We start from the raw sequence: 144,179 nt of genomic DNA, 5'->3' as shown, positions 1-144,179 counted from the left end.
CGAGTCACCATCGAGACTGTGCGGACCTTGAACCCTGCCATCTTCCTTCCTACCGGACCAGGCCCCGGACCATGACTGTGCTGAGGCCGTGGAGGAGGTCTGTGTAAGCCGGCCAGACTTGAGGGTGGTCCGTTTCGGGCGCCTGACCTGTGGCTCTACATGGACGGCAGCAGCCACACCCAGGATGGCAAACGGTTGGCTGGCTGCGCAGTCACCACAGGGAGTGAAGTCGTCACGTCAGCCCCTCTGCCTCGGGGATGGTCAGCCAGAGGGCAGAGTTATGGGCGCTCATCCAAGCCCTGAGGTATGCCCATGACCAAAGGGCCAGTGTATACGGATTGCCCCTGCATCTGGCTGGAAGCCAAGGACTGAATGGGACCACCGGCCTGGACTCTTACAGGAATAATGACAGTCATCTTGGGAACTGGACCCGGGGCCTTCGCCCCAAGAGACTGAACTAACTTGCTTCTTGGTAATCCTTTTCTGGGTCTACATGTGGTACCTCTGTGTTCTTGGTTGGGGCTCTCTGGGGGAAGAATGCTGTTACTATGTAAACCAATCAGGAATTGTAACTACCAAAGTCAAAGAGCTAAAAGAGCCTTCTGATGGCAACCATGGGCCCCTGCTTGCCCAATGCAGTTATTAGATTCATGGAGAGGTTGATGCCTCTGTGTAAACTGATAAGGGCATCAAAAGGGGGGAATGACAGGCAAAACCGCCGGGCGCCAGGACGCCGCTCGCTGCTTGCCGCCTATCCCACTTAGCTTAGGCCGAGGCTCTGCGGCTCCTCAAGCGGCCTCCTGTCCCTTCTTGGTGGTCGTCTCCATGGGTTGTGCTGCTTGCCCGATCTTGATTGAATACTGTTTGAATCCCGCTGCTGATTGGATGTTAAAGCTTGTTGCTGATTGGACGCTTTGTGAATCCTACCAAGGGTATAAAAACTGGAGGAGGACAAGGAAGGGGGTCAGAAGTTGGTGGCATGGCCATTCTGCTGGTGGAATAAAGGCTGTTCCCCGACTCTCCGCGTGCCACTCGCTTCTTTCCCTGGTCAAGAGCTGTAATGCTAGCTATACCACTTGCCGGAACACTTCGAGTCCCATCCCTGGGCCCCTTCCCCACATCTCTCTCCCTGCCGCCCCCTCTCCGGGGTCCCCTTCCGGAGAGCCGCCTCCAGCAACCCCTGCCCTGCACGCCTTTCCCGCCTCCTCCTCCCCAGCTCTCCTTTCCCGAAGACCCCACTCTGGCTCCTCTCACTGGACATCCCTATGTGGGTCCCCTCCCTGTGGTCTCCTCCCCGGTGCCTTCCCGCCCAAGCTGCGGGTCCCCAAGTGGCAGCCCCCAGGGGGTTCACCCTCCCATCAGGCACGGCTACCTGGATGTCCAGGATGCCCCGGGGAAGCAGTCCCTGCGGAACACCAGGTTGGTGAGGCGGCAGGCCCCACCACGCAGTGCCCCTGGCTGGGGGCCCCGCCCAGAAGCCCGCTGCCCAGGAGCCAGCAGGGCCACCTGCGGATGGGCTTGTAGAACCCTCGCCAGCAGGGCCATCCAGGCCTCTGGATTGGTGTTGGCTGAAGCAGTTTTTGTTGTTTCGGTGGCTGCCCTTCAGGGTTGCTCTTTCCTCTCGGCGTTGGATCGGTGGTTTGAGTTGCTAGCATGGCCTGGGCATCGGTTTACACAGGCCATTATTAGTTTCCCTCCCCTAAGGGTGGGGGGGGGGGAAGTCTGTGATTACACTGCAGGAGAATGAGGCTATTACTATTTTTTCTTCACATCAGATTAATTTATCACTTAAGCGTTCTTTGAAACCATAGTTTTCAGATCGACCCCACCTTCAACCATGGCCAAAATAGGGGAAAAGTCTACTGGAATTGTAAAAATGATTTCCTTCCAGGCCCCCCGTGGTGGCTCACGCCTATAATCCTGGCACTCAGGGAGGCCAAGGCCAGAGGATTGCTTGAGCTCAGGAGTTGGAGACCAGCCTGAGCAAGAGCAAAACCCCGTCTCTACTAAAAAAATAGAAAAAATTAGCCAAGCACGGTGGCACATGCCTGTAGTCCCAGCTACTTGAGAGGCGGAGGCAGGAGGATCACTTGAGCCCAGGAGTTTGAGGTTGCTGTGAGCTAGGCTGATGCCCGGCACTCTAGCCCAGATAAGAAAGTGAGACTGTTGTCTCAAAAAAAAAAAAAATTTTTCCTTCCTTCAAAATTACTATTGAAGGTATTCTAAAGAAATCTTATTGGTCTTTTCTGTATTTTATAAACAGTTCTTTATGACTTCAAGTTATACTATTATAATTCAACATTCAGAAAGGAGAATAAAAACGTTAGATGCCTTTGCACGTAGCTCACAATACTGTAATATGGCCACATTATTATTCTGCCAGATTTCATAATGACAATGGGATCTCTATGTTCACTTTCACTGGGCTTGCTTGTGTTCTGGCACACTATTGGAAGTATGTGAGGGTGAGTGAGCCCTGGTCCTGTTGCACAATGCTTAAAGAAGTGAACCCACCTCCAGTCAGGGAGGAGAGGCGAGTTTGGCAGCAGAGGCTCAGCACGCAGCGTCAAGCTACAGGGAGAAAGTGGCCAGCAAAGGGGATGACTCGGCATGGGGAAGCAAGAAGGCTGTCCTGCGGTTTCCAGGAAGCGAGTCCACATTCGGAGTTGGCAGTTTAACAACTCAAACTCTCCAAACCAAGCACATTATTTAAAGACTTCGTTTATACAGTTGGTTCTTGTGCGTCATAAAAATTTTTTAAAAGTCCACAAACACAAAGTATTGTTACTAAACATATACGTTTAAGTTTTAAAGATGGGGTCTTGCTATGTTGCCTAGGCTGGACTTGGACTCCTGGGCTCAAGCAATCCTTCCACCTTAGTGTTAGGATGGCCTTGACTCTCCCAATTTTCTAGTAACAGTTAAAGATCAATCCTCTGAACTCTCTCTGCTCTCTGCTGTTTCTGAAGCTGGCAGGCACCCTGCTGGGACTCTGTTTTCACAAACATCTGAAAAGAGCCAAAAGAAAGGAAATGAACATCTTTCTCTACACATTTACCAGCTCACAGCCTTCAGAATTTATTTCCTCAGCCTAAAGGTGTTCCTGAGAAGCTCACAGACCAGTCAGCTGGGGATAAATTCCAGGCCTTTGTTTCCTGCCAAAAACCATATCTCAGGGGCAAAAATCACATGCCCTGGGATAGGCTTGACTACATTTCAGAGATAACCAAGTCTCCAGGGACAGAAGGAAGAAGAAAGACGGACAACTTGACATCTGCTAATTACTGCACAAGTTACTATTTTTCTCTTTGTCCCCATAAAAGCAGCAAGCCACTTGGCCCCACTGCTGGCATCTCCCTTCTCTTTCTTTGGGATGCCATGCCGCTGTCTCCCTGCCCTGCCCCACCTTCTCTCTCTCATTCTCTGTCCTTCTAAAGGATAAAATAAACTTTACTTTTATATCTCAATCTCTGTATCAGAAACCTTTCTCCACCCTCACCATGAACACCTGCCAGCTTTTCCACCCAAACACTTCGCTTTTTGAGAGCTGGGACTATGGGCATATGTCAAGCCCAGCTAAAAATATTTTATTTGCTTTTATGATCTTTTTAATTTTTATTTATTTTTTTTGTTTTGTTTTGTTTTTTTTGAGACAGAGTCTCACTTTGTTGCCCAGGCTAGAGTGAGTGCCATGGCGTCAGCCTGGCTCACAGCAACCTCAAACTCCTGGGCTCAAGTGATCCTCCTGCCTCAGCCTCCCGAGTAGATGGGACTACAGGCATGCGCCACCATGCCCGGCTAATTTTTTTGTGTATATATATTTTTAGTTGGTCAATTAATTTCTTTCTATTTTTTAGTAGAGACGGGGGTCTCGCTCAGGGTGGTTTCGAACTCCTGACCTCAAGCAATCTGCCAGCCTCAGCCTCCCAGAGTGCTAGGATTACAGGCGTGAGCCACCGCACCTGGCCAGAGTGCTATGATTTTTTTTTTAGAGCCAAGGTCTTGCTCTATCACCCAGGCTGGAGTGCAATGGCACGATCATAGATCACTGTAACCTCAAACTCCTGGGAGTAAGCAGTTCTCCCACTCCGGCTCCCCAGTAGCTAGGACTACAGGCTGTATCACCACACCCAGCAAATATTTTCATTAGTGTTTTATTTTTGTTAGTAGTTTATACCTTAATAAGTCTGTTAAATCTACATTACATATGATTAGTAAGTACTCATCAGCTCTTATTTATAAGGATCCAAAGAATAAAGGCTGGGCAGAGTGGCTCATGCCTGTAATCCTAGCACTCTGGGAGGCCGAGGTGGGAGGATTGCTTGAGGTCAGGAGTTCGAAACCAGCCTGAGCAGGAGCGAGACTCCGTCTCTACTATAAGTAGAAAGAAATTAATCGGCCAATTAATATATATAGAAAAAATTAGCCGGGCATGGTGGCGCATGTCTATAGTCCCAGCTACTCGGGAGGCTGAGACAGAAGGATTGCTTGAGCTCAGGAGTTTGAGGTTGCTGTGAGCTAGGCTGACGCCATGGCATTCACTCTAGTCTGGGCAACAAAGCAAGACTCTGTCTCAAAAAAAACAACAAAAAACCAACAACAACAAATAGTAAGACAGTGAGCCTGCCTTTAAGGAGCTTATAACCTATTTGAAGAATAAAACAGGTCCACAAATACAAACCAGATTACTCTGTCACAAAACTGGTACCGAATATGACTGGAATCTGTGGGCAGGCGCGATGCCATCTAGTTAGAGGGTAAGAAGATGCAAGAGGCAGAAAGGCCACCTGAAGGAGGTGGCGTTCAGGCAGGGACTGAGGACAAGGCACTCAGCAAGCAGGAGTGGGCAGCAGTGTACCTGCAAGGTGGGGATGATGAAGAAGGCTGATAGCCTTGCTCTTGGAGAGCCTTTTTGAAGTTTTGCAGGTTACTGGTTCCACTGGTCCTCAGGAACAAAGAAGCCACTAAAGGACCACATATGTGAAAGTCAGTTCAGTCCTTTCTGGACAGGAAACTGGTAAACATAGATACATAACAATTTAAAATGCAGCTAGTTCTCTATTAAGGTTAATTAAGAAAAAGACTGCTGTAAAGAAAGGAAGGAAGAAGAGGAAAAAACACAAACATAATGAGGAAGAAAGATTTATTAAACACACGTGGAAGCAAGATTCCACAGGCTCCCTTGCACTCTCTGTCTTGGGATAACATCTCTGGTATTTCCAAAGCGAGTTTTCATAATTAGAGGTATGAATAAAAATATCAGTTCTTGACATTTGTCTCAAGGTCTAATGACATTAAGCAGAAGACTATTTTAGTGTCTTGGTGCATTGGTACAAATGATCGGTCTGAAATTCTGCAATAGAACAGTACAATGTTTTCTTATTACTGTTTTGTAGTTAATTAGTATTAATGGAAAACATATATAAACCCAGAAATAGGAAAACTCATTCCGATTGGAAGAATTTCTTTTACTGTAACCAAAAAAGAAAATTATATAGGCTGTCTGGAAAGTACCCACCATTAATATAACAAGAACATATTGCGTGGCTGGATACTTTCCAGACAGTTCTTGTTCACTCAAGTAACTTACTTTGGTTTCTGTCCAGGTTTTTTTGTGATGAATATTGCCTTTGTAATTTAAAAAATTATTTAAAATAAAAGTAAATGGGCCGGGCGCAGTGCCTCACGCCTGTAATCCTAGCTCTCTGGGAGGCCGAGGCGGGCGGATTGCTCAAGGTCAGGAGTTCGAAACCAGCCTGAGCAAGAGTGAGACCCCGTCTCTACTATAAATAGAAAGAAATTAATTGGCCAACTAATATATATACAAAAAATTAGCCGGGCATGGTGGTGTATGCCTGTAGTCCCAGCTACTCGGGAGGCTGAGGCAGGAGGATCGCTTGAGCCCAGGAGTTGGAGGTTGCTGTGAGCTAGGCTGACTCCGCGGCACTCACTCTAGCCTGGGCAACAAAGCAAGACTCTGTCTCAAAAAAAAAAAAAGTAAATGATCCTCATAGTTGTCAATGGGGGAAGTCAATGGTGAGGAAACAAAGGATAGATTATTATAAGAAGTCTTAAACATAGGTAAAAATAACAGAAAAAAATATTTTTCCAAAATAAGAAAATGCTGTGCAATTTGTTTGTTCCTTTCTCCTCCAGTGCGCAAGAGAAACAGGCGAGACTCTGACGGGAGGGCACCGTTTGTCCCCGTCTGGCCTTAAACCAGGAGATTCTGCACAGATGGTTTCCCTCAAGAATACTAGCTTATTGGCAATAGATAGGGAAACAGTGAGCTGCCCTTCCCGAACACCAACAACAAAAAGAAATGAAGTTGCCGGCTGGAAGTTCAATGAATAAACTCCACACTTAATAAATAACCAACTGTGTTTTCTGCCATTAATTTACAATCATAGAAAAAAGGAAAAAGATATTTAAATAAATTTAAAATAAATAAATAACCAACTGTGGAGGTAAAACCAAGAGATAGTCTTCACCATCTCCCAGAACTCCAGTCCAGGCGACTGAATCAAGCCCTGGGACGCCGCACAGCAGTGTGGCGAACTATGTAAATTCTTACAACAGAACAGGGATGATCAAACTGGCCCTCAGAAGAAGGAACTACTGTATAAGACATTCTAGGAAGCAAGGCTCTGGCTTCTGTAACCCAGATCTGCCAGTCATGGTGGGGCAAGAACAATCTAGCAACCTTCCCTGTGGTCTTCAAGAAATTCTCTCCCCCCACGCCAGTTTCCTGTGCTCCGATTTCATGCCACTGTGTGGTTTCAGTTTGAGAACTAATGGTGTAAAAAAGCAAAATAATTAATAGTATGATCTCGTTACTTTCCCAGACCCATCAACAAAAAGGTGAAACAGAAAAAAAAACAAAGCACAGGTATGCCAGAAGCCAGAACTCGGAGACCTCAAGCCACCTTTCCTGGGAACTAGGCGGAGCTACGTGAGCCATGCTGACACCAGCCACAGCAGTCCTGGTTAGTTGAGGCAGAAAATGAATATACTTCTTCCCACAAGGGAATGTGGGCATTCTCCAGTGGCTTTCATCAGCCAGCAAAGCCTCAGAAACAATTATTAAGCGGCAAAAAAGCTCTAACTTTCCATGATGAAAAAAACCATCGTTTCCATTGAACAGCTTTATAATGTATTGGTCTGCACTTTAATGAACACTACTGCGCATCAGGCATTATCCTAGGCACCCCGTAATCAGTGTAGTTCTCACCGCTGCCCTATGACCTGGGCATATAACCTTTATTTTATAGATGAGGAAACAAGCTAAAGAGACTCCCTCAAAAAAGTTAAATTTGTAGGAGCAAAGTTAACATACTTTGAACATACAAAGAACTGCTTCCCGGTTTTATATACTGTCCCCGCAGCTACTCTGCATACAGACGAAGAGAATTTCCAGCAGGCCGTGGGCACGGCACAGTGCTCCTGGCGCTCACCGGTTCCTAGATACAAGGGATGTGACACATGCGAAGGAGACAGTGGAGACAGTGGAGTGGATCCTGGGAGGAAAGCGCGTGTCACCGCAGAAGGCTGCAGCAGAGGACGGCTTGTTTGCTCGCTGCCCCGGCTTTGGAAAGCCCTCTTCCCCCATTCCGTCGCTGTCCTCCCAAGGGCTTGGGTGGGGCCGGCTGCCCGTGGACCCTGACCAGGGAAGGGGTCAGAGTCCTCCCTGGGGCTTCTGTCAGAGCAATCAGTCCAGACACTCTCTCATTTGGGGATTGCAATCTGGAGCCGCTGGGAGCTCTGTCCCACCACACAGAGAGACCACCTGGCCACAGAGAACCCTGACACCTCGTGGGAGACAGGGGTAATCCAGCTATGCCATGGGGAGCCATCACCCCCTCTAGGACTTTCAGTTTTGTGAGTCAGCACATTTTTTTTCTCTGCAAGGTGACATTTATCTTGGTGGCCCAGGCCGTGGTCCTCAATCTTGCCAATTCAGACACTCAGTTTTGTGAGAGCCTCACTAAATTGGCCTTTCCAGCCTATTTCCCCCTCCCTGTGGACATTGGCAGTTGCCTAGTGAGCCCAGCCCATGCTCTTGACTGTCACAGATCTGTAACCTTTTAACTCTTTACTGGGCGTCTTTGTTTACGAAACAGTTCTGCAACCCAGGTCTAGAGCTGTGAACCTTGTGGGCTGGGACTGTGTCTGACTAATGGCTGGACTCCCCCAAGCCAATATGGAGCTGGCACAAAGCGACTCTCAAAATCATTTAAGGACAAATTTCTGTTTGAGTTAGCAAAATAAAGAAATCCAGTCCCTGATACCAAGAGAAACAAACCACAAAACACATACTTGCCACATGGGAATTTTCCTGCAATGGTTAAACATGATTTTAACTTTAAGCAAATTACTTTGTGACCTCACTGTCCATCAGACAGAACTGTTGTCTTAGTCTGTTCGGGCAGCTATAATATAGCCTAGATAGCTTATAAACAACAAAAATTCATTCCTCCCCGGCCCGGAGGCTGGAAGTCTGAGATTAGGTGCCAGCACACTCATACTCTGGTGAGGCCCTTTGCAGGCTGCCAACTTCCCACTGTGTGCTTGCTTGGGAGAAGGGGCAAGTGAGTGCCCTGAGGTCTTTTTTATAAGGGCATTGATCCCATCACGAGTGCTCCACCCTCATGACCCAATCCCAAAGGCCCTGCCTCCAAATGCCAACACCTTTGGGGTTAGGATTTTAACCTATGAATTTGGGGGGACACAAACATTCAGACCACAGCAGCTGTGGTGCAGACTTTGCCCAAGCCTGGATGCCTCCTTAGATCATCCTGCAGGTGCAGCCCGGAGCCCTGTGGGGTTTGTCTTCACCTCAGCTCGAGAAGCTCTGTGACCAGCTCCCATCTGGAGGCTGAGAAATCCCAGGTCAAGGGGCTGCCTCCAGTGAGAGCCTTCTTGCTGATGGGGACTCTCTAAAGAGTTCTAAGACAGAGCAGGGTAACATAGGACAAGGGGGCTGAGCATGCTAACATACTTGCTTAGATCTCTCATCATATAAAGCCACCAATTCCACTCCCATGATATCCCATTAATCCATCAACCCATTAATCCATTAACCCATGAATGGATTAATCTGATCCAAGCATCTTTTAAAGACCCCACCTTTTAATACTGGTCAGGGATTAATTTTCCCACACATGAAATTTGGGGTCATATTTGGAGTCAGCAGTGTGCTATCAGATGACAACAGAATTAAGCTAGAAATCAATAACAGAGGCCGGGCGCTGTGGCTCACGCCTGTAATCCTAGCTCTTGGGAGGCCGAGGCGGGCGGATTGCTCAAGGTCAGGAGTTCGAAACCAGCCTGAGCAAGAGCGAGACCCCGTCTCTACTATAAATAGAAAGAAATTAATTGGCCAACTGATATATATATAAAAAATTAGCCGGGCATAGTGGTGCATGCCTGTAATCCCAGCTACTCGGGAGGCTGAGGCAGAAGGATCACTGGAGCCCAGGAGTTTGAGGTTGCTGTGAGCTAGGCTGACGCCACGGCACTCACTCTAGCCTGGACAACAAAGCGAGACTCTGTCTCAAAAAAAAAAAAAAAAAAAAATCAATAACAGAAAATAGCTAGAAAACCCCAAAATATTTGGAGATTAAACAACACAATTCTAAATAACTCAGGAGTCAAAGAATTCTCCAGAGAAATTTAAAAATATTTCAAACTAAGTAAAAATTAAAATTCAAGTTATCAAAAATTATGGGATGCAGCAAAAGCAGTGCTCAAAGGGAAATTTATAGCATTAAATGCATATATTAGAAAAGAAAGAAGATCTAAAATCAAATCATCTAAGCTTCTACCTTAGGAAACTAGAAAAAGAAGAGCAAATCAAATCTAAAGTGAGGAGGAAAAAAGTTCTAAAAGCTAGAGAAAGGAAAAAAATAAAAGTAAAAGCAGAAATTAATGAGGCAAAGGATTGAAAAATAATAGGTCCAATTAGTAAATCAAAATTTTTAATTTTGGGAAAAAATATTAAAATAGACAAATTACTACCTATATTTACTCAAGAACAAAGGGAGAAAGTATAAATATACAAAATAAGAAATATCAAATAGCTAAATAACCATTGAAACAGAAGATACTTTAAAAATCCTAAGGGGTCACTTTTCAGACCTGTATAAAATGTAGAAAATCTATCTGAAGTGTATAATTTTGAGGACTGAACTCTAATTTTTTGCTAAAAACTCCTTCCTAAGGAGGCCAGCTGGGTTAGGCTGACAAACGGTAAATTCCCACTAAGCGGCTTTTGTTAACCAAACGAAGCAGTGGTTTACTTCCTGACCTGATTCTGGTATGGCATTAACATCACCTAAAAGATAAGCCCCTGTCTTAACTCAAGCATCCTAGCAGATGCCTATTGTAAATTTAAAATGTCCTCCTGTCTGGACCTCCCAGAGTGCTCATACCCTTATCTTAAAGTAAGCATATCCTTTCTGGTCTTCTAGATAAAGTCTAACTCTCTCAGCCAATTGCCAGCCAAAGAATCTTTAAACCCACCTATAACCTGTAAGCCCCCGCTTCACCCACCTTTTTGGGCCAAACCAATGTGTGCCTCTCATGTATTGATTTGTGACTTTGCCTGTAACCCCTGTCTCTCTGAAAATGTATAAAACTGAACTGTAACCCAGCCACAGCGAGTCCACTTGCCCAAGGCCTCTTGGCAGTGGCTCCGGGTCATGGTCCTCAAATTTGGCTCAGAATAAATCTCTTTAAAATTATTTTACAGAGTTTGGCTTTTTTCCGTCGACAATTTCCAGGGGAAATAGAGTCTGCCATAATTGACCTCATTTAGAGACAGTTTAAACAGACTACTTCCCTGGGAGAAACAGAGAAAATTATCAAGGAACTTCCACATAAAGAGACCAAAGACTTGATGGTCTCATGAGGTTATTCTGCCAAATCTTCAAAGACCAGATAATCACGGTACTTCACAAATTTTTTCCAGAGCATTGGAAATGAAGAAAAACTTCTGAACTCTTTTTATAAAAGTATAGCATTGACACTTAAACCTGACAAAAACAGTAAAAAAAGGAAAATTATAAATATCACTTATGAATATTGATGCAAAAGTTATAAATAAAATACTAGTCAACAGAATCCAACACCACACTATGAAAATGATACAACATAACCAAGTGGAATTTATTCTAGTAATACACATTGGTTAAATATTAATAAATGAACTAACACACCATATACACGGATCTAAGGAGAAAAATTATGTTTATTTCCATAGATGCTGAAAAACCTTTGAAAAAATTCCCCAGCTATTCCTGTTAAACATACTCAAGAAGATAGGAATTGATATTCTTTCTTAATATACAAATACACACATATGTACACACACCCCTTAGTGCAAAAGCTACCATTTCATTTAACAGGGAAAACACTAGAAACTTCCCACTAAGATCAAGAACAAGGCAAATTTGTCCACTATCTCCACTACTAATCAACATTATACTAGAGATATAAGCCAATATATCTATAATCCTGCAATTAGACAAGCAGAATCAATAAGAGCCATGAGATTTTAATAAGGAAACTATATTTTGCGAGTAATATGAATGTACATAGAAAACCCCAGAAATTTGATAAAACTATAATTTATTAAGGTAGTTGTCTGTAAAATTATCATATAAAAATCAATAGCCTTCATCACACAAACACACAAACTAGTAAGAGTGTATAATCGCAGGGAAAATCCCATTATAAAGCGACAAAGAAGATAAAATACTTAGGAATAAATATAATAGGAAATGTGCAAAATCTACATGAGGAAAACTTTAAAAACATAAAAGTAGACTTGAACAAATGGAAAGATATTTCTTGTTATGGATAGAACGACTCAACAAGATAAAAATGTCAGGTCTCCCTAAGTTAATTTATAAATTTAATGCAATCTCCCATAAAAATAACAAAAAGCTTTCTTAAAGACCCTTAAAAAACCATACTAGTGTTTTATTAGGTTGGTGCAAAAGTAATTGCGGTTTCAGACTGTCCCGGCCCGCGGGACCTTCTGTTACTCTCGGGGGCGAGGGGGACCGTGCCTGAAAGAGATGAGCGAGAGAAAGAAACGAGACCAAGCGAATGATTGTCAAGGTCTACTTTACTTGGATTTTTAGTAGGTTTTATATACAGAAAACAAGGAAGTAGAAACAGAAAAATAGAGTGGGGGGATGATGAGGCTTGGGTGTGGGCCAATCAGCCCCAATCAGCATCCCAATGGCACCGAAAGCTGTAATGCATTCTTCTTGGAACTATAGCTGGGGGGCTGGGTGCTATTTTCATCTTAGGCTATTTTCCGTGCGTAGGACAAGTCAGGACAAGTCATTGGAATGTGGCGGGTCTTAGTCTCCAACATCTCCCCCTATCTTTATTAATATGAGGGAGATTTACACAGGTTGGTGGAGAGCCTGTCTTAGGCTACGCGATGGGCTTCCACGACCAGCACCCCAAATATAAGATCAATCTGGCGCTCGAAATGTCGGTGAGGCCTCTGTCTTAGGCTATGTAGGTGGCATCCAGCTCCGGCACTTCTGATTATGAAGTGTGCCCCCGGGCATGGACCTACACTATTCCCGTCATGGAGTTACCTCACAGCTGGCGGGGTGTGCACCTGGTACACGGCATCGCGATAATCCCGTCATGGGCGTCTCCACAGCCTTTGGAACCAACTGCGTTCCATGTCTGCGGCAAGGTCTGAGAAATTTAGACCTTCAGTGGGTGTGTTGGGAGACTCTTCATGGAGGTCTTCTCTGGAGCCTCTTAGTTCTAGCCGTTGGTAAAACACGGAGACCGATTTTTGTGTGGCTGCGTCTACCTGCGACTTGACAAAGTTGGTTAGTTTTTTGAATGCCCAAGGCCCAAAAGTAAGAAGCAACAAAAAACCTACAAACGGCCCTAAGACACTGGGAAGCAATGTGGATAGCCAGGGGGATGTGGAAAACCAATTTTGATACCATGCCTCACTTTGTTCCCTCTGTTTCTTTCTATTTTCAAGGCTTTGTCTAACTCTCTCAATGCTATCTTCTACCAGGCCTGTTTTGTCTGCGTAGAAGCAGCATTCTTCTTTGAGTGCTGCGCACAAACCTCCCTCTTGGAGGAACACTAAATCTAAGCCTCTTCTATTTTGTAACACTACCTCAGAGAGTGAAGCGAGGGACTCCTTAAGATATCTTAGACCTTGCTGTAGCTCTCGGAGGTCATTATCGATGGCTACAGAGAGCTGTAGGTATTGTTGATTGGAGGTGACTAGAGAGGCTGTGCCTGTTCCAGCCCCTGTGGCACCAAGGCCTAGAACAACTGCGAGTGTTATGGCCGTGATGGGTTCTCTCTTTACCCGGGGCATTGTGGTGCCTCGCTCCCAGAACTGAAGTAACTCATTAGCAGGATGTACAGTGAGTCTGGGGAAGAGCATGACTAACACACAGTATTCTCTATGCTCAAGAAACGTTGCAGAGACTACATACGGGGTAAGGCCAGAGGAACAAGCAAAATAAGAGGTGTTAGATGCCTGAATATACTGAAAAGTGGAGTTGACAGTAATTGACTGATTGCATATTTTCTCTAAGGGTGCGGGAGGGAGCATTCTTGGGCTAAGAAGGCAAAGACCTAGGCCTGTGACTTGGCTGAGCGTCAGGCCATCATGGGTCTCTAGACCCCATCTGAGTCTGCTGGTGTCATTAGTAAATAATGGCTCACCAAAAGTAGCGACGCCTTCATAAAAGGGAGGCCGGGGGGAGTAGCATACCCAACACTCCTGATATTCTGAATTGTTGGCCTCTCGGATGGTCCTGTCAGAGGCGTTGACTAAGGAGAGAATTAGTTCTGCCGAGGAAGGGGGCCCCTCGGGCAGGGTAGGTTGGTATAGGGAGGTGCTGAGCGGAGGAGGGGACACAGTTGGGGAGGAGGGTAGGCCCCTGGAGGGACCGTGAGGTCAAGGTGGGTGAAGGTTGTTATTAGGGCCTAATGTGACCGTAGGACCTCTGGGGAGGCTTTTAATTAACTTGATTTTAAATGTGAGACCAATATCTCTCTCAGATATGTAAAGTCTGAGCCCCCATTCAAATCCCTTGGACTGGTCCCAAGGGACCTTTTTTCCAGCTTTGGTGAATGAAATTAACAGGGGGTTGCACCACTGGTTGCTACACTCTTTCTTAAAGGGGACCGGACCGCTGTTGAGGTGGTATGGGGAAGGGGATTTTCTTTTAACTGTTATATAGTCCCAGGAGGAGGAGGGGCTCCAGTAGGTATCGCCCGCCCGTAGTCTCACAGCCCCAGGAGGCACAAAAGAAGTAGGGGCCATGGTTAGATCAGCAAGAGAGCGGTCTCAATGAGCCCCAGGGCAAGTCCTTCGAACCCCAGAGCTACAGCCTGGCCGAGAACTGGTGTCTGGTTCTCCCGTGTTAATGGGTTTTACCTGTGGTGCAAAATGTGAGGGCGTGCCCCAATAGTCATGGGCTCCAAGGGCCAACACGCATAGGTCAATTTCTAGTGGATCCCATGGCGTAGTGGCGGAGAGGTGCGAGGAGGAATTGGCAACGTCTCCTGCCTCATTAATTATTTGCCAAGTATATAGTTGTAGATCTGATGGATGTTGGCTGCGGCGGTGTTCTTGACCGTGGCCAGAACTAGGCACAGGAGGATCAGCGTCTTCTCTCAGGGAGTCATTGTATTTCTGGAAGAGAACAGAATCAAGAATTCTTCTCAGGGGATTCCCTGGGTGGGTTATATAACTTAATCGCTCTCTCTGGTAGCCATCTGGCATTTCCTGCCTGGGTATCGTAGATGCAGGCATGTCCCTTTCCCCATATGAGGACAGGGTCAGGCCCCAGCCATTTGCCTGTAAGCGGCTCCTTCCATAAGGCCTGTGCATAAGTATCTGTGGTGGATGGGTGCCAAAGGCGGTCGGCGGCCGTTTTACCGGCAGTGTCAAAGGTGAGAAAGTTTAAAATGAACAGGGCATGATTAAGCAGGGTTTTGGAATTACCTGTTAAAGGGTACAAAATTCCTCCTCCCGATTGTAGTTTGGAGAGCATATTTTTTAACGTCTGATGAGCTCTCTCTACAATACCTTGGCCCTGAGGGTTCTATGGAATGCCTGTAACATGCTTAATGCCTAACTGAGCACAAAAACTTTTGAAGTTAGAGCTGACATATCCTGGGCCATTGTCAGTCTTAATAACTTTAGGCTGAGGGAGGGAGGTGAGACAGGCTATAACATGGCTGATAACGTGGCGGGTGGCCTCGCCTGTTTGTAGGGAAGCAAAGATAAATCCACTGCAAGTGTCTATAGAGACATGTACATATTTAAGCTTTCCGAAAGGGGGGTAATGAGTGACATCCATCTGCCAGAGCTCCCCAGGGATCAGGCCGCGAGGGTTGACTCCTAGGTGTGGCTCAGGGAGAAGGGTAAAACAAGCCCTGCATTGGCGGACGATTTCTCTGGCCTGTTCTCTAGTAATGGAGAATTTAAGCCTGAGGGTATGGGCGTTGAGATGGTGTAAATCATGAGCCTGGCGTGCAGCGCAGACAGGATCAACAGTGATATTGTGAACAGCGCCTGCAACGCGAGTCGCCTGATCAACAAGATTATTTCCAGCTACTAGAGGCCCAGGAAGGCCAGTGTGGGCGCGAATATGGCCTATAAAAAGGGCGCAGAACGGGAGTGAATGAGTCCTTGTAGTTGCTGGAACATTTGAGTGTTATTGTTGGAGGGCCGAATATGAGGCACAGTTTCCAAAGTGGCGACAGCATGAACAACATAAGAACTATCAGTATATAAGTTAAATGGTGACTGATCTACGTATTTGAAGACTGCGACTAAGGCTGCTAACTCAACCAGTTGAGCAGAGGAGAATCTGGTGGGAAAACTGCGGACCTGGCCACTAATGCTATAGGCCGCGGTGCCTGAGGAGGATCCGTCGGTAAAGACTAAGACGGCTCCTGGAATGGGGGAGACTCTTGTATTTTTGGGAAATATTACAGGTGTCCGATAGAGGAACTGAATTAGTTTATCAGGGGGGTAATGATTATCTAGTTTGCCCTGGAAAGACGTACAGTTAACCGCCCAGTCATCATCATTTTGTATTAGCCACCGAATTTGAGAAGCATTATAAGGGAGTATTATGATATCTGGATCCTTTCTAAAGAGCTTAAGGGAGTTTTCTCGGCCCAGGCGAATAATCTTAGCTACTAAGTAAGGGTAGGTGGGAAGGACTTTAGGGAAAGCCGATAGGTGAACCCAAAAAAGAGGCTTGCCCTGCCAAAAGAGTCCCGTGGGCGAAAAGGGGGTGGGGAGGACAAGTCTTTGGAAAGCTGGGCAAACTCTTTTTGAAGTTGTAAGATATCCTTTAATTGCGTAACCCTTTGACTTAAGTCTTTTTTGGTACGCAAAAGCAACGGCATTGCAAGGGGAGGCATTAACGAAGGTGCGTATATCTGGGGCGCGTAAGGAGGAGGCCATTCGGGATTGTGATATCGGGCCGCTTCCTCTCCGAGGGTTGCCTCTTCTGCGGGGTCGAGGGACTCTCGGAGGGGTTGTTTATTGAACACCGGGTAATTAAATGCATGAGGGGCTGTACCCTCGGGTAAGGGAGGATAGAGGGTCTTGGTGTCTGGCCTACTAATCGGGGGCTCCTCTCTAGATGTTTGGAGCTCAACTGAGGGGTCCTGAGGGGGCATATTAATATAAACTGAGGGGCAAGGGGAAGGACATGTTGGTCTCTTAAAATTATTAGGAGAAACCGGCCCTTCGGCTGTCTTTAAAGACGTTCTCGAAGCGGACCGCGACACGGGTCGGAGGCAGAATTCTGCTACTGAGAGCAGCTGCTTTTTATTGGGGTCTGAATCTGCCCCTTCAACAATATCTCTGATTAGTCCCCAGTACGAAAAAACAGATACAGGGACGGCATCTGGGCCCTGACTTAGAAGTAAATCGTTTAAATCTCTACCTACTTTTTGCTATTTGTGTGGGTGAATCTCAGGTCCACCAATAATAAACCAAGGACAAGCACGATCAATGAACACAAAAAACTTTACTAGATCCTTTTTCTGAACTCTAATTCCTCTCTCTCTGAGTGAGGCCTTAAGATCCTTAATAAAAACGGCCTCTTTAGACAATGAATGGCCCATCTCGATGGGATGACAATGTAAAAATTTACTCACCAGACCGTCGACTCTGTGAGCGGCAGAACAAGGGTCTCTGTAGGGTTTCCTTCGGCCCAAGAGCACTCCGTGGTGTCACCCGACAAAGGTCCGTACCTCGGGCCCCACGTTGGGTGCCACTTGTCCCGACCCGCGGGACCTTCTGTTACTCGCGGGGGCGAGGGGGACCGTGCCTGAAAGAGATGAGCGAGAGAAAGAAACGAGACCAAGCGAATGATTGTCAAGGTCTACCTTACTTGGATTTTTAGTAGGTTTTATATACAGAAAACAAGGAAGTAGAAACAGAAAAATAGAGTGGGGGGATGATGAGGCTTGGGTGTGGGCCAATCAGCCCCAATCAGCATCCCAATGGTACCGAAAGCTGTAATGCATTCTTCTCGGAACTATAGCTGGAGGGCTGGGTGCTATTTTCATCTTAGGCTATTTTCCGTGCGTAGGACAAGTCAGGACAAGTCAGGACAAGTCATTGGAATGTGGAGGGTCTTAGTCTCCAACATCAGACCATGCATTTTAAATCATTATCACCAGGCTCGAACACATCTTTATTAATCAAACTAGGAACCATTACAATCAACACATTTTTGCCAAAAAGAAATAAGTTTGTTTATTCCTATAACGTAAAAATCCATGCTTCGGGATTCAACGAACTCTTGGAAAGGATTTTCTGCATCCTCCTGGTTGTAGAAGCACGTTCCCTGCAAAACGTTGTTGAGATGCTTGGAGAAGTGGTAGTGGTTGGGGAGAGGCCAGGTGAACATGGAGGATGAGGCAAAAGGTCAGAGCCCAATTCACTCGACTTTTGAAGCGTCTGTGCGGCATGCGGTGGGCCGGGCATTGCCGTGGAGAAGAACCGGGCCTTGCGGCTCCCTCCAGCAACTTGTGTAGCTGCGAGACGGTCAGCTTCCATGGTTGCTCTCAACTGGTCGTTGTCAACTTCCGACGGCCGGCCACTGCGCTCCTCACCTTCAAGGCTCTGTCTCCTTTGCAAAACTTCTTGACCCAGCACTGCCCTGTACGTTCGTTAGCAGTTCCTGGGCCAAGTGCGTTGTTGATGTGGCGAGTTGTCTCTGCTGCTTTATGACCCATTTTGAACTTAAATAAGAAAATCACTCGAATTTGCTTTTTGTCTAACATCATTTCCATAGTCTAAAAATAAATATAAAATAAACAGTGAGTAATAAGTCAGTAGCAAAAAAAGAGTGAGAAATGTGCATTAAAATGATGTATACTGGTAACCACATTTATTTAAGAAGCTATTATTCCAATAGCAAACGGCAAATTTCAACAATGCTAAAACCACAATTACTTTTGCATCAACCTAATACATACTGTGGACAGAAAAATTTAAGCCTTGAAATATTTGAAAGAAGCTTATTCTGAGCCAAATTTGAGGACCATGACCCAGAGCCACTCTCAAGAAGCCTTGAGCAAGTGGGCTCGCTGTGGCTGGGCTACAGTTCAGTTTTATACATTTTCAGAGAGACAAGGGTTACAGGCAAAGTCACAGATCAATACATGAGAGGCATGTCTTGGTTTGGCCCCAAAAGGTGGGACATTTCGAAGGGGGGGGAGTTTATAGGTTATAGGTGGGTTTAAAGATTCTTTGGCTGGCAATTGGCTGAGAGAGTTAGACTTTATCTAGAAGACTAGAAAGGATATGCTTATTTTAAGATAAGGTTGTGGGCACTCTGGGAGGTCCGGACAGGAGGACACTTTAAATTTACAATAGGCGCCTGCTAGGATGTTTTAAGATCTTATAAATTTAAGAGTAGGCATCCGCTAGGATGCTTGAGTTAAGATAGGGGCTTTTTATCTTTTAGGTGATGTTAATGCCATACCGGAATCAGGTTGGGAAGTAAATTACCGCTTTATTTGGTTAACAAAAGCCGCCTAGTGGGAATTTACCATTTGTCAGCCTGACCCAGCTGGCCTCCTTAGGAAGGAGTTTTTAGCAAAAAAATCAGAGTTTAGTCCTCAGTACTCAAAAGAGAAAAATAAATAAAACCAACAAGGATAGGGAAAATCTTATACAAACTAAAATTTGATACAAAAAAGGTCAAATGAAGCCAACTGCTTATCAACTGAATCACATAACCACACTGAGGAGGACTGGGGATAGACCAAGTAACGTCAAAACACCCTCAGGTTACAAACCTAAAATATACCTAAACAAATAGTGAACTCAATTAGTAGGCTTTTTTCCCCCCAGGGAGGCATAAATTTACACTTCTGAAATGACTTTATGTGCATTTTAAGATGGAGCAATTAAGAAATATTGCATGAAATGGGAACCAGTTTTCTCTTTGTCAGAGAAGGAAGTTGTTAATATTAACTTAAGGGATAAACGAACCCTGTGTTAGAGGTGTCACTGTGAACCTTGGGGGTAGAGGACAGACACAGAAGCCTGAAATGGATGCAGAGGAGGAGGGTGGGGATGCACACGCACCCACGATGGCTGCCTCTGTCAGATCAGGTTCTGAATAATGACATTCCCTAGGCTCTCTATTCCATTCCACTGGTGCATTTTTCTGTTGCGACTGCATTCTAATAAATTATTTTTGATATCTTTCCTTATTCTTTTATATTTATTTGACAATTAGTTTGTCAATTTCTATGAAAAATCTGGGTAAGAATTTGACTTAAAATAGATTAAATTTATAGACTAATACAGGAAGAACTGATATTTTTTGTCAAATGATCTCTGAGCATTTCATATTGACATTTAATATTTTTACGCTATCAAAAATAGTATTTTTGTTTCAATTTCCAAATGTTTGCTGCTAGTATATAAAAATATAATGATTTTTATATATTAATATTGTATTCTGCAGCCATGTCAAACTCACTCATTAGTTCTAGGAGCTTTTTCTGAAGATTCTGTGAGATTATTTTACATGGATAATCACATCATCTATAAATAAAGATAGTTTTATTCCTTCGTTTCCAATCTGTAGGACTTTTTTTCTTGCCCTGTTGCACTGGCTAGAGCCTCCAGTACTATCCCAGATGGAAGTAGTGAAATGGACATCCCTGTGTCATTCCTGAGTCTTCCGACATTAAGCATGTTAGCAGTGGGGTTTTTGCTGATATCCTATATTGGCTTGAGAAAGTTTCATCCATTTCTGGTTTCTTGAGAATTTTTATCATGAAATAACATTGAATTTTGTCAAGTGCTTTCTCCACCATCCAGTAGATGATCATACAGCTTTTCACTATGTTTAATTACTGAACTGATCAGATTTCAAATGTTAAACCGAACTTGCAGTCTTGGGATAAAATCCACTTAGTTGTGATATATTATCCTTTTTATGGATTTTTAAATTCAATTTGCTGAAATTTTAAGAATTTTTGCATCTATCTTTATGATATAGAGGGATATTCGTAGAAGGATTTTGGGGGGGGGAAGAGTGTATAGGTAGAGTTGTTAGTAATTGTTAGGGACCGACCTTCCACAGCCCCACGGGACAGAAAAGCAAAGACATCGAGGATGCAATCACACAAGAGGAGGTTTATTTTCTGGCTAGCCAGGGTCCAAGCCCCAGAGCACCAACGCAGTGACCACTCTCGCAGGCAAGGACCCCGACCAGAACTCTTATCCCCATGGTGAACAAGCTGCGCACAAGCTGACTACGCATGGATCATGTGTTGACCTTTAAAATGATTGGTTGCCCTCTATTGCCTAATGGGCCAGTCGCCCGTGCTTCAATGACCTCATCCCATAATTCCCCATACAGCGGCGTAGCAAGCAAGCAATGACCAGAAGCAAAAGTTTGCAGTTAGCTCATTGCCCCACCTAAGTAAATTCCCGATAATTACTCAAGTAAATTCCTCTGCCCTTCCTCTGCCCTACAGTAATATTCACATATCTTTTTAATATCTGTAGAATTTGTGGTAATGTCACTTGTCATTCCTGATATTGGTAATTCGTGTTGTCTCCATTTTATTCATCTGTTCAGATGAGTAGAGTTTTAGTTTCGTATTTCTGTTTTGCGTTGTTTCCTGCCTCATTGGTTTGCTGCTTTGATTTCATTTCCTCGTCCTTCACTTGCTTTGTGTTTCAGTTGTGCATCTTTATCTAGTCAATCGAAATGGAAGCTCAACTCATTGATTTGAAATCTTTCTTTTCCACTACAATTTCCCACTAACTGCTGCATTGGTTGCATCCTGCAAATTTTGATATGTAGGTTTTGTCCAACATTCTTTTTGTGTGATGGTCTGTCAGGTGCGGCCACAGGAGGAGACAAAGGAGAGCCTCAGGAAAGCACGGTTTATTAACTCGCAGGTCCCAGAAGCAGGAGGCACAGCACCAGACACGCTGAGAAGTCCCAAGGTGGTCAGTGTGTGAAGGAGGAAGGAGGGGAAAACCCAGGCTAGAACCTCTATCAGGGCTTCCTTGGGAAAAACACAGCAGGACAGGAAACAGGATTGGCCGGTTGAAATAACTTTGTTGGGCTGTAAGCTACAGGGGTGGTTCCTAATTGTCAGATACTTGGCACAGGGATGATTAAGACAGAGGACTGTTGCTTCCAGCGAGCAAGGGCAGAGAGAGGAGGTCTGGCTCTGGGTTGCTTGGTGAGCACTTCAAAGGCTGCTCCCCGCTGGGCCCTTGCTACCTCTAAGCACTGGCTACCCCAGGAGTGGCAGTCTGTCACCAGCCAGAAAGGGTTTTAACCACTTCCGTACGAGCGCCCACTATAGGTGATAACCACAGATGAACACGCATAGCAACTTTACCCAACAGCGGTGATATGACTTTTCTAAATTTTCATTTATCAAAATAAAATTGTGAACATTTAAAAATAACATATTGAAAACATACATGTGTATGTTACCTATTCTGATTTACATCACAAGTGAAGCTGCCTGTAGAGTAAAACAAGCTTTCAGTGCTCTAAAGCTTTCCTCACCACACGAGAGCAGAACGGATCCGTCGTCCATGCGCAGCAGACTAATGTGAGGACTGAGTGCTGTGTGTGGGCGAGGTTTTGCGACCGGTGAGTGCCGTACTGAAGTGGCTAACATGTCAAAATACATAATGTACATACAATAAAAAATATAGTTTCCATGTTCAAAGTATTTTCTAAGTTGTCTTTGATTTTTTTTTTTTTGAGAATATCATAGTTTCTGTATTAGGGTTTTCAAGAAAAACCAATTCAGAACCAGTTAAGGTGTATACGTGTGTGCGCGCACACACACACACACACACAAGAAGAGATTATGAGGGATTGGCTCACGAGATTTTATGGAGGCTGAGAAGTCTGCCAACTGCAAGCTGCAGGCCCACAAAGCTGGTGGTGTAATTTCAGTACAACCTGAAGGCCTGAGAACCAAGGGAGCCAGTGGCAACAGTCCTAGTCTGAGCCCAAAGGCCCCAGAATCAGGAATGTTGATGTCCAAGGGCAGGAGAAGGTGGATGTCCCAGCTCAAGCAGACAGAGCAAATTTGCTCTTTCCCGCTTTTTCGTTCTACCTGGGCCCTGCACGGATTGGATGGTGCCTCTGCACGTTGGTGATGGCAACCTTCTTTATTCAGTCTACAGATTCAAATGCTAGTCTCTTCCGGGAACACCCTCACACACACCCAGAAAGAATGCTTTACCCGGTATCTGGGCATTCCATGGCCCAGTCAAGTTGACACTGAAAATTAAACATTGTATTTTCCAAATATATGAGGGTTTCACAGAGATTCTTCTTTTACTCATTTTTAACTTAATTCCATTATATAGCTTATATGGACTGAATCCTTTTAAACTTATTGGGACTTAGAGGACCTGGAATCTATTTTATCTCACCAAGTGATCTGTGTGCACTGGAAAAGAATGTTTATTCTGTTATTGGGTAGAGTGTTCTATAAATGTCAATTAGGTTAAGTCAGTTGACAGCACTGCTCAAGTCTTCTGTCTTTGATTTGGAGCTCCTTATTCTAGAAATCTACGGAAAAATCTCCTAGAATGAGTGAACTTAGCATGATTGCAGAATATTGGTATGTAAAAATCAGTTATATTTGTATATATTGGCAACAAATATTTGGAACTTTAGTATCAAATAAAAAACAAATCCGGACTTAGTAAAGAGAGACTTTATTTAAAGGGATGATTGCAAAGGGGTGGGGCAGAGCTTTCTACCGCAATAGGGAGAATGTGCTGAAATAAGCTGCGTGTCTGGAGGGCTAGGTGAAAAGGGTTTTCTTTTATAGGGAGGAGAAAACGAGTAGAAAGGGGGTGACAGGAAGTGGGAGGGGTCCAGTCTATTCTCAGGAGGGGCTGGAGGCAGCAGGTGGGCAAAGTTCAGGGGCCTGGGTAAGAAGAGAATCTTAACCAAAGTTTAGTTCACAAGCATTTGTTCCAACGGATCAGTGGGACAAGCAGTTTAGCTGATCATTCATGAAGTGACGAATGGGTATTTGGGAGGTCTGGTGGTGAGGGGAGCTATCGTGGTGCAGGGAAGGGGAAGGGTGGGTCTTTACAGTAAGCTGTCTTTCAAAACACAAACAATGGGGGATTCCTTTAAATATCTCTATTTTCTAGGATCACAGAGCTCAGGTAAAATTCAACATTGTTAATTAGCAAGAAAACAAGGCCAGAGATGTGAAAACTCAGGAAATGCTTGGTATTGTTGCAATCTCAAGCATAAAGGTGTGTGTGACAAAAGATGAGGCTCTGCAAATAATGTCTTGTAATCAGGCTTGAACATCTGGGTGCCAGCCTGTCAGGGTCAAGTGACAGGCACATTCGCAGGCCTCTGTATGCATACCCCTGCACATGGGCCTTGGGTCTGGCCACGCAGGGCCCTCTCCTCCTATTGGGGACCCACTGCACTTCCTGGGGTCTGCACTGACAGAGTAGCTAGCTCCCTGGTGGCACCAGCTGCTGACCAGACTAGGAGTGTGTTTCTCCCCAAAAGGTCCCCTCAGACCTTCTGGGGAGGGGAATGCAGTGGAATGCAGGGAGGTGGCTCCTGCTCCTGGTGAAAGAGAAGCGAGAAGCTGTCTGCTCAGGTCCAGGTGTGTTGCAGCTGACAGCACAGGGAAAGGGAGGCCGCTGCTGCTGAGCTGTGGGCTGGGCTGGACTCGCCTCTACCTGGAGGCCTCGTGTGGCACAGGGTGTCAGCCCTCCCCAGATGTGTGCACTGTTTCCTATTAGGATGAGCTGCTGCCTCAAAAGAGCAAGTTTTCCTGCTTGACTGATGCCTGCCCGTCTTTTCCTCAGCACCTTTCCTTTCATATCAGGAACAAGACAGCAAAAGCCCAAAACCATTTTTTTTTTTTTTTTTTGAGACAGAGTCTCGCTTTGTTGTCCAGGCTAGAGTGAGTGCCGTGGCGTCAGCCTAGCTCACAGCAACCTCAAACTCCTGGGCTTGAGTGATCCTTCTGCCTCAGCCTCCCGAGTAGCTGGGACTACAGGCATGCGCCACCATGCCCGGCTAATTTTTTATATATATATCAGTTGGCCAATTAATTTCTTTCTATTTATAGTAGAGACGGGGTCTCGCTCTTGCTCAGGCTGGTTTTGAACTCCTGACCTTGAGCAATCCGCCCGCCTCGGCCTCCTAAGAGCTAGGATTACAGGCGTGAGCCACAGCGCCCGGCCTCCAAAACCATTTTTAAGAATAAAAAAACTGGCCATTAAAGACTCAAGGGCAGCAAACTGCTCTTAGAAGAGGAACCCATCTTCCCAGCAAGATCTAAATCATACTTTGGGGGAGAAAGAAGAGACTGTGCCCTCAGAGATGAACCATCAGGAGCTGACCTGGAGGGTGCACATGCTGTGTCTTCCACGGCTAAGTGAACAGGGACCACTGCCAACTGCTCCAGCTCTTCCGTCTAACTAGACCCCCCTCTCCACGCTTCCCCAGGCCTTCCCCACCTACGCAGCTTCCATCCTGGGGCGTGTCCTCTCAGCAGCTCCCGCCTCCTCGCGCCACAAGCAGGGCCCTGGTGGAGCTGCTCATCCAGACAGCCCTGCCCACGGCGAGGCACAGAGCATGTCCAGAATGAAAGTGGTTACATGCTCATTTTGGTTTATTCAGGAGAACACTAAGATAAATATGCCTTAAATATTACAAATTTTTTTTTTTTTTTTTTTTTTTTTTATGGAACATCACAGAACTGAATACAAATTTTTATATACAGGAATAACCCATTTCCCAATGAATTTGAAAAGCATTGTCTCCCCTCCTTTTTAAGCCCTGGATGATCCATGAATGTGGAAGCAAGCCCTTGCTGCATTTTCTGCAACAGAGTTGGCAGGTACGAGCTCAGAACAGACTGGCCAACGTCAGTGGAAAGTACATGGATGTGGAAAGAAAACGTTACGCTGAAAATCCCTTTCCCATGTGTATGCCCAGCACTCAAGTCTTCCACTAAGCAACCGTGTGGGCATCATTTCCTAAAGCGCTTGAAAAGCGGATGCACGTGTTTAGCAGAAGCCTTGCTCCGTGACGAGTGGTACTCCATGTACACGGTGTCATCAGCCCCGGACATGGAGCTCATGGTGCCAAAGCGTCGAGATGCCTGCAGGGGAGAGGAGAACCCAGTCTACCGTTAGTCTCTTCAGGGGGAAAAGAGACTCCTTTTATGACATTTATAATCATAATAAATTTTACAAAATTTGCACAAATGTAATACACATTATGTTTAAATAACACTGATCATTTCCTACGTCTCAAGCACTATTCCAGCATTTTACATTTATTTACATGTATTATCTCATCTAATCCTCACAACCGCTCTACTCCTCAATTTACAGCATAGGGTCCCCTGAGGCCCAGAGGAAACTGAGACACAGAGAGATTAAGTAACTTGCCCTAGATCACATGGCTCTGAAGGAGATGATATTTGAACTGAGGCAGCCTGACTTCAGACTCTCTGTTCTCAAACATAATGCTATACTGCTTTGCTTAAAGACAATTTCTGACCAGAATATTTTTAACAGAGAAGTCCCTTCAAATCTGAGGTACCACCACAAGGATTTGAATTGAGTCGAAAGCAAGAAAGCCCTGGGCTTAAGTCTTGGCTCCACCCCTCATTGGGTGACCCTAGGCAGGTACTGAATGTCTGCATCTCAATGACTTTATCTGCAAAAGAACAACCGCACCTGCCCTGAGATAGGGTGTAAACAGAAATCGTGTAAAGTTAAGGGTTTGACCCAGAGCCTGGCACACCACTGGTACCAGATTACGTGCCAAACATGCAGCCAAGCACTAAAGCCATGCCTTCAACGGCCTGGCCTCAGGGGACCCTATGCTGTGAGGACCATCATCACCACAGGACCAGCGAGCAAGACGCTCCCTGGGCTGCCTGGGATAGCGCCTCACTGGGGGGGGAAGACCTTGGGCTGCAGAGAGGGCGACTTCCCTCTGGCCTTGGCCCAGCTGCTGCTCTAACACCGCCTGCCTGTCGGAAGCACCTGACTGAGGTGCACTTTCTCCTGGAAGGGCCGGGTAGGAATTCTCCTACGGAGCTCTCATTAATTGTAGCATATTAACATTTGTCTGGCACATAGTAGGCACTCAGTAAGTGTTTGCAAAATAAATGAAAGAGAACTCTTAAATTTTCTCAAAGTACTGAAGCTACCATAGAGTTGCTTGTCGGAGCCATCTTACAGCTCAAAAGCCTAGCTTTGTCACCGAGGAGGGGAAATGACTTGCCCAAGACCCAAAGTGGCTGCCCGTTGTGCTCTACCCTGGGCTTCAACATCAAGGTACTAACAAACACTCATGCCGGACTGCTATGTGAACAGAGCAGGAAGCCACTGATAGCCACCGTGAGCACAGCTATGGACAACAGTACACACGCGACGGGACACACACCAAAAGGGTAACGGCTATTTCTACTCATCTCACCTCCACATTTATCTGTGTTTTCCAAGTTTTTCCAAAAATCCCACAGGCCCATACACACGCAGGACTATGTGCATAAACATGTGTGTCTACAAATGCCGGCCTTGGGAGCACTGCCACCTGGAGTCTCCCCACCCACTCACTCACCTGGCCGGATCTGGAGCCGAACTCCCCTGCCACCACCTCTTCCTCAGCGTCCAGGTCAGTGGCTGCCAGGACTTTCTGTAAGAGCTGCTGCTGCTCTTCTTTCGTCGAAAACGCCAATTCTTCTTCCTCCATACCAGCAAGCTTAGTGATCACCTGCGAAGCCCAAGCCAGCAAGGGTGTTCCCTCCTGTTCCCTTTGCCCTGGCCCTACTCTGCCTTCTCCTGGGTTCATGGCCCTGGGCTAGGGCTAACAATGGACAGCTCCTCTCTGGCATTCTGGAGACCAGCACCAGGACCTGCCTTTAATAGCGAGCTTGACTATGATGACAAGACAGAGGAGGTTAAGGAATTCCAGGAAATCTGCTTCTAGCACACAGCATCTATATGATCCCGTATAGAAGATCAGTAGGAATTTTAGTGATTTTAAAGACTCCTTTGGGTAGCTTTCCCATCTTGCACCAGGGAGAGGAAGAGACAACAGACTGAAAGGCCAAGGCTGCAACCCTTTGGAAGGGCCCTGCAATCTGCTGCACTCAGCACCCAGGGCTTCCAGTAAGAGTAAGCACTTAAAAATGACAGGACATTGAGAATTTCCTAAAATTTTAAAAGAGTAAGATAACAGCATGGTGGAGACTGGGTTTCCATGCCCATGGGGTCACTTACTAAAGGCCTTCCTGCTTGCTGTAGAAAGCTTGGGTTGACTATGTGAGGGGAGTGCCGCCTCCAATTCTCACATTGTTAATTCAAGGAAAACTCGTCTAAGTAAGGATGTGACTGAGACCTTCAGGTGGCCAGGAATCAGGAAAGACAGGGTACGTGTGTCCTGGCCTGACCTCTCCAGGGTCAGGTGCCTTTCTGCTGAGTTCCCCTTTCAAAGAACTCAGAGCACCTTTTTTTTTTTTTTTGAGACATAGTCTCACTGTGTTGCTGTGGCGTCAGCCTAGCTCACAGCAACCTCAAACTCCTGGGCTCAAGCAATCCTCCTGCCTCAGCCTCCCGAGTAGCTGGGACTACAGGCATGCGCCACCATACTTGGCTAATTTTTTTTCTATGTATTTTTAGTAGAGACGGGGCCTCGCTTTCGCTCAGGCTGGTTTTGAACTTCTGACCTTGAACGATCCACCCGCCTCAGCCTCCCAGAGTGCTAGGATTACAGGCGTGAGCCACCGCACCTGGCCAGAGTGGCTCTTTCTGACTTGGTGACCCTCATACCCTCTCGGCACTCTGGGAATCGGGAGGTGTGAGTGCCACTGTCAGCACAGGCTTTACAAACAGAGAAAAAGGTCATGACCCAAATCCTGAGAAAAAGTGGACTCAAAACTCAAAACCCAAAACCCAAACATCCTGTCCTCTAGCCAAGCAAGAGAGGTCTGAAAAGTGTCGCTGCCTCTGGCTAAAAGAAGAGAGGCCAGAGGCCTGTCCTCCCGTCAAAAATGGGAATACTCACCAAGTCATAAAAAGACACACTTAAACACCCATCTGACAAGGCAGCCTATGGTCTTTCACAGTCAAGGAACTGGGAACCTGTGTGTTCTGGTGATGGCCTTTTATTGGATGATGGGGGGATTTTCTTACTTGCTTCTAGAATCCTCCACTACCACCCCAAATAAAGCCCTTTGGGACACTAAATCCTGACATAAGCTTCGTATTTGTGCCAACAGGAAAGAAAGGAAATGCCTCAGCCAATGAAAGTTAGCCAAAGCTTTAGAATTTCCCAAGTTATTCAAACATCTAGTCACAGAGCACACAGCTGGCTCTGAAGTCTGTCTGGGAGGCACACCTAGGCCTGGAGCGTACAGCTGACGAAAGGAAGAGCTCTCCTAGCCGTGCCCTTGAGGAAGTAACCAAGGGGCTCAGTTCACAGTGTTGGACACAGTGTCTTGGCATCTCATCCTACCAGGCTAGCACATTTCCCACCAACAGTGACGCTGCCCCCAGCAATTCGTACAGAGACGAAGGGAGTTTGAGGCAATGCCTCTAATCCCAGGCTGGTGCTGACAGTGGCCCCCACTTCTCCTTGAGGCTGGCACACCAAAAACACCTTGGTCCTAGTCTGACCAGAGGCCAAATCAATATGTACCTTGAAGCTATAACCTTGATCTACCAAGAATCTCTGCCGCTTGGTTGAGTAAGCCATTTCCTGTGTATCCTGGGACACCAGCGAGTAGAAGAAGGCATTGTACTCCTCTGCAACCATCCCTGTGGGGAGAAGGTAAGAGAAGGCAGGAAAGAAGACAACATCAGACATTAGGATGCCAGGAGCTAAAGGTCCCAGGCTCACCAGCAAGCACTGCAGTGGGAAAGCTCTGCAGTCAGGGGATGATCACCTGGACTTCCCACAGAGCTATATCAAAATAAAAGCCTTTTCTGCTTCCAAGGACACCATCAATAAACTGAAAAGGCAGTCCACAGCATTAGAAAATATTTGTGAAGCATTTATCTGATAAAGGACTTTTATCTAGATTATATAAAAAAAACTACTACGATTCAACAATAAGACAAATAACATAATCATAAAATGGACAAAAAATCTGAAAAGATTTGTCCAAAGACAATATACAAATGGCCAATGACCACATGAAAAGATGCTCATTAATCATCAGGGAAATGCAAAATCAACTAAGATGGTTAGAATCAAAATGACAGACCACTACACTTGTTGTCAAGGATGTGGAGAAACTAGAACCCTCATAAACAGCAGTGAGAATGCACAATGGCACAGTTGCTTTGGAAAACAGTCTGGCAATTTATCAAAATGTTAAACACAGAGTTATAACACCATATGATCCAGCAATTCTACTCCCAGGCATATATCCAAGAGAAATAAAAACATCCACACAAAAATTTGTACATGAATTTCATAGCAGCATTATTCTTAGAAGCAAAAGTGAAAACAACCCAAATGTCTATCAGCAAATGAATGAATAAATAAAATGTGGTATGTCCAGCCAGAATATTATCTGGCAATAAAAAAATAATGAAGTACTATACATCCTACAATGTGGATAATCCTTTTGAAAACATTATGCTAAGTGAAAAGAAGCCAGTCAAGGAAGGCCCCAAATTGAATGATTCCATTTATATGAAATGTCTAGAACAGGCCTACAGAGATGAAAGTGGATCGGTGGCTGCCCAGGGCTGCAGGTTGGGACCAAGGAGAAATAGAAGCAACTGTTCATGAGTTTCTTTTTGAGGGTAATAAGAACATTCTCAACAGATTGCAGTGATGGTTGCAAAACTTTGTGAATATACCACAACCACCCAACTGTGCGCTTGGATCAATCATATGGTATATAAGTTATATCCCAATAAAACTGCTTTAAAAAAAAAAGCTCAGAGAGAAAACTCTGGAGCACAGAGAATTACAGTAGTCCCCTTATCCTCAGGGAGACACGTTTTAAGACTCCCCAGTGGATAACTGAAAACCTTGGACAGTACTGAACTCTATATACACTATGATTTTTCCTATGGGTGAACACTTACGATAGTATGATAGTTTATTTTATTATTTAGGCACAGTACGAGATTAACAGTAAAACAAGAATTATAACAATGTCTTGTAATAAATGTTGTCACATGATATGGCCATAACTTTTACAGTTTGAGGTGCATGAACAAGATTAGCATGAATTTCTTTTTCCTTCTTCACAATTTCACGGATAGATGATTTGTTCTGGCTAGTTCCCAGAGTACACAGAGATGGAGGGGTCCCCATAGGCAAGTGGGGGTCCCTGTGGATACAGCGGGGAGCACAGAGATGGAGGTCCCTGCAGGCACTGCGGGCATTGATGATGGGGTCCCACAGGTGCAGTGTGGGGTGTGGAGATGGGGTATCTCCACTGGCATGGTGGGGGCCATGGGAAAAAAAGATTTGTTTTTACTACAGATCTGTGCAACCTTAGCATTTGGTTTTTTTTCTTTTCTTGATGTGAACTTTTACTTTTTAACTTTAAGGAAGCACTTTATGGCTTCTCTTCGGTATATTGCTAGTATCTCCCCTTGCGCTTTGGGCCCATAATGAAGTAGACGAATGGTTACTTGAACACAAGCTCTGCCATACATCCACAGTGGATCCGATAACCAAGCAGGCTACTAAGTAACTAACCGATGGGCAGTGTATACAACATGGAGACGCTGGACAAAGGAATAATTCATGTACTGGGCGCCACACAGAAGGGTATGCAATTTAAAACTTACGAATTATTTCTGGAATTTTCTATTTAATAGTTTTGGACCATGGCTGACCATAGGTAACTGAAACTTTGGAAAGCAAAATCTTGAATAAGGGGGACTTACTGTATCAAAGAAATTAGGACAGAAAATATTATAGCCTGAAAGACCTGATCCTTCAGGAAAGTCTGAACATTTTCACTTCACAGTACAAATGTCAGTAGATTAAGCTTCTGTATACTTCCTTTAAATTCAACTGTTTTTCTTAGTCTTGTAAGAGCCCAGAGATACAAAGAAAGGGGCCAAATATCATTGTCAAACAGTTTTTTGAATAAGAAAGCATAATCCTAATCACAAAGGAGTTTCTAAATTAGAGTAAGGAATATGTAATGAATTACTTTTACAAAAGCTATAGTTTCTCTTATTTATAAACTCAATCCTCACAGGAGTCCTGGCAAGACAGGACCGTCACCTCCACTTAGGATAGGAAAACCAAGGCTCAGAGACGCCAATAATTTGCCCAAGTCCATGCTATTTCTACTATCTGCCCTGTCTCCATTCTAAATACAATCAATAAACTGCCTCTGAAACATATCTGAATACAGTATGACTTCAACACATGCCCACTAATCTTGCCATTTTCAAACAGCCTGGCAGTCTAGATGCTCCTTAGGATAAGCAAATTCCTTGAGGACAGGGTCTGTGTCCTTGTCTCAGGATGTGGCCTGGTTCCAGTAAGAAGGAGGTGGCCATCTCTTAGTAGCAACGTTAGTCCCTGCCATGCCCCACACTGGGCAACTGGGCCCTTTTTGCAGTAGTTAGCAAGCACAGGGTGACATACCTCCTCAGCATAAGCCTTTGCAACACTGCCTCTCACCTCCTCCTTCACGGAGCTTGTGATGCCCCTACTATGAGCTGCTACCAGGGCAGCACTCTTCACAGGTTAAGAGGGATGTGTCCCCTCTGTGGCTGCCCATGCTGCTCCTACCAAACCCTCCCCTGCCTCGAAATCTAGACAGCTTCCAGCTCTTCCACTTCTAAGTCATACCATTAAGTACTAGCCCTGGCTCCCTCTTAGTATCTACCAATGCAAGCAGCTCAGGGCTCAGCATACAGCCTATCCATGTGAATTCCAGGCCCCTGCCAGGGAAAACACCCATATTTATACCCAAGGCATGAGATATAATGAAGGGCCCTGGGAGTCTTGGACTTTGCTCTGGGACTGCCATCCTTTAAGGGTCTACTAACCCGAGGGCACACTCGCAGCTCACCCCTGCGCTCTTTCTACCCAAACTGGTTCAAGAGGAGACCTCTTGCAGCTGAAAAAGAAAAGACCACTTTACCTTTTTTGGCTCGAAGCACCCGCCCTAGCCTCTGGGCCTCCTGCCGCCTAGAGCCACCATGGGATGAGATCTGGACGAGAACATTTGCTTCTGGAAGATCAAATGATGTGTCACCTACCTACAGAAACGAAGCAGCTGTGAGTTTGGGAAGGTTTTTTTTCTTTAAAAGAGACAGATTTGGCCGGGCCCGGTGGCTCACGCCTGTAATCCTAGCACTCTGGGAGGCCGAGGCGGGCGGATTGCTCAAGGTCAGGAGTTCAAAACCAGCCTGAGCGAGACCCCGTCTCTACCATAAAAATAGAAAGAATTTAATTGGCCAACTAATATATATAATATAAAAATCAGCCGGGCATGGTGGCTCGTGCCTGTAGTCCCAGCTACTCGGGAGGCTGAGGCAGCAGGATTGCTTGAGCCCAGGAGTCTGAGGTTGCTGTGAGCTAGGCTGACGCCACGGCACTCACTCTAGCCTAGGCAAGAAAGCGAGACTCTGTCTCAAAAAAAAAAAAATAAATAAATAAAAAAATAAAAGAGACAGATTTGTCCAGGCTGGCCTCAAACTCCTGGACTCAAGCGATCCTCCTGCTTCAGCCTCCCAAGTAGCTGGGACTATAGGCATGCACCACCATGCCTGGTATCTCTTTTTATTATGAGACAAAAAGAATTTAAATAAGCTCTGTAGATAATTTAGAATAATAATCACTCTCTTGTCCTCTCTGGACCAGGGCTCATCTGATGCAGGCACAGGTAAACCAATGGATCTCAGAAAGGCAACTCTGGGCCTCTAGGACCTAGTGTGAGTTCTCCCAAAAGCCACCCTATAGAACCACTACCACATTTCAGTAATGCTCACAGTGCTGGGTACCAGAAGATCAGAGAGGGGAGGGCCCTTCAACATAGACTCACTTTGAGTAATTTGGTTTTTTTTAGCTACAGAAAGAAACAAGTCTTCACAAAGTCATCCATAGTCCTATCTGGTGGCCACTGAGACCAGCAGCACATGTAGGACAATGTGACCTGGGAGGGGCTACTGCCCCACAGAGGAGTCTGACTGTAGATGGACTCCTCAGCTCGGGGGCTCCAACAATCGAGGTTCTAACCACAGACATGTCAGCTGGTGTGTACTTGCTGAGCAATGGTCACTTTGAAGGTAAATCTCACTTCTTTTGGGCTTTGGGCATTCTTAATCTGAATGACTGCGGTAAACTGGGGCCCTAGCTTCTGATTACAGATTAAAGTCATGGCCAAGCTGGGCCTGTGTGAGCCCCTGCTGACACTGGCCACCTACCATCAAGCCACAGCAGGGGCAGGACAAAGGATGGGCCTTCTCCAGATCCGTGAAGAGAACCTCACCTGAATACCTACTTTTGCCAGAGTAGGAAATGAACTCTCATTCCTTTCATAGAGGAGATATAACTTAAGTCTCCTATATCCCAAAAAGAGGTGGGAAAAACCTCAGGCAAAGAGCCTTTACAGATTATCTATGATAATGAAAATCCTAAATCTGCATCTTCCACTACCCAAGAGACAGAATCCCTGTCCCTGAACATGTGGGAATGAAAACATACTCAGGAATTTCCTTCAACAAACACGAATCAGTGTACAGGAATCACAGTGTACCCCAGGCCCTTGCGGGTACTAGGAGCCTCACTCCCACCCTGCATGCCACACAAACCTTGGATATGAAGATGGTGTTGATTTTGGGGTTGTGCTTGAAATTCTGGAGAATTTGCATCCTTTCTCCCTGGGATGTAGGCCCATAGATATAGGGTCTAGAGAAGAATGAAGCTGTGTTAGAAAGACCATAGAATCACATCTCAGTTATCCTGGAAGCACATCAGAGGGAAAAAGAAATTCATGCAAAGTTCTCTCTCATAGAAAGCCCTCTGCATGCAGGAATATCAGAAGATCCGTAAAAATAACTGGTTGTAGACTCACCACCTGCCTGTCTCCTTCTCCACAGATTCTAGGTTCAGGCCTGCCACTGTCTTTGGGATTCCCTCCTTTATTTTTTTTTTCTTTTTGGACTATGCTTTTTCCTGCTTCAACAGCTCTTACACAAAGCATGGAGTTCATACGAGGAGGTCCTCAGATTTCATGAAGCCCAATGAGAGTGGCAAAAAAACTCCACTGCTATGTCTAAGCAAAAGACTGGAAGCAACTGTCTCCAAGTGAAACAGGCATGCTCCCAGAGATGAGCAAAAAGAAGAAAAGAGTCCTTCGGCCTTTCTTTTGTTGACCTCCTGTAACACTAAGTTCAAAAAACTTCTTTTTCTATGGGTGTTTCTTGACTGAAGAAAAAAAATAAATAAAGAAAGAAAAAAAAAAAACTTCTTTTATTTCCAGCTCCCTGCCAAAGGCACAACCCTATCCAATGACCTCACTGGTTATTGCCCCATGGTACCTGCGAATGCCATATTCCTATTTTCTGTCTTGAACACTGGTGGACAGTTTCTGCAGCTTCCCAAGCATCATAAGGAGGACAAGCCACCAGGTACATGGGGCCTACTAATGCCAACACTATGTTAAAACAACAACAACAAAATCTATCCCTGCCAATATTCCTGAGCACTGTAAAAGGAAGGTTTCATGTTCCCCAATTTGCACCTGGGAACTGAGGGTCAGGAGCCCGAAGGGGTGGAACCCAGACTCCTTAGTGTCCAGGGCAGTGCCCGTCAATGGCTCTGGATGCACTACTTCTGCCACTTCACACAGCACTCCCCAGTGCCATGCCAGGAAACAAGCATGGGTATACCCCACACACCCTGCCCTCGGGGAAGCCAGGCAGAGCCTGGGACAACTGTACCCCAGGCTGACAACCTCCAGTCAGCCCAGCCACAGGCTGCCTCACCTGGTATTGAGTGTCCAGACTATCACACAATCTCATCATTTTCTATATGTGTTGTGTTGTGACAAAAGTTTCGGAAGCCCCACTCATCAGAACAGCCTGTTTCTTAACATCCACATTTTTAGGTAGTTCTTTTTCTCCTCTGCTATCGTCAGGAAAAACTACTCACACAATGGCATCCTCATACAGGAGATGACACAAAGAGTAACCATCCTCCTAGAAGAGAACCTAACATTTATTGAACACCTACAAGATGCCAACACACAAGAATCCTCCGAGGTAGGTAGGTAGTAGTATCTCCATGTGACTGAAGAGCTAAAGGAAGTTCAGAGAGGTAAATGACATTCCCAAGGTCTCAGATTCCCCTCTTAGGCAGGCAGGTCTCCTTCCTGCAGCAGGCAGAAGGAGCTAGGACCCAAATCTAGCCTGTCTGACTCCAAAGACGATCCTCTGCCCACCACCCAGCCACTGCCACAAAACCCTAACAGCCTCTCCTACAAAGTGCTTCAGTGATACCCTTTCCTTTCCCATTAAGGCTGGCAGAAGCAAGAAGCTCCAAGATCCCCCACACACTAGAGCATCACAGCTAAGGATGCAGCAATGCCCGGGATCCACAGGATCATTTCAAAAGCAAGAAAACAAGACAAACTAAAGCACTTCATACATTTAAAGGCCAAAGGTACCAAAAAAAGAAGGTATCAAGTACAAGCTGTAATTATCATTCTAGTCCACAGAGACAGCCACAGTCTGCTGCCCTTCATGGTGCCAAACTGGCTCAGTAGACAGTGCCAGGCAAATTAACATCCCTGCCCAAGCAGATGCTCAGAGGCCACAGTCAACCAATAAGCCTCAGGTGTGCTGCAAGTGTAGGTGGGGGAAGCCCTTGAGGGAGGCTCCAGGAGAGTCTGGATGGAGCACACTGCAATATGTGGCTGGGATGGGTAGGAAGATGGCTGTTAAATATGACATGGTAAACACAGATACTACCTCACTGCCCTGCTCTAATTGACACTAATGTGCCAGTAAAGGGCACATGCCCACAAGGAAAACAGGAGAAGAAATAACAGCAGATGAGAGAAGTAGGTAACATTTTGGAAGCTGAAAAGCAGATGGATGCAGGCACAGTACCTGAGCTAACAGACTAGAGAAGGCAGAAGCGTAGGCTGACAGGAGGGAGAGCCAATACAAAACAAGCCGATTTCCTATGCAGAACACAAAAGGGCTCAGAAAGTAGTCACCAGTTGCCTTGGAAGGTGGGGTGGTGAGCAGGAGGGCTGACAAGAGAACTAGCAGAGAGAGGAGCATTGAGACCCCTGCCTGGGAGCAGGCAGGCCTCCCCCCAGGCAGAGCATTGGGGACTTACTTTCTCAGTTCTGAACAGGAAGGTTGCCCTTGGGATGCCAGGCAGAGCTGACGGCAAAGGCGAGACTGAAAGTGAAGCACAAATGCTAAGACTCCAAACCCTGCTTCCTAGCCCCACCACACGTAGTGCCCAGGAGACTAGAAAATTCCTCTCTGGAGAAACTGTTCTGCCTAAGAGAAAGGACCTGAAGATACTGGCATTTGGCAGTCTCTTGACATAAATAGCCAGGTTTCTGCCCAGTCACTTGATGGTGAGGTCTGCAAGTCAGCAAGCTCACTAAGCTATACAGAAAGGTCTGTCAGCTTTTTGGTGCCTGGCTCTTAATAAGAAAATACAGCCAAGGATTACCAAAACTCAGAAGAAGGTTTTTTGTTTTTTTTTTGAAACAGAGTCTCACTCTGTTGCTCAGGCTAGAGTGTCATGGCATCAGCCTGGCTGACAGCAACCTCAAACTACTGGGCTCAAGCGACCCTCCTGCCTTCTCCTCCCAAGTACCTGGGACTACAGGTATGCACCATCATGCCCAGTTAATTTTTTCTATATAATTTTAGTTGGCCAATTAATTTATTTCTATTTTTAGTAAGATGGGGTCTCACTCTTGCTCAGGCTGGTCTTGAACTCCTAAGCTCAAACAATCCACCCACCTCGGCCTCCCACAATACTAGGATTACAGGCGTGAGCCACTGCGCCTGGCCAGAAGGACTTTTAAGACAGATAAAAACAATCAAAACAAAAAACCTGAAGAAAAGATAGCATAGGGAACAGAAGGAAGCTTTAAAAACTTTCATAGCCTCGGAGAAGGCATCGTATTCAGAAAACAAGAAGAGTTACCAAGAAAACTCTCAGAAATAAACAAGTTTCAAGAGAAGGACAAGAAGTCGAGATTAAAAACTAGAAGAAAGGTGGGCATGGTAGCTCTCGCCTGCAATCCTAGCACTTTGGGAGGCTGGGGCAGGAGGATGGCTGGAGCCCAGGAGGCTGAGGTTGCAGTGAGCCGTGATGATGCCACTGATGCCATTGTACCAGCCCAGGCCACAGAGTGAGACCCTGCTTCAAAAAAAAATTTTTAATACAAAAAAAAAGAAAAAAGAGAAGAAAACTGGAGAAGCTGTTCCGAAGATCTAACATCTGTGAGAGTGACCCTAACAGCTTTCTGAGAGAAGGAAAACACACAACCAGACATATAACATACAGAGAGGAATCAAAGGGCATTAGATTTCCAAGCAGCCTCACTGGAAGCTCCAATGTTAATTCTAAGGCCCAACCAATCTACTTGACTGACCAAATGTAAAGTCACCTAAAGATTTACAAACATTCAAAGTCTTAAAAACTTTCCCTCTTACATTCCTTCTCTCAGAAATCTAATGGAATATGTGCTCCATCAATATAAGTGACCAAGAAAGTAGACTTGAGACTGGGAAATGGAGGATCCAACACAAGAAAGACATCCAGGGAATCCACGGGGCAATGCCCAGACAGCAAGCAGGCCAGAGCAGAGCGGGAAGATGAAGTGCTAGTGGGGATTCCACTGGGGAAAGACAGAAAAATGAACTGAGATTACCTGACTCTACTATGTTTATGGTTACATGAAGAATCTGGAGAGTAGAAATTATTAAATGTACAGAAAATCATGCAAAAGCAACAAGGCAATTATTAATTCCAGGGAAAAAATTTTTACAAAAAAGAAAATGCAATCATAGTACACTCTATGTCTCTGCTGAACAATACTTATACAGTTAAAACAATGTAGCACTGGATATTAATTTAACCCCCAACTTGTGCTATTACTGTATGGCAAGGATGGTGGGAGAAGAAACAGAGGGATGGGGTAGAGAGTGGAGTATGTAAGAAAGCTAAGTCCTCAACTTCTGTAGTAGGAACAGGTAATTAATGATAATCAGGAACTTCCTACATAAACTATTATTTAGAAATATGAAAGTAAACAGTACAAAGGCTTTGAAAGGGGCTGCCTTCAAGGAATGGAAACAGGAATTGTGTGCAGGAAGACAAGAGCAGGTAATTGCTGTTTTTCATAATAATTTAAATGTTAACTTTGCTAAAGAAAACTTTTCTAAATTGAAAAAAGGTATAATTTTAGAAATTTGAGAAATTTAATCTTTACATGCCTGTTTTCCCATATATATAATAGGAATAATACCTCACACCATGACTAAGGTGTGAATAAATAAAACATATGTATAGTACGCCTAACACAGAGTTTGCCAAAGAAAAGCTGGTCTATAATCATTCTTTCCTCTCCACTCCCACAAAAAGAATTAAGACCTGGCTACAAAGAGGACCTTACTTTCTGTGACACAGCACCTGGAAGTCCCACTTCACTATAGAAAGAAGCACAAGCCTCTTCATCCTTACTTGGTAGGGAATTTACAATAGCTAGGTTTAAACACAGATATCTGAGTGGGGCCATGGGTTCATGAGGACACGGGGTGAGCACTTCCTGAAAAGCTCTTTCCTGGGATGCTGGCCCAGCCTACCTTGCCTTACTAGCCCCTGGACAATACAGTCTGGTCTGGTCTCCCTCTACAGTGCTCACCCTGAAACTTTAGATGCCAACTCCCACCCACCTTTGGAGCCCAGATCTGTGACAGGGCCCCACCAAGCTCAGTCCAATTCTGTGGCCCCTGCATTCTGAGATCAGAATGACAAGGCCTGCTTTTCTATATGCTCTGACTCCGACCACTTGCTTCTCAGTCTCACCAGGTTCCTAGGCCCAGGGACATAGAACCAGACCTGAGAGCTTTAAGAAAAAAAAACAGGCACTTTCTGTACTCCCAATGGGGAAGATAAATACTGGCCAGGAGGCAACTCCAAGTTTTCAATTCTTACTTGTTCAGCCGAATGGCATATTCCTTTAGGGCAAACACATTGTCAGCAAAGACAATAATCTTGTCATTCCTCCTCTCATGAAACTTGATCAGAAACTGGCAAGCCCTGAATTTGTTGGGGTTCATGGTGTACAGCAAGATTCGTTTCTTGGTTTTGATTGCCACGTACTCCCGGTAAAACTCAGGGGACATTGGGCACCAAACCTGTGAAACAATAAGAGTCAGGGGTCATTCTTAACACCATACAATTAAAAATTCTTGAAGCCCCTTCACTTGGCAGAATTAGCTTTAAAACAAAACAAAACCACTGGTGTGTGAATTATATTTCACTGTAACTGTCAAACTGTAAATATGCACATGCATAAAACAAAACTAAACCAAACCAAACACTTAATGTTGAACAGTCTCACATATTAATAATCACTTAAAGACTTTTAAATGTAATCATAACCAGGGAATTATTTTCACACCAGCTGCAAGTAAGGGAAACAGATTCTCAACTAGTGGTGCCAGTAATTCCCCCATTCAGACCACACGTCCACACACTCGTCAGCACTGCTACTAGGAACTGGCCTCTACACACATACACACTTCCCACCAGGGCCAGGAGTGCTTTAGTTAGGCTCCTCGTGCCATCAGCACATAGCCTTTCACTGCCAGGTTACCAGGCGGCAATGTGGTATGAGGATCCTTCATTCAGCCCTGTGCCCTGAACCCTAATCCTTACCCACAAAAATCTATGACTGGTAAGCTCAGAGGCTAGTATAAAGAATTGTCTCAAACTCAGGGGTATGGTAGGGTAAAGAATGGAAGGCTACTGCACATTTATTCTAAATGATGTGAAAGCACCACTGGATGTAAGAATTAACAATCCAAGAAATTGCACAGACAAGCTCCCTGATGACCAGGCCCAGCCAGGCCTGCTGTCCCCACTGCCTCCCCAGGCAGCTGGGAAGGGTCTCTACCTTGGCCATGAGGGAGTGGCTGCCAACTCAGGCAGACATTCCACAGTACATTAACAGACTATCTGTCATTAAAGATAAACTGATCCATCTATCCCAACTCTCCAACACTATTTGTTTTTCTAAGTTTACTAATAATTATATAAAATAAGACTTTTGTACATCCTAAAATCATCTCAAGTTCCAGTGAATAAAAAGTGGAAGATTGGGAGGCCGAGGCAGGCGGATTGCTCAAGGTCAGGAGTTCGAAACCAGCCTGAGCGAGACCCCGTCTCTACCAAAAATAGAAATAAATTAATTGACCAACTAAAAATATATATACAAAATATTAGCCGGGCATGGTGGCGCATGCCTGTAGTCCCAGCTACTCGGGAGGCTGAGGCAGTAGGATCGCTGAGCCCCAGAGATTGCGGTTGCTGTGAGCCAGGCTGACGCCACAGCACTCACTCTAGCCTGGGCAACAAAGTGAGTCTCTGTCTCAAAAAAAAAAAAAAAAAAAAGGTGGAAGACCATGCAATGAAGAACCAAGAACATGCAAAGAACCAAGCTGCTTGCCTGAGCGTGAATCCTGGCACAGCCATTTATTGGTGTGACCTTCAGCAAATGACTAACCTCTTTATGCCTCAGTCTCCTATAGAACCACAATGCTAACAAGGGGAGAGGTGACAGAGAGGCGACAAGTAGAGCTGTTCCGACAGCGTGGGTACCCAGGGAGGCTCGCTGAAGGCCTGTCAGTGTGTGGGCTCTGACAAGTCATGGTCCCTGCTCTGCTCACTGCTGCTGCCACCCACACCAGAGCAGCCATGCCTCAGGGCTGCCACCAACAACCAATATGACACATTCCCTCAAATCTTTGCTCAAATGGACCTCAGGGGGCCTTTTCTGACCACTCCATTTAAAATCCCACTCCCTTTAAAATCCCACTCCCAATTTAGTCTGAAGATACACCTCAAGCAACACAAACACACACAAGGAGATTCACTGCAGCCTTGTTTATCATCGCAAAATGTTGGACATCTAAATGCACAAACACAGGAGGCAGGTTGTATAAACTATGGTATGGCCACACAATGGCATACACTGCAGCTATACAGAAGAGTGAAAAAGACCTCTATGAAATGATATGGAGTGATTTCCAAGATTTGTTGTTAAGAGAAAAAAGCAAAGTCCACAAGAGTGTCTACAGTATAGCTATCTTTTGTGTAGGAAAGAAAGAGAAATAAGAAAATGCGCACCATCTGCCCATTTTTGCAAAAGAAATACAGGAAGAATCAACAGAAATGATGAGTGTGGCTCAGGGGAGTGGTAGGAGGGTGGGAAAGGGTGATGCTCCTCAACGCAGACTTTTGTATGGTTCAGACTCTTAGAACCACATCATGATGAACATAAAATATCCACAAGGATGAAGGTGGGTGGCAGAAAAATGGAATAAAAATAAAAACAAATGAACTTAAGTAAATTTCAAAGGAATATCATAACCATACAGAATTGGGGGCGGAAGAACCAAACTAAATAACTTTTTTTTTTTTGAGACAGAGTCTTACTTTGTTGCCCAGGCTAGAGTGAGTGCCGTGGCGTAAGCCTAGCTCACAGCAACCTCAAACTCCTGGACTCAAGCAATCCTCCTGCCTCAGCCTCCCAAGTAGCTGGGACTACAGGCATGCGCCACCATGCCCGGCTAATTTTTTTTTCTATATATATTAGTTGGCCAATTACTTTCTTTCTATTTATAGTAGAGACGGGGTCTCACTCTTGCTCAGGCTGGTTTTGAACTCCTGAGCTCAAATGATCTGCCCGCCTCGGCCTCCCAGAGAGCTAGGATTAGAGGCGTGAGCCACCACGCCCGGCCTAAATAACTTTTAAACAGCTAAAATACAGTACTTGGATTTTATACCCTCAGGCCACAGACAAAAAAAAATATAACCAGATATTGAACTCTATTTTTATTTTTCATAGTGGTATTGTTTAGCAATTTTGAAACTCTTTTATGTATATTCTAGGATTAAGCAAATAAGGAAGTCTCTATTATGAATAATGGAAGCCAAGTTTCTCTCTGAGAAAGGAATTACAAATATGGAAAGATGGAAAGTTCAAATGAAATCTGTGACATTGGATTACACTAAAGTTATCACTATAAATTTGTGCTTTTTATTATAGACAGATGACAAAATAGGTATAGATGTGCGTATATGCATATATATACATGCATACACTCACACTTTCTGGCCCTGTCCTCACCTGAGTTAGCAGACCAATGGCATCCTTGTAGTAGTGAACACACCTAGCACCCAGACCTTGGTTTTTAAATTCCATTCTCTACTAAAAGGACCCAGGATTCCTTGGAGAAATGGCTGAGTCCATGGCCAGGGGAGGGAAGGCACCAGATAAGCCTGAAATAATCTTGCTCTGCCAGAAAGCAAGGACATGCTCAAAGAATGGCATGTCAAATGGACACAGTAGCCAGGTAGAAAGGTGTCCCACTGGTCAAATCTGGGGTAATCTGAGCATGTAGGTAAGAACAATAATAATACTCCCAAGGGCCCCTCTATGCTAGATCCTATGCTTGGTGCTACTCATAAGCTAAAGGCAGCTCCAGCAAATATACTGTAGCGCCATGAGTTCCAAAGGTCTCAAGGCTATATACAGATGCAAATGATCCTCTCAAAGCTTTGCATGGACACAGACCACAAAGCCTGTGCTGACACACTTTGAGCTTTTGGTTGTGACCAGCACTACTTCAGTGTGATCATTACAGTTTCTTTATGTTGCCACCCTTGTGTAATTATGAGCCATCAGTATATGCCAAACACTGTGCTGAGCTCAAATCCACAGGTGTTACTGCTGTTACATTTTCTGGCTCCCTCTGGGTGATATCCTGTTGAGATTTTATTAGAGTGTCCAGTTCTTTATAGCCAAAGCAATTCTTTATTCACAGTAAAGTCTTTAAAACCCTACATTTCACAGAATATGAAACACAAATGGCCCATAAACATGTCATTAATAAACAGAAAAATACAAATTCAGACTATAAAGGGATATTTCACACTTATCAGATTAGCAAAAATTAAAAGAAAAAATCCACTATTAGGTGTTGGAGGAGACATGGTGTGACCGCGCTTACCCCTGACTACTGGTAACAGCAGGACAGGACTAGGAAACTGAACACCCACAGACCCTTCCACCACCAGTGTTGCTCCTAGGTACATCTGCAAGGCAGTGGCTTCCACACTTAGACTGCTTTACACCACAAACCAAACACACACACACACACACACATACACTCAAACAGTTTTATGAAACAATACATACCCTTACTAAGTATTATAATTCTGATAGATTCTAGGCTGGTCACAACCCACTAAAATGTTTCACCACCCTACTGTGGAGTCACAGTCGACAGTGTGAATCACACTGCTTTAGAGAAACTCTTACACAAGGGCCCTAGGAAATAGGGACAAAAATATTTGCAGCAACAATGTCATAATAGCAAAAAAACCCTAAGCTCCAAATATGTAGAGACAAAAAATAAATCAGTGGTTGCCTAGGGCTGGGAGCAGAAGCAGGGATCACTGCAAATAGGCATGAGGGAACTTTCTGGGGTGGTAGAAATGGTCTAAAACCAGGTTGCGGGGACAGCTGCACAACTCTACATCTACTGACATCATAGAATAGTATACTTAAAACAGGTAAATTTTATGGTGTGTAAATTATACTCCAACAAAGCTGTTAAAAAACAGGCAACTTAGCAACTTAAATGTCTATCAACATTAGAAAAGACTTTACTTTTACTGCTGGGTAGTACCCCATCATATACATCACACTGTGGTGTATCTGTGCCATGGACTACTACGTAGCAATCTAAAGGAATAAACCACAGCTCCTTGCATCATCAAAGGAATAATGCATTAGGCAAGGAATATAAACACTTAGAAAAGACAGAAGTCAAACAAGAACATATATAAACTCATCCCCATTTACATAAAACTTTTTTTAAAAAAATCAGGAAAACATATGTTAGAGAAATATACATAGGAGTTAAAATAATAAAGAAAAGCATGAGAATGACATATATAAGTTACATGACAGTGGTTATCCCTTACAGGCAGCAGAGACACAACCAGAGAGGAGCAGAGGGCCTCAAAGGTCTGGCAATGCTGCTGCTTAAGCTGGCTGTTGATCACAAAGATACAATCAAAGGGTAAGCACTTTTTTCAAGAGAGCAAGTCCATTTGCACAGGTTCCTCCCACTTACCTTTATCTAAGAGGTCTCTTTTCATCACCTCAGGACAAAGGCACCCTATTCTAGCCAATGAGTGATAGTCATTTTAAGGTGGTAGAAAGAATTTTTGTTGTTCCATCTGAGATTAACCTTCACATATGGATTTTTTTGCATACACTTGTACAGGTATTCATTATAGAACCATATGAAGAAAAGTGTGCTAGAAAGAAAATGATCAAGGTCACAGGCTGCCTTCTTGGGGCATCAAAACCAATAGGCTTTCCACTGGGAGTGACCAAGGAGGCTGCCCATGCAGAACTCCCCAGAATTCCCTTAGGGTAGGGTGGGGGCAGGAAGCGCTCAAGGAGTTCACTCACAGCAAGGAAGAGGAGCAGGGACTTTGGATCCAATGGCCTGGACCAGCATCTTTATCACTGACTGAGATCTCGCACAAGGGATTTTATTCTGCTCATCTGTGAAGTGGGTATAATACTGTCCCTTTCACAGGGTAACCGAGGGTACTGCATGAGGTAGCAGCAGGTTAGCCTGGGCCCTTACCTGTGTATCTGCTCACAAGGAATCAACCTGATCATTTCCCTTTGTCCAAGGGAGGAGTCCTTCCCTCAGACAGCCACCCAGCCTGAACCCAGGTACCTCAGCACACTGGACTTTGGCGATGTAGCCGTTGTTCTGCAGCTCCATCCAGTTGGCTTCGTATAGCTTAGGCCCAATCAGAAAATTTAAGTCCACGATTTTGTCATCTTCCCGGACAAGGGTTGCAGTCAAACCCAGCTTGCAGTGGGCCTGCACGATGGTGAGCACCCGTCGGAACATCTTGGCTGGGGAAACAATGGGAGCATTCACTCTGTCACTTTTTAAAATGCTCAAGTACCATACCCAGCCTTGCCACTTAATACTGGCCTGTGACACCACATGGGCTAACCCCTGAGTTTTGGGACCATGGAAACCTGGCTCTAGACAAAAATGGCTAGTAAGAACACTTCATCATCACTTTTAGACCTGTCCAAAAGACAACAAAAAGGAGAACAAGAAAGAGAAATGACTTTGAGGAAGCTCCAAGTTAGAGAACCACAGCATTCTCCTCACGACAGCTAGGTTATCAGCAGAGCACAGATGGCAATTTGAAACATGATTTACAACATTTACGATACCATTAAGCTCTAAATTATGCACTTATTTCATTCACCCTAAAACTTGTACCTAGGTACAAAAAAGACATTTGGGGACCTGGAGGGGGGAGAGAAATGAAAGGAGCCAGTTCTGCTCAACTTCCTACCATTTTCCCAGAAACCAGGGAGAAAGCCAAGCCAAAGAGAGAAGAAATCGCAGGCACGCTCTGCCCCAAGCAGCCCCGCCCACTCCAGCAACCCTGCCCAGCTTTTAAAAATTCTAATACCCCGAAGGAAGGTTGAGATGTTTAAATCATGCTTATCTTACAAAATAATTAAAGGTAGAGCTGATGATACTTCAGCAAACAAACAAACGCAACAATCTAAGGAGGCCAGGCGCGGTGGCTCACGCCTATAATCCTAGCACTCTGAGAGGCAGAGGCAGGTGGATTGCTCGAGGTCAGGAGTCCGAAACCAGCCTGAGCAAGAGCAAGACCCCACCTCTACTATAAATAGAAAGAAATTAATTGGCCAACTAATATATATAGAAAAAATTAGTTGGGCATGGTGACACATGCCTGTAGTCCCAGCTACTCGGGAGGCTGAGACAGGAAGATTGCTTGAGCCCAGGAGTTTGAGTTTGCTGTGAGCTAGGCTGACGCCATGGCACTCACTCTAGCCTGGACAACAAAGCAGGACTCTGTCTCAAAAAAAAAGAGAAAAAACAAAAACAATGCAAGGAAAAAGAAGCCAGAATGCACCAAAACACAAATCAAAAACGTTAAGAATGTTAAAATAACAGACAGTTATCTAATGCTAAGTATATGTGTAGTTTTTACAGTTTCACATACTGAAGCTTAATAGTTGGCACACACACCATGTGCAAACACAGACAAAAAACACACAACACACAAAACAAACAAAAACAGTCTCAGAACTATCTCTGAGGAAAGACCGTGCTGGTTCCAAAAAACAATAGCCAAGGACCACAAACCAGGCTCCCCATTAAGTTAGAGGGACATAGCAGCCAAACTAACGGGAACGCCAGGGAAGCAGCACATTGACCCAAAGGAAGGATGAGGCAAGACCCTGTCTGGACACCGGCAACTTCCCTGCAAACCAGTCATTATCCTTCTATTACATCCTCCTACAGCTGTAACAGCTGTCACAGGTGAATAACTCACATACAATGCAGTGCACAGCTCAACACATTTTTCCACAGGCACACACCTACAGAGCCACCCAGATTAGGATATGAAGCGTTTTGGCACCCAGAGGTCTCTCCCTGACCCCTCCTGTCAATGACCAGCACCAGTCTCCCCTGAGGGAACCACTACTCTGACTTCTGTCATCAGAGAGGAGTCTGCCTCCTTTTTGAACTTCATATAAATGAAATCACAGTACATACTTGTGGCACTCAACATTATGTCATGGTTGTCATTTGACATATATTTGTATGATCATTTGACTGTCCCTCCCACTGTCTCCAGTGCCAACCACAGTACTCAGACTTGGTAGGTTCTCAATAAATACCTGTTCAAATGATGAAACTGGCACAATGCCCAATACACAGGAAGCACTTAATATATGCAAGTACTATAATACAAATTTTCTTATTAATAAAAGACCTAATAGAGTTCCTTTTGAAAAGTTTATACAAGAGCACAGCAATCTTTACCTTCTGAGATAACTCTCTAAGATGGATCATTCTACCTAACCCAGCGTGGCCGACATCTAGCAGGCAGGAAACTTATCTCTGATGGACTAGCATTTCTTTATTTTCTCTCTGGGCCAGTAAGCATGGCTATGTCATAGAGCTTATGAAAGCTCAAACTCAAAATCACTTAGGGGCAAGCTGGTTCAACCCAACCAAAGACAAACTTATCCAGTGAACCAGATGAGAGAAAAACATACAGACACACATCATAATCAGGAATGGTGCGGGGTGCACCTTTACACCCTTGTCATCAGATAACCAATCCCAAGTGTGTGCTGCCACCCACTGGGACGCAGAACATAGTTAACGTTAAAGAACATCAACATACACCAAATATAGAATAGAGCAGAAAGCCTCAAGCCCGCCCAAGCTTCAAACACAGCCTCCAACTAAACAGCTACAAAGCAATCAAACTTATTTGTAGGCAGTGATTCTCTGTATCATCATTTTCAATGCTAGCAGACCCAATACCCACCCTTCCTTTAATCTTTTTTTTTTAGTTTAGTTTTTAAATTATTGCAATAAAACTGACATTTTGGGGGGTCAGTGCTATGAATTTTAACCTGAATACATTTGTGTAGACATCACCAAACTCAGGATACAGATCTACCCATCACCTCAAAAAACTCCCCCATACTCTCCCTTTATGGTCGCACGTCGCCAGTTTCCACCCCCAGTAACCACTAATCTGTGGGGCCAGCATTATATTGTCATTGTCTTTTCCAGAATGTCATGTAAATCAAACCATACACTATGAAACCTCTTGAGACTGGCTTCTTTCACTCAGCAACACGCCGCCTTTGAGATTCACCCAAGTAGTTGCATGCATCCACAGTCTGTTCCTGTCTACTGCAGAGTGGCAGTGGTGTTCCAGTGTATGGATGGCCCACAGTTTATTTATTCAAATACTCACTTATCGGCATTTGAGTTTTGGAGATTATGAACAGAGCTGCTATAAACATTCATGTTCAGGTTTTTGTGTTAGCCTATTTTCATTTATCTAGGATAGATGCCCAGGAGTGGGACTGAAGGGTCATCCAGTAATTTTATAATAAACTGACAAACTGTTTTCCAGAGTGACCATGCACTCTGCAATCCCTCCAGCAATGTGTGACAGTTCCAGCTGCTCTCTGACCTCAACACTGGATGTCAGTATTTTTTACTTTAGCCTCTAATAGGCATATAGGAGCATCTTGTGGTAGTTTAAATTTGCATTTCCCTGATGGCCAATGACAATGAACCCCTTTTCAAGTGCTTATTTGGCATCTGTGTTTCCTCTTTTGGAGAAATATCTATTAATTTATTTTGCCCATTTTCCAACATTTTGCCATTGTCTAAATGTCTATTAGGCAACTCAAATCCACATGTCTAAAGCCTAGCTCCTGATCGTAACCCTCCAGACCTGCTCCTTTGACAGCTTTCCCCATTTTGATTAATGCCTACTCCATTCTCCTTTTGTTCAAGCCAAAAGCCTCAGTGTCATCCTGGATTTCTCTTTCTCTGATCCCATACCCAACCTGTCAGCTGAAGCGTCACAAGATAGATACCCAGAGTCCAATGATACCTTCATCCTTCCTTCATTCTCACTGGCTCAGGCCTCTTATTGGGATTCCACAAACTCATCTCTTTGCTCAAATCCCTTAGATGGCTTCCTATTCACTCAGAGTACAAGCCAAACTCTTTACTATGGTCTACAAGGCCCCAGAGAGCTGACCCAATACCTCCATCCTTCCTTAGCCTTGACTACTCTTCCTATCCTCTTCTCTGGCTACATGGCCATCCAGTGCCATCTGAACATTCCAAGAACTTTCTCACCGCAAGGCCGGTGCCCTGTTGCTTCCACCAGAAAGACCCCTGATCCCTACACCTAGCCAGTTGTAAACATCTCTAGGCATTTTCAGAAGCCCACAGGTACTGGAGGAGCTTGCATTACACAGAAAGAACCAGACACTAGGGCCATTTTGACATTTTGAAAGCTGTATGTGAAAATGCCTCAGATTTAATTTTATTCAGAGTAAATTCTATTTTAGATTTAATTTATCTTAAACAAATCAATAAAAGAAACAAACTACTAATAAACGCTACCACATGGAGGAACCATTATGCAAAGGAAGAAGCCAGACACAAGAAAACATATATTATTATGATTTTGTTTATATGAAATTTCCAGAAAAGGCAAATCTATGGAGACAGAAAGCAGTTCAGTGGTTGCCTGAGGCTACAGAGAAAAACAGGGACTGACTACAAATGAGTACGAGGGAGATGTTCTAAAACAGAATCATGGTGATGGTTGCACAACTCCAACAAATTTATTAAAACTCATTGGACTGTACATTTATAACAGGTGATTTTATGGTTTGTAAGTTAAATAAATAAAGCTGCTAAAAAGAAAAGAGTTTGCCTGTGATACTCAGAGAAATAGGGTTTTTATTACATATTGACTAAAGACCAACATTTTATTTATTTATTGTTATTTTTGAGACAGAGTCTCACTTTGTTACCTGGGCTAGCGTGCCATGGCGTCAGCCTAGCTCACAGCAACCTCCAACTCCTGGGCTCAAGCGATCCTCCTGCCTCAGCCTTCCGAGTAGCTGGGACTACAGGCACATGCCACCATGCCCAGCTAATTTTTTTATATATATTTTTAGTCGGCCAATTATTTTCTTTCTATTTATAGTAGAGACAGGGTCTTGCTCTTGCTCAGGCAGGTTTTGAATTCCTGACTTTGAGAGATCCGCCCACGTCGGCCTCCCAGAGTGCTAGGATTACAGTGGTGAGCCACTGCACCCGGCCAAGATCAATACTTTAGCATTTAAATAAAACACAACACCACTACTGCAAAGGCTTTTCCGTGCTCCTAGCCCAGTTTTCACAGGGCCATAAAAAATAGGTTAAGGGCAAACTGGGCTGCAACAATAAGAAATATGAAGGAAGGAAATATCATTGTCTTACTGAGTACTCTGAGCCAGTGATTAAGGAAGCTGTGACTGTATACACCCCCATCCCTGCCCCAAACTTAAGAATTATTTAAAAGCTTTACCCAGCAAAAATTATTATTATTATTATTTTTAAAGTATTTAAAAGCTTTACTAGCCAGTTGGGTGGACTACACAACAGTCCCTCCCCTAACCCAACAACTGGAAATCAGTTTTCACCTGTACAACTAGTGGACAGCTCAGCTTCAGCCTGCTTACCTGGTATGGTGTGCACTTCATCCAGGATCATGAGGCCCCACTCCTGAGTTTTGAGCCACTCCATGACTCGCTCAGCCTCCCAGGATCTTTTGGTGGTGTGGCCCAGCATGGAGTAGGTGCTAATGGCAATGGAGCAGCCTATGGGCTTGTCCTTGGCGTCAGAGGTGAAGCGGCAGATCTGGCTGTCATCGATGGTGGACCACATCTTGAATTGAGCTTTCCACTGTTCCACAGACACCGCTGAGTTGCCCAACACCAGACAGCGTTTCCTAACAGTGCATGCAGCAGTCACACCAACCAGGGACTTCCCAGCACCTACAAGAAACCGGAGGGCAAGTCCACCCAAGGCCAGGTTGAAACAAAGGACAGGGACAGGCAGAATGAGTCATTAGCATGGGAATCTAGGAAAGTGTCTTATAACAGTCCTTACAGCTGACATCTAGGAGGCACTTAAGTGCTCCAGAGGCTGAGGTAGCAGGATCGCTTGAGTCCAGGAGTTTGAGGTTGCTGTGAGCCAGGCTGACGCCATGGCACTCACTCTAGCCTGGGCAACAAAGTGAGACTCTGTCTCAAAAAAAAAAAAATCAAGCTATTCCTTTAAACGGAAATTCTTCTTTTGCCATCAAAATAACCCACAGAGCTTTGAAAAAAAGAACCTCCTTGGCTGGGCACAGTGGCTCACACCTGTAATCCCAGCACTCCAGGAGTAATCCTAGCACTCCAAGAGGCCAAGGTGGGAGAATTGCTTGTGGTCAGGAGATGGAGACCAGCCTTAGCAAAAGGGAGACCCTGTCTCTACTAAAAATAGAAAAAATTAGCTGTACATGGTGGCATGCACCTGTAGTCCCAGCTACTTGGGAGGCTGAAACAGGAGGATCACCTGAGCCTAGGAGTTTGAAGTTGCTGTGAAGTATGCTGATGCCATGGCACTCTAGCCTGGGCAAAAGAGTGAGACTCTGTCTCAAAAAAAAAAAAAAAAAGAACCTCCTCTCCCTGTAGACTTTGTCTCTGTAAATCAAGGGTGGGCCCCCAGGTGAGTCTGTCATGGCTTCTCGCTGAGAACCTAGGCCAGGATCTGACATTGCTGAGGACAAGAGAGGTCAGACAGATGCCAGGGAGCTGCTACCACCTTTTCTTTGTTTTTTTTGAGACAGAGTCTCACTCTGTCGCCATGGCACTTGAGCCAGGGTCACAGCCTAGCTAACAGCAACCTCAAACTCCTAGGCTCAAGCAATCCTTCTGCCTCAGCCTCCTGAGTAGCTGGGACTACAAGCATGTGCCACCATGCCCGGCTAATTTTTTCTACATATTTTTAGTTGGCCAATTAATTTCTTTCTAGTTTTAGTAGAGACGGGGTCTCACTCTTGCTCAGGCTGGTCTCGAACTCCTGATCTTGAGTGATCCGTCTCCCTCTGCCTCCCAGAGTGCTAGGATTACAGCCGTGAGCCACCGCGCCTGACCTGCTACCACCTTTTCTTAAACTTGCACATCATAAGAAGCCATCCGGGAACAAGGAAAGTTTCTGTATTAGGGTGTCTCCAAATACACAACTCCTAAGACTGATTTCAAGAACAAGAATCTACCTGCTACATAAAACAGCCCCTTGCCATCTGCACAGGCTCACCTCTCACCTGGTCTATTTTTCTTCCCCGACTCCATATCACCCAAGATTTTATACATTGTTTAGTCAATCTGCTTACCATCTGTCTCTACCCCAGTGGAATGAGCTCCATGAGATCAGGAGTGTTGTTCTGGCCACCACTACACTCCCCGTGCCTAGGCCAGGGCCCCACACACAGCAAGCACTCAATAAATATTTGTCGAGTCACGAATCAGGGGTGTTGCCTGACCCTGGCTATTTCCTAGCAAGGTGCGATTTAGGAAAAGGTGCAGAAAGCAAGTTGGAGGCAGCTGGCAGATCCTGAGCAGCCTGGCCACCTTCTTCCTTCACATATCACTTACCACAAGGAAGAACAATGACCCCCGAACGTGCACGCCCATTCCCAAACATCTTCCGCAAGCTCTTCTCCTGATAGGGTCTGAGGACAGCTGTGGGTTTCAGGTCAATGTTGATATCAGGGTTGACAGAATCATTCCGGAAGTCATATTCTGCCAGCAGAGGGTATTCTAAGTGGATACAACGTTTCTGGAGCTCCTCAATCATTTCCTGGGGAGTGAACAGGAAGGAAGTTTTTAAAATCTTATTAACTCCAATGAATGCTCAAAACCACCACATATTCCAATGGGCCCAACTGTCAAAAAAAAATGGCATTTTATCTGGACTTCCACAATTTTAGATAATGCTTGGTAACAACTGGGTTAAAGCATAGAAAAGCAACCCAAACCAACAACTCTGTCATAATGAAATCTAATCAGCAGCCAAACTGACCCTCTGCCACTGTTTCTCACATCTCCTTGGGAGCTTGTGAAGACCAGCCTAGTAGGCTGAGGAGGAGGACACGTGGATCCAGCTCCATCAGAAGAAATGATGCTGGGCCTGGCCCACCAACACCAAAAAAGGAGAAAGCAACTCAGAAGTTGACAGAGATCCCTTCCTTGCACACAGACTACAGGAAGAGCTGACAGACGGCTGGACTGGCTTCTGACACAGGTTTAGTGAAGGAACCAGGAAGGGACATTCACTGACCTGCTTGACTTCAAAAGATACTGTCTGTGTCTCTTCTTCTTCTTCTTCATCCTTGTCCATTTGCTCATAAAAGTCAAACAGATCTGTGGGAATGTCAGATTTACCCTGTTGATCTGTCACTCGAGAAGTGGAGGGCCCACTGCTGCCTTCAGCAGTCTTAGAAATCTGTAAGAGAAAGGTAGGCTCTGGACTTGCACATCATACTTAATTCTGTTGTTATCAAGCAAGGGTTGAAGTTGTAAGGGGGAGAAAACAGAAGGGCTGTTAGGAGGTTGCAAGTGCTGGATAAAAGACACCTGAGCTGAAATCCTAAATGCCCACCCCCCCAAGGGTGACCCAGGAGCCCACATACGGCAGATTTGCTTGTGAAAGTCTCTGTGATGAGCTCGGTGGCCTCCCCTTCAGAGTTCCTCAGGCGGCATTCTCGGATCACTGGGTCCTGGAGGAGATGCTGGATGACATCCGGGTGGGAGCTTTCAACAAAATACCTACAAGCAGGGGAAGAAGATGGTACCTACTGACCAGTAAGCACTTCTAGACGATTCCACTACTCATTCATTAGACAGTCTGGAAATAGAATCCTCATGACTCTCCCCACTCTCTCACTACCGCCAACCCGTTGCCAAATCTGAGCTATGAGCTGATGGCCATAATATAACTTGAGAGTTGTGGGTAAAGCCCCACCTTGAAATTAAGTAAGCAGGGGTCTGAGCCCCAGCTCCACTGCTACGGGAAATACACTGGCCAGCGAATGAATTTCTAGTCTGGGCCCATTTCCTGTTCCTTATCTGTGCTTCAGGGTACTGAGAAAGAGGCACAGACAGTCCATAAATGTTACTAGTGTCTTCCACCTGGCATACAGAGGGTGAAAGTGTCTTGGGACAGACCTGTCATGGAATCTCCTACCTGTTGTGCTTCAGGACCAGCTTGACTTTTCCATAGCTGACAGTACACAACTACAAATAGAGACAATACCAAACAGGCAAAGTGAGCAATGAGCAGCTAGCTCCCTCAGAACACGTTCATACAGGTCCCATCTCACCCCTACTAACCAAGTGAAGAGTTCATTTCACTTTAGGAAAAGCCAACCAGAAATCCTAAAGGGGTCAGATCTGCCTAAACTGAGCTATTTCCATTGGCCTTTGCTTTCTGCCTGGCTAATTCTGATGCATATCACTTAACTTATAAAATACTGCTTAATTTCCCTTGTATTTTTCCCCTTCTCTCTCCGTTTCCACAGTCTCCACCCTAATCTGGAGTCTCATCCCGCCAAATCTATTACTACAGCTCCCAGCACACAGTATGTGCTCAGTAATTGCTGCATAAGTAAAATGCAAAGCCTCCTGACCTCTTCACCAATTTTATTTCTCAAACTAGAACATAAGTCTTCATGGCAGAGAAAACAGCTTAAATCCTCCCATGTTCCTAACAATCTTTAGAAAGGAATGCAGCAAAGGTTGTGTGTAGCCATGAAACTCAGACCAGACCTTGGGTGGCTGCCCACCCCACTGCCGTCCCTTTGACCCATCAAAGCACAGACCAGCACCTACATTCCTGCAGGCAGCTCCCAGCCAAGACTGGGCAAAGCCATGATGCTGATGCGGCTCATTCCAGCTAGGTGCATCAAAACTTAAAAGTTCTGATCAACTTTTAAGTTGATCAAAAGCTGGCTACCAGCCGGGTGTGGTCCCTCATGCCTGTAATCCTAGCATTCTGGGAGGCCGAAGCGGGCGGATTGCTCCAGGTCAGGAGTTCAAAAATAGCCCGAGCAAGAGCGAGACCTCATAACTACTATATATAGAAAGAAATTAATTGGCTAACTAATATATATAGAAAAAATTAGCCGGGCATGGTGGCGCATGCCTGTAGTCCCAGCTACTTGGGAGGCTGAGGCAACAGGATTGCTTGAGCCCAGGAGTTTAAGGTTGCTGTGAGCTAGGCTGTCACAATGGCACTCACTCTAGCCTGGGCAACAAAGCAAGACTCTGTCCCAAAAACAGACTCTGTCCCAACACACAACAGCCAGTGTGTTGGTCGGCACACTGGCTCTGCAATAGCCACCAGAACTCTCCCTATGGCTCCCATAGCTACTGTGGGATTGGCTGCAGTTATGATACTGGATGCCTATGGTACCCTTCTACCACTCCAGATTTGGGTCTGAACCCGACTCCCTCTAGATCAGCCAAAGGCAAAAAAGGTACTGTCCATCTCTCAGAAGAAACCCAAGCATGTTCAACCACAGTTCACATGGAACTCTCTCCACTTCAACATTCTTAGTTCTTTTTGACTTTCTCTGATGGAACCTGTTGACTCTCGGTCTTACGCAGGTATTTAGCCTTAGATGAAGTTTACCACCCATATAGCCAGCTTGGGCTGCCATAACAAAAGATCATAGACTGGGTGGCTTAAACAATAGAAATTTATTTTCTCAGAGTTCTAGAGGTTAGAAGGTCATGATCAAAGTACCAGCTGATTTGGTTTCTGGTGAAGGTTCTCTTCCTGCCTTGAGGACAGTCACCTCCACCTTCTCACTGTATACTCACATGACAGGGAGAAAAAAAGAGAGCTCTCTGGTATCTCTTCTTATGAGGACAGTAACCCTACTGGATCAGGACCCCACCCTAAGGACTGAGTTTTGTCTCAATTACTTTCATATTCCACATACAGTAACATTGGAGATTAGGGTTTCAACATATAAATTTCAGGGAACACAATCCAGTCCACAGCACCACCCACTTTGGGCTGCATTCCCAAATAACCCCAGCCAGAATGGGCCTGAATAAGTATGTTATTCATACTTATTCGAGTATGGTGAGGTACTAACCTCACCATGTTAGTACCCACAGCTAGGACCAGCTTGGGAAAAGTTGGTCTCAGCCATAACACAATGCTGGATCCAGAAGGGTAACAGCTGGGATAATCAGTTATTATGCTCCCTACAGGAGAGCTAAATGGAACATTTTCATGGTGCCACAGGTTGACAACATGTAACCCCTATCCCCGCTATTACCACACTACCAAAGCAGACGGAATTACTAGCCTCAGCCCCCACTTGCCTTAATAAACTGAATAATTCCATCAGGGACTCCTGTCTTGCTGAGCTTCCTGAGGTACTCAGTGATGTCACTGGTTTGCAGCCCAACACTGACAGCTGCATACAGGGAGTAGGCAGTTAGTTTGTACTCATGCACATGGGTTGGTCGGCACACTGGCTCTGCAATAGCCACCAGGAAGTCTTGGGCATATCTGTAAACTGGAGAGAAGGCTTCCAAGAAAATATGGCCATCAGGAGCCTAAGAAACACCAAATGGACACAACCAAGAAAGAAATTAATGAGTTGCAGAGACTATTAAACTCTTTCCCATGCCATTAGGAAGAAAGAATAAACTGCCCAACACCAGAGATATTTTTGCAAACCCTCCTTCAGACAACTGGGAGGCCTGTTACTTTGATCAGATATAGAGGAGTAGACAAAAAAAGAAAAAAAGGTTTCCAAAGTCAGTAGCTGTTTCCCACTACTTGACTAGGGAAAGCCCACCATACTGGCTATCCTCAAGTAACCCTTTGGCTAGACTTCAACTGAATGTAGAACATTAATGATTTTAAGTTGATCAAAAGCTGGCTACCAGCCGGTGTGGTGCCTCATGCCTGTAATCCTAGCATTCTGGGAGGCCGAAGCGGGCGGATTGCTCCAGGTCAGGAGTTCAAAAATACCCCGAGCAAGAGCGAGACCTCATAACTACTATATATAGAAAGAAATTAATTGGCTAACTAATATATATAGAAAAAATTAGCCGGGCATGGTGGCACATGCCTGTAGTTCCAGCTACTTGGGAGGCTGAGGCAGCAGGATTGCTTGAGCCCAGGAGTTTAAGGTTGCTGTGAGCTAGGCTGTCACAATGGCACTCACTCTAGCCTGGGCAACAAAGCGAGACTCTGTCCCAAAAAAAAAAAAAAAGCTGGCTACCAATATGTCTCCCCTTAATTTTAAAAAATGGGGGCTGGGCACGGTGGCTCACGCCTGTAATCCTAGCTCTCTGGGAGGCCAAGGCAGGAGGATCGCTCAAGATCAGGAGTTGGAAACCAGCCTGAGCAACAGCAAGACCCCATCTCTATTAAAAATAGACAGAAATTAATTGGCCAACTAAAAATATATGCAAAAAATTAGCCAGGCATGGTGACACATGCCTGTAGTCCCAGCTAATCAGAAGGCTGAGGCAGAAGGATCACCTGAGCCCAGGTGATTGAGGTTGCTGTGAGCTAGGCTGATGCCACGGCACTCTAGCACGGGGAACAGAGTAAGACTCTGTCTCAAAAAGAAAAACAGAAAATAATTTTACATGATAAATGCTATTTATTGGGCAGCCTAAAAGTACCTCCAAACATGGGGTAGGGCTAGAAAGGGAAGGAGAGTAAATATAGACAGAAGCTCAAGTCTGACCCACACATGAGTAGCCACTCATTCCTACCTCTGGCTGTTCAAACGTGTTGGATGAAAGCTGTCTCTTCAGTGTTAGGGGGAGTATCCCACATTTCAAATGTGGCTTTGGGAATGTCAAAGGTGTAGCTGCCAGTCCACAAACTCCGGGCCTGCCCTGCCTGAGGTTACACTTACCACCCACAGGGGCCTGGAGGTGTGGTCGTCCTTCAGAGGCATCTGCACCCTGTAGTCCTTGGCTCCATATTCATCTACTTTGGTGCTCGACTCATCCACCTGCTTCCCGGCGGCCGAGGGAACCGCTTCTTGAGAGTCGTTCCCAGGGGCGTCGTCTTCATCTTCTTCCTCATCCTCGTAGTGCCGCTTCTTGGACTTCTTCTTGTCTGCAGAAACCCACACAAAAGTGAGGCTAACAGGAGCCCAGGATTCCCTCAGCACTGCCTGGCGACATTTCACCCACGCCACCAACTCCTAGCCCAGCGCCTCCCGCATCCCGCGGGCATGGCGTCGCTCAACCACCTCCTACCCAGCCCAGTTAGCCGGGCTGCGCCCAGCTTCAGCATCTCCCCCCACAGCGGGCCCGGCGTGGTCACGGGAGGGCCTGCGGGCCGCCGCCGAGCAGCTCTGTCACAGAGCAGCGAGCACACAGAAGCCCGAGCGCGCCCGCGCCACCTCTCACCGCGGTCGGCCCTGTCTCTCTTGCCCATGGCAGCAGCGGCAGCAAGCAGCGCGAACAGCGGAGGCCGAGGCCCCACCGCAGCTTCGGCTCTCAGAGGAACTTCCGGCTCACGTAGGAGGCTCTTCCGGCGCCCACACAGGAAGTCCCGCCTCTGGGCATCGGGCCACGTGTTGTGAGTTTTTTTTTTTTTTTGACTGAGTCTGGCTTTCTTGCCCAGGCTAGAGTGAGTGTCCTGATGTCAGCCTAGCTCACAGCAACCTCAAACTCCTGGGCTCAAGCGATCCTCCTGCCTCAGCCTCCCGAGTAGCTGGGACTACAGGCATGCGCGACCATGCCCGGCTAATTTTTTGTATATATATTTTAGTTGGTCAATTAATTTCTTTCTATTTTTAGTAGAGACGGAGTCTCGCTCAGGCTGGTCTCCAACTCCTGACCTCGAGCAATCCGCCCGCCTCGGCCTCCCAGAGTGCTAGGATTACAGGCGTGAGCCACCGCGCCCGGCCTTTTTTTTTTTTTGAGACAGAGTCTCGCTTTGTTGCCCAGGCTAGAGTGAGTGCCCAGCCTAGCTCACAGCAACCTCAAACTCCTGGGCTCAAGCAATCCTCCTGCCTCAGCCTCCCGAGTAGCTGGGACTACAGGCATGCGCCACCATGCCCAGCTAATTTTTTCTATATATATTAGTTGGCCAATTAATTTCTTTCTATTTATAGTAGAGACGGGTCTGGCTCTTGCTCGGGCTATTTTTGAACTCCTGACCTGGAGCAATCCACCCGCCTCGGCCTCCCAGAGAGCTAGGATTACAGGCATGAGCCACCTCGCCCGGCCTGTGTTGTGACTTTTCGCTGGGCCATCTTCAACCCTGTTCATTCCTCTAGAATTTCAATGAAATACTGTATTTATCGAGCATCCGGGCAGTGAACAAATTAAAGGTATAGTCCTCCTGGAACTTGAATTCTAACGGAGCAAAGAATTAACGGGGCTGAGAGTGACTGGCAGTGCCATTCTAAATAGAGTGGTCCCTTAATACATCCTGAAGTGGTGTTATCTGAGCAAAGATCTGAGGAAAGTGAAACAATGTCCTTTATAAGTACCAAGGGAGGAGCAGTGCGGAGCGCGCATTCAATTAGAAACAGGGCGGCAGCGTGGCTTGGGGGGAGGGGCACTGTGCAGTGCAAGCCAAACACAGGTTCTCAAAGCGGGGTGTCCTGGCCGCAAAAACATCACATGGAAACCGGTTAGAACGGGTTATAAAGGCAAATGCAACGTGTCTGGCGGCATCCCAGACCAATGGAATGAAAAAAAAAAATGAAGGTGGGGCCAACAGTCTTGCCCTCCAGATGATTCTGATGCTCATGGTTGCGAACTGCTGATGGAGAGCCTTGTAGGTAATGGCAAGAACTTTGGGTTTTATTATGAAATGACAAACCACAGGAGAGTTTTGAGCAGAAAAAATGACAATCTGCTTTAGCATAAAAAGATTACACTAGCTGTTCTTTTGAAGATAGACGTTACAAGGCCAAGGTCAGCTACTGCAGCAGTCCAGTTGAGAAACGGCTGGCTTTCCCCGGGTGGGTAGGGGTAAAGATGATTGATGAAAAGTGGCTCAATTCTTTATTTTTTTTCCCCGGGAAAATATGAGAGTACAAACATTTTGGTTACATTTTGTATCTTTGTGTCTATCTTTGTGTCTCCCTAGCAAGGGTTAGAAGTATGCCCCTCCCCTTCACAATGCTCCCCGCATCCCTCAGTTGTAAGTCTACCCCTCCAATCCCTGGAGAACACCACCAAAATCTGAGCACCATAGTGTTTATCAGTCAGTACCAATTTGATGGCGAGTACATGTGGAGCCCATTCTTCTGATCTTGTGTCACCTCACTTCAGATGATGGGCTCAAATTCATCCAGGAAAATATAAGCGGAAAATATAAGCTAGATCACTATCATTTCTTATAAGTAATATTCCATTGTCTATATATACCAAATTTTAATAATCCACTTGTGAATTGACGAACACTTGGGTTGTTTCCACGTCCTTGGAGTAGTGAATTGTGCTGCCATAAACATTCAGGTGCAGATGTCTTTATTATAGAATGTCTTATGCTCATTTGGGTAGATGCCTCATGATGCTATTGCTGGATCCAGTGGTATTTCTATTTTTAGCTCTTTGAGGTATCTCCAAATTCTTTTCCACAGAGGTTGAACTAATTTGCAGTCCCACCAGCAGTGTAAGAGTGTTCCTGTCTCTCCTTGCCAGCATTTGTTGTTTTGGGATTTTTCAATAGAGGCCAGTCTCACTGAGGGGTTAGGTGATATCTCATTATGGTTTTGATTTGCATTTCTCTAATGATTAGAGATGTTGAGCATTTTTTTTATATGTTTGCTGGCCATTATTCTGTATTCATTTGGAAAAGATTCTGTTCATTTCCGTTGCCCATTTATTGATGGGGTTAATTTTTTTCTTGTTGATTCTTTTAAGTTCTAGATAGATTCTTATTATCAGACCTTTATCAGATGTGTAGAGAGCAAATATTTTCTTCCATTCTGCAGGTTGTCTATTCGCTCTAATGATAGTTTCCTTGGCTGTGCAGAAGCTTTTTAATTTGATCAGATCCCATTTGTTTATTTTTGTTTCTGCTGTGATTGCTTTGGGGGTCTTCTTCAAAATTCTTTTGTCTAGGCTGATGTCTGAAAGGGTCTTCCCAACATCTTCTAGAATTCTTAAGGTTTCATGCCTTAGGTTTAAGTCTGTTATCCATCTTTAGTGGATTTTTCTTTTTTTTCTTGAGACAGAGTCTTACTCTGTTGCCCCAGCTAGAGTGCCATGGCATCAGCCTAGCTCACAGCAACCTCCAACTCATGGGCTCAAGCAATCCTTCTGCCTCAGCCTCCTGAGTAGCTGGGACTACAGGCATGTGCCACCATGCCCGGCTAATTTTTTCTATATATTTTTAGTTGGCCAATTAATTTCTATTTTTAGTAGAGACGGGGTCTTGCTCTTGCTCAGGCTGGTTTCCAACTCCTGACAAGCAATCCTCCCGCCTCAGCCTCCCAGAGTGTTAGATTATAGGCGTGAGCCACCATGTCCAGCCTTGAGTGGATTTTTGTGAGAGGTGAGAGGTAGGGATCCAGTTTCATTCTTCTGCATATTGCTATCCAGTTTTCCCAGCACCATTTATTGAAAAGAGATTCTTTTCCCCATTGTATATTTTTGTCTGCTGTATCAAAGATTAGATTACCATATACAGATGGTTTCATCTCTGGAATCTCAGTCTTCCCGACTTCAAGCTGTACTACAAAGCAATTCTTTTATCTATTTTGTAGGTAGAATAGATGAGATTTGCTGGCTGACTTGATATGGTAAGTGAAAGAGAGGAGTAAAGGGTAACTCCAAGATTTTTGGCTTGAGCAACTTCGAAAATGATGATGTACTTGGGGAAGGTACAGGTTTGGAAAATAGTTTTAGACATATGGAGTGGGAGTGGCTGTATTCGTCTGCCATAACAAAATACCACAGACTGCATGGCCTAAACAACATACGTTTATTTTCTCACAGCTCTGGAGGCTAGGAAATCCAAAAATAAGGTCCAGTAGGGTTCAGTTCCTGGTGAGGGCCCACATCCTGGTTCACGGATGGCCACCTTCTTGCTGTGTCCTTACGAGGCATAGAGAGAACTCCAGTGTCTCTTCCTCTTTTCATAAGGACACAAGGACTGTTGGATTAGGACCTCAACCTTTTGTCCTTTTATCCTTTATTATCTCTTCACAGGCCCTATCTTCAAATAGTCACATTGTGGGTCAGGGCTTAACATGAATTTTGGGAAGGATGCAATTCAATCTATAGTAATGGCCTATTAGACAATTAAATGAAGTGTCAAAAAGGAAGTTGGATATGAGACTGAAGTTCAGAGACCTAGAAATAATGAATTTTGGAACCAGCAACATATCTATTGAAGCTATAGAATTGGTTGAAATTGCCTAGGGAATAAATGTAGGTACAGAAAAGGTCCAAGGACTGGAGACATTTCAGAGTGAAGAACTGAAAGCTTAAGAAGAAATTGTTAAACAAAAAGAACCAGAACTTGAAGATTTGGATAATTTTTCGCATACTCATATTGTAAAAAATGAGAACATATGCTCTAGAGAAAACACTAAGGATGTGGCTGGACAGACATTTATTTGCAAGAAATTAGGTATGTGGCTTATAGATCCAATCAACCATCTCAGCAGAAACCCTGACAATTTGGAGTGAAGAGGCGGAGATGACATGAAATGAAGGCCGACTGTTGGACTTCTGGGATTCTACAGGTAGGAAAGGTATGATAGAGCAGTTGAGGTCAGTGTGACTGCTTCTGCCACCACACGCCTTAGGCCATCTCCTTAGTTCTGAGGGCCACAGCCCCAGTAAGCCCTGAGAACAGAGCATCAAGCCAATACAAATTATTCTCAAGCCTTAGAAGCTAATGTAATTTTCCCTGCTTTCAGACTTGCTTGGGACCTGCAGGTCTTTTTTCCTTCCTATTATTTCTCCCTTCTGGAAAGGAATGTCTATTCTCTGCCTGGCCCACCATTGTAATTTGGAAGCAGATAACTTGCCTGGTTTCACAGGTTCACAGAGAGGAATTTGGCTCCAACATGAATCATACCAAGTCTCAACCATAATTGTTTTTGGTGATTTAGATGATATTTGAGCTGACATGAGTTGATGCTGGAGTGATGGACTTCTGGGGATATTGAGATGGGGTGAATATATTTTGCATGTGGGATGGATATGAAGTTTTAAGGGCCAGAGGACAGACAGCTATGGCTCAAATTGTGTCCCCCTTAAAAAAGATATCTTGAAATCCTACCCCCGGTACTTTAGAATGTGATCTTAATTGAAAATAGGGTCTTTACACAGGTAATCAAGTTGAAGTGAGGTCATTAGGGTGAGCTCTAATCCAATGCCTGGTGTCCTTATAAAAAAGGGAACACACACGGGGGAACACCACATGATGATGAAGCAGAGATTAGAGAGATGCTGCCACAGCCCTGTGGACACCTTGATTTCAGACTTAGTATCTAGAACTGTGAGAAAATAAATTTCTGTTGTCATAGTACCACCATTTCTTGTCATAAGCCACCTAGTCTGTGGTACTTCACTACTACAGCCTCCACTGCTGGACATTCAGATTTTCAATTTCGAGCTTTTATGGGTACACCATACCAAATTCACAATCATTTTTAAAGGATTAATTTCTTTTTTTTTTTTTTTTTTTTGAGACAGAGTCTTACTTTGTTGCCCAGGCTAGAGTGAGTGCCGTGGCATCAGCCTAGCTCACAGCAACCTCAAACTCCTGGGCTCAAGCAATCCTCCTGCCTCAGCCTCCCAAATAGCTGGGACTACAGGCATGCGCCACAATGCCCAGCTAATTTTTTTTCTATATATATATTAATTGGCCAATTAATTTCCTTCCATTTATAGTAGAGACGGGGCCTCGCTCTTGCTCAGGCTGGTTTCGAACTCCTGACCTCGAGCAATCCGCCCGTCTCGGCCTCCCAGAGTGCTAGGATTACAGGCGTGAGCCACTGGCGCCCGGCCTTAAAGGATTAATTTCTAGATATAAAATTGCTAGGTCACAGGATATACAAGATTCTGAGGCTATTGACTTGCATTGTTAAATTGTCCTCTATATGAAAGTATTAATCTAAATTATCTCCAATACCATGTGAGAGACCATTCCTCACACTCAGTAGGTAAGATAATAAGGCTTTGCATTTGTTTTTAATCACCATGAAGTTCTGATTTGGGTAATCAAGATGTCCAAAGATATACTAGAGAAAGTTGAGTGGAGACTTATTGAAGTGAGACTTATTATTTTTTTTCCCTTTTTTTTTTTATTTCGGCATATTATGGGGGTACAGATTTTAAGGTTTCAATAAATGCCCATTTCCCCCCCTCCCGAGACTTATTATTAGATACTGGAAATACTCAGTTTAGTCTCAATGTTTCTAGATTAGTGTGTACTTTGTTTCCTAGACAGTGATTAACTCAAGCAGGAGGGGACAAATGCAAACACACAGTGTCTAAGAACAGATCTGGACAAACCAATCACAGTGGAAATAAATATCAGCTTTATTAACACTCAAAGTGCCATTCATTTATATTCATTCCATAGTCCAGAAGGTTACTTAGAGTAAGCCTTTGCACCACAATCTTTCAAAAAAATGAACATGTAAGAAAAAGCAATTTTCATTGTGCTAATTATTGCAGGCCTTCATGCACGTAAATCTAAACAAAGATGTGTGCCAACAATATACAAATTTCCATATAAACAAAGTCATTGATCACTAACAAAATATAAACATGGTTTATTTTATATTAGATTTTAAAAAAAAGCTCTTTATCAGCAAGAAAAAACAAGTACATAGAAATTATAAAACTCAGAAATTTTATACATTTTTACAAGCACAATTTTGAATGAACAACTCAAAGTCAAAATGTGCATGAATGTGGCACATACCACACTATCTGGCTTCTGGTAGGTTCTTCTAATAACACCAATTCCTTTTAACATAATAAGCTTAGTGACATTCAACTTCAACAGAGGACTTTATTCCTAACGCGAATAATTTTACATGGTACGGCATATTAAAAAAGTTTTCTTTAAGTACAATAACATTGTTAGATTGGAAATTTAATTTCCAATTCTTTTTCTGCCAGTTACTTAAAACACACAGTACAGTATAAAGACAAAACAATGTATGTTTGGACATTTCTAAACCAATTTCTAGTCAATTACAGAGAATCACAATATGCCAATGTATTGTTTTATAAACTGAGTTTGACGTTGCCTAGTAAAGGAAAAGATAAAAGTTGAAATCTTTTGGAGTAGAATAAAGGAAATACTCAAAAACAACAGGACAGGCCAACAGCAACTAGAGATATAAAATCTTGACATCTCTTCAAACAATTTAGTTTCTCACATTTTTTTCATAGCTCTAAGAATTCAAAGGCCATTTTAGTGGACAGTGTGTTTTTGCTACTGCAAAAAAATTTTATTTCTCTCAATTTGCATTTCACAGAATTCTCAAAAGAGAATTCAATGCTTTTCCTTGCAACAGTATTTTAACTGAGCTCTAAGTACAATTTGTGTCCAATTCTGGAAATACAAATACATTTCAAATGATTAAAAACAAAATTAAAAAAATATTTTTGATCAGCCAGCTGAAAATATATTTATATAGTAAATAATCTCTCAGAAAGCTTTTATATATATTTAATTATCCTAACTAAATAGTACCCTTATAAAACAAGTTCATAAAAATGTAGAAATGAAATGAAAATAAGAACTTACTGGTATATATACATGTGCCTACAGACAGAAAAAGACATCTCCACACAAACACACATACCCTGATACAGAGTTACAAAGCAAACTTTCAACTTAGTAATGGATTTTAGAATACATTATAAAATTAGAAAGTAATGTTGAACTCCTGAGTTCTTCAACAAAGATAGAACCATAGATAAGTATACTTTGTAAAAGCAAGAAGGTCCATTTAAGTCAGTAATAGCAGTGCAGTTACATCTTGAAAGAAGTTAAAACAGAGACACAGACAGTAGTTCAATGCACGCATTCATGATGCTCATACACTCATCAACAATTATTGGTCAGAGTAGTAAATCAGTGTACAAATTAAAAATTTCCCAAAATGTGCAAAAAAGTCAACCTTAATAGGAAAAAAACCCTTTGTATATAATTATATAAACTGCCCAGCATTCAACTGAGTAAAAACATTTACAGAGAGAAACCAACAGATTAAATATAGAGAATTTCATGGCTACATTTAAAAACATATATTAAGTCAAAGGGTAAATTTATAAATTGATAACCATAGTTTGCAACAATTAAAAGTTTATTCTCAAATTTATCCAAGTTTACTTTATTTACAATGAATAAAAAGAATCATGTGAAATGTCAGAGATGTCAGACATTAGAAGTATTTTTGGTATTAACCCTTATAATATTTCAGAACGTAGGGTAGAAAATTTTAAAACCAATAGCAATAGAAAAAATGTAAACCTTTCACTTACTAATTAAAATTGCATTAAAACAATTGTTTGTTTTTAAAGAAGTATTCTTATCTTTAGACACTGTACTTTCAATTGAATAGGGTATATTGCAAGGGTTTGGCCCACTTCCCTTTTGCCTGTAAGCCTTTCCAGCCTTTCCAGCTCAAAGGTTCTACTAGTCCTCTCTTCTTATTCCAGGTGGAAAACAATCTTTGGAATAATATGTCAAATCCATTTTGTAGACTAAGTACCTAATAGAGTTTAAGATGTAATTTTGTTACTTCTCTCTCCAAGTAATGCTAATGCTAAAATCACTAGTTACATATGCTTTTAAAAAATAAATTCTAAAAAAATATAAATAATTGAACACAAAAGTGCTTTTCAGTACAGTCATGAACTTTACTATTCTCAACTGGCATTAGGGATTCAGAAATCCTTATTTGGGGACAAATCCTGCACATATACTGGAGAGCAGACATTTCCTTATGTTCCAAAATGGCTATGGCACAAAGCAGAGGTCAGTCTGTAACCTACTTTTCTTCACAGCTTTGCTTAAATGCCCCTCAAGTCAAACATAAGTTCATAAATGTTAAGACACTAGGAAGAAACTACGTCACCAACCTGAGGCAACAGGTATATCTATATCAATGTGTATCTATGTGCACCTATGGTCAAGTGATGTTAATAAGATTGGCACGTGTATAAGCTTAAGTTTATAATGTCTATATAGTTCCTTAATAGAAGTAAATTCTGCATGACTAAATGCAAACACTGAGCACCTGTCCTTTTCCTTGAAGGATAGACTAGCATATAAATTCTACTAGTACCTGCTTTATCATTTTTATACTATTAGCTTACAAGTGGGTAAAAGTAACAGTGCTAATAATTTTGGCTATGAGTGCAGAGAATATGAAAGCTTTGGTTTAAAGTGATTCTGATAATACAGAGTGTGTAACAAACAAGAAGTCATTAGGCAGAGGGAGTAATAATACTAATTTAATGCCTTTGCTGTTATTAACAAAAATGCCATATGACTGTCAATTAAAATGCACAATTATGAAAAATATGAAGAATTATGTAAAAGACTGTGTATAGGCAACAGATAAAAGTTATTCTTTTCTTACTGTAGCTTAGACTCCTCCCTTACCTTTCTGAAGCTCAGCCTTTACTGCTTGCATTATCACTGAGAAAAGAATCTCTAGGTTCCCCTGAGAGCTCATTACCATCTACGGCTCTGAAAGGTGAGTATGGGAAATGGGGGGGTGCCTGATACTTCCCACACCTGTCTATCATGGTATCCCATCCAGACCATGGCAGAAGTCAAAGCCAAGCTAAAGACGACTGAAGTAGGAGCAGCACACCTTCCCTAGCCAACCAAAAAGAGGTATAAGAAAATTTCCTTTTGAATACTTGGTAAACTAAGGAAGCTTGTTTTGATAATGTCTGGCAGAATTTCTGTTTCAAAGAGTTCATGAAGAACTGTGTAAAATCAACTACCTCCTATTTAAGAATTATATATAAGCTTATTATTATACACACACAAAAACTGAATTTTAATCTACTTTTAGCAACCAAGAGCATGGCAATTTACAGTAAATACTTTTATTAAACAATCATCAGTACTAGCTACTCCTGGAAAATGTACTGGCATTCCTACCCAAGGATGAGTATAACTATCCATCATCAGAAGGTCATACCTTTTTGAGTTGTTCTTCCAAAAACAGGGACTGATCTAATTGAACACTCATACCCTCCCTCCTTCCTTCCTACAGCTGCTTCAACTCTAAACACCATACACAAACACACACTTCACAGAAAAGAAAGCTAGAGTATTAGTCAAAACATTAGCTAAAAAGTTAGGATTAGAATTCGCTGTCCCTGGATTTCTTGCTCATTGCTCTAAGCCTCACTGCCTCAACATTTGTAAACTATTTGAACCACTTCTTTAGGGCAAAAACAACCATTCTAACTCTGCTGTGAAAATCACAACTGAACTATGATATATAAAGAACTTGGACGGTGCCAACGTTGATTGAAAATCAACCTAGAAAACAATTTACTATGATGTCTCTTTAGAATGAGAATACCTCTTTCTATGTTAGGAATTCACATCTAGTGGAGACTGCAGTGCATCTATCACAGACAAATGCTAAAGTTTCTCTCCTAATGTTACAAAACAATAAATAAATAAAAAAGGAGGTAGAAAAGGGTAGGAGGAGGAACCAGGCATTAAGAAATGTTTTAAGGGCCAATACACAGCCTAAGGCCAAATGAAGTCATGAAGCCTACTGATTTTGGAAAAAAAAATCTTCATTTTGATGGGTAACGAATTATTATTAATATGAAATAAAATTAAGGCATACCGAGAAAAAGGCACTACTAAAAATTAACAATTGGATTGCTTTTCATTAACATTTAACCAATCTTCAAAATATGAACATTACATTTGTAACAAAGGCCAAACTTAAAACAATATTGAAAAGAAATAACAAATTGAAAATAAATTATCCTGATCTTAGCATAAATAACACTGTTGACAGAGTTCAGTTTCTATCAGTTTTGGGTATTTTCACAATTTAGACCAAGAAAACATTCTTCTTTAAAAGAGACCTCTGGGGGAAAATGCTGTTAAGGAATAAATGCTCCCCCATCACTGGAACTGTCTGAGTAGAGGCTGGTTTGCAGTAAGAGGGGTCCCGAGAGAGGCTATGTGACTAGGGCAAGGGGGAGTCCCCGAATTTGAGGATACCTTTATTCTATTCCTGGTTGTTAATGACATTTCAGTTTATAACAGCCAATAAGTACCCAAAATTGTTTTTCCCTTACTTCATAAAAAATAATCATAACATTTTAAAACATCATTGCTGAACTTTCAGAGTTAGGGTATGCCATAAAGTAATTATCTATTTGCCCATATTCCTCCTAGACTGTCACCTCCTCAAGGGTGTTAATTTAGTACCTGATACAATAAGTCACAATTATTGAATAAGCAAATGAAAAAGATTCACTTGATTTATAAAAAGGATAGATTTGTATATTTGATTGACAATGGGTGATTTTTTTCATCAAGCTGTGGGTTCCTAGACCCCAAATGAAATAATTGGCACAGAGCTTTGCCATGGACCAAGGAATCTCCATCTGGCTTGGTTATCCTGCTAAACAATTCAGATTTGACTTTTCTTTCTTTGTAATTTCACTTCTAACAACTCCATCTCAGAAACACTAGAGAGCAAATCTAACACATATATAAGAGCTGGAGCAGCAGAAAGCTAAAGAAATAGTTTCACCTTTTTACTGTAGTTTCTATTGGGAACAAGATAAAAGACTCTCTCAAGTGAAACCCAATTCAAATTACTCTGAAATCAAAGTTTTAACTTTTCTTTTATAGTTCAGCAAGTGTATTAATATTTCAATTTCTTATATGCATTATGTAAGGGTTACTTGTGCCTTTTAAAACTCTGTAAGGCAATAGTCATTTTTTTTTAAGTCAGAAAGATGTTGTGTAAACAAATGCTGTAGATTTTCAAGATATTCATACTGAATTTTTCAGTACTTTTAAATATATTTTAAAGAATTACCAATCAATCGAAATTTCTATTAGTCATTATGATATTTCTTAACCCTTTAATTTGATACATTTTGTTTGCAATGTAAAAGATCTTATATTTGGTCCAAGCCTAAGTCATGCCAGCTTGAATCTCTCAAGGCCTAAGTAGAAAGATATTTCCTGAAAAGCACATATAAGACTGCTAGTGTATCTTCTCCAGCACCAAAAGGTCTGCCACTGTCAAAGCAGAATGCATTTTAAAGGCACAAAGTCAGCAGTCTAGCCATTTTCATCTTCAGCAAAGAAACATTACAGTATAGAAGAATCAGCTGTGCATTTAAGAAACAAAATACATTTAGAGTAATCCTAAAAGTTCAAATTTCATTTGTTGATCCATCCCATTATTTGAAAGAAGAAAAAAATGGAGTGTTACATTTAACTTCCCCTGATAGAGATGTTTTCTTTCAAAAATTTCTTTTTTTAAATTTACTTTTGGTCTTCCATACCCACACCCCCACCTTCAAGCTTTTTTGTTCTAGTAGTTTTTACATATATTAACTTTGATTGTGGTTTTTGGTACCTTCACAACTTGTTTGAAATAAATTCACATCATATTTTATTATAATAACTCTGTAAACTGTTAGTCTATTTTTAAGTCTTTACATAAAGAACATTACTTTCTTGTAGTTAATAATATTTTTCTTATAAAGCAAAGGCCTTCTGCAGCAGTGTTAAAGTAGTCATTTCTTTTCAGGTGCCTTTATTTTCTATAGCATTTAGAAAAGAAAAAGGAGACTGAAAAAAGCAGACAGTTTTGCTTTGGGTTCCACAGTCTCCACCAATTTCTCTAAAGAGTATTTGTGTCATATTCCGCACTGCTGGTTACCCTGACAGACCAAAAATGAGCCAAAGGGAAATCACAACCACACAAGACAAAGATACGAAGAAAAAGCCCACTGGTCCAGAGACCATGATCTTGCTCAAGTAGAAAAGATGCCCTCACACATAAAAGATAAAGAAATTATAATAGATCCACACACTTGGGGATTATGTTTCTAGCGCAAGATTTGGCAGTTGATTTACCAAGGTGGGAGCAGCTAATTCATGCTCTTCTTTGCAAGCTGCTTCATTTGATTTGAAGATACGGGAGAAGCACTGACAACTAATTTTGTGCTTTGATGACTTCTCAGACAAGCTAATGGAATTTCAAATATTCCTACAGGGAATGCCCGGTAAGACCTTGATACAGTAAACCAAGATCTACCTAACTTCAGAAACAAAGTGTAAAGAGTCCCTAAATGAACATACCTTTTGGCAGAAAATAAGAATATCTGAGTCTCCTATGAATCCCATGAAAGGCATCACATTTAGGGCCTCCAAGAAGACTATTATTTTCTAGACCTTTAAAAATAAAGTACCTGGCACTTGCTTTAATATGCTGAAAAAATAACTGCTGAAAAAACTGCAAGTGGCTAAATTACTATCTTCATGTTTTTCAGTAGTACAATTCCATTAGAGATAGTGGGACCTTTCCCAGCTGCCTTGTTCCATTTAATGTCCTTGTTGTTAGTGGATACATTATACTACAAATACCTGGAAGTTTCTGAACCTTTCTGTTAGTAGTTAATACTTTGTTTTGATATGCTTTTCTTTGCCCAAAATTATGAACTGACTTTTAAGGAAAGACTATATACAAATGGCTGAATTCAAAAGGTTTAATGTTCAAATTCCTTTTGTTTCTAAAATGGAAGAGTTACTGATTTGCGTGCAATATAAAGCTGGTAAGGAAGTGATTCCTGTTTGCTGTTTGTTCAGATCATTTACCCTTGACTTAAAGTAGTGGTATCTGCTCTTGTAAAATGGTCATTTTGCATTGTATCACTTTCTCTTTGAAATTTACTTTTTTACATTTACTGCTTTGTAAATTTCTGTTTTCAGTTTATAACTGGGATTGGTCTTTACATCAGTTAAAGACCTCAGCACTTTTGATATTTGGGGCAGAATAATTCCCCAGGGTGGGGTGCTTTCCTTGTGTGGTCTATTTAGCAGCATCCCTGGCCTCTCTGCCCATTAGATGCCAGTAGTATCCTCCCAGTTGTGACAACTAAAAACATTTCCAAGCATTGCCAAATGCCACGTGAAATTATCCTTGCTTCACTGTTAAAAACCACTGTTTTACATGATATCTGTTTTTCTGAGGTGTTTTAGTATTCTGTGATCCCAAGAACAAGGGTTTCATCTCATGACACTCACTAGCTTTAACACATAGATACTCTTGGCTGAACTATTAGTTCCTAAAGAATATTAATTATGGGAAATTAGGAGCTAAAAATAAGAAGAAAGTATCCATGATTTTGATTATTTCTCTATTCCTTCAATTTTGGGACTTTCCCCATCATAGTTTAAAATACACACAAAAAAATTTAGTTCTTTTTTTCATTATTTCTGTTGACTAGCAAATGTGGTCTCCTCTACTGCTCACACATTTAATGAGAACACTATCCTTTCATCTTTTACTTGAATTTGCTCATTGACTTTAAAATAAAATAGTATTTTTTTAAGCAGAAAGCCATCCCTCAAGGTTTATAGATTCCAGTAACATGGATCTATTATAGTGTTTGCTTATTATACTGGTTAGGATTAACAAACATACCTCTTAGAGATTCATATCTTCTATCAAGATTCCTACTGAGCAAAAAGCTTGGTAGACAGAGGTTAAGGATCTAAAGAATACAGATATAAGAAGGAACCTATATTCTTTAAGTTGAGTACCTACCCTAAACTCAAGTTTAGGGCTCAATCCCACATATGAGGATCTATTTTAAATACTATCACTAAAAACTACAAATTATACATCATTTTCTTATTTTCCAGGTCTCCCCATCACCACTAATATGTCAGTGATATAGGGAAAGATTCTACAATCTTTAGGTATTCCAAATGATTTGTTTATACTAAAAAGAGTGACTGTGTACTAAAGTGCTTTATCTCTCTGAACCACATCAGTACATTATAAAAATTAAAAAAAAAAAAAAAGAGTTTCAAGTTCTTGTAAGGGAAAAAAAGATTAAATATAAAAAATTTAGGTTACTACTATTATTAAACAAATTTAACCAAGAATCAAGAGAAATACTTTCCCTCTTGTCTTTTTTTCTCCCCTATCTCTCTTTTTTTATAAAAAAGAAAAGTGCAGTCAGAGAGAAGGTGAATGAATAGATAGGAGGTGGGTAGAGGCACAGGAGAGGTTACTGGCTGCTAGTGATAATGCACAAACATGTGCCTTAAGAGTTCATCAGCGGAAGGTCTCAGTTTGGCCTCTACAAAAATCCGTTTGAGGAAATCTCGAGTATTGTCTGAGACATGAGGTGGCAGCTTTGGGTTTGTTGGCTGAGTGGCGATTTTAAAGATGGCAGCCATTGCTTCAAACTCAGCCCAAGGTGGCTTTTCAGTTAGCATTTCTACCACAGTACACGCTACGCTCCTAAAAAGAAATACAACACAAACAATATCACCATAAAAGAAAGCTAGTTAGCTAGAAAATGAGAAACAGGAGTGTTTAAATACGACTTGATTTCAAGTTTAAAGTTTCAATGAAAAGTTGTAATTACATAAAACTATAATTAAAAATCAATGAAAATACGGCCGGGCGCTGTGGCTCACGCCTGTAATCCTAGCTCTTGGGAGGCCGAGGCAGGCGGATTGCTCAAGGTCAGGAGTTCAGAACCAGCCTGAGCAAGAGCGAGACCCCATCTCTACTATAAATAGAAAGAAATTAATTGGCCAACTGATATATATATAAAAAAAAAAAATTAGCCGGGCATGGTGGTGCATGCCTGTAGTCCCAGCTACTCGGGAGGCTGAGGCAGAAGGATCACTCGAGCCCAGGAGTTTGAGGTTGCTGTGAGCTAGGCTGACGCCACGGCACTCACTCTAGCCTGGACAACAAAGTGAGACTCTGTCTCAAAAAAAAAAAAAAAAAATCAATGAAAATAAACCACAATTTAAAGACTGTCACTTAAATGGTTAGGCAAAGACCATTACTCATTTTATTATTTATATTTTTATATAATTATTCATTTTATTATTTTTGTTTTATAATTGGACATTAAAAATAATTTTTGTCTTTATCTTACAAAGAATACAAGCAATAGAAATTTTTGCCATCAGGTATCTAAAATGAATATCTATTAAAATCTTTTCTAAGTGGGAAGTAGAAAATGGCCATTTTATGTTCTAACTTAAAATTATTAAGCAATTAAAGATTAACTGAATTATAAAGCACTGACAAAGATTACTTTTAAAGTTCTTTAGGGAAATAAGATAGCTTTTTAATGCTATGGTTTGCTTAGGACCTTGATAATGGAAGATAGGTTCAAGGACTCTAAATATTTAGTCAATTATAAGCCTCAATGAGGCATAATTTAAAATGGTGTTAATTCCTACAATTCTTACATCCTATTTCAGAAGTACAAAAGACAATTTAAATCTGGCTTAGTAATTTCAATCCTGGATGGAAATACATAAGAAGGCAGGTAGTCTTCAGGCAAACCTAACATCAAAACCTACCAGATATCTGCTTTTCTGCCATATCCTTCTCCACTGATCACTTCAGGGCTCATCCAGTATGGTGTGCCTGTGACGGACTTCATTCCTGTCCCTGACAGACAGATGGTCTGAAGTCGTTTGCTGGCTCCAAAATCTCCCAATTTGACATTGCCTGTTGAATCTCGCAGGATATTGGCGCCTAAAAACGATAGCCTAATTTCAGTAAAATTACTAATAAAATTATTAGCACTCTGGAATATAGTATAAAAGAACAGCAGCAGAGAATTACTTAGTAGACTCTTCAGTATGTCTCCTAAATTAGGCTGATTTTCATCCTCCAAGCAGTATCTGGCATAACACCAGTCACACAGTGGGGGCTCATAAGGATATGCCACATGAACACTGAACTTTTTTTTTATTTCAGCATATTATGGGGGTACAGATTTTAAGGTTTCAATAAATGCCCTTCCCCCCCTGAACAATGAACTTTTAGTCAGCTGTGTGTGCTTCAGGTTCAGGTCCTAAGAAGGTTCTGCCACTGAAAAGGACTGGCACAGGTTGGAGGTGAGGGCGAACAGAGGAGAAAGATGGAAAGGGCTAAGGATAAAGCTCAGTGAAGGACTAAGAAAGCAAGAGCAGGCTCTTGGCCCCCAGTTCTCTGTCAAAGCAAGAAGCCCATGGTTAAAGCTTACTTCCCTGAGAAGCCAGCTTCTCAGGGGCTTTCTGAGGGACCTTCACAATCAAAAACTTCTAGCATTCCCCCTCCCATTACTTAAATATTAGTTCCCTTATATTTTAAAGTTTTTGTTAATATTGTTTTGCTTTATATTAATTTTACTTCTCAATTTCTAATATTTTAAATGTCTTATAAGCAACCTTTGAGCTTATAATCTGTTTTAAAATTTTTTACTTTTATAATAAAGTTTTAAATTTAGACAGCTTCAGATTTACAGAATAACTGCAAAAACAGTACAGAGAGTTCCCACATCCCCCCACACCCAGTTTCCATATGATTAAGATCTTAAAATAGTATGGTACACAATTTATCACAATTAGTGAACCAATATTAATCCATCATCATTAACTAAGGTCCATACTTTATTCAGATTTCCTCAGTTTTTCTCTAATGTCATTTTCTATTCCATGATTCCACACTACATTTAGTCATCATTGTCTCCTTATCCTCTTGGGTATGACACTTTCTCAGACTTTCCTTTTTTTTTTTTTTTTTAATTTTTGAGACAGAGTCTCACTCTGTTGCCTAGGCTAGAGTGAGTGCCGTGGCGTCAGCCTAGCTCACAGCAACCTCAAACTCCCGGGCTCAAGCAATCCTCCTGCCACAGCCTCCCAGGTAGCTGGGACTATAGGCATGCGCCACCATGCCCGGCTAATGTTTTCTATTGTCAGTTGTTTGGCTAATTTCTTTCTATTTGTAATAGAGATGGGGGTCTCACTCTTGCTCAGGCTGGTCTCCAACTCCTGACCTTGAGCAATCCTCTCACCTCGGACTCCCAGAGTGCTAGGATTACAGGCATGAGCCACCGCGCCTGGCCTGACTTTCCTTGTTTTTAATGACTTTGACATTTCTGAGGAGTACTGGGGTCAGGTTTTTACAGAATATTCCTCAATTAGGATTTGTCTAATGTTTTTCTCATGATTATACTGAGGTTGTAAGTTTTGGGGAGGAAGGCCAGAAGTGCCATTCTCATCACATGATATTAAGGGCACATACTGTCAGCATCACTGCTGATGTTACTTTAATCACTTGGCTTGAGGTAGTGTTCATCAGGTTTTCACTGTAAAGTCCATCTCCCACCTTGGCCCCGCTTTCCATACTATACTCTCTGGAAGAAATTCACCATGCACACTCCACAATCAAGGAATATGGAGTTATGCTCCAGGCTGATTAGCTACATAAATTAATTGGAATTATTGTGTAAGAAAGATTTGGGTCCCTTCTCCCCTTTATTTATTAAATCATTCATTTATATCACTATGGACCTACATTTTTTTTTTTTGTTTTGGGGTGTTTTGAATACTTTCTTACTTTCTGGCACTAGAAGATGCTCCAGGCTCATCTTGTATATTTTCTGCACCAGTCCCAGAATCAGCCATTTCCCTTTTAGTGGAGAAGGGTATCAAAAACCAAGATCTAAGATCTGTGTACTAGGCTCATTTGGTTTTTATTCTCTATCTTCCCCTGTCTTTTGGGGGGGATTTTAAGTCTAGTTTCTGCCTTTTATAAATTACTTCTCTTCTCATTTTTAACTTTTCCTATAGACTATCTATTCTAAAATAAGCCATTAATTTTATTACCTAATTTTAATTTTTAAATTTTACTTCAATTCTTAAGTTTTCCATAACCTTAACCACATTAGATTCTTTCCTTCTGTGTTAGTATCTCTACTAAAATATATGTATACATATTTTGTGCTCTTACCATTTTTTTAAAAAAAAGATCTCTAAGAACAGTGAAGAAAAGCTACATTATAGACTAAAGAGAACATAGACTTTCCACCCCTATCATGAGCTTTTGTACTTATCTTTCTGTTCTTCCAGAAAATTCCCCAGCCTAATCAATGATGTTTCTCTAAAGCTTCTATCCAAGGGCAAGACCAGGACCCATTCTCTTTCTGCACACCTTAAGCCTAAATGTGCCACTAGTGATTCTCTAAAACAGCACTGCTTATTTAACATCTCTACAGTCTAACACTTACAGGAGGACTGTCAAAAAAGTCACTGTCTCTAAAATATTTAACCAGTGGAAAGACAACAAACAAGCCAGTTTTTACTCATAACAGAGACATGAGCAGGGAAGAAGAGTCTCAGGATTTCACAGATAGGGAGAGAGGAATCACCAATGCTGAACCAATGCTGGAGGCTTGATCAGATTCAGGTTCCTTTCTGGGGGGTTGGGGTGTGGAACAGACTAGATAGATGATATTGTATTCTAGACTATCTCCATTTTAGTGATGTCAGCAACTATTAATGTTTAGTGCCTTTATCTATTAGTTCATTATTCCTTCTTCACTCGTTAGCCAAAATACTTCTATAAAGATAAGTCTCTTAGGCCGAGCGTGGTGGCTTACACCTGTTGTAATCCTAGCACTCTGGGAGGACAAGAAGGGCAGATCGCTCAAGGTCAGGAGTTTGAAACCAGCCTGAGCAAGAGCAAGACCCCGTCTCTACTAAAAATAGAAAGAAATTGGCCAACTAAAAATATATAGAAAAAATTAGCCAGGCAGGCATAGTGTTGCATTGCCTGTAGTCCCAGCTACTCGGGAAGCTGAGGCAGGAGGATCACTTCAGCCCATGAGTTTGAGGTTGCTGTGAGCTAGGCTGACGCCAAGGCAGCCTAGCCCAGGCAACAGAGTAAGACTCTGTCTCAAAAAAAAAAGATAAGTTTCTTTTCATCTACTATTTGGTCTTCTGTGGTATAGTTCATTTAAAAAAAAAAAAAAAAAAAAAAAAAAGGGCAAAATAGAGGAACTAGGCTTTTGAAGTAAGTTGGGTCCCCAACAATAATGATCTATTCATTTTCATCTTAAGTTTTATTAAACTCATGGGTTTAAACTTAAAACGAATGAACTATCTTCCCTTTCTCTTACCATTTAAAAGTTGCTCATAAAAATTTGGGAAACATGGAAAAAGTCAAAAGTCTGCAGAAGAAAATAATTATCACTCATCTTGCCATTTGGTGATGAGCACTGTTAATCATACAGAAATTTTCCTTCCATGTCATACTTGATTTTTACAAACTTGAGATCATATTGCACATCCAATTTTTTATCTTACATTTTCCCCTTTTCAATATATTTGCCCTACTGTAATCAGCTTGCTTCCCACCTCTTTAAAATCAGCTTGCTTCCCACCTCTTTATTTGACCAGGATGGTTCATCATTCTTTCTGGCAAGGTTAACTACTCTATTCTAATGCCCATGCAATATGTAGGAAAACATGGGCTTACAAGTATGGTCTCTTAAACTTTATTGATTCTGTGAACCCCCACGGTGGAGTTATCCACTTGTGGGGACCTGAACATCAGAACTGGTCTCATGGAACATTGACAGAGTCCATGAGAAACCAAGAGAATTGTTTCCTTGTGGTATTTTAAAAGTAGATGTATTAATTTACACGTTTAAAGTTTTAACCATATCACTTGTTTCATTAACATTCACAAAGAACTGTGTACTTAAAAAATACCTCATTACTTACCTTTGATATCTCTATGGACAATCATATTACTGTGCAAATAATGGACACCCTCCAGAATCTGACGGGTGTATTTCCTAGTCACATTCTCAGTAAGAGCTCCATATGCTTTTAATTGGTCCTTAATTGAACCCTAGGATAAAAGAAAACAACAAAAGAACCTATTGTATGGTTTGAAAGGAAAACCACTATTAAAGCTTTATTTTTAAGAGACTCCTCATCATGTCCAGGAGGTTATATAGTTGGAGAGTGCAGGGATTCTCAGTGAACACATATTATGACATGCAATTGAACATAAAAGTCACCTGTATTTCCTGACAAGAACTGTGGAAGAGTATGGGTTACAGCTGAAGGAAGCCTTTAAAAACTATGTTTTGACTGATATTCTTATTTATATTACTATGTTGGTTCGAACTACGTCCTATCCTATTTGTCTAATTCTATTTTTAAAAATTCTCTAGTAATTTTATCTGGCCTTTTTTTGTCCTACATATATTTTTGTTTTCCCTACTCACTCATATAAGTATGTCATACTTGAATTTTATTTTGTTCTTATTCTGTTTTTAAATAGTGTTTTATTGACATCTGCTGATTTCTCAAGAGAAAAAATGAGTATGTATGATTAGAAAATCAAAACACATAAGATATTTTTAAGTTTTTCCTTTATATACTCAACACTCTAGTTCAAAACATGAGAAAATATATTAAAGAGGAATTTCAAATTTTCTGAAGTGTTTTTAGGGCAGGATGAGGTGCCATCTCTGAGGATGCTTAATCAGTCTGAGGTGAGAAATAGGCATTTGAATTTTGAAAAAGCTTCCCTAATGATTCCAATGTGCAAGCTCATTAAAAATCACCTACTTTGGAAGATGGAAATAAAATGCTTCCTGAGGGACAAATATTTTTTTCAACAAGAAAATATATACAAGTGTTTTTGCCTTTCCTTGAATTTTTTTTTTTGTTTTTTTTTTTTTGTTTTTTTTTTTTTGAGACAGAGTCTCTCTTTGTTGTCCAGGCTAGAGTGAGTGCCGTGGCATCAGCCTAGCTCACAGCAACCTCAAACTCCTGGGCTCAAGCGATCCTCCTGCCTCAGCCTCCCGAGTAGCTGGGACTACAGGCATGCACCACCATGCCCGGCTAATTTTTTTTTATATATATATCAGTTGGCCAATTAATTTCTTTCTATTTATAGTAGAGACGGGGTCTCGCTCTTGCTCAGGCTGGTTTTGAACTCCTGACCTTGAGCAATCCGCCCGCCTCGGCCTCCCAAGAGCTAGGATTACAGGCGTGAGCCACAGCGCCCGGCCCCTTTCCTTGAATTTTGATAAACTATGTACTCTGTCATATGAAAGTAGATCCTAGGATTTTACAGATTTAACCATTTGTCGTCTCCACTATTCATAAGCCATCCCTGGAGGGAGAGCAATTTGCAATTCTACAGACCCAAACTTGCAAACATACATGTGGAAAGTCTTTAGGCATCAAGTGTGCCCAGTCAACCACTCACACCTACAATTCAGCATGGCTTGTTTGTTGACAGTCTATTTAGTGTGTCTCTACTTGCAGTAATACACAGAATAACTCTGCTAGAACTGACCTTGCCAAACGAATGGCCAAAAAAATACTGGTAGGCTGCAAATGGATAATGGAGTTACGGATCCTCTGGGCAGCTGTGTCAGCGGCCTGTGGCCACTAATAGCTCCCTCAGCATAGTCTGTTTACCTCTGTGTACTATAAAAATGTTAACTTCTTCATTGCACACAATTGAAACAAGTTGAGAAGCACTGTGCCAGCTAAAAACGAGATGCGTGTGGGAGAGAGGGGGAGAGAGGGAGAGAGAAAAGCAGAGAGAAAGAATAATAAGAGAGAAGCCAGTCCAGGCACTGAAAACAAAAGAAAGTTATGGTTCCAAGTCTGAAAGTAGTTCCAGATAAACTAAGGAATGGATTGGGAAAACTGAATGAAATGACAATTTTGACAGGGCTTGAGTCTAGGGCACAAAGGGGCCCATCACACTAATTTAAGGAGAGAAATTACATAGTATCAATCACAAACTGGGGATTCAGCAAAGTCTAGGAACATATGTATGTCCAGCAACTGCCATGGGCTTGCCATATGTTGTATAATTCATTTAGATTTTCAACGAGCTATTATTAATTTAATAACATGCTTTTCAAATTCAAGGAATGACAACTCAAGCTTTGGAGGAGATAGCTGCCCTTATAAACCAAGTGTAGCTAATGAGAAACATAATCTACCACCCACCTCCTCTTCCTGAATAGTCCTGATTTAGTCTTGGTTTGTTTGTTTTTGAGACAGAGCCTTGCTCTGTTGCCCTGGCGAGAGTGCCATGGCATCAACTTAGCTCACAGCAATCTAAAACTCCTGGGCTCAAGTGATCCTCCTGCCTCAGCCTCTCAAGTAGCTGGGACTATAAGTGTGCGCCACTATACGTGGCTAATTTTTTTTTTCTTTTGAGACAGAGTCTCACTTTGTTGCTCAGGCTAGAGTGAGTGCCGTGGCGCCAGCGTGGCTCAGAGCAGCCTCAAACTCTTGGGCTCAAGCAATCCTTCTGCCTCAGCCTCCTGAGTAGCTGGGACTACAAGCATGCGCCACCATGCCTGGCTAATTTTTTCTATACATATGAGTTGGCCAATTAATTTCTTTCTATTTAAAAAGTAGAGACGGGGTCTCGCTCTTGCTCAGGCTGGTTTCAAACTCCTGACCTCGAGCAATCTGCCCACCTCGGCCTCCCAGAGTGCTAGGATTACAGGCGTGAGCCACCGCGCCTGGCCTACATGGCCAATTCATATATATATATATATATAATGTTTAGTTGCCCAGCCAAATTTCTTTCTATTTTTTAGTAGAGACAGGGTCTCACTCTTGCTCAGGCTGGTCTCGAACGTCTGAGCTCAAGCAATCCTCCTGCCTCGGCCTCCCAGAGTGCTAGGATTACAGGCGTGAGCCTCATTTAGTCTTAAGATGGCTGAATATAAAAAGATTATACATTTCCATTTGTGATATAAATCAGTTTTAACCAATAAAATATTTTCATTAATCTTATCTTCAACAATCTGGATCTCTATTTATACTTACTCAATTATTTTCTGTTTTCAATTTAAATATTTATTGCACAAATAGTAATGGAAATCTGAACAAGAGAGAAATCTTTCACGCTCTCAATACATTTTGATTTTTCTATGTCTCTTCTGTCCCTTTCCAAATACAGATACATTTTTAATGTCATAATCATCATTAAAAAGCATTTTGTATTCTTTTCCTCTGTCTTACTGTAAGTACTTCCTTCATGGAACAAGATGGCCTTCATAATTTTAATTTTTAACATATATTCTCTTGAGAAAATGACATTATAATTTATTTCCACTATGGGCACTAACATTCCCTTTTTTCCACATCACATATAATACTAAAATATTAATAAATGCACAGAGTTTATCCTTTCTTTTGGATTACTTTTGTAGAATAAATTTCTGTGAGATTACCAAGTCAAAAAGCTTCAACATTTTTTTTTTTTTTTTTTTTTGAGACAGAGTCTCGCTTTGTTGTCCAGGCTAGAGTGAGTGCCGTGCCGTCAGCCTAGCTCACAGCAACCTCAAACTCCTGGGCTCCAGTGATCCTTCTGCCTCAGCCTCCCGAGTAGCTGGGACTACAGGCATGCGCCACTATGCCCGGCTAATTTTTTATATATATATCAGTTGGCCAATTAATTTCTTTCTATTTATAGTAGAGACGGGGTCTCACTCTTGCTCAGGCTGGTTTCGAACTCCTGACCTTGAGCAATCCGCCCGCCTCGGCCTCCCAAGAGCTAGGATTACAGGCGTGAGCCACAGCGCCCGGCCAGCTTCAACATTTTTATAGCCTTTATATATCCCCCAATTTGTTTTCCAAGAGGGTTTTTTTTAAACCAAGTGAAATTTGCAACAGAAGTTTGGAAAATAAAAAAGTAGTAATAGTAACTACTGAGTAACAATGGTGTCACTATAAATGATTATTTATAATGATAAGAAATAAGCTTACTGTTGTTCTTGTGACAATGAGGATGGTTAAGAATATTGCTCCACAGTTTTATTTATCCATAAGCTCAAACTGCAACTTTGTACATACAATTGTATGTAGATACAATTCTAATCAGCTACCCCCATAAAGACCCATAAATCAAACTCTTTTTTCTACCATACACTACCTTTTAAATTATGGGAATACACATATTTTTAAATGAGGAAATATACCAACCACCATCTTGAAAATCACTAATATAAGAATGTACACTACAAACATGAAAAATAAAATATAAGGAATGACAGAGGCCACAAATCACATTTTGCAACTCCTGATGAAATTACTGACTCCAGCAATGACTATATTAACTGGCGTTTAAAACATTAGATGGATGGTTGAAAAGGAGATGGATATTCGTATGTGCCATTGCTAAACCTCAGATTACTTTCTGGTCTACAGAAAAAAACGAAAGTGTACAATGCAGGAATTAGTACATCAATCCTCCTAATCTAGCAGTCAATCTTAGCATCACTACAGTAGAACCACCAGAAACTGTACATCTCCTGATGGGATGCAACATGAAGTACATAGCTTCATCTATAATGTGTCAAAATAAAAAAGGTTTAACTGGGACCTAATTTAGACTTTAGATCTAACGTGGAGTTTAGAGGAAATAAAGAGATAAACGAACAAATTAAACGAAACCCATGAGAATACAATTTAAAAAATCCATGAGGGCCAGGCGCAGTGGCTCACGCCTATAATCCTAGCACTTGGGAGGCCGAGGCGGGCGGATTGCTCAAGGTCAGGAGTTCAAAACCAGCCTGAGCAACAGCAAGACCCCATCTCTACCATAAATAGAAAGAAAGTAATTGGGCAACTAATACATATAGAAAAAATCAGCCGGGCATGGTGGCGCATGCCTGTAGTCCCAGCTACTCGGGAAAGTTAGGCAGAAGGATCACTGGAGCCCAGGAGTTTGAGGTTGCTGTGAGCTAGGCTGACACCACGGCACTCACTCTAGCCTGGGCAACAAAGTGAGACTCTGTCTCAAAAAAAAAAATCCATGAGATGAGACTGTTAACAGAACAACTATCCTGTTTTCTTTGTCAAATCTGTATTATATAATTGACTGCTCTAAATAAAAAGAGAATTAAGGGACATAACAATTAAATGTAATATGTGGTCCTGAACTGGAACCTGGTTTGAATAAATAGCTATAATGGGTATTTTATGGTAGTCAGGGAAATCTGAGGATGAAAACTGCTATGATGTCTATAATCTACTTTAGAATATTTCAGCATTGAGTTAAAAAAAAAAATACAAAGATATATAAAGAGGATAGAAAATAAAATGTTACCAAGTTCTAATTTAAAACCCTTCCAAAATGTCCTTAACTAGGGTTAACATTCGATAATCAAAGCTTTTGTTTTTCTTTTGTCAACTAAGATTTTAAATAGAATATGTCTATTTTCAAAAAGATGTACTAACTTACCCCTGGCATATATTCCATAAATATGGAAAGTTTTTTTTCCTGGGGATCCCTCAAACAGCCATAATACTGAACAATTCGCTCATGCAGCAAGTTTTTCAACAACTGAATTTCACACTCAAGTGCATTGACTTCCTGAAAGACAGAACTCGCTATTAAGTCTTTTCAACATTATTAGTAAAACCAAAAAATTCTAATTTCACAGATTATCAAGGTGATTTCATTTGAAATTTTTACTTCCCAAGGAACAAACATTTTAAAGTCTCTAATCAATAAATTTTTAAACATTCCTTGATGGCATGCTAAAGCAACACTAAATCAGATTAGGAATATAACTAAAGTACAAAAAGTACAAAGTAGATAAACATATTTAATCATCTGTTTTGCAAATAATTTGTACTAAGAAAATAACAAAAATCCTACTGAATGTTATTTATTTAAAGTAAAAATGCTTCTTTTATGTGACAAAGTAGTTTGTGCAGTGATTTTTACCTTGCTGGTCTCAGGGCTATCTGGGTCAAATTGAACTTGCTTAACAGCCAATTCTCTTCCTGTATCAACATCATAACAGAGGTAGACTCTACCAAAGGCTCCTTGGCCAAGCAGTTTGCCCAATCTCCAGTTGGTTGGAGCTCGAGGTGCTGAAAAAGAACACTTTCTTAAAATGGAATAGTCATATGGTACACAAATGGTTAAGGATGAAATGAGTGTACTGTATTAGTGATATTCTTAATGGAATGTATCTGAATATAAGGAAAAAATCATAACTATCCAAATTCATAACGGTTACCATCTTTCAAAATTTTTCTCTTTAGTCAATTTTCTAAGAATTCTAAACCCAAACAGGGTTCATAACCCCATGACTCACTTTTCTGAGATGATTTTTTTCCTGATTACAAATGTAGTAACATCTTTCACTCAATCTAAGATGTCAAAAACTGTAAGATGCATTATTTCTAATCTTTATTACAACAATATCTGTAATTAGTTTTTCAGTTTCTGCCCACAATATAGAAAGCTGGAAAGAGCATCACTCCCATCCTAATAGCAAACGAAATCTGAGTAGTCTAAAAATTATAACCTTCACTGACCATATCGGAAAAGTATTAATAAGATTGTAGGGCAACCAAGTAGCCTGTCATCTAATGAAAACCCAGTACTTCCAAGAAGAGATGGAACAGAAGCACTGGCTCACTTGGGGCAGAGCACGGAGAAAGACTCACACAAGTAGGTCAGAAGAACTCAGCTCCATTTTTAACAAGTGTGAGTTGGTAAGCATTTTGAACCTTTGGGAGCTACCAAGGTGAGTTCATACCTGCTCAAAGTCTTATCTGTGGACCTCTACTATGTACAGGAGCAGGAGACCAGAGAAGACTTCCCTTGGTGGTTGAGGCCTAGAGAAGGGGAATGGCCCACTATTATGGGAAAGGTAGAAAGCTCCTCCCAAAGCCTTCTCCCCTAACAAATAAGAGCCTTAAACTGCTGGAGGAAGAATAGCAAAAACCTGTCAACACCAGGTTATGGGTAAAAACCCACTGATGCTAGGGGAATAGAAAAGAAAGAAAACTTTATCCCTGAAAGAAGGGCTGGAAACCCTCTCTGGCCTTAACCATGAGAGTTCTCCTACTCCTAGAAGATGGGCAGGATCCCTGAGAAAGCCCATCTCTGAGAACCAGGGAAATTAAGCCTGCCTAAGACTTAAGGTGGACAGGATAACAGAGAACCCTCCATTCTGCCTCCCCTATTCTAGGCTAAAAAGTAATAGCAATCTACTGAGAAAGGGACAAGGGCACAGAGAGATGGCCCTCCCTCTCTGAGAAGTAGGCACACAAGAAGGCCAAAGGCTGAGGGTGGAGCAGGACCATTAAGAAAATCCCTCTAAGCCGGCATGGTGGCTCACGCCTGTAATCCTAGCACTCTGGGAGGCCGAGGCGGGCGGATTGCTTGAGGTCAGGAGTTCGAAACCAGCCTGAGAGTGAGAGGCTCTCTACTGTAAATAGAAAGAAATTAATTGGCCAACTAATATATATAGAAAAAATTAGCCGGGCATGGTAGTGCATGCCTGTAGTCCCAGCTACTTGGGAGGCTGAGGCAGCAGGATTGCTTGAGCCCAGGAGATTGAGGTTGCTGTTAGCTAGGCTGATGCCACAGCACTCAGTCTAGCCCAGGCAACAAAGTGAGACTCTGTCTCAAAAAAAAAAAAAAAAAAAAAAAGAGAAAGAAAGAAAGAAAATCCCTCTAGTAAACCAGCACAAGGTAACTAGAGGAACCTGAAGTCAGTAGTGCACAGGGACTGTAGCCCTGTGTAGCCACAACAAAATCCAAACCCAGCACAACTCCTGACTCAAACTCCCACAATAATTGCCTAGCAGATCATCTGTGTCTATTTCCAGGCCTAAATTCTATTTACCTCAGTCTCTGTTGTTCTATACTCGATGTCTGGCATTCAAAGTAAAATTGTAAGACACACAAAAAAGCAAACCAAAAAAAAAAAAAAAAAAAAAAATCAAAAGAGAAAGCAATCAACACAATCAGACTCAAGAGATTCAGACAGAAAATTTAAAATACCTATGATTAATAGTAAAAGGTCCTAATGGAAAAGGTAGACAAAACATGCATGAACAGACAGAGAATTTCAGCAGAGAGATGGGAACTGCAGGAAAGAGGCAAACAAAATTGCTTCAAATAAAAAACAGTAATAGAAATAAAGAATTCTTTCAATAGGATCATGAACAGACTCAGTAGGGTTCCGGGTGCTGTTAATCCTTGCACTTTGGGAGACTGAGGAGGGAAGATCATTAGGTCAGGAGTTCAAGACCAGCCTGAGCAACACAGTGAGACCCTGGCTCTACAAAAAATAGAAAAATTAGCTGGGTGTGGTGGCATGTGCCTGTAGTCGCGGCTACTTGGGAGACTGAGGCAGGAGGATCACTTAAGCCCAGGAGTTTGAGGTTGCAGTGAGCTATGAGCTATCATCATGCCACTGCTGTCACATCCAGGAAACAAAGATAGACTCTGTCTCCAAGAAAGAAAAAAAAAAAAAAAGGAGGAGGAGGAAGAAGGAGGAGGAGGAGGAAGAAGAAGAAAGAAGAAGGAAGAAGAAGGAAGAAGGAAGAAAAAGAAGAAAAAGAAACAGATAAACTGAAGGTATATATAAAAGACATTCTTCTCTTATTTTTAATCATTTTAAATGAAAGCTCTCTAAAGCAAAAATAATAGCAATGTAGCATGGAGTTAGAAATGTAAAATAAACTATGACAATACTAGCACAGAAAAGAGGAATTCAGGTATGTAAATTGTGCTGCAATAAGTACCTTTGAACAAGAATCTCTGTATGCACTGCTTACAGGATAGAGTCCAAATACTCTGAAATGTGGTCTTAGTTACCACTGTAGGCCTATTCCTAGTGTCTCAAGTAAGATCCTTGACATCACCCCAAAATGAACTACTCCCCATTTTCAGAATATGCCATGGCCTCTTACACCTGTTAGCTCCTTAACTAGTTAATTTTTAGCCACATTTAAGATTTAGTTTAAATGCTATACTGTAATTATTTCTCCATATATCATTCTCCCCATTAGACTGTCTTAGAGGTCATGTTTAAAATCTCAGTGCTAGGCACTCAACAAGGATATATAGCCTAAATGGATGAAAAAATGACTAGTTGTTAACCATTTTCCTAATAAAAGCAAAGGACAGAATTATCTAATTAGCAGTGATACCATGCTTTATTCCTGACATTCCAGCCATTTTTATTTATTTTATTTATTTTTTTCGGCATATTATGGGGGTACAGATTTTAAGGTTTCAATAAATGACCTTACCCCCCTGCCCCCACAAGTATGAGTCTCCAGCATGACCATCCCCCAGATGGTGCACATCTCACTCATTATGTATGTATATACCCGTCCCCCTCCCCCCTCCCCAATACCCTATTACTGTAGTACCTATATGTCTACTTAGGTGCTGCTCAGTTAATACCAGTTTGCTGGTGAGTATATGTGGTGTCCAGCCATTTTTAGAAACAGCATCATTACCTCTTTTGAGGAGTTCATCTCATCCTGAGGACTCACTAGGTATTTATTCCTTTTAATACTGTAAAATTCTGCAAAAGTTTTGCTTTATATTTCATTATGCCATTTTCTATTACTTACAACGGCTGGGTGGGCTGATGTCCATTACAGTCAGAGTAGGATTGTCTATGTCACTTCCCCTTCTTCTTATTCGACTATCATCATACTCTGGGGTAAAAATACTGCTTCCACTACTAGTGCTTAAGGAGTGATCAGTAGGACTGAAACTCACAGGAGACCGGAAGCTGGTCCCCTGGGTCCTTCTAGCTCTTGGAAAAGTTTTACGACCTAAAAAATGAAAACAGAATTACCTTATACCTTTTATTAATATGTTATGCTTTAAAAGTATTTGAAACAGCAAGGATTGGGAGGGAAAAAATAAACAGGATCTGAATCCAAATTCAAATAATCTCTTATGGCAAAACACAAATCATATAAAAGAATCCCCTCACTTTTAGATAAAAAGGAGGAAAAATATTTTACTCTCATTTCCAATAATGATTTCAAAATATAAAACAAAGATTTGAAAGTTTATAGGTAGCAAGTTTTTTTTCTTAAAGAGATAATGCAAACATGAATTTCATCATCAAGGAGTAATTTTCTAATTAATACCATTTAAAAATTACTCCTTTTAAGGGAAAGATAAGTATTATGAGATAAATTGACACAAAACTAAAATGTCATTATAGTTTTAATTATAACCCACTCTCCTCAGAAAAGCTGTTTTAACCAGAAAACTAAGTGATTTAGGAACAAATTTATTTCTAACAGTATTACACAAATATGAGATTTTTTTTTAAATTTATATTTATTATTATTGTTTTTTGAGACTTTTAACAAACTGTTGTGGTCAAATTGCCAGAAACTTACCATCATTATACTCTTGATGATGATATGAAACATGATACCTTCTTGGATATGTTCCTCCTTTTCCAAATTTCTCAAAGATAGGGTTATCATAATCTGCTAAGAAACATATAATAAAATCATGTTATTAAAAAGTCAAATATTTTTAATAATGAAAAGCACATTCACAGATTTTTATTTATCAAAAATCTCCTCTCCCGCCTACACAAAACATTATCCAATGACATAAACATATAAACATTTCAATGTTTAGAATTTATAAAATCTAACCTGAAAATTCCTGATGGTTATCTGGGTAGCTCTGTGCCCTAGGCATTCGTGATTTGGGATAGCTCTCTCTATAAACAGAAAATGTCACATTAAATTAAGAGAAAGTATGTAAAACAGGACAGTTTAAAAAAAATCTTTAAGCAATAGCTGTGTGTGTTTGTGTGTGTATGTAACGGTGCTCACTTTGAAGGTTAAAACTAAAAAAGAGAAACTTCTTTTTTTTTGAGACAGAGTCTCGCTTTGTTGCACAGGCTAGAGTGAGTGCCATGGTGTTAGCCTAGCTCACAGCAACCTCAAACTCCTGGGCTCAAGCAATCCTCCTGCCTCAGCCTCCCGAGTAGCTGGGACTACAGGCGTGCCACCATGCCCGGCTAATTTTTTTCTATATATATTAGTTGGCCAATTAATTTCTTTCTATTTATAGTAGAGACAAGGTCTCGCTCTTGCTCAGGCTGGTTTCGAACTCCTGACCTCGAGCAATCCGCCCACCTCGGCCTCCCAGAGTGCTAGGATTACAGGCGTGAGCCACCGCGCCCGGCCGAGAAACTTCTTTCTAAACACTTATTTGGCACATGTAGGCAAAAAGCCTAGCTTTAAGAATGATATATTTTGGAATAATAGGTTTTTGGAAACACCTGTGTTTCAATCTGAGCTCTGCCACTTAACTGTGAAACCCTGCCAATTTTCTGAGACTGTTCTGCAACTATAAAAAGGAAGTAATAATTTCCACTCATCAAATGTATACAAGTGCTCAGGACAGTGCTTTGCAAATAGTGAGTATTCAATATATAGCTTTCTTATTACTAATCAATTTCTTAAATGTCTACCATGAGGTAAAAATTGACACTGAAGTTTCATATACATGGATCAGAGAAAATTAAATGCACATTTCCACATAGCATTAGTTATCTTTTCTGAATTTGTTTCCATAAAGCAATCTCTGAGGAGATTAAACAACTAAAGATTTTAATACTGACTTTGTATGCTACAGGGTGACCACCAAGAACACTGTCCTATTGAGACCAGGAGGGGGAGCACTGGTAACAAAAAATTCATCATTAGCAACTTGATACTGCTCCTTTTCCTGAACAGCCTATTTCACAAAATAACTTTAGTTTTTGAAATGACAACTAATACACTGGGCCACAATTACCAAGAATGTAAATTATTTCTAACTTGGTACCAGAAGGAACATAATTCTCAACAGGTGAAATATTAATAACTCAAGAAATCTCCCAAACCAAACATAATGAAAAATTTGCTAGCAGTTTCTTTTTTTGAGACAGATTCTCACTTTGTTGCCCAGGCTAGTGTGTGCCCTGGCATCAGCCTAGTTCACAGCAACCTCAAACTCCTGGGCTCAAGTGATCCTCCTGCTTCAGCCTCCCGAGTAGCTGGGACTACAGGCATGCGCCACCATGCCCAGCTAATTTTTTGTATATATATATTTTAGTTGATCAATTAATTTCTTTCTATTTTTAGTAGAGACGGGGTCTCACTCTTGCTCAGGCTGGTTTCAAACTCCTGACCTTCAGCGATCCTCCTGCCTCAGCCTCCCAGAGTGCTAGGATGATAGGCGTGAGCCACCACGCCCAGCCTGATAGCAGTTTCACAAACACAGTTTTAAAAGTAAATGTACACAATTTCTCAGTTTGTATTTGCTTTCAAAGACATAATTTTGGCAAGCAAGAATACTCAAAATATTACAATCAGTTACCATTTTAACTAATAAAGACACTGAATCCCATGAGGTTAAAGGATTTATCTACATCGTGGAAAAATTCACTTGCCATCATTATTGACAAATATCAATTACTTACATCCCTCTGAATACGTACAAAAGAAATTTATTGGTAATTCAACATGCTATCTGTATGCATATTTACCCATATGTATTAAAAAAAAAAAAACTACAGTCAGTATTACCCATCCAAAGGACTGTCAAGCGATGGACAACTTCCTGAGCCAGAATTTTCAGGGCTGCTTAAAGATAATGGATCCAGCATCTAGGAAAATAAAGAGTTCTATCATGATTCAATCTGATAGAACGAAAAGTTACTTTTAAAAAAACTGCTTTATTGAGATATAACCATGTAACATAAAATTCACCCAATTAAAGTATACAATTCAAAGGCTTTTAGAATTCTGAGAGTTGTACAACCCTCACCATAATCTTAGAACTCCATACCTAATAGGAGTCACTCCAGAGTTACTCATTTTTAAATGTCCCCTGTATAGGCCACAACTTCAAAATTTCCTAGGAGAAAAATATTTCTCTATAGACTACTAATTAAAAACTAAAATACTTCACATAATTTTGCTTACTGAAACTGAACAAGAGCCCCACCCAAATTAAGACTAATGACACTGTAACTGCTACATTATTAGAAAAGGTGAAGTACTGCAGTAGTGTGTGCATCCAATGCAATGGTAAGGAAATAACAGCAAAGTCATGAAAACATTTCAATACTAAAAAAACTGAAGCATTTAAAAAAATGTTTCAGAAAGTTCACAAACCTCAGTTTCACAAAGTTGAAATTTGTGGTTTTATGCTTTCTTTCAAATGTTAAAAAAACCTGAATATTAACCCCAGGATTATAAAGCAAATGCTTTCATCATTCATTCACTTACTTAGAGATAAGAAATATAGAAAAACCAGCTTTATTCCAGCCTTCTTTATACATCAACACATACAGGTACACATAAATTAGTGGGCACTTTCATATATTTTTACTATTTTGTTCAGTTAAGAAGACAGATTTGGGAGGAAGAGGTAGCACACAAACACACACACAACCAGGTACCTCCCAAATCACATTGATCCGATGACATCTCTTTAAATAAAATGAAAAACAACATTGAACTTTTGCTTACTTGGTCCATGCTCTCTGGAATGAATTCTCCTTCACTGTTGATACTAGTGTATGACCCATTCCGGGCAACCTGGTGTAATTCATCTGGAATGTATCCTGGGGGAGGGGAACTTCTATCTCTACTAGTAGAACCTCAAAGGAGAAAAATTATATGATTTATATTACCAGCAAACAAATCAATTTTTGCTTTAATAGGTTATATTTCTGAACTATATCAATAATAATTTCAGCAAATTAAATTCTGTTTTTATTAAAAACGTATCAGAGGGCCGGGCGTGGTGGGTCACGCCTGTAATCCTAGCACTCTGGGAGGCCGAGGCAGGAGGATAGCTTAATAAGGTCAGGAGTTCAAAACCAGCCTGAGCAAGAGCGAGACCCCCGTCTCTACTAAAAATAGAAAGAAATTAATTGGCCAACAAAAATATATATACAAAAAATTAGCCAGGCATGGTGGTGCATGCCTGTAGTCCCAGCTACTCAGAAGGCTGAGGCAGGAGGATCGCTTGAGCCTAGGAGTTTGAGGTTGCTGAGAGCTAGGCTGATGCCACAGCACTCTAGCCCAGGCAACAGAGTGAGACTCTGTCTCAAAAAAAAATTTATCAGAATATTCATGATTATAAAACCTCAAATGTTTTTATACCCTCTGTAAATTTGTACCCTGCTATAGTTATTAACCTCACTGTAATATTCATTTATGCTTACTAGGTAGCATGGAGTCTTCTGACTGCTGATGGGCTGATAATACCATGTAGATTTTTCCATAAATGCCACTGCTTCTGAACTTCTAGAGGTCACTCATACCCAAGTATATGTTAGCTTTTAATATAATTTATAAAAGGCATAACGATGTAGTGAAAGAACATGGGCTTTGCAATCAGCCCTCAGTTTAAATTCCAGTTCCAGTTATTTACCTACCAGCTGTGTCTTGGGAGAGCTACGCAATCTTCATGAACCTGTTTCCTCGTCTATAAACATGTGAAAGTAAACATCCCTTACTTGTGAGGGGTGTTGGGATGGTAAAATTATTCTAAGAACATATGCTTTACGCACTTGGCTCCATGATATCCTTTCCATTCCCTCTCTTTAATCTTTGGAAACCTAAAATGAGAATTACTTCTTAGTCATTTAGCTCCTACTAGGTTATCTTCAATTTGGAATCCTGGATTTTATTTTTGGGTACTTAAAATTAGGTTTTTTGTGGCAAAAGTTATATTCTTGGAATTTTAATTTCTTCATAGTTTAGAAAAATGGAGAATCTGACATTCATTTAAGATAGTTCATTTAATTCATCATATTTCTTAGGAGATAATAATCTATTTTATTTGACCTGGTTCCATGGAAATGATGCTATAATTATTAATACAGTTTCTCCCTTTTCCTTGTAATTTTTTTAAATTAACCTATATTAAGTCCTTTAAAATGGCCAAAAATAAAATTAAAATTAAACTATACAACAGATATGGGAACATTATGAGAGCATTTAAGTTCTGGTCAAATTTAAAGCAAAAAAGGCTTTAGCCGTATGTAAAGGGGTCATTGTAAGCATATGCCAACACTTGTTCATGAGATAGGGAAAAAGAGAAAAATGTTTACCAAGAGATGTGCATAAAAGAGAGCACTGTCTGTACTAGTCTGTAAAACGATTAGGTGCTCAACTTTGAGTCAGGGTTGATTTAGACTTCGTATCAACTGTAATCACAATGAACATGTTAGTCCCTAATATTCTTATGCCTTCCATATACTCTTGTTTATAAAAGAAGATCAATATACTCGATTTATTATGCTAAAAGGAGATAGGGAAGAAAAAGGCTATGAAAACTTCATCTCCTTACTTGGCAACTCATTTTTCTTAATTTTTGTTAGTGATGTTAGTATGTCAACGTACTATTAGTTGAGATGTATACACTAGCATACATTCTCATCCCAAAGAGAGTTAAAGAGAATAATTAAAGAGAATAACTGTCAACATACTAGAAAAAGAGAATGGTTATATCCATCAAAGCCATTCAAAGTTTAAAGAAGTGCCAATAAAAGACCAGTAATTCAATACTTTACAGTTTCTAGCTTCTTCTTATGCTGGCACTGAAGTCAAACATGAATATTTATTAGAATAAGATTGAGGTTATCAGTGCAATTTTAATTCAAAATGCCACTTTAGTGCATTTAAGCTTATTCTGTCTAGTGCAATTAAAGTGAATTGGCAGTTTTTTTGTTGTTGCCCCAGCTAGAGTGAGTGCCATAGCATCAGCCTGGCTCACAGCTACCTCCAACTCCTGGGCTCAAGCAATCCTCCTGCCTCAGCCTCCTGGGTAGCTGGGAATACAGGTGTGAGGCACCATGCCCAGCTAATTTTTTTTTTTTTTTTTTTTAAAGAGTCTCACGCTCTGTTGCCCAGGCTAGAGTGCTGTGGCATCAGCCTAGCTCACAGCTATCTCAAACTCTTGGGCTCAAGCAATCCTTCTGCCTCAGCCTCCCAAGTAGCTGGGACTACAGGCATGTGCCACTATGCCTGGCTAATTTTTTTCTATATATTTTTAGTTGGCCAATTAATTTCTTTCTATTTTTAGTAGAGATGGGGTCTCACTCTTGCTCAGGCTGGTCTTGAACTCCTGACCTCCAGCAATCCTCCCACTATGGCCTCCCAGAGTGCTAGGATTACAGGCGTGAGTCACCATGTCCAGCCCCAAATTGGCATATTTTTATTTTAAAACGACAGGGTACTACAATGGGATGAGAAATGGGGAATAAGAAACGCACAATTAATAGTAGTCAAGCTTTCTAGTTTGAAAAATAAAATGTACTTTACAAATGTTCTCTCAATTTATTGCTACAATAATCCCATGATTTAAAAATGAAGACAAGTTTACTGGTCTCAGGTTAATCAGAGAGCTAGAATTTGAATTCAGGTATCTCAAATGTTCTTTCACCAAATTTTAAAATTATATCAAAATATATCCAAATGAGGATAAGCCATTTTTATTTTACTTGCATCTCTGCTGCTCACATTTCTAGCACTTATAAAACCAAAAGTAGGATTTATATAAGGCAGACGCTTAGAAAAGAATGGTCATAAAATAGCTTTTCCTGGGAACCAAAAGAGAAGATGAATAATACATATATTTTTCAGTGGTTCATATCCTAATTTAATCTTTCTCTTTCATTATTAACAACCCTCTTCTGTGACCAGTCTTTTTTAGATTTCCAACCACATCTACTTGTCCCACTCTCCTGCTTCCTCCCTATTCATGTTTCTCATCTTCAACTTTTCCCCTTCAAATCTATCCCTCATATATGTTTTCATGGTATTGTTAATGATCATATCCATTGCCCTCTCTATTAAGAACATTTATACCAGCAGTATTTTGAGCAATATAATGCTTTAATCATATAAAAATGTAGATTATCAATGTTCGTATATAAATTGAAGAAGATGCACAAAACTGGGGGAGTTTAGAGCATCTTTGCCTAGCCCAAGCCTTGCTAATAAAGCCTCCTTAAAAAATAGCACACAGGATCCTTATTTCTTTATACCACAAGCTTAATTAGAACAATACATTATTAATGGCAAATAAAACCTGAATGCTAATAAAGTAATAATAAAGCATAATCTGAAAATTCTTAACAATCTTTATTTTGATAGCATTCTTGGTGATAACTAAAACCCTAGATAGAGAAAGGCTCATGAACTTAGAATCTAGTCTATTGATTGTAATATACTAGAATTACCTCTTTTAATTTTTCCTCTATTCTATTTGTACAATTAAAACCTCTTCAAGGTTTTGTTTGAATTTGTTAAACATTTAAATACCATGGGTACATAAACAAAGAAATTAAATTGGAGATTACTAATCCTATAATACTTGAAAAGAATTTCCAGGGGACATCAGATATTAAAATGTAGTTAAGTTGGTTAAATTACACAAAGTACAGAAACAGAATGATATTTATCAGGAATATGTTTAGGTGCTGCCCCTACATTAAAGGATGGAGAAGAAATTGAGAAATTACCCATTTAATAATTTAGACATTAGCTTTACCTATTATAGAAAGCCGTTTTTTTCTCTCTGCTCCCAATGGTGTGTTATCCAAACCTTCCAGTGATGGCAATGGTTCTAAATTAGTAGCCTACAAAGGAAAAAAGACAATTACTGCTATTCTTCCCCTTTGGGGCTTTAAACAGAATCTCTCCCTTAACAAATACAATCTAGCTATTCTATATTGTTTGTGGGCCTTATCAAGTCTTCTACTCCTTGAAATTTTAATTCTAACATAATTCTTCCCAAATTGTCAGTATCTATTTGTTTCATATGTAAAATATACTTATTTATAATTGTGACTCTGGCTTTACAGAGCAAGGATATTAAACTAAAGCAATTAAAGTGTATAAATTTACATTTAATGATATTGAAAATATATCAGTGATTACAGAATATAACTATGTTTCATATATTGACTTTTAGGCATAAGTCCTATAATTCTTACTAGGAAAAAAAATCCCAATTCATACCTGTGTATTTCCATTTATTACAAGTAATATCTTTAGACTCTTCATATGAATACTACGATCTAGCAGTTCCACAGCTTTGTCCAAGTCATCTTGAGTAGTTAATGGAATTACCAACTAAACAAAAAGGAACATAAGGAATTATGCAGCCATAATAATAATATGCAGCCACTGGGTCAAATTCTTCCATAGCATCTCTATTACTTTTGATTTGTTACTATCATGAAAGTTTAAATGAGTATATGTATCTAGACTTTTCTGTTCTTCCCATCCTACCACTACTAAAATCATACAATAAATATGAATAAAGCTTTAAATTTTTGCTTTATTAATCATTATATTCTTCTATAAAATACATTTAAAGATTAATTTTCTAGAATATTTCCATAATACTGCTTCAGTTACAGTATAGTCACCATAAAAAAAATTAAAGAACACACACAGATCATCTTTTCATCTGAACAGATACAACTTTTTTTTTTTTTTTTGAGACAGAGTCTCGCTGTTGCCCAAGGTAGAATGCAGTGGTGTCTTCATAGCTCACTGTAACCTCAAACTCCTGAGCTCAGGTGATCCTCCTGCCTCACCCATCAGAGTTATCTGGGACTACAGGCATAGGCCATGATGCTCATCTACTGTTTCTATATTTAGTAGAGACGGTGTCTTGCTTAGGCTAGACTCAAACTCCTGAGCTCTAGCAATCCTCCCACCTTAGCCTCCCAGAGTGCTAGGATTACAGGAATGAGCCACCACACCTAGACCCTGCACAGATGCAACTCATAGTTCTTTTTCCAATAGTAACCACAGATTTGTACTCTCACCCAGTGTGCTCATCAACATACCAGCATCCTAAGCATCTACCATGGAGGATAGCTGTTATGGAGGGGTGCCATTAGTAATATACCTGCAATCTACTGCCCACCTGGGGTTCATCTCTCTGAGCCTGGTGATTTGATCAGTGCACTCTATAAGCTAAATGGGTTAGCCATCCCATAGTAAACCGAATGTGGAATCTGCTTTCATCAGTCTTGTCATGGATCAGATGTTATACAGGACAAAAGCACCTGAGGTCTATGAGGAAAAGTGTGATTCACACAATTTAAGAAAATCACAATACCTTTTTTCAAAATATGTCAACTTAAAAGCTTAAGAAGACTTTCAATAACTTCAAAGTATATTCCATTTCATTGAAAGAGGGACAGAATAAAAACATGTGAACATATTCTACATTTGTTAAAATTTTCATTTGAGAGGAAGATCTTAATACTTACTTTACTATATATTTAATTATAATTGGATTGCTTACTTTTCCAAGATACTGCTGCTTTGGGGGGAAAAAACACTAATTTAAATGACAGTAACCAAATATGAATGTAAACGATTCTGCTCTTCTTCAGTTTTTGGCTGTAAAATGTGGACATCCCAGAAGAACGCCTTCAGCAGCTTTGACACTGTCTACAGTCTTGATGTGATCCCACCTGTATTCTAACATCACCTATTACAAGCTGTAAAATGAGGACTACGAGTCAAGAACAAGTCCCAGCTTATCTAAATTATACTAAATAAATCACAGAATGTTTTCCTGCTTGGTGAATTCATTTCACCCTCATTCGTGAAATCTATTTCCCTTGACTTATTTGTGATAAATAAGTTGTTTGTTGATATAAACCCTTTCTGGAAAGGAAACTTAAAATTGAGTCTAAGAACACCTTAAATAGAATTTAAATTTGAATGAAGTGAATTATCTTCCTGAGTTTATACAGTGAAGTATGGAAATAGCCCATAAAAAGGTTTTCCAGCTCCACTCATCTAAAATGGGAACAATTTTAGAAAATCTTCACTTTGCCCGAACACCTCCATATTCATCCCCTACAACACCACGCTCAAAGAGATACACAAAGCGACCTGGCCTCCGCAGTGGCTCACTCCTGTAATCCTAGCTCTCTGGGCGGCTGAGGCAGGAGGACTGCTCAAGGTCAGGAGTTCAAAACCAGCCTGAGCAAGAGTGAGACCCCGCCTCTACTAAAAATAGAAAGAAATTAACTGGCCAATAGAAAAAATTAGCCACTATGCCCGTAGTCCCAGCTACTCAAGAGGCTGAGGCAGGAGGATCTCTTGAGCCCAGGAGTTTGAGGATGCTGTGAGCTACCCTGATGCCAGGGCACTCTAGCCCAGGCAACAGAGTAAGACTAAGACTCTATCTCAAAAAAAGCCACCTTATTAGGTAAAGAGGAGCCAAACTAAGAAATCCAACCAATCCTAGCTTAAATTTCCTGGTTTTTCAATTCTAACAAACTGGAAGTTTATAGAATAGCAATTCATTTTGAACAGAGGAATTTATATTACACTAGAAAAAAGTATTTATAGAAGTAGAATAACATGAAGTATAAATAAATTAGTTATTTGCTTGTGTGCAGGTTCACAAAATTAACATCCTGTCCGTATAAGATTTTCTCTAGTACTCACAATGTTCAAGATCATGTATGTGGTTTGGGACGATGTGTCACATGAATCAGGACACAATTAACTTACAGAAGAACCACAGATTCTTACAGAATCTCATGGTTGCAAGAAATCTTAAATGTAATCTTATCTGAATGATACCTCTACCACATTCCTGCCAAGAGGCCACCCAAATATAATGGCAGAACCACTCACCGAAATCCTTCAGAAAGCAAGAGAAAAATAAACTAAAAATGGAGAAATTTTCTATTTTTAGAAAATGGGAAAGAGTTCTTGAAACTACAGTTAGCTTGATGTCAATCCTCAAGAAAACCCCAGAAAAAATCACATAAACAAATAACTCTTATCAGAAACAGCAATTCCAGGAGCTAGCACAATTATAAAATGGATAAATCATGCCAAATTAACCTTGTTTTGTTGACAGATCTACTAGGCTGACTACCGATAAAGACAATATAGAAATCAAGCAGGGGTAGGAGAGAAGAGGCAAGGGGCAAAAACCCACCTAATAGGTACAATGAACACTATTCAGGTGATGTGCACATTTATAGCCCTGACTCAAGCCATCTAAAAAAAAATCTGTACCCGCCCCTTAGTATTTTGATATAAAACAAAAAAAATTTTTTTTTTTTGAGACAGAGTCTTGCTTTGTTGTCCAGGCTAGAGTGAGTGCCGTGGCATCAGCCTAGCTCACAGCAAACTCAAACTCCTGGCCTCAAGCGATCCTACTGCCTCAGCCTCCCCAATAGCTGGGAGTACAGGCATGTGCCACCATTTCTATATATTTTTAGTTGGCCAGTTAATTTCTTTCTATTTTTAGTAGAGACGGGGTCTCGCTCTTGCACAGGCTGGTTTTGAACTCCTGACCTCGAGCAATCTGCCTGCCTTGGCCTCCCAAAGTTTTCCGTGACACAATTTTAGACCAAGGAAAAAAAAAAAAGATACTTCCGGTTTCCCTGAATCATACTTTGGGGATAATGATTCAAGTTCAAGTCATTTATGAAAAAAAGATACTAGGAAACACTGTAGGGGAATCGAGAAGACAGGGAAAGAAAGGGAGGTCCATGAAGGGTACATTATCAGCAAGTTACCACTGTGGGCAAGTGGAGTCCATCCATCCCTACACCCACCCCCCACCTTTGAGACCCAGTTCCTGTTCCCCTCCTCCTTGTATGTACTTCAATTCCCATGGCCACACCTCTGGAAAGCCCTCGGAGCAGCTGGAAATCAGGCCAGCACAAAAAGAAATAGTAAGTGCTAAGATAGGAATAGCCAACATGATGTGTTTACAACTAACTGGAAACCCTAAAAAGTATCTGAAAATTAAATTTCAAGGTACTACTATAGTACTGTACTCATCACATCATTCAGGTATATTATTTAGAATATAGATTTTTGCTTATCAAAATATTTTCATCTCTGAGTGAGGTGTAAGTGGTTTCTTTAGACAAGCTACATCAGCATTTTCTTTAGCTTCAAATTAACAATAATTCATTTGAAATATAATATCTTCAAACAATTTTATTTGCACAATGCTTTAACATTTGCAAAGCACTTTCACATGTCTTCTCACATTAATTTTTACTAAACTCTCCATTGTCACGCCATCCTTACTGGTACTTTTCCTATTCCTGAAACATGTAAGTCTTTTCCATCTTAAGATTGCTGGTAGGTACCACCTTCAAGCCACTCTCTCTACCAGCCCTGTTCTTTCCCCGAACCTCTTTGTAGGGTTGGCTTTTCATACGTCTCAGAATGAATATCACCACCTCAGTTAGTTCTTCCTTAACACTATATATAGGATACCTACTGCCCTTGCTTTTATTTTTTGTCACAATACTTTATGCATTTCCTTCAAATAATTTCATATATTTAAGCAATTCATTTATTAACTGTCTGCTTCTACCACAGGTCTACAAAGTCTACTCCATGAGGAGCTGCAATTCATGTCACAGCCTGAAAAATTCAATAAACACTTTCTGAAGATTAAAAAACCAAATTGTCCTATAAATTTTAGGATTTCAACAACTAAAAGAAACCTCAGAGATCATCTAATCCAATCCTAATTTTACAAGATTAAAAAGGGGTTTCTCCACAACACATAGCTCCTCAGTACCAAGCAAGCCCTCAAGATCACATGTACTGACCCCTAAACATCAGTATAATAATCTAATCAAGTCCTAACCAACATTAAAACAATCCTTTAAGTTCTAACTAAATTTTCTGACTACCAAAGCTCTACTGTCTGTAGCCAAGTGTAAAGTACAAAAAGACAGTTCATCAAAAGTGTACATAATAAAAAAATATATATAATATATATATAAAATGAAATATAAATAAACAGCAAACTTACAAGTAATACATATATTTTCTCCTATAACAAATTATCCTTCGGTTATTTGTACAGTAGCACCTTCTATTATTTTCCACAAAGGAAAAAAATCTATCTCAACCAGTTAAATTTACTAGTGATATTTCATTCCTCCAATATACCATATATTTATCAATCCCTAAATAAAAACATAATACAGTTCAGTTTTATATATGGAACAGTAATTAAAAAAAAATAAATTAAAAAAAAAAAATAAATAAAAAAAATAAAAACATAACAGTCCTAAATGAATTCTCTTAAATGAACACAGTACTTTCCAAAATGAGAACTACTAAAAGTTAAACTCTACATATTTACCTCATTATTGGTATAATGCAGATCCATAGACTGCCCAAAGGCAATTTTAGCCTTGGACCTTAGATCTTCCAGTTTAACTGGTCTGGGGAACTGAAGGATTCTATATAGACAGAATTTTAAAAATATTTTATTTTCTTAGACAAAGTTAAGTAATATACTTGCAACAGTTACCTCTTGTTAGATATAAAATTAAGTAAAAATTATGTAAATGTTCACTTTACTTAAACACTACAACAGCTCATTTTTGATCAAGTGCACAAATTTTCAACACAAAATTTGAAAACTCTGAAGTTTGTTCTATCCTAATAAAAATTTTTAAAAGGAAATTTTCAAAATTTTCTGAAGTTTTAAATGTGCACTGAAACTGTCACATGAATTGTTAAAGAGCAATGTAAAATGTCCACTGAGGAAAAGTGACTTAACTATGTGAAATCTGCACAAAAGAATGTAATGAAGCTGTTAAAAAGAATAAAGCTATTCTTTGGGGATTCAAATTTTGATTTCTGTATCTTTATCAACTCAACATTTTTGGGCACACAGTCATAAAAGTACCTCCAAAATAAATATTTTAAAAGGTTACAATTTTAAAATGAATTAAAATTCTTGTGTTTTCTTCCCATATCCCAAAGGATTGGCCTGTGCTGCTCCTATAGAGCATGCACCTAAAGCTGGGAGACAGCCAGAGTAGACTGCAAGCCCCACAAGGGGAGAGACCATGTCTGCTTTGCTCACATTATCCCTCCAGGGCCTGCCCTAGCATATATTTAATAGTAAGTGCTCACAAAATAGTGCCAGATAAATGTAAAAATTGGAAAAATATTGATAAAAGAATCTTAAATAGAAAAAGTAAATTGGACAATAGTTCTGTATAATAGTAAATTGTGACAATATTTGGTCTTTTTAAACCTCTCAATGTAAAATATGTTTACATCTTCAAGTTATATGATTTGTGAGCCACTTTAAAGTCCTTAAAACTAGTAGACTTTTCATTAAATTAATTCAGTGAGACACTAATAGTCCATTTTCTCTAATTCCTATTAGGTCTTGTTACCAACTTTGTCATCAACTACCACCACCACCACCACTTTGCCCTGAGACACAGACACCAAGTGGAAAGCAAGGTTTACATCTCTACTAAACAGTTTGCAGCCACTATTCCAACTCACCTTCCTCAACATTACTAATGAAATCCATGTCATAGCACTGAGGTCTCTTGAGAATAAGCAAAACTGTGAATGTTAAGTCCACATACATAAATTCTGTATAGTATTTGGAGGGATGATACAATTATGATAAGGGAAAATATATTTAATTTGCACTGAGTAAAAAAAAAGGATATTGTAATATTTAAAGGCTGCATTATGCAGACCTCATTTATTTCCTAATATTACAAAGACATTAATAATTCCTAATGTGTAGCCTGAATTCTGATAGATTCTATCTTGAAAATAAACTCATGTTATACATTAGTAAGGATTCCCCTATTTTTAATTTGTAAACAATGAAACTTCATTCAAATCAAAGAACCTTTAATAGCTTAATTAGAATACATTTGATTAAATCAATTGATTAACAAATGATGTTTCCTTCCTTACCTTTTTTCTCCTCTATGTTCAAATTTGACTCGGACATCATTCTGTAATGAAATGACAAATCAGTCATACAATCTTTCACAGATCAGACAAAATTTCTAGAATTTCTAAATGATTTTCTTTCTTCGACATCCATTTAAAATATAGCTGAGAGGAAAGAAGTTTCATTTTTTGTATCAGCTCCAGTCAATTGATCATGTCTGCCAAAAAGCTAAGTTGAGAATTATGTGGCTGAATCTGGGCAACACAGAAAGAATACCAAGATCTGTTAGTGAAAGCATCAGGGGTATGAGACTTCACTGATCCTGTTAGAGGAAAATACAGAATACTATATTTCCACATTTCATGCTTGGCATTCCAAACTAATTTCACTTAAAAGAATCAAATCATCCTCATTTGTAAACATCCAGACTAGACTATTTGAAAAGCAAAATAAAACAATTTGCCTATCTTAAGTGCTTTAAGGATGGATGAAATATCAACTTTAGAAAGCAGTTACCACATTAAATGGAACTACCATTTTTTTAAAAATGCACACTCCTATAGGAAAATGTATAACAAACAACAACAAAATACTAGATTCAAAAGTATAAAGGCTAAACACAAGTCGTCCATAAGATTAGAATATTAAGGGAAAATAATTCAAAGAATAAAATATACTTATTAAATTATTATTAAAACAAATACCTGTTTTTTTGGTGATGAAGATTTTGCTTTTCTAGTTTCCTGTAAGGATAATGCTGGTCGACTAGCCTTATGAAGAACAGCCAAATCTTGCATTATCGAGTCTAAAGCTTGCTGATCATCTATGTATATTTGAAATAACACATACACAGAATTTTAACTTTAACATATATAGACAGCAAATACAAAATTTATAAAGAAATTTATTTAGAAAATACATTAATGCAAAAATGCACCCAAAATATTCTCAATGCCTACACTTTGGGTGAAATAACATTTTAATTATTTAAAAACTGAAGGAAAAAAACCCTAAAGGCAGATAACATTAAAATTGTACTAGACTCGAGCTCTAGTATCAGACTAGAGGTCCACATATAAGATACTTATAGATGAGATAAAGTCATTTTCATTCTCTTAATGATTTAATATCCTAGTATATGGGTCAAAACAGCCTTGTTACAACAAATTCTTTTCTGACTCCTAAACAAAACATCAAGACATCTAAAATCTTTTTAAAAAGTGAGGAAAAAATAAACTTTGTATAAATACCATCATTATTTAGCATTTATATTCAAAGAACAGACTTCATTTTTAGAGTTTTTTTTCTTTCATCAATATTTAAAAACAAAGAAAAGCTTCATCTGTGGGTACTGGCCTACTGGTATTTGGAAATGTTCTCTCAAACTTTTTCACCATAAAGTTTAAGAAGACTACTAACAGACTATTTAATGACCTTGGCAAGTAACAATTTAAAAGATAACAACAGAAGAAAACTCTATTACTTAAAAAGTACTAAGTCTGTAAAACTGAGAGAAAGGATCATGAACCATGAATTTTTAGTCTCTTCCAAACACATCAAAGATTTCTTTCTGAGATTATAAGCATGTACCTCCCAGTAATGCCAATTATAAGCTCTCTGGAAGACTTCAGGGGCAACTTAATTGATTTTCACAAGTAAATCAATTCTACTAATGATAATCAACAAGCAGTAAATAAAGGAATCAAAAGACTTCACTGGGCGGGCGAGGTGGCTCACGCCTGTAATCCTAGCACTCTGGGAGGCCGAGGCGGGCGGATTGCTCAAGGTCAGGAGTTCGAAACCAGCCTGAGCAAGAGCGAGACCCCGTCTCTACTATAACTTAAAAAGAAATTAATTGGCCAACTATTATATATAGAAAAAATTAGCCAGGCATGGTGGCGCATGCCTGTAGTCCCAGCTACTCGGGAGGCTGAGGCAGGAGGATCGCTTGAGCCCAGGAGTTTGAGGTTTCCGTGAGCTAGGCTGATGCCACAGCACTCACTCTAGCTGGGCAACAAAGTGAGACTCTGTCTCAAAAAAAAAAAAAAAAGACTTCACGGTTTACATTCTAAAATGTAATCATTTTGGTGAACAATGTATAATTTTTGTTCCTAGAGTAGTAATAATTAAAACATGCTGTATCTTATAAAGGAAGTCATTTTTATAAATCTGACAATTCAATAGTCTTAATAGTCTTTCAAACACAAAAATAGCTGACTTCTTGAATTTATTACTTTTTTTTGTTTTTTTTTTTTAATTAGGGGGAGGGGTGGGGCGAGGGCGGAGAGCCTACCTGAATTTATTACTTTTTAATAACATTCAACACATTCTATCCTGTAGAGAATTTGCATATTAAAATTTATAAGTAATGGCTGTAATGGTTTCTTTAAATAAATTCCATATTAAGAGAAAATTTTATAATCCTTCACAAGTATTCTTTGTAAAATAAAATTTTGTCACAATGTTAACTTAGCCAAATAGGTAACTGAGCCAGCTGGGTACAATATAATCACAACAGGTGTACCATCAATAGGTCCATGCCAGAAATATGTGACTTACTGATAAAAATAAATTTCCCCTCAGTCTGATATCAGACTGACATCAGTTTGATAAGCTCAGAATGATCTCAACTGGAATAAAGACGATGGGATCTTCTTGAGAAAGGTAATATCTTTAATTCTACACTGAGGAAAAAGGAATGCTAATACTTAAATGTATCCATGTTATTCGAATTATTTTATTAGAAAAAACTTTTAAGACTTGAATTTAGGCATTTTTTATATGCTTAATATCACAATGCCAAAATAAATAAATGCCTGAGGAGGCTTTGGTTAAAATCTCTTATCACATTTCTATATACCTTCCTTGTTAAGAGACATGAGTACAAGGAAGAAAAAAAAAATTAGTATTATTTTCTATCATATATTAATATGTAAAAAAGGAAAGAGCCATTAGAACAAAAGTTCAACTCTTAGGAAAATGACATAGAAAACAAAAGGCAATTTAATTGAGTTTCTTCCTTTTCAGGCTTGAAGAATAACATGGTAGATAGTATCAGTAGGGAATTTATTTTGAGGAGTTTGACAAGTTGTAAGCTAAAAAATCCACAAAAGGGTCATCATACATACATAGTTTGAACATATTCAAACCATAATAAGCTCTGTTCTTATGATTATTAGACTAGTTTGCTCTATTAAGCATCCCTATGAGCCGGGCGCAGTGGCTCACGCCTGTAATCCTAGCTCTTGGGAGGCCGAGGCAGGCGGATTGCTCAAGGTCAGGAGTTCAAAACCAGCCTGAGCAAGAGCGAGACCCCGTCTCTACTATAAATAGAAAGAAATTAATTGGCCAACTGATATATATATATAAAAAAAAATTAGCCGGGCATGGTGGCGCATGCCTGTAGTCCCAGCTACTCGGGAGGCTGAGGCAGAAGGATCGCTTGAGCCCAGGAGTTTGAGGTTGCTGTGAGCTAGGCTGACGCCATGGCACTCACTCTAGCCTGGACAACAAAGCGAGACTCTGTCTCAAAAAAAAAAAAAAAAAAAAGAATCCCTATGGTGGCTACATGGTACTAGGCAGATTAGACATGTTATAAATATTATAAGGATCATGAGTTGGCCTAATAGGCCGTGAGGATATCCAGAGGATACCAGACTCTGACCAACTGGCACATAGAAGCAGTAGTGGGTTTCTTACATTATGTTGAAAGAAAGTCAACTGAGTAGAAAATAAAATTAACATTATGACAAAATTTAATTTCTCTCTTGCCATCAGAGTCTAAGCAAATCACAATCCATATCAGCATCAAATTTCTTTAGAAAAAGGTTTATAATAACGTAATAGAGAAATTTTTTTCTCCCCCCTTCTATCGTTAATTATAGCTGAAAAATGCTTTTAGTTTGAACTCACCCATCATGGTAACCAGCTCAACAATTTGAATATTAGGAAAATGGTTCTCCCATCAGTATTATTTCCTTAGAAGCTAAAATGACAAACATGTTAATAAGAAGAAACAGAAAAGACAGCCACAAACAAAAAATATATAAGCAAATATTCCAAAATCAGAAAAAATCCAAAACACTTCTGATCCCAAGCATCTGAGATAAGCAATATTCAACCTGTACATATTGTCTACAACAGATACACTTTAAATTCCAAGACAAAACAAGCTGACAGGAAAAGAATGGAAAAATATATACTATGCAAACAGTAGCCAAAAGAGGCCTAGAGTGGCCATACTAACAGCAGACAAAATAGATTATGATACAAAAATTGCTGTTAGTGACAAAGGGTATTTTAGAATGAACAATGGCTAATTCATCAACAAGATATAGCAATTATAAACTTATATATACCTATCAACAGAGTCTCAAAATACATGAAGCCAAAAATTGTAGAACTGAAGGAAGAAACACACAATTCAAAAATAAGAGTTGGAGACTTTTGACACTCCACTTTCAATAATGAATAAAGTAGACAGAAAATAAGTGAGTAAACAGAAGACTTGGACACTATAAAACCAATAGACTATACAGAACATTCAACCTCAGAACAGCAGAATACACATTCTTCTCAAATACATGTAGAACATTTTCTAGAACAGACCACATGTTAGGCAATAAAACAAATCTCAGTAACTATAAATGGACTGAAATCACACAAAGTTTATTCACGGACAATAATAAAACAAAATGAGAAATTGGTAACACAAGGAAATTGAGGAAATTCACAAATAATTGAAAATTAAACAGCACACAAAAAGAACCAATGGGTCAAAAGTCATCACAAGGGAAACTGAAAATGCTGAGATAAATGAAAATCAAAACACAACAAGCTAGAACCCACTTGATGCATCTAAAGTAGAGATAAATTTATAACTGTAAATGTTTATATTAAAAAACAAGATGTGATGGTATTTGGAGGTAACGTGGGGGGGGGCGGACAAGAAAGACCTCAGTTCAATAACCTAATTAATCTTCCATCTTAACACATTGGAAAAATGAGAGCAATGTAAACCCAAACAAGGAAACAACAGGGATTAAAGCGGAAATAAACTAGAAAAAAGAAATACCATAGAAAACTTTTAGAAAACAATGAAACCCAAACTGGTCCATTGAAAAGATCAACAAAACTGAGAAACCTATAGCTAGACTAACAAAAAAAAAAAAAAAAAAAAAAAAAGAGGGAGGACACAAGTAACTAAACTCAAGAATTTAAAAAGGGAGCATTACTACCAATCTTACAGAAATAATAAAGGATGAGGAAATACTATGAACAAATTAGATCACCTACATGAAACAGACAAGTTCCTAAAAAGAAAAACTACCTAAAAAGAAAGAAACAAAATTGACTCAAGGAGAAATAAAAAATCTGAACACATCTATAAAAAATAAAGATATTGAATTAGAAATGAAATAATTATCACAAATAAAAGCCCTGGAACAGATGGCTTCAAACATTTAAAGAATTAACACTAATTATTCAAAAACTTCAAAAAAATAGACAGTACACTTCCCAATTCATTCTGAAGCCAGTATTATTCTGATACCAAAACCAGACAAAGACATCAGAAGAAAACTAAAGAGTAATATGTCTTATGACTATAGATGCAAAAATCATCAACAAAATGCTATCAAATCTAATCAAGAATATTTTTTTAAAAAGGGATTATATACCGTGAACATTTGGAATATATCTAACAAAAGGAAGGTAGGTTTGGAATACAAAAATCAATGAAGGTGATAAACATTAAAAGAATACAGAACAAAAATCAAATGATCATCTCAACTGACAAAGAAAAGCATGTGCCAAAATTCAACACTCTATAACACTCAAAAGATAACAAAAAGAAAGGAACGTCCTCAAGTTGGTAAATAGCTTGTGAAAAATCCACAATTAACATTATACTTAATGATAAAATTCTAGATATATCCTCCCTACGGTCAGGAACAATACAAGGACATCCAATCTTGCCCTTTCTATATTGTTCTAGAAGTTCCAGTCAGAAGATGATGCAAGAAAATGAAATAAAAGGACTCAAAATTGAACAAGAAGTAAAACTATAATCCTTTTTAGGTGACATAGTATTGTATACAGAAAATCCTTGGAAATTCATAAAAACACTATTAGAACTAATAAACAAGTTCAGCATGGTTGTAGGATACAAGATCAACACTCAGAAATCTGCTGTATTTCTATACATTAGCAATGCACATTCTGGAAATAAAATGAACAAATCAATTCCATTTACAATAACATCAAAAAGAATAACGTACTTGGGAACATATTTAACAAAAAAAAATGCAAATCCTACACACTGAAAACTACAAACACTGTTGAAAGGAATTAAAATAGACCTATATAAAGAAATACATCCCATGTTCATGAATAGGAAAAATATATTTTTAAGATAGCAATACTCCCAAAGTGATCTACAGATTCAATTCCTATCAAAATTCCAGTGGCCTCTTTTGGCAGAAATGGAAAAAGTGATCCTCAAATTCACATGCAACTGCAATGGACACCGAAAACCAAAACAATATTGAAAAAGAAAAATAAAGTTGAGGATTCACACTTTTTGATTTCAATACTTACCACAAAGCTACAATAATCACAATAGTGTGGTACAGGCATAAGGATAGAGACCAATGGAACAGAGAGTCCAGAAATAAACTCAAACATCTATTGTCAACTGATGTTTGACAAGGATGCTAAGACAACTCAAGGGAGAAAAAACAGTCTTCAACAAATGGTGCTGTACAACTGGATATCCACATGCCAAAGCATAATGTTGGACTCCTACTTCACATAATACACAAAAATTAATCTAAAATAAACCAAAGACCTAAATGTAAGAGCTAAATCTATGAAACTCTTAGATGGGAAGAGATGTGTAAATCTTCATTACCCTGGATTAGGAAATAGTTTCTTAAACATGACACCAAAAACACAACCAAGAAAAGAAAAAATAAGTTGGACTTGATCAAAATTAAAAACTTCTGGTTGGGCATGGTGGCTCATACTTGTAATCTTAGGGCTCTGCAAGGCCAAAGCCAAAGCCTCCTGAGGCCAGAAGTTCATGATCAGGCTGGGCAAGATAGGGAGACTCAACCGGGCGTGGTGGCTCACGCTTGTAATCCTAGCAATCTGGGAGGCTGAGGCGGGTGGATTGCTGGAGGTCAGAAGTTCAAAACCAGCCTGACTAAGAGTGAGACCCCGTCTCTACTATAAATTTAAAAAGAAATTAATTGGCCAACTAATATATATATAGAAAAAAAAAAATTAGCCAGGCATGGTGGCACATGCCTATAGTCCTAGATACTCGGGAGGCTGAGGCAGCAGGATTGCTTGAGCCCAGGAGTTTGAGGTTGCTGTGAGCCAGGTTGACGCCATGGCACTCACTCTAGCCTGGGCAACAAAGCAAGACTCTGTCTCAAAACAAACAAACAAACAAACAAAAAAGATAGGGAGAGGCCGGGCGCGGTGGCTCACGCCTGTAATCCTAGCTCTCTGGGAGGCCGAGGCAGGCGGATTGCTGCAGGTCAGGAGTTCGAAACCAGCCTGAGCAAGAGCGAGACCCCGTCTCTACTATAAATAGAAAGAAATTAATTGGCCAACTAATATATATACAAAAAATTAGCCGGGCATGGTGGCGAATGCCTGTAGTCCCAGCTACTTGGGAGGCTGAGGCAGGAGGATTGCTTGAGCCAGGAGTTTGAGGTTGCTGTGAGCTAGGCTGACGCCACAGCACTCACTCTAGCCTGGGCAACAAAGCGAGACTCTGTCTCAAAAAAAAAAAAAGATAGGGAGAGTCTGTCTCTGCAAAAAAATTTTAAAAATTCCCTGGGCATGGTAGCATGTGCCTATAGTCCTAGCAACTCAGGAGGCTAAGTAGAAAGGATTCCTTAAGCCCAGGAATTTGAGACTGCAGTGAGCTGTGATTATGCCACTACACTCCAGTCTGGGTGACAGAGAGACCTTGTCTCTTAAAAAATAAATAAAAACTTTTTTGTGTGTATCAAAGGACACTATCATGATAGTGAAAATAACCCACAGAATGGAAGAAAATATTTGCAAATCATATATCTGATAAGGGTCTAGTATCAAGAATATATAAAAAACAATTACAACTCAGCAAGGAGACAACTAATCTAACATGGGCAAAAGATTTCAACAGACATTTCTCCAAAGATACACAAATGGCCAATAAGCACTAGAGAAGATGCTCAATACCATGTTATCAGAGCCATGCAAATCAAAACCACAAAACCACAATGACACCCAGGAGGATGACTATAAATCAAAAAGACAATGACAGGTGGTGATGAAGATGTGGAGAAATAGGAAGCCTATGAACCACTATTTCCACTCCTACATATATACCTAAGAGAACTGAAAGCATATAACCACTTAAAACCTGTACAGTAACATTCAGTGCAGCATTATTTATAAACGCCAAAAGTCTGCTGGGCACAGAGTCCTGGCACTCTGGGAGGCCGAGGCAAGAGGATGGCTTGAGGTCAGGAGTTTGAGACAAGCCTGAGCAAGAGCGAGAACCCGTCTCTACTAAAAATAGAAAAAATTAGCTAGGCATGGTGGTGATGCCTGCCTGTATAGTCTCAGCTACTTGGGAGGCTGCAACAGGAGGATCACTTGAGCCCAGGAGTTTGAGGTTGCTGTGAGCTATGATTATGCCACTGCACTCTATCTGGGGCAACAGAGGAAGACTTTGCCTCAAAGAAAAAAAAAAAAAAGGCACCTAAAAGTAGAAACCTAGATGTCCATCAACTGATAAACAAACATGCCAGGTATTCATACAATGGAATAATATTCAGTCACTAAAAAGAATGAAGTATTGATAAATGTTCCAACATGGATAAACCTTGGACATGCTAGGTGAAATAAATCAGACCAAAAAGGCCACATATTGTATGATTCCACATATGTGAAATGTCTAGAATAGGCAAATCTATAGGATTCCACATATATGAAATGTCTATAATGGCAAATACACAGAGACTAAAAACAGATTAGCAGTTTCCCAAGGGCTCAGTTATGGTAAATAGTCAATGACTGGCCAGGCATGGTGGCTCACACCTGTAATCCTAGCACTCCGGGAGGCCGAGGCAGGAGGATGGTTTGAGCTCAGGAGTTCAAGGAGCCCGAGTAGAGCAAGATCCCATCTCTACTAAAAAAATAGAAAGAAATTAGCTAGACAACTAAAAACAATAAATAAATGTGTGTGTGTGTGTGTGTGTGTGTATGTATAAAATTAGCCAGGCATGGTGGGTGCATGCCTGTAGTCCCAAGTACTTGGGCGGCTGAGGCAGGAGGATCCCTTGAGCCCAGGAGTTTGAGGTTGCTGTGAGCTAGGCTGACGCCATGGCACCCTAGTCCAGGCAATTGAGTAAGACTCCGCCTCACTAAAAAAAAAAAAAAAAAAAAAGTCATCGACTGTGAACAGGACTGATGAAATGTTCTGGAATTAGATAGTGGTGATGGTTGCCCAACTTTGTGAATAAACTAAAAATTACTGAATTGTACTTTTTAAAAAGGTGAATTTCATGATATATGTATTATATCTCAAAAAGGGAGAGAGGCAAAAAAGGAAGGAAACAAAATAGAAGTGGCAGGTTCTATGAATAACTGAACATTTGCCCACCTACAGGAGCAACAGCCTCAGTTCCAATCAATAGCTGCCTATAGCAGTTTATGTTCAGTATCATCAGATATGCTGAATCCAAACTTTAATGTGAGATCTCCCCATTTTCAAATATTAGCAACTAATTCAAATTTTTACATAAACAGTGTATATTCTTTCGTGCTGCCATTTTGCAACCACTGACCAACCTATTCTAGTAACTCCCTGAGTATAACATATATATAGTTTGAATAAACAAATTCAACATCACAACTTTAATTTCTTTTTAGCTGTAATATTATTTTGAAATGTCAAGTAACATTAAAGAATTATCAAAGGAAAAGTGTAAAAAAAATACACATGGAATAGAACATAAAACATGAAAATGCTCCTCTCATCACCAAATCAGTACAATTTCCAAGGGCACCCACTATGCTACCTTAGGTTTTAGGACTTTTTAATCAAGCCAAGTATTGGACTAAATTTTTAACAGTTGAAAAACAAACCTCTAGTCTAAGCACCATATTTTATAAATGAGCAATCTTAGACCCAAAAAGATAATATAACTTACTCAAAGTCATAAAGCTGGACAAAGCTGACATTTAAATACCCATTTCTTATTTCTCATTCAAGTAAACTTTCCATAATACCAATATGTCACTGCAGTTCACCTTTTGGGAAGGCAGCTGACATAGGAAATTCTCTCTCTTAATTCTTTCCCAAAGGACGTGGGAATTAAGTGTTTCTAGTTCCAAAGGTTTTTCTGTGCACACATGTGTAAGTATGTATGTGTTTATATATATTATGTGTTAGGTGGAAGTGGGCATAGTCTCAAGCTTTAAGAAGAAAAGCAGAGAACCAAAATATATATGCTCTAAGGAAAATGTAATGCTGACTGAGTAACTAAGTAGGTAATGGCAGTGAATTAAAGTATGGTATACCTACATATGTGGCAACTAGAGTATTTTACCCACACATGAGTAAAAAACAATTGACAAAAGAAAAGGATACATATAGAAAGTCACAAAGTAATTGAGGAGGTTTTATTTAATACATTTTCTTTCTATGAATTTAAATTATCAACCTAACTTTTCAGTTTTTAACTTAAAATGTTTAAGAAAAAAATTGACTGACCTCAGAAATAAGGTACTTCGAAAACTAAAAATTTTCCGGCTAAGTAAATCAGTAACATTACTTTGACGAAAAGCAATAGAAATTCTCCAAACTATAACAGTTAAAAGAAACATGTACCTAATGGACATCACCTCAAGGCTGCATTTATATAAAACAGTTATAGTACCATTTACCAATATTCTGAAGGTAAAATGGGAAAAAACACAAAAGTATTATAAAATTAAGTGTATAACAAATTAGAAGGAAAACACTAACATGAAAAGAAAATAGGGAATCATATCTGCAATGAAAGATGTTACTCATAGGATTATCCAAAGATTACTTTAACTTTTCTTTTGTTGAACTAGGTTATACTAAGAACACTGTTACTTCCACCAAGACTAGCACAAAAGATGACTCCCTCTACACCCCTCAAAAAGGCGGTTTAAAGGATGGCAGCCAAAAATATAAATATCCATTGCAGCTTCCATGGCAATGTACTCTCATGATTCTCCATCCTCCACCCCATTTCTCACATCTCACCTTAGTCTGCCTAAGAATCTCTTCTTCTAGGCCGGGCGCTGTGGCTCACGCCTGTAATCCTAGCTCTTGGGAGGCCGAGGCAGGCGGATTGCTCAAGGTCAGGAGTTCAAAACCAGCCTGAGCAAGAGCGAGACCCCGTCTCTACTATAAATAGAAAGAAATCAATTGGCCAACTGATATATATATATAAAAAATTAGCCGGGCATGGTGGCGCATGCCTGTAGTCCCAGCTACTCGGGAGGCTGAGGCAGAAGGATCGCTCGAGCCCAGGAGTTTGAGGTTGCTGTGAGCTAGGCTGACGCCACGGCACTCACTCTAGCCTGGACAACAAAGCGAGACTCTGTCTCAAAAAAAAAAAAAAAAAAAAAAAGAATCTCTTCTTCGGCCAGGCGTGTTTGTAATCCTAGCACTCTGGGAGGCCGAGGCAGGCGGATTGCTCCAGGTCAGGAGTTCGAAACCAGCCTGAGCAAGAGCGAGACCCCGTCTCTACTATAAATAGAAAGAAATTAATTGGCCAACTAATATATATACAAAAAATTAGCCGGGCATGGTGGCGCATGCCTGTAGTCCCAGCTACTCAGGAGGCTGAGGCAGGAGGATTGCTTGAGCCCAGGAGTTTGAGGTTGCTGTGAGCTAGGCTGATCCCACGGCACTCACTCTAGCCTGGGCAACAAAGTGAGACTCTGTCTCAAAAAAAAAAAAAAAAATGAAAACACAAGCCAAAGACTAGGAGAAAATATGTACAAAGTACATGCCCAACAAAGTATTTATATCTAGAATATATAAAGTGTTCTTATAACCCAAGAAAAACAATCTAATAGAGAAACGAGCAAAAGATCTGGACATATATTTCACCAGAAGAGATAATATGGATGACAAGCACATGGAAGATGTTCAATATCATTCATTGTTATGGAAATGTAAATTAAAACCACTAGATTCCAAAAGACTGGCCAAGTATTGGCAAGGAAGCTGTGCAACTAATATGCTCACATGCTACACTGTTGAGAACATCAAATGGCACAACCACTTTGGAAAACAGTTTGGCAGTTTCTTACAAAACTAGACACACACTCTTACCATATGATCCAGCAATCATGCTCTTTGGTATTTACAAAAACCCGAACATGTTTGTAGCAGTTTTATCCATAATTGCCAAAACTTGGAAGCAACCAAGATGCTCTTCAGTAGGTGAATGGATAAACAAAACTGTAGCACATCCATAAAATGGAATGTTATTCAGGAAATAAAAAGAAATGTGTTACCAAGCCATGAAAAGACATTAAGGAATCTTTAATGCATATTACTAAGTGAAAGAAGCCAATCTGAAAAGGTTACATACTATTGATTTCAACTGTATAACATTCTAGAAAAGGCAAAACTATGGAGACAGTAAAAGATCTGTGGCTGCTAGGCATTCAGAAGGAAGGGGGGAAGGATGAACAGGCGGACCACAAAGGATTTCTTAGGACAGTGAAATCATTCTGTATGATACTGTAATGATGGACACATATCCTTATATTTCATTTGTCAAAACTCACAGAATTTATAATACACAGTGAATGCTAATGTAAACTCTAGACTTTAGTTTACAATAATAGATCAGTATTGGCTCATCACTTGTAAGAAAGGAACCACACTAATGGAAGATGTTAATACTAGTGGAAACTAGAGGGGTTAAGAGGGTAAGAGGATATATGGGAACGCTATACTTTCTACTGTAAACCTAAAACAACAAAATAACAACAAAATTCCTTGCTTTTCACCGCCACCCCCCCCAAAAAAAGCCACAATGAGATTCCAAAAGACTAGGCTGCTGATGTATCGTGCAACTAAAACACGATATACTTCTGGTGAGAGTGTCAATTTTTGAAAATTTTTTTTTCTTTTTTGCCTTTTTTTAAAAACTGGCTAATGAGATCAATTTTTATTTTTTTTTTAAGAAACAGGGTCTCCCTATGTTGTCCAGGCTGGTCTCAAACTCCTGAGCTCCTCAAAGGTTAACAGTTTTTTTTAAAAGTTAAACATATACCTTATCATATGTCTCAGCCATTCCACTTTTAGGTATTTACTCAAGAAAAATGAAAGCATATGTCCATGCAAATACTTGTACACAAATGTTCTTACCAGATGTATTTGTAATGGCCCCAAACTGGAAACTCAAATGTCTGCCTCCAGGTAAATGATTAAGCAAATTATGGTCTATCCACACAGTGAAATAAACAATACTCAGCAATAAACAGGAATAAACTATTGATACATATGACAATATGACTGAATCTCAAAATACATACTAGGTGAAAGAAGACCCCCCCAAAGGTCATGTATATACTGTATGACTCCATTTATATAAAATTCTAGAAAATGCATACTAATTTATATATATATATTTTTCTATTTTTAGTTGTTTGACTAATTTCTTTCTATTTATAGTAGAGACAGGTTCTCACTCTTGCTCAGGCTGGTCTCGAACTTCTGACCTTGAGCAATTCTTCCACTTCAGCTTCCCAGAGTGCTAGGATTACAGCATGACCCAATGCACCTGGCCCATACTAATTTACTGTGACAAAAGCAGATTATTCTCACGCCTGTAATCCTAGCACTCTGGGAGGCCGAGGCAGGCGGATTGCTTGAGGTCAGGAGTTCGAAACCAGCCTGAGCAAGAGCAAGACCCCATCTCTACTATAAATAGAAAGAAATTAATTGGCCAACTAATATATATACAAAAAATTAGCTGGGCATGGTGGCACATGTCTGTAGTCCCAGCTACTCGGGAGGCTGAGGCAGAAGGATCGCTTGAGCCCAGGAGTTTGAGGTTGCTGTGAGCTAGGCTGACGCCATGGCACTCACTCTTAGCCTGGGCAACAAAGCGAGACTCTCTCTCAAAAAAAAAAAAAAGCACATTATTGGTTGCCTAGGAACAATGGATGGAGGTAAAATACTGGGCCTGAGCAAACTTTTGGATGTGTTCACTATCTTGAGAACAGGGTGATGGTTTCATAGATATACACTAGGTGTCTTCAGAAAGCTCATGGAAAATGCATATTATGAAAAGACAATGCATAGATTTCAATTTTTTTGCACTAAAATAAATTCACTTGTTATAACATGTCTGTACAATGTCTGAACAGGATCTAGTTTGAAAGATCTAGTAAGAAGGATAAGGACAGCCTTTTGAAAACAGCCCCTATCAGAGCAACTTGAATTCTGCTAAAATTGAAGCAAGAACAAACATCAAATTTATGGTGTGGCTTAAGTGGAAGAATGATAAAATCGTTGATGCTTTACAGAAGGTTTATGGAGGAAATGCCCCAAGGAAATCAGCAGTTTACAAATAGATAATTTGTTTTAAGAAGGGACAAGTCAATGTTGAAGATGAAGCTGCAGCAGCAGACCATCCACATCAATTTGTGGAGGAAAAATTCATCTTGTTTGTGCCCTAATTGAAGAGGACCAACAATTAACCGTACGAACAATAGCCAACACCAGGGACATCTCAGCTGTTTCAGCTTACACAAGTCTGAATGAAAAATTAAGGTTGAGACTCTGTCTCAAAAAAAAAAAAAAAAAAAAAAAAGAAAAATTCTCAAATTACTTTAGGCTGATGTAGGTAAATTATCTGTATTCTGACTATTGTCCCCTGATGTTTCTATCAAGCACTAGGAAAATTCAACAACTCGTAATTGGTTTACTGAAATATCACTCAGTGTTCATTGACAGTAATTACAATAATGGCTCTGAATCCCTGTTTCTTCATATGTAAAATGAGGACAGCAGCTGTATCTACTTCATACGATTGTCATAAGGATTAAATACATTATTTGTAAAGCACTCAGAATAGTACCAGAGCAATTAGCATTCCAAAAAGAATAACTAACATTTATTAAATTTGGGATTTGAACCCAGTCTTGTTCAGAATCCACTCTTACACACTATAGTCAGCCCTCCATATCTGCCATAGTTTGAAAATATTTAAAAAATTAAAAATAACAGTAAAAATACAAATAAAAAATATAGTGTAACAACTACTTACATAGCATTTACATCATATCAGGTATTATAAGTAATCTAGAGATGATTTATGTGCATAGATGTGCGTAGGTTATATGCAAATACTATGTCATGCCATTTTGTATAAGAGACGTGAGCATCTGGAAATTTTGGTATCCATGAAGGGTGAGGGGGCGGGCGCTGTCCTGGAACCAATCCCTCATGGATACCAAGGGACTACTGTATATCATATTGCCTCTCATTGGTTTATTTGTTCAACCAACATTTAACATGTCTACTACCATATTTCCCTGAAAATAAGTTAGGGTCTTATATTTATTTTTCCTCAAGAAGACACCCTACGGCTTATTTTCAGGGGATGTATTATTTTCCCCTCAAAGCTTCAGCTTGCAGCACACACAGCATAGCTGGGACCTGACAGGGGGAACCGACCTTGTTGGTGGGGCTGCCCGCACCTTTCTGGTCACCCCTGGGATAGTAGCTGTCATGATGGGGCAGATGAGAAGGGCTGCTAGTCGTCTTTACCGCTCCGCGACAAAATGCATGGGTTGTGCAGATATGCTGCGTAGCCACGCCCATCACTAGGTCTTATTTTCAGGGTAGGGTTTATATTGTGCAAATGGTTAGAAATCCTGCTAGGGCTTATTTTATGGGTAAGTCTTATTTTCAGGGAAACACAGTATGTACCAATATGCTCCCCTCATCAATCTCTTGATTTAAAAAAATGACAAAATACTAACATTTTAAAAAATTCTAAAATCCTTCCAGAGCTTAAAAAGTAAGCAAAATATGTGCCTTAATACTGGTATAATAAAGCCATGACCAGAGCTACAGTCAAAACAGGTTCATATTGAACACTTTTATATTTTGCTGAGAGTACTTTCTGTGGCTTATCATATAAATCAAAATTTGCAAATAATATCAAGTATAGTACTTCTCAGTCAGAATTCTGAAATCAACACATGTTGCCAGAACCCCAAAAACAAACATAAAAACCCAAGGCTAGCCAATTCTCATCAAATCAATTCCTATAATCCCCTTCATTGTATGTTTTGTAAAAAGGTTGTTTGTGTATCTTTGTGTCTTAATTACATAGGTAGCACCTTGAGAGCAGGAAACATTACTTACCTATCTTTTTTTTTTTTTTTTTTGAGACCGAGTCTCACTTTGTTGCCCAGGCTAGAGTGAATGCCATAGCGTCAGCCTAGCTCACAGCAACCTCAATCTCCTGGGCTCAAGCAATCCTCCTGCCTCAGCCTCCCCAGTAGCTGGGACTACAGGCATGCGCCACCGTGCCCAGATAATTTTTTGTATATATATTAGTTGGCCAATTAATTTATTTCTATTTATAGTAGAGACGGGGTCTCGCTCTTGCTCAGGCTGGTTTCGAACTCCTGACCTCGAGCAATCGGCCCAACTCGGCCTCCCAGAGAGCTAGGATTACAGGTGTGAGCCACCGTGCCCGGCCATTACCTGTCTTTATATTTCCCAAAGCACCCAAGGAAACTTTGGATGTAGTCAGTCCATTAACAAACACCTCAAGTAAACAAGTCTCAAATTTGACTCTCCTTACAACTATAACATAATAAAGCACACATCTTAGTCAATCCAACCTACCTGTTTTTCCCAAAGGACTTGCTAGATCCCACTTGTTGGGCCTTGACTTCTGACCATCCCCTGAATGCCCACCTCCTCCTCCTCTTTAGTAATCCTTACTCCTAACTTGCATCTCAAATTAACTTATTTAGGAAACTATTTCCAGTTAACTTCGCTGGCACTCTGAGTACTTTGCACCCTATTTCTGAGCATGGTCTTCTACCTACCCAATTTGGAATTAAGTTGTTGTTTTGTTTTGATTTTTACCAAACCGAGGCTTTTATCTATTTACCTCGTTTTCATTAGGCTAGGCTGACATCTAGGTATATATACTTCATTCCTGTAAGATCAATGGTACCATTGCCCTCACTGCTTAATTAAATATGTTTTCAGCATTCTAATATTATGCTATTACTTACTTTTATATTTAGGATTAACTTTTAGAACATTTATGTTTTATATTATTAAATATTCCCATGGTATTTTGTAAATATTTCACTGTCCACAGTCATCTATACATATATATATAGGGTAAAACATGCATTCCAGTTTGCTTAAGACAGCCCCAGTCTATATTTGTTAACCCAGGATAATTTTTTAAAACCATTTTATTGAAGTATGATTGACATAAAAAAGCTGTACATATTTAAATATATGCAACTTGATGAGTTTGGAGATACACCTGTGAAGCCATCAGCACATTATGTGCCCAGGATAACTATTAAGACAGTCTCTTTTCATACCCAGAAGTATCCTAGTTTGTATAAAAAATTATATGGTCACCCTAATACGTCCTTCCCTCCACCAGAATGAAGCTCTGTGATTATAAAAACAATGACTAATTTATCTGTTTATCTTTAGTGCTAATGTAGGAGTAGCCAGACATTTTGGTAATAATTATACAAATGAACTAAAACTAGATTACAAATTTCTTACAAGTTTATTTTACTAATACTCTTTGACACTCCTTCAGATTTTCAATAAAAGTTCAGCAAAGTTTACAAGTAAAATAATAAGAAAAAAGTTAAACCAATATGAGTACTTTCATCCAAAACCCAATTATATACATTCTAATATTATACTAAAAACATTATTAACGTATCCGTATGGCCTCCTATTTCTGAAAATATGGCAGAAGAAAGAATGGACTATCTTCAGAATGTTGAGGAGAAAAATATTAAATAACTGTCAATCTAGATTTTCATGCACAACTAAAATATTCAAGAACAAGACCTACAGATTTCAGGTAAACAAAAAATACAGTTTCCCACCAAAAGACCTTTTGTTGAGAAAAATTTCTAAAAGATATACTTCATAAAGAAGGAAAGCGATTCCAGAAGAACCAAAGCTAGCAAGAAATTGGTACATATGGTCAACCTAAGCAAATATTAATTGTACAGAACAAGAATAAAATGTTTAATTGGGGAACTGAAAAGAACAGGGTGGAATGATAATATTGAACAACTATAGCATATAAGATAGAAAGGAGTGATTGAATGATTCACACCGACAGGGGGCACTTACTGTTTGCAGAAATCCCCTTTTTTCTGGAACCTTGTCCCTTCTACCACCACCAGTTCCAACTACCTACTTGACTACTGAGAGTATCACCAAATTAGTACAGTGTAGTCCCACATCCTTGGCCATACTGATGGTCCAGAGGTAGGAAACTGACCCAAATAGGAGCAAACACAATCTCTAGAACTTACAAATAGATAACCAAAAGCAGCAAAGAGTAGGAGTCAGTAGGTACTCCTACTTACAAATGATATCTTTGGTATGAAGTGCTGCATGTACCTTATTGATGGCTACCGTTTATCTCTGTGCCATCTGAAATGCTTTCCTCCCTTTTTTCTCCTTGTCCTAATCATCTTTTAGAGAACCAGCTTAAGTGGTCCCTGTCCTCTTCACATGGTCATCTTTCCATCTGTTAATATTGTGAACTAAAATAAAATGTTAAGGCCGGGCGCGGTGGCTCACGCCTGTAATCCTAGCTCTCTGGGAGGCCGAGGCGGGCGGATTGCACAAGGTCAGGAGTTCGAAACCAGCCTGAGCAAGAGCGAGACCCCGTCTCTACTATAAATAGAAAGAAATTAATTGGCCAACTAATATATATACAAAAAATTAGCTGGGCATGGTGGCGAATGCCTGTAGTCCCAGCTACTTGGGAGGCTGAGGCAGGAGGATTGCTTGAGCCAGGAGTTTGAGGTTGCTGTAAGCTAGGCTGACGCCATGGCACTCACTCTAGCCTGGGCAACAAAGCGAGACTCTGTCTCAAAAAAAATGTTAAGACTCCCCCTTCCCCACCTGACTGAATGGACTCCCTCCTGTCCAAGGGAATATCTTAAAACTAAATTGCCTGCCATGAGGAGGGAGGTCAGACATGCCTCATCATGCCCTCCCCTCTTCATGCCCTCCCCTCTTCCTGGAGACAGCCTTTGTAACTCATTAACAGGCCTCAGGGTATGTAAGACAAACCTGCAGGTCCTCAATTCACACAACAAATACATCTCTGGAGGCTTGTCTCTGATTAACAGACCTCCTTATCTTAAAACATTCCAAGCCTTTAGACAAAGCTTCATGTCTTCAACCAATTACAAAGTCAAAGAATCTTTAAACCCACCTATAACCTGTAAGGCCTCCACCCTTTGAGAAGGCCCACCTTTTTGGGCCAACCCAATGTATGCCTTCCATGTATTGATTTATGACTTCAGCTGTAACCCCGTCTCCCTGAAATGTATAAAACCAAACTGTAACCCAAGTGAATCCACTTGCTCAAGGCTTTTTGGGCATGGCTCTGTGTCATGGTTCTCAAATTTGGCTCAGAATAAATCTCTTTAAAATTATTTTACAGAGTTTGGCTTCTTTTCCGTTGACAGTATAAATGATAATGGAAAAGAATTATCATCTGTGGACTGTCAGTGTGCTAAGCATTTCACATATATTATCGCTTTACCCTAACTACACTGGGATGACAGCACTTGCTATCTCTCCACTCATCATGGCAGAGTCATCTTTCTTAAAGGATATTACCTCATATATTAGTTTCCTAACTATTCCATAGATTTACATGTGCTCTCTGCACCTAGACTACAATATTCTCAAATACAGATACAGAAACTATGTCTTCTACTTTATTCTTATCTCCACTCATCTTCTCTCTTCCCTCTCCCCCATTTTTTAAAAAATAACCTTTCCTATTTCTCAATCTCATCTCATTACTGTAATTACCACTAATAAAAGCTACTATTTATAATGTCTTGTATTATGCTGACACTGATAGTAAGAACTTTATAAACAATTCAGTTAATCTTCACAACAATTCTATATGGTAGATTCTAATATTATCTCCCTATTTCCTGAAAGGTTTGGAGAGCTTAAGCAACTTGCTCTCTCACATTAGTATGAGCCTAGATCTGTTATCACTGTGGACTGCCACAACTTGGTTAAGTTCAAACTACATTTCGCAGAACCCTCTACTCATGGGGTCTCAGGTGAGAGTTGGCCAAAGGAACAAAAATACTCTCTGAAGATTATGGTTAGATACAGAAATACAGCATTGCCAGCAAATTCCTCCATGTCTCTGCTCTACTCTGCATACAGCTCTTCTTCCTGATTGCCAAGCCTGCTGACCAAACAGCAGCCCCAGGTCCACCACCAAAAGCTTGCCTGTGAACCACAGAAGAGTTAGCTATGAAGGGGTGATAGCTCTTCACAGACTTTCTACTGGTCGTGGTACCACTTTAGCAGCTGGGCATACCTGGCTTCTCAGATACACCTACAAACTCTGACTTGTCCACTGTACCACTGCTTCATAAAGAAATACCAAAGGCACAAATTTTTAAAAACTTGAGAGAGCTGAAACAAAACTGACATATTATGATTAGGTAGCCTTGAATTTTTTGTTTAAATATCTGTACAATACATCCATCCATATATTCAGAAATACTAGAAGGCAAGGCAATATTTTCTCTTATCCAACCTGTTTAACAGACTAATTTGGCAAATTAACCAACACTCTCCAGTCTGTCTAGAAAGGCTTCCAGTAAATTACTAAACCACTTAAACTTATTTTTTATCAAACCAGTATATTTCTGCTCTCAACTTACCAAGAATTGTTCATACATTTGTTGTAATTATATAGCTTAATTAAATATTATACAAGTCAATGAAATTGTGAATGTTGAAAAGAGAATTGTTTCTCTTTTTTTCATTTTTCTCATGAAAACGAAGCTGAACATTTAGAAAGACTCAAAGGCTAGTTACAAAAAAATTATTGCTAAATCAGGTATAGGAAATCGATTGTGAAAGACTAGGGGGCAAATCATCCAACACAAAGTGGATCATAGACTGCTTTACATCTGTTTTTTTAAGCAAAATAAAGATAAAAATTTATTTTAATCCCTTTATGTTAATATTTAATTAAATTGAATACCATGGTCCCAATCACATTAAGTAAAAGAGCTTCTATGTACACCAAAATAGGCATGATCTACGTGGATTATTAGAGACTTTTATAATAACTAATAGTTTTTTAAAAAATTAGATGCTAGGCATTGTCCTAAACATATCATTTAAACCACATAACAAACCTATCAGGTAGTATAATCCCTATTTTATAGATAAAGCGAGCGACACTTAGGTTAAAATATGATCTGAGACTCATTTGGCTCCTCGCCTTGTACTCTTATCTTAGCTATACACTACCTTGTTTTTCTTCATTATCTTTTCTGTGTTTTTAAATTTTTCCAATAAACATAAGCACAGTCGGTTAACGTGTAGCGTTTGTTAATTTAGTCCAACTATTACCTACTCTTCAAGGTATCTCCAAGTACCCTCCCCACCTGGTACATAGTATCATGTTTCCCTGAAAATAAGACCTACCCATAAAATAAGCCCTAGCAGGATTTCTAAGCATTTGCACAATATAAGCCCTACCCTGAAAATAAGACCTAGTGATGGGCGTGGCCACGCAGCATATCTGCACAACCCATGTATTTCGTCCTTCTCATCTGCCCCATCATGACAGCTACTATCCCAGAGGTGACCAGAAAGGTGCGGGTAGCCCCACCAACAAGGTCAGCTCCCCCTGTCAGGTCCCGGCCATGCTGTGTGTGCATGCTGTGTGTGCTGCAAGCTGAAGTTTTGAGGGGAAAATAATACATCCCCTGAAAATAAGCCATAGGGTGTCTTGAGGAAAAATAAAAGGAATATAAGGAAAATAAGACCCTGTCTTATTTTCAGGGAAACACAGTAGATACTCAATGAATGATATAAATACTGAAGAATGATTTTTTTTATATTACTTGGTGAATATTACAAATCCAATTTTCTCATTGCCCTGATAAAACAAGAAAAGCAGCAAGAGCACAAATTCTGGAGCCAGATTGCCTATATTGAAGTCCTAGCTCCACCACAGACAAGACAATTATATGCTAGATGTGTGGGAAAACTTCATGTAAACTGTTTCATGAATTAAATGTCTTTTTTTTTTTTTTTTTTGAGACAGAGTCTCACTGTGTTGCCCAGGCTAGAGTGCCATGGCGTCAGCCTAGCTCACAGCAACCTCAAACTCCTGGGCTCAAGTGATCCTCCTGCCTCAGCCTCCTGAGTAGCTGGGACTACAGGTATGCGCCACCATGCCTGGCTAATAGTGTGTGTATATATATATATATATTTTTTTTTTTTTAGTTGTCCAGCTAATTTCTTTCTATTTTTTTTTTAATAGAGACGGGATCCCGCTCTGGCTCAGGCTGGTCTCGCAACTCCTGAGCTCAAATGATCCTCCCGCCTCAGCCTCCCAGAGTGCTAGGATTACAGGTGTGAACCACCTCGCCCAGCCTAAATGTCATATTTTTAATAGAGAACATGTTACTTAAGGAAATCCTACTATTAAACCTCCTTTAAAACAGTCACCTACTAAATGCTAATTAGTTGGGAAATAAATTCAATTTTATATTACATACATTTACATTTGGCTTAATAAAAATGAGGTTCACTTCTAAAAGTAAGCAACTTACTTCATTATCATAAATTCATTCTTTATTCATAAATGTTTACCAACACAATCACTATGAAATGAGAACATGGAGTAAAGTTTAAAAACTTGTAATTATTGAACTTCACATAGTGGTAGAGTGAGGACTAGAATCCTAATTTCTGAGTCTCAATCCAGTACTTCTGCCATTCCACCAGAAAACAAACAATTTTCTCAACATGTATTTCAGTAGAGCCACCATTCCTTTACATTGTATTTCTGCCTATTCCTGTACAATAAATGTAGGATAGGAAATATTTAAACACATTTCTTAAGATTACAGAAAAAGACAGGCATTGAAATTTTTTCATTCTTCTCAAGCCAGGTTTCTTTTAAAATTCATTACAAGAGATATCTTAAATTTATCATTGAAAACTTTAAAAAAAAAAAATCACAAAATCAGACTTGTATTAACTTTGCCACGAAGGATATTTTACAATTCCTGTGATTTTGTTTCCATCTGTAGACTAACAAAAGATTAACACTGAAATTTAAAAGTTAACCTGACAAGGATTAGCAGAAGATACTATAAACTTTTAGGTAAAAGATTATTTGGAGAACAGATTGTAACCACAGTGCTAATTTACCATGCCACAGATTACTTGCTAATTGCAGTGAGGAAAATATACCTTACCTTAATCCCCTCAACTAAGTCATCAAATTTAGCATCACAGTGGGACTGGACCATATATGTCTCTTGATGAGAGGCATATGAAGTATACAGAATCACTTATTAGGTAACCTTGCCCAAAATGTTTAATTTGAAACTAAATGCTAGTTTGCAATTAAAAGCTAGTATAGGGGGAATACAGGAACAAGCTAAATGACACAAGCAGAGAAAATCTGAAAAATCCAAAATGTAAGTCATTTTATGAGACAACTGTCTTGATCTCTTCCAATGTCTTTTTTTTTTTTTTGAGACAGAGTCTCGCTTTGTTGCCCAGGCTAGAGTGAGTGCCATGGCGTCAGCCTAGCTCACAGCAACCTCAAACTCCTGGCTCAAGCAATCCTCCTGCCTCAGCCTCCCGAGTAGCTGGGACTACAGGCATTCGCCACCATGCCCGGCTAATTTTTCTATATATATTAGTTGGCCAATTAATTTCTTTCTATTTATAGTAGAGACAGGGTCTTGCTCTTACTCAGGCTGGTTTCGAACTCCTGACCTCGAGCAATCCGCCCGCCTCGGCCTCCCAGAGAGCTAGGATTACAGGCATGAGCCACCACGCCCGGCCCAATGTCATTTTAAAAGGGGAAAGAGCTGTTTAGATAGAAGAGATCAAAAAGACTTAACAATCACATGCAATGAATAAATTTTGATGGAATCCTGGTTTGGTGGGGATGGGTGAAAAGAGCCATAAAAGTTCAGTCCAAAAGGGAGATTTAAATATGGGTGGATTTTAGAGTACACTAGAGAATTACTACAGCAAAGAAAATGAACAATAATGCTATTTTCGCTATGTAAGAAAATGTCCTTGTCTTCAGGAGATGCATGCTCACATATTTAGGGGTGTCATGATGTCTACAGTTTAGTTCCAAATGCTTTAGCTAAAAATAATACCCAGATATATCTTGTCTTATTGCACTTCCCTTTATTATGCTTCACAGGTTTTTTGTGTTTGGTATTTTTATATCTGGAAACATTTTTATTTCTCCTTTATTTTTCAAAGACATATTTCCAGGGTCTAGATTTCTAGGTTGAAAGTTTTTCCTTTCAATACATGTATGCCTTGTTTTATTTCACTTAGCAAATATTATGTTTTTTACAAATTAAAGGATTGTGGAAGCTCCACATCCAGCAAATCTTTTGGTGTCATTTTTCTAACAGCATGTAGTCACTTTGTATCTCAGTATCACCTTTTGGTAATTCTTGCAATATTTCAAACCTCTTCATTATTAGATGTGTCACAGTGATCAGTGACCTTTGATGTTATTAATACAATTGAAATTGTTTGATGTTACCATGAACCACATCCATTTAAGATGGCAAACCTAATCAATAAATGTTGTGTGTGTTCTGACTGTGCCACCATCCAGCTCTCCCTCTCCTCAAGTCTCCCTACTCTGTGAGACACAATAATACTGAAATTAATAACCCTACAATGGCCTCTAATGAAGGGTTCAAGCGAAAGGAAGAATCATACATCTCTCACTTTAGATCAAAGCTAGAAACGACTAAGCTCAGTGAGGAAAGGATGTTGTATGATAAGAAAGCAAAACAGCCTTCTTGCTGATATGGATAAAGTTCTAGTGGTGTGGATAGAACATCACACCAGGTGCAATACTTCCTTAAGCCAAAATCTAATCCAGAGCAAGGCCCTAACTATCTTCAATTCTGTGAAGGCTGAGAGAGATGAGGAAGCTGCAGAAGAAAAGTCTGAAGCTTAGCAGAGGCTGGTTCGTGAGGTTTAAGGAAAGAAACCATCTCCAGAACATCAAAGAGCAAGGTGAAGCAGCAAGTGCCAATGTAGAAGCTGCAGCAAGTTATCCAGAAGATCTAGCTAAGATAAGTGAAGAAGGTGGCCACATTAAACGAAAGATTTTCAGTGGGGAGGAAACAGCCTTGTACTGGAAGAAAATGGCATTTGGACATCTGTATCTAGAGATGAGAAGTCAGTGCCTGGCTTCAAAGCTTCACAGGACAGGCTGACTCTCTAGGTAGGCACTAATGCAGCTGGTGACCGTAAGTTGAAGCCAGCACTCATCTACCATTCCAAAAGCCCTAGGGCCTTTGAGAATTATGCTAAATCTACTGTGCCTGTACTCTGAAATAAAACAACAAATGTGCTAGATGACAGCACTTCTGTTTACAGTATGGTTTACTTACTGTTATTTTAAGTGCACTGTTGAGACCTACTGCTCAGAAGAAAAGATTCCTTTCAAAATATTACTGCTTATTGACAATGCGTCTGGTCACCCATGAGCTCAGATGGAGATGTACAAGATTAATGTTGTTTTCATGCCTGCTAACACATCTATTCTGCAGCCCATGGATCAAGGAATCGTTTTAACTTTCAGTTCCTCCTATTTAAGAAATACATTTTGGGCTGGGCGAGGTGGCTCACGCCTGTAATCCTAGCACTCTGGGAGGCCAAGGCGGGCGGATTGCTCGAGGTCAGGAGTTTGAAACCAGCCTGAGCAAGAGTGACACCCCGTTTCTACTATAAATAGAAAGAAATTAATTGCCCAACTAATATATATAGAAAAAATTAGCCGGGCATGGTGGCGCATGCCTGTAGTCCCAGCTACTCAGGAGGCTGAGGCAGCAGGATTGCTTGAGTCCAGGAGTTTGAGGTTGCTGTGAGCTAGGCTGACGCCGCCGTGGCACTCACTCTAGCCTGGGCAACAAAGCGAGACTCTGTCTCAAAAACAAAACAAAACAAAACAAAAACAAAAATAAAAGAAATACATTTTGTAAGAGCGTAGCTGCCACACACAGTGACTGATTCTTCTGATGGATCCAGGCAAAGCAAACTGAAACCCTTCTGTAGAGGATTCATCATTCTAGATGCCATTACGAACATTTGTGATTCATGGGAATTGGTCAAAATACCAACATTTCAACAGGAGTTTGGAAGAAGTTAATTGCAGCCCTCATGGATGACTCTGAGGGGTTCAAGACGTCAGTGAAGGAAACTGCAGATGTGGTGGAAGAGCAAGAGAACTAGAATTAGAAGTGGAGCCTGAAGGTGTGAGTGAATTTCTGCAATCGCATGAGAAAACCTGAATGGATGAGGAGCTGCTTATTGGCAAAGAAAGCAGTTTCTTGAGATGGAATATACTTCTGGTGAAGATGCCGAGAACATTGTTGAAAGGACAACAAAGGATTTAGAATATTACACGAACTCAGTTGACAAAACAGCAACAGGGATTGAGAGGACTAACTTCAGTTTTGAAAGAAGTTCTACTGTGAGTAAAATGCTACCAAACAGCGTTGCATGCTACAGAGAAATCTCTTGTGAAAGGAAGAGTCAATCAGTGCGGCAAACTTCACTGTTGTCTTATTTTAAGAAACTGCCACAGCCACCTCAACCACCACCCTGATCAGTCAGCAGCCATCAACGTGGAGGCAAACCCTCCACCAGCAAAAAGATCACAACTCGCTAAAGGGTCAGAAAATCATTAGCATTTTTTAGCAATAAAGTATTTTTAAATTAAGACATGTACTTTTTTTTAGACATAATGGGATAGCACACTTAAGAGACTACAGTATAGTATAAACATAACTTTATATGTACTACAAAACTAAAAATTAGTGTGCCTCACTTCATTCACTTTATTGCGGTGGTCTGAAACTGAATCCTCTGAAACTGAATCCGTAATATCTCCAAGGTATGTCTGTACATATTAATATATTTATAGACAAAGTAAATGTGGCAAGATAGCAACAAATGTTGCATCTAGAGGGTGATCATATGGGTGTTTACTATAACAAATTTTCTATATGCTTGAAATTGTTTCATAATAAAAAGTTGGGGTGGATGCTAGAGAGCTCCAATTGTACAAGAAAAAAAAATCAACCTGAAACCAAAGCTGTAGGAAACATAGAGTAACAAACGTAACTTCGTTTTAATACAGCATCTATTAAATGTAGTTTACCCCTTTGGGAGCAATAAAGCTAACTAGAAACAAAAGTTCCACCTAAATCATTGCTTTAAATATTCAATCTATAATGTAACCTTATCTTATTTAAGATAAGCCTGTAACAGCTAGTTCTCTCAAAACAGACACATGGAGGAGTATGCCTTCATAACCTTTCTATAAAGATATCATATTCAACATAATTCAACAAGAGTCAACTGATTTTAACCAAACAACAAATCAATCTGTGAATCACCAACAGGATAATGCTGTAATTTGACCTTTTCTGCACGGATATTACAAAGACATTCAATTACAAATTTTCTTCAGCCTGACAATATACTAACAAAATTATAGAGTACTATAACTGGGCATCAATAAATTTCTTAAACATTTGCAACTATGCCTGAAGCTTCAATTACTCAATGAAATTTATCAACATTTTCTTCTGTAAAGTGCTCTGGCTCTTTATTTTTTCAATAATCATAGTTTAAAAAAATAGTATAGGCCAATATTAAAACGAGACTTTTCAGTTAGCTTATAAAACTTTACTGCTTGGTAAAACTCCACATAATTGAAAAAAAATCACATCAAAAGATAACTTTCTACAATATTCTACACATTAAATTTTGACATTGAGCTCAGAAATACTGCATAAGACAATGCATAAATTACTAAGTGTGTTGACAGTGCCACAGAATCCTGCAACAAATTTTGCAGTAAGGAAATCTCAAGCAAATAACCCAACTGCAAGTTCCCTGTATGCATCAAGAACTACAATAAGGCCAGGAGCGGTGGCTCTCGTCTGTAATCCTAGCACTCTGGGAGGCCAAGGCGGGCGGATTGCTCGAGGTCAGGAGTTCGAAACCAGCCTGAGCAAGAGTGACACCCCGTCTCTACTATAAATAGAAAGAAATTAATTGCCCAACTTATATAGAAAAAATTAGCCGGGCATGGTGGCGCATGCCTGTAGTCCCAGCTACTCGGGAGGCTGAGGCAGCAGGATCACTGAGCCCAGGAGATTGAGGTTGCTGTGAGCCAGGCTTATGCCACGGCACTCACTCTAGCCTGGGCAAAAAAGTGAGACTCTGTCTCCAAAAAAGAACTACAATAAAAAAAATCGTAAGTTTTCAAGATATGTGCATTTTTACCAAATATATTTCTTCTTTTTTTGTACGGGGAAATTTTTTCTGTCCAGTCCTACTACTTAAAGAGTAAAGGTGCCTGGAGCTATTTTTTAAAGGCAATTTCTTTAAAAAGCCAAGAAAATGACTAGACTGCAGCAAAACACATCAAACAGCCTATGTTACGGAAAAGTAAACTGTATCTACAAATGTGTTTAGAATGTACCCCTAAGAAGAAAGTGTCCAGCTAGTTCCATTTTCCTCACATATTTTTGCAAGATGTAGAAATACAGTCCTACAAAAACACATCTGCATATTTGAATCAAGCCTTACTAGCTGCATGACCTTGGACAAATGTCTTCAGCTGAGCCTCAATTTTCCATGTGTAAAACGGGGAGCCACCGTACCCTCCTCACTGGGCTGGGAAGATGAAACGAGATAATACACGACAACTGCTCAGAGCAGAGTAGCAGAGTAAAAGCACAGTAAATACTAACTGAATGCTCCGTGAAGAGAGAAGGGGAAAACAATCTAATCCATAGATTATCACATACTGCCGGTGCAAGGACAAGCACTTTTTCACTTACTAAATGTAATATTTCTGCTTTATCCCAAGGACCAGCTGCAACCCTCCTTCTAAAATCCCTGCAGAGCATGTGTCTGACAGCTACACAGCCCAGCCGCCTACTTCTCGCCGACCTGGGCGTCGGGATGGGATGCAGGGGCCCCGAGGTCCACCCTGCAGGAGTCGGGCAATAACCCAAAGAAATCTCCGGCTCCCGAGCAACGCACAGGCCGCCGCCACCCCCTCCCCGCGGTGCCCGGTCCCCCCACCCCCAACACACACACGCCCGCGCGCGCGCACGTACCGGCCGTTCCGCGGGGACGTAGAGGGCCACAGGCCCGAGGAGCGGCCGCCGCCGCCGAGCCCGCCCCTCCGTCCCCGCGCGGCCTGTCACCCGGGCCCTGGTCGGGGGAGACCGCGGGGTCCCCGGGGGCCGGAGGGGCGCGCGAGGAGTCGGGCGCCGGCCGGCGGGGCAGGCCCGTCCCTCCTTCACATGGAGCCCGGGCCGGGCGGGGTGGTGGGCGCGTGGGCCGTCGCGGCCGGCCGGGTCTTCTGGGCGCCCTCGGTGCTTCTCGCCGCCGCGGCCCTGAGGCCCGCGGGGAGCAGGGCAGGAAAAGGAGGAAGCCGCGGGCCGGCGCCGCCAGAGACCAGCGAAGAGGCGGCAGCGGCGACTGCGCGGTGGCGGCACCGGGCGTTCGCGTCGTCGTCCTCGTCGCCGCCGTGGGCCGTGCGACCCCCTGGAGGCTGCGTCCAGCGGCCGCGACACCTTCACCAGGCGCCGCCGCGGAGGGCAGCCCGGCCGCCACTACACACGCACCCGTGACGTCGGGCGTAGCGCGGCGCACGTCACGGCTGCTCACTCGTGCGCGCGGCCGTCCGCCCGCCGGGAACGGAACCCGCCGCGGGGGCGCGCCCGGCCGGGAAAAGCGTGCCTGCGCCTGCGCAGTACCGCTGCGCCCACGCACGCCCGGCCCCGCCCGCCGAGCGGCGCGGGGATTCCCAGTCGGCTCGGCCCGGCGCGGCGCCGCCCGGTCTCCACGCAGGCTACGCTGTCCGAGTGCGCCGCGCGCGCACCTGGCCCGGCGCGCTTGCGGAGTGCGCGGTCCCGGACGTCCGAGCGGAAGGCCGGCCGGACTGCGGGAGGGGCGGCGACCGGCGCCCAGTCATGGCAAGTCGTTTGTAAGGCGAAAAGCCATCTGTTTCTTAATTTGTGCATCCAGTTTCAGTCTGTTTTTCTAAAGGATTTTGGAAATTACTGTAGGTTTGCCACCTAGCCTTAAACCGCCACCTCCCTGGCGACTGGCTACGTTTTCTGTTTAGTTCTTATCGCCATCGACCAATGGTTGTATACATCGGTGGGCCCAGAAAGTATTGCTTGTCCAGTTTAATAGATGCGTTGACACCGCACCCGCAAAGCTCATGGCAGAGTAAAACCTCAATCCCTTTCACAAATCCTTTGCTCCCCACTGCCCACAGGATAAAATGCAAATCAACCAAGCTAGAATGGGAGGCCCTCTGTGGTGTAAGTAACCTGCATTCCGAGGTTTTTACCCTGGGCTATTCTCACCCATTCAGGTTTTTACTCTGGGTTATTCTGACCCATTCCCACCCTATGTTTTCGCCTTTCCTGAAATACTCCTTACAGCTCCTGTACCAATTTTCTCTGTTCAACCTATGCTTGGTTTCTGGTTACATTCTGGATCCCACCCCTTCCTTCACATTCCAGGCACATTTCCACTCCAGCACTTGGAATAGGAAAGATGGGTGTGGCGCCCACTGGGCCCATAAGTAAGGACCTGCCCCAGCTGGGGTGCCCTATGGCCGAGCAGTCATGGGAGCTGGCGCCTGAGGGGCAGGGACTGAGGGAGAAGGTTTTGTGTAATATCAAAATATCTGGGTCTCCTTCCAGGAATTTTTATTACAGGCCCATTAGCAAAGGTGTCAAAGGCACAGGAACAAGGATGCACACCTTAAAAATACAGAGCTAAATGGAAAATCAGTTTGCTCTCACTTGTTTAAAAAGTGCAGAACTTTTAAGCTTATATACACATAAATCTCAAGGTCTTTAAGATTCCTTTTAAATCTAACATTCTAAGACCTATTTTCTATAGAAGGAGGGCCTCAGAATCCTTGAGGTTAGCTTTTAAATCTTAAACTTCTGCCTTGTTCTCCACAGTTCCTGGCCTGACCACATAGCAGGCATTCAATAACTACTTGTTTGTTTCCTAAGGAATCTAGAGATAGATTTTTCCTCATACCTCTGCTTACTCCTCCACTCCCTTCCCTCACCTATCATACCTAAGGACTTCATTCACTTCTGAGTTCCTAAGAAACACCCTATGTGTATATTTGTAGTAGCTATTCTTTCTTTTTTGCCATTCTCTTTTTATATTGATGACTTTTCCTCTTGTTTAGATACTAAATCTCCAGTTTCCTTGATTTAGTTAGTATATATGATTACAAATTAGTGATCTTAGGATTTTTTCTTGATGAAACCATCATTCAGTGAATATTTTTTGCTTTCCACTGTGCCAGGGATCTCAGTAATAAAATGACATAGTTCCCACTTTCCAGAAACTCAGAATCTTGTGAGGAGCGCAGACAAGTAAACAGGTAATTATAATACAGAGTGACTTGCACCGTAACAGGGATGTGTATCAGGGGCCACAGCATTGGAGAGGAAGATGTCACAGGTGTGCCTGGGAAAGTGAGAGATAACTGAAGAAAGTAGGCATGGTGTGTTCCTTTTCTATTGCTGCATAGTAAACTGCCACAGACTTAGTGACTTAAAACACCACATATTTATTAGCTCACAGTTCTGTAGATCAGAAATTTGCACAGGGACAAGACTGGGTTCTATACTCAGGGCATCACAAGGCTGAAATCAAGGTGTCAGTTGAAGGCCCTGGGAAAGACTGTTTTCCAGGGATTCTTGTTGTTGGCAGAATTCAGTTCCTTTGTAGTTGCAGGATTAAGGTTCCGATTTCCTGGTCTTGCTTTAGGCTCTTAGGGGCCACTCACATTCCTTGCCATATGACCCCCTCCATCTTCAAAGCTAGCAATGGAGAATTTCATGCATGTCAAATCTCCCTCCCACATCAAATGTCTTATTTCCTCTTTTGTTACCAGCTAGGGAAAACTCTTCTTTTAAAGAGTCCATATGATTAGATCAGGCCTACCCCAAAAAATCTATTCCTAAAGTTGACTGTGTCACATAACATAGCCTAATCATAGGAGTAAAATCCATTATATTCACAGTGCCGATAGTTATGCAGGCTGTGAATACTAGTGGGCAGGGATCTTCAGGGATGTGTCAGAATCCTGCTTGTCACACAACATGAGCTGAAACTTGAATGGGGGTAGATATTCACTGAGAGAAGTAAGGATGGAAGAGTGGGCATCCAGGCAGAGCAAAGTGTGTACACACTTGCAAATGTGAGGGAATGTGCCCTGCCTGGGAATGGTGAGAGTTGCTGGTCACAGGGTGTTGGGAGAGATACGGGCAGGGGTGAAGCCAGGTAAGGAAAAGAGCCACGAGGAGATGAGGAAGGGCGTTGGAGCAGGCCAAAGAGCCAGGTCAGGGGACGAAGGTCTAAACCAGAGCTGTGGCCATGAAAATGATGTAAAAGTATAGGTTGGGTTGCATTCAGGTTTGATGAACACTTGGCCCAAAACAGCCTAAACAGGTTTATTTTCTCATGTAACAAAAATCCAGTAGATGGGTCCAAGGTTGGTTAGGGCCATGAATAGGCATCTCTGAAGTCAAAAGATGGCCACCTCTGCTCCAGACATCATGCTCTCCCACACAGAAAAGGGGGGAGATCTTCCCCATTTCTCTTTTTCTCTATCTCTTGTTTTAATAAATTTTTTACTTTAGAATAGTTTTTTTTTTTTTTTTTTTTTTTTGAGAGACTGGCTCTCACTACCTAATCTAGGCTGTACTCAAAACTCCTGGGCTCAAGCAACCCTCCAGAGTAGCTGGGGTTATAGGAGCATGCCACTGCACCCGGCTTTAGAACAGTTATAGATTACAGAAAAATTAAGAAGATAGTTCAGAGAGTTCCCATATACCTCCACACCCAGTTCCCCCTGTTTTTAAGATCTTATGTTGGTATGGTACATTTATCACAATTAGTGAACCAAGGTTGACACATGATCAATCATTAACTAAAGTCCATACTGTATTCAGATTTCCTCAGTTTTACCTAAAGTCCCTTTTTGGTTTTCAGATTCCATCCAGGATACCACACTACATTTAGTCATCATGCCTCCTTAGGTTCCTTTTGACTTGCCTCGGTTTTGATGACCTGGACGGTCTCAGTAGTACTGGTCAGGTATATGTATATATTGTTTTTGAGACAGAGTGTCACTGTGTTGCCCTGGCTAGAGTGCCATGGTGTCAGCCTAGCTCACAGCAACCTCAAACTCCTGGGCTCAAGCGATCCTCCTGCCTCAGCCTCCCGAGTAGCTGGGACTACTGGCATGTGCCACCATGCCCGGCTAATTTTTTCTATATATATTTTTAGTTGTCCAGCTAATTTCTTCCTACTTTTTTAGTAGAGACGGGGTCTCACTCTTGCTCAGGCTGGTCTCAGGACTCCTGAGCTCAAATGACCCACCCGCCTCGGCTTCCCAGAGTGCTAGGATTACAGGTGTGAGCCACCGCGCCCGGCCTGGTCAGATATTTTTATAGAGTATTCTTCAATTGTCATTTGTCTAATGTTTTCTCATAATTAGACTGAAGTTATGTGTTTTAGGGAAGACTCAAGGGTGATACCTTAGTCCATTTTGTGCTACTGTAACAGGATACCACAGACTAGGTAATTTATAATGAACAGAAATTTATTTCTCACAGTTCTGGAGGCTGGGAAGTCCAAGATTAGGGGGCTAGCATCTGGCGCAGTCCTTCTTGCTGTGTCATCCCATGGTGGAAGGGAAAAGAGAGGGTAAGAGAAAGTGCAGGAGGGCAAGGGGGCAAACTCAGCTTTTATAAGGAACCCATTCCCGAGACATTAATCCATTCGTGAGGTGCCCTCATAATCCAAACACTTCTGCATAAGGGATCAAGTTTCCAGCATATGAACCTTGGGGGACACATTCAAACCATAGCAGGTACATACTGTCCACATGATTTATGACTGTTGGTGTTGATCACCTGGCTGAGGTGGGGTTTCTCAGGTTTCTCCATGGTAGAGTTACTCTTTCTCCCTCTTCCCATACTGTGCTCTGCAAGGAAGTGACTATGCACAGTCCACACCTAAGGAGTGGGGAGTTATGCTCCACCTCCTCAAGTACAAAGTCTCCCCATAAACTACTAGGAATTCTTTTGCACAGGATATTTGTCTGTTCTCCCCCATTTACTTACTTATACAATCAGTTATTTATATCAATACAGACTCACAAACATATATTTTATACTTTGGGTTATAATCCAATGCTGTGTTTTTATTTTTTTACTTTTGGATTTTATTTATTTATTTGCTCCAGTTTTTCCACATTTGGTCATTAGGAGCTTTTTCAGTTGGTTCCTGTGTCCCTTTAAGACACTCCATTAGCCGGGCATGGTGGCACATGCCTGCAGTCCCAGCTACTCGGGAGGCTGAGGCAGGAGGATGGCATGAGCCCAGGAGTTTGAGGTTGCTGTGAGCTAGGCTGACGTCACAGCACTCACTCTAGCCCAAGCAACAGAGTGCAATTCTGTCTCAAGAAGAAAAAAAAAAAAGATACTCCAGTCGTTGTGGAGTTTGTTTTGTTTTGTTTCTGAGCATGCCCTTACCTCTGGCACCAACGCTCCAGGTTCATCTTGAGTGTCTCCTGCCCCAGTCCTAGAATCAGCCATTTCTCCAGAGGGCCCTGGTTCCTTTTGTTGGAGAATGATATTAGAAACTAAGATCTGGGGCTAGCTGTGTTCAGGATTCTCTTTTCATTAAGGAGAATCTTTGCCATTAGACTCTCCTCCCTCCACCCCCCAAGCAAACTGCTCCTTTTGCTTTTGCAGCAAAGTCAGTTGTAAATCGCACTAGCTGCTAATTGTGCCCCCAAGTTCATTCTTCTCTTTCCATCAGAATAAAATTTTAGCTGAGCACATAGGACCCCCATAATAAAACTTTTATTCCCCAGCCTCCCTTGTAGCTAAATGTGGCCAAGAGACTAAGTATTGGCAAAAGGGAGATCAGTGAAGTATCCATCCTGAACCTTCATTGAGGAACCCTTCCTTAAGAGACCACTGCTTTTATCTTGTGTCTTTATTCCTCTCTCCATCTTCTGTGCCAGAGTACCAGCAGACTGTCTTGGAGAGTGAGGACATGGGGCCACACACAGGATGGTGGCTCTGAGAGCAGAACTCCTTCTCCAGTCTGGACCACTGGGCTCTGTACTTTTGCATGAGAGAAGTAAATGGCTGTTCCTGGTAGCTGAATGGGCTCCTAACAGCATCTCGTTGGCTGGAGCTGGGTTGCGTGGCCGTGCTTGCACAGGAGTTGGGATCACTGTGCTGCCCCTGGGATGGACACACTGACCAGCCACATTTGAGCAGAAGCTGGCTCAGCATACAGGGGATGGAGGACGTGTGGCCGTTGCATAGCAGCCGATGTTTCTGCCCTGAGAGGCTCATGAAGAGGCAGGACTTGGGGAGCCAGAGCCGACTGAAGGCACACCCTGTGACCTGTGTGTACATGTTACCTGCAGGGCAGTTGGAATGGAGACCCGCTTTACTGTTACACGAGGCAAAACATTGGTAAATCTTATTTTTAAAAGTGTACAGTGTTTACAGAAAAGTCATTTGTGGGATTTTTGCTGTTTGGAATTCCTACGAAGTTTTCTGAGTGTGGAAAGAAGCAATGTGACAAGATTTCTGATAGAGGATTGTCTTGAATTCTCTATGATCTTGATCATCTCTAATTCTTTTATCCATCAGTTGCTAGAACAAAACTTACTTTAGAGTTATATATTACATATTTATCATTATCATACATATTTACAATAGAAAATATGGAAAACACAAGAAAAAAGAAAAAGCTGCCATTCTTTCTGTAGTTATGTTTCCATCCAGTTTATTCTCCATGTGTAAACTTTTGTTGTGCCAGTGATTTTTATTTTTTGATACATTTTCAGATAGTTTTTAGGTCATTGTGATCTGTCCTATACATGCTATTTTACATCCCACTTTTTTCACTTAACACAGCATAAGTAGTTTTGCTTTTTTCCCTTATAGTTACAAACAATTTTGAGTAGCTGGAGTGGAGTATATATTTAAAATTTTAACTTCATTCTAATTCTTTCTTCAGTGAAAGATGTTGCTCCCTCCATGGGGTGTCTCTGCCGTGTTATAACACAGCAAGAAGACCCTCACCACATTCAGCCCCTCACTCTCAGACTTCCCAGCCTTCAGAACTTTGAGCCAAATAAACTTGTATTGTTTATTTTAAAAAAAGAAAGAAAAGAAAGAAAGATGCTCATAAAATGGACATAGAACTCATGATAACTTCTTGGCTGCTAGAGAATGCAATAGAGAGATCTCTTTTTGCCCTTAGTGTTTGAGGCAGGATAACAAAAACCACATAAACACCAATGCTAACTTAAATCTGACACATGAAACTCACACACTTGCCGTGGAATAACCATCCCTTTCCCGCTCCTGTAGCCCTCATCACAGCATTACCCAATTTTGCTCACTTTCATGATACAAAGCAAAAGAATATTACAGATTACTGTTGAGGGAGAACTCCTATTTAGGAAAAGGACTGAAAGGTCCTTAAATTATATGAGTTATCTAAGTTAGTGCCTTCCAGACCTTTATAGTAAAAGATAGGCTTTGAGACATCAAATAACACACACAAAAAAAAACATAAATAGACAAATAGAACTGTATTAAACCAAAAAGTTTCTGTATAGCAAAGGAAACCAGCAAGAAAGTAAAGAGATAACTTGCTGAATGGGAGGAAATACTTGCCAACCACTCATCTGACAGGGAACTAACATCCAGAGTATATAAGGAACTCAACAGTAAAAAAAAAACCAAATAATCCCATTTAAAAAGTAGACAAAGGACATGAATAAACATTTTTTAAGAAGACATACAAATGACCAAGCGTGGTGGCTCATGCCTGTAATCCTAGCACACTTTGGGAGGCCGAGGTGGGCGGATTGCTCAAGGTCAGGAGTTCGAAACCAGCCTGAGCGAGACCCCGTCTCTACCAAAAATAGAAATAAATTAATTGACCAACTAAAAATATATATACAAAAAATTAGCCAGGCATGGTGGCGCATGCCTGTAGTCCCAGCTACTCGGGAGGCTGAGGCAGGAGGATCGCTTGAGCCCAGGAGTTTGAGGTTGCTGTGAGCCAGGCTGACGCCACGGCATTCATTCTAGCCTGAGCAACAAAGTGAGACTCTGTCTCAAAAAAAAAAAAGAAGGCATACAAATGAACAATAAGTATATGAAAAAATGCTCAACATCACTATTCATTAGGGAAATGCAAATCAAAACTACAATGAGATATCATCTCACTCCAGTTAGAACGCCTATTATCAAAAAGACAAAAAATAACAGATGCTGGCAAGAATTCGGAAAAATGGGGAACTCTTATATGCTGTTGTATATGTAAATTAGTACAGCCATCATGGAAAACAGTATGGATATTTCTCAAAAAACTAAAAATAAAACTACCATATGACCCAGCAGTCTCACTTCTGTGTATTTATCCAAAGGAAAGGAAATCAGCATATCAAAGGGATACCTGTGCCCCCATGTTTATTGCAGCACTGCTCACAATAGCAAAGATACAGAATCAACCTAAGTGTCCAGCATGTGTGAATGGATAAAGATGATGTGGTACATATACACAATGGAGTAATACTCAGCCATGAAAAACAATGAAATCCTGTCGTGTGCAGTAACATGAATGGAACTGAAGGTCATTATATTAAGTGAAATAAGCCAGGCACAGAAATACAATTGTCACATATTCTCTCACTCATACATGGAGCTAAAAAAATTGACCCCATGGAGGTAGAGAGTAGAATGATAGTTACGAGGGGCCGAGGGTGTATGGTTTGGGGGAGTAGGCAGATGAAGAGAGGTTGGTTAGTGTAATGTTCCCCAACCTTTTTGGCACCAGGAACTGGATTCATGGGAGACAATTTTTCTACAGACTGGGGGGATGGGGATGGGGCTGGGGCTGGGGGTCAGGGAGGATGGTTTCAGGAGGATTCAAGCACATGACGTTTACTGTGCAGTCAAACCTCTCTGCTAACGATAATCTGCATTTGCAGCCGCTCCCAGCACCAGCATCACCGCCTCAGCTCCGCCCAGATCACCAGGCATTAGGTTCCCTAAGGAGCGCAACCCAGATCCCTCGCATGCGCACTTTACAGTAGGGTTCGTGCTCCTATGAGAATCTGGTGCCACCCCTGGTCTGACAGGAGGCAGAGCTCAGGTGGTGATTCGAGCGATGGGGAGCAGCTGTAAATATAGATGAAGCTTCCCTAGCTTGCCCACTACTCACCTCCTGCTGTGCCGCCCAGTTCCTTACAGGCCATGGACCAGCACCGGTCCACAGCCTGGGGGATGGAGACCACAGAGTTAGTGGGTACAAACATACAGTTAGAAGGAATAAGTTCTAGTGTTCAACAGCACAATAAGGTGACTACATTTAACAATAATATATTGTATATTTCAAAATAGCTAGAAAAGAAGATTTGAAATGTTCCCCAAAGAAATGATAAATGTTCAAGATGATGGATATGCTAAATACTCTGATCATTGTACATGTAGGCATATATCAAATATTATATGTAGCCCATAAATGTACAAGTATTATGTATCAATAAAAATCAACTTGATAACAATGGTAATCTGTTTTTTCAGAAGTTGTCTGTCTGCTTGGGACCTCTGGAAGGCCTGGTGGACTGCTCTTCACTTCCAGTTTCTGCATCTTGATACCAAGATGAGAATTATCTGTTTCTTTCCTTCCTCCTATTTATATTATTTTCTTATTCTCTTCCTGTTCCTCTTTTTCCTTCTCTCTTTGCTTTTTCCCCACCCTCTTTAATTTGCCATGTTTTATTTTTCACAAATATCCTCAGAAGTAGGTCAGCAGAATTATTATTCTCATTTTGCATATGAGGAAAAAGTGACAGAGGAAGGTCAGGTGGCTGTCACCAGGCCCTGAGGACACCTAGTGGAGCAGCCAGACTCGACTTCAGAGCCCATCTGGCAGGCTCTTCCTCTCAGTTTCAGGGTCCCTCCCAACTGCCTAATGCCCCAGGGTGCCACTCCCTGTCTTGCCAACTCCAGCTGCCCCTTCCAGAACCGGGGGCTGTACCCCTACAGTCAGCCTTGCCATTCTTGAAACCACTGGCTTCCTTGAGCTGAGCCCTCCCAGGCCCTCTCCAGGCTGGTGTGCAGGACTCTGAGCCCTCAGGGCACCATGGAGGGGTTCACACCACAGAAACGAATGAAGTTAGTCATCTTCATCCTGTGGCTCCTCATGCCCCTCATCCCGGCATGACGCAGCTTCTTCCACAGCTGGTTCCTGCAAGGCCAGTCACAAGGGTTGGCATTGCTTCTTTGTCATAGGCCAGCCTGGCTGAAGCCCAGCAGGGCAGGGTCTGTGTCCCAAGAGGTGGCAGTGCCATTCATCCTGGGCCCTGGGAAGACCAGTCTCAGCAGGGCTCCCTGTGGCCTCACATTGTCTGCCTTGCTACCTCTGGGCCAGGCGGCTCTGGCCAGGCTGGACCACAAAGAGCACGAGAGTTGGCAGAGATTTCTGCTCGCCCTTGCCACCCTCACTCTCTGAGGCTGAGGCTCAGCCTCTCATCTGGAAGACAGAAAAATGCATCCTGTCCCCAGGACTGTGGTGGAGGCCACCGGGGTGAGGTGTGTGAGAGCCACTAGAGACAGACAGCACTTGTCCCCACCTCTGCTCACAGGAGGCCCAGCACCACCTCTCTGGTTCTTGGAGTTCTCTGCAGTCATTGGCTCTCTGAGAAGCCAGCCAGCTACAGCCCTGAGGACAGCCGAGGTCTGTGCAAGGAGAGATCTGTGCAGTTTTCC

The 144,179-nt window shown here is 41.1% G+C and overlaps 2 protein-coding genes and 1 long non-coding RNA gene across 5 annotated transcripts; 1 reads left to right on the top strand and 2 right to left on the bottom strand.

Annotated features, from left to right (window-relative positions):
* Nucleotides 1-25,188: 25,188 nt before the first annotated feature.
* On the bottom strand, nucleotides 25,189-58,875 carry ERCC3 (ERCC excision repair 3, TFIIH core complex helicase subunit). 2 transcript variants are annotated; one of them, XM_012739946.3, is made up of 15 exons: nucleotides 58,729-58,874; nucleotides 58,227-58,432; nucleotides 56,668-56,904; nucleotides 54,518-54,567; nucleotides 53,964-54,099; nucleotides 53,612-53,776; nucleotides 52,927-53,131; nucleotides 50,965-51,279; nucleotides 45,578-45,762; nucleotides 39,744-39,946; nucleotides 34,361-34,457; nucleotides 32,689-32,806; nucleotides 29,256-29,374; nucleotides 27,177-27,329; nucleotides 25,189-25,701 (listed from the first exon to the last, which is right to left on the bottom strand). In XM_012739946.3, exons 1-15 carry the CDS (start codon nucleotides 58,754-58,756, stop codon nucleotides 25,570-25,572), a joined length of 2,349 nt encoding a protein of 782 aa, XP_012595400.1. In that variant the 5' UTR covers nucleotides 58,757-58,874; the 3' UTR covers nucleotides 25,189-25,569. The 2 variants fall into 2 exon arrangements, with proteins under 2 accessions (XP_012595400.1, XP_075861568.1); XM_076005453.1 differs by lacking the exon at nucleotides 25,189-25,701 and having other exon boundaries at nucleotides 27,191-27,329; nucleotides 29,256-29,376; nucleotides 32,690-32,806; nucleotides 58,729-58,875.
* Nucleotides 58,876-64,815: 5,940 nt separating this feature from the next.
* MAP3K2 (mitogen-activated protein kinase kinase kinase 2) lies at nucleotides 64,816-133,938 on the bottom strand. Of its 2 annotated transcripts, none has more exons than XM_020288543.2 (17): nucleotides 133,428-133,938; nucleotides 107,826-107,898; nucleotides 104,618-104,736; nucleotides 103,934-103,974; nucleotides 102,339-102,438; nucleotides 97,190-97,303; nucleotides 96,720-96,807; nucleotides 92,684-92,814; nucleotides 91,736-91,815; nucleotides 89,810-89,877; nucleotides 89,543-89,638; nucleotides 88,754-88,960; nucleotides 85,092-85,240; nucleotides 84,603-84,734; nucleotides 79,088-79,217; nucleotides 74,894-75,071; nucleotides 64,816-73,808 (listed from the first exon to the last, which is right to left on the bottom strand). In XM_020288543.2, exons 2-17 carry the CDS (start codon nucleotides 107,830-107,832, stop codon nucleotides 73,583-73,585), a joined length of 1,866 nt encoding a protein of 621 aa, XP_020144132.1. In that variant the 5' UTR covers nucleotides 107,833-107,898; nucleotides 133,428-133,938; the 3' UTR covers nucleotides 64,816-73,582. The 2 variants fall into 2 exon arrangements, with proteins under 2 accessions (XP_020144132.1, XP_012595404.1); XM_012739950.2 differs by having other exon boundaries at nucleotides 89,543-89,635.
* A 130-nt stretch (nucleotides 133,939-134,068) lies between these two features.
* Nucleotides 134,069-141,537, top strand: LOC105857547 (uncharacterized). The gene is made up of 2 exons (XR_012920524.1): nucleotides 134,069-134,302; nucleotides 139,397-141,537. It is a non-coding gene; the product is annotated as an uncharacterized LOC105857547 (long non-coding RNA).
* The last annotated feature ends 2,642 nt before the right edge of the window (nucleotides 141,538-144,179 follow it).

The sequence above is a fragment of the Microcebus murinus genome, chromosome 8 (genome assembly GCF_040939455.1).
Source record: "Microcebus murinus isolate Inina chromosome 8, M.murinus_Inina_mat1.0, whole genome shotgun sequence".
NCBI classification, from domain to species: Eukaryota; Metazoa; Chordata; class Mammalia; order Primates; family Cheirogaleidae; genus Microcebus; species Microcebus murinus.
The sequence above is the reverse complement of the archived record's forward strand: the minus strand, read 5'-3'. Positions and strand labels throughout refer to the sequence as shown.

Bases quoted from the DNA above. Each gene is read 5' to 3' on its own strand.
- ERCC3 (XM_012739946.3), bottom strand. From the start codon at position 58,756: ATGGGCAAGAGAGACAGGGCCGACCGCG. The intron at 51,280-52,926 runs GTAAGTGATATG...GGTTTCTTGTAG, and splicing joins GGTCATTGTTCTTCCTTGTG to GTGCTGGGAAGTCCCTGGTT. The intron at 39,947-45,577 runs GTACCTGGGTTC...ATTGTTTCACAG, and splicing joins CCAAAGTCCAGTGTGCTGAG to GTTTGGTGCCCAATGTCCCC.
- MAP3K2 (XM_020288543.2), bottom strand. The intron at 97,304-102,338 runs GTAAATATGTAG...CTTTTTGTTTAG, and splicing joins TGCATTATACCAATAATGAG to TTGGTAATTCCATTAACTAC. The intron at 75,072-79,087 runs GTAAGTAATGAG...TATCGTTTTTAG, and splicing joins TGTCCATAGAGATATCAAAG to GCGCCAATATCCTGCGAGAT.